Genomic DNA, 143,851 nt, shown 5'->3' on the forward strand with positions numbered 1-143,851 from the left:
CATCAGATTCCCAGGAACTGGAACTATGGATGGTTGTGAGCTGCCCTGTGGGCACTAGAAATGGAATCAGGAACAGCCAATGCTCTTCCTGGTCCTGGCCTTGAACTTGATGCTCTTGCTTTAGCTGGGATTTCAGGTATATACCACCATGCCCAGCTCTACAATCTCTGCTTCTCATGGCACCTTTATTTACCAGGAATTGGTGTTAGTCCTGATTCATAGAAACTAAGGCATAGAGAAGTGAAACAATTTACACAAGGTTGCACAGCCGGGAAAGTACCCTATCCCTCTGACTTGACAGTGTGGGTTATCCAGGTCCCAGCACTGGCACTTTGTGGTATATCATGGCTAGGACCCAAAGACAATCACTGGGTGTGACATGGACAGAACTCATGATTGTCTTCTGCCCTCCTACAGGCCAAATTACAGAATCACATCTGCTTGGGTATAGTTAAGCCCTTTTGAGTCACAGTTGTCACAGTCCTTACAGTACAGGGCCATTGAGCATCCTGTCACTTGCTGGCGAGGAGCACACTTTCTGTGTATATGACCTTAATCACAGACAGATGGTCTATGTCTTTATATTTGTCATTTCACCCTTTATCTTTTTAATTACCTGATTGATTATACACGCTGAACTCTAGGACATTATCTGATGACAGTTTTAAGCTGTGTAACTCCGACTATGGAAATTCTTTTTTTTTTTTTTCAGTAGGTCAGGGACAAACTATAAAAACAAAGAACTAGATAAAAATAATAACAACATTATTCAGTTTCACGTGGTGGTACATATCTATGATCCTGGCAATTGGTGGTTGGAAGCAGGAGCATCATGAGTTGAAGGACTGCTGGGAGACATGAAAAGACATTATTTACCTTCCAATAAGGTAGTGATGACAAAGGAAAGAAAGGATTCCACCCAAAGTCTAACTTAGCAACCCAGTGAATTCATGGAGGTCATTTATAGGATCATGGGTGACTCAAAGGCAGCTGTGTCACCAGAAAGCCCACTCCACCATGGGTTATAACTCATGAAAACTGTGTCCCTGGAGCTTCTAAGGTAGTGGTATTTCCCAGAAATTCATGCTACATACATAACCTGGCTGGGGGAGGGTATCCTGGGAATCCCGTTAAGTTTCAGGAACTTCCTAGGACTTGCAAATTTTATTTCCTAAGTCCTAGAGGAATGTTTCAGTTCAGACACAATAACAATAGCAGACAGCCTGTCTCAAAAAACCTGAGTGTGGGGCCTGGGGACATGACTTAGCAGTTAGGGTGTTTTCTGTGCAATCATGATAACCTGGGTTTGGATGCCCTCACAAATCCACATAAATAAATGCCTGTGGTGGCCCACCTGTAATTCCAGCCATAGAGGATGAAGATAAGGAGTAGTGAGGGATATATGTCTCTAGAGATCCTTTCTCAAAAAACAACCAACCAAACAACAGGAACAAAGCAGTAAAGTAAAAAAGCATAGCATTTGATTACAGTAAAAGACAATTTAAGTTATAATTATAATAATTGGTGCTGCCTAGCAGGCCTTTCTTCCAAGGACAAACAGCTGGGAATAGGGGTCAGTTATTCTTTCCAAGTTTACTATGAAAAAGAAATCTGGTCACCCTTGTTCCTGGAAAAAAAAAAACAACAAAAAGAAAGCATGTTAGGGATCAATTTAAAACAAATTAAGCTGCCCTCAGTAATGTAAGGCCAGGGGACTGATGTCAAAGCTGGATTCCAGGGGGAAAATGAGACCAAGGTGGATGGCACTGAATGATCTGAAAGACAGAGTTTGAAGGACGGAGTGTCTGGCTTTTGAAATTTTAATGAAGTCTATGACTCGCCACGTGAAATCTTTCTGTTTGCTTGGGCAGAGTGGAGCCTGATAATCTGTTCAAGATCCTTTCTATTCCTAGGTGAAATTGGTTCTTGAGATTTTTTTTTTTTTTAAACATTACTTTCCTTTCGTGACTGTGGGCCCACAGGGAGCTAGCTGGCTGCCTGTATGTGCCTTCCCCAGACTGGACCAGACCCCTGGCCACATGTAACAGATTAGTCGAGGTCTTGGTCTGCTGGTTGTCACCACTGTGTCTGCATTCTTTGACCATTATCAGAGGAGCTGGGAACTGTTCTGTCCTGGATCTGGCAACAGCCATAGCTCTGCGGTGTAGGCGGTCTTTTCCTGGTCATGCACAGAGAAAAAGGGGGAAATAAGAGGGCATCTGAGAACAATGGTGCAGGTTTGTTAATCCCAGCATCCACAAGGTTGAGGCAGGAGGATATTGAGGCCAGCCTGGGTTACAAAGGAGATGTTGGGACAAGAAGAGAGAAAGAAAGAATAGGGTGGAGGGAGGGAAGAAAAGAGGGAGGAAGGGAGAGGAAGAGAGAGAGAGAGAGAGGGAAAGAGAGAGAGAGAGAGAAAGAAAGGGAAAGAGAGAGAGAGAGAGAGGTGAATTAGATGTTGCTTAATACCAGAAGGCAAGAGGATCAGGAGTTCAAAGTCATCCTCTGCTGTATATCAAGTTCAGGGCCACCCTGGGCTACATAAAAGAAAGAAAAGAAGATAGGAGAGAGTGAGAAAGGAAGGATGGGAAAGAAGGAACTGGTTCAGGCTGTTCTTCATGGTTGTGCCCTTAGTTCTAGGACACGAGATTTCTGTCTGCTTCTATAGACTTCCTTGGGTAAGAGAAGGACGAACATATAAAAATAATGTCCCAACCTCAATGGAATGTGCACATTCTTGATTTCTTCAACTGTTTCCTCCATGGTTAAGAGACTGATAAATGGGTTTCAACATGTTTGCAGAATGTCTTCCACTTTTCACACTCCCTGTCTCTCAAGCAATTACTGTTGTTTTCTCCCCTTTTTACATGGTCACACCCTAAAAGAGATAGTAGAGACAGATGGCAATCTCTGTAAGGCCACAAAGCCAGTAAGACATGCAACTGCAAACACAAGAATGTGTTTGCACATTCCTATAAATAGGAGGGGGCATCAGAATTATAAGGAGTAGGGTGGGTATACCTGCCCTGGGTTCCATTCCCAGAACTGGGGTGTGCAGTGTGCAGCTGGGATGGGTAAGTATTTTTGCAATTACTTCCTTCTAGACTCTATTCCTTCTAGTCCATCAGTCCAAGGAAGACAAAAGCTTGAATCCCTCCCTCCTTCCTTCCTTTTCTTCTTTCTCCCTGCTCCCCCCCCCAAATTTTTCAAGACAGAATTTCTCTGTGTAGTCCTGACTGTGCTGGAACTCACTCTGTAGAGCAGGCTGGCCTCTAACTCAGAGATCCGTCTGCCTCTGCCTCCCCAGTGCTGGGATTAAAGATTTGTGCCATCACTGAGCTGAAACATTTTCATCTTTGTATTCTGAGCACCTAGACCAGAGACAGGAGTGTAAGAGGGGCCTGCAAGGTAGCTCAGTGGATAAAAGTGCCTGCTGTCAAGGATGAGGACCCGAGTTCTATTCCCAGGACAAACTTAAGGGTTTAAGATTGATTCCCCAGGACCCACATGGTGCAAAGAGAAAAAAAAATCAGTTCTTGAAAGTTGTCATCTAATCTCCATGCATGTGCCACACAAGTGCCCCCACACTTATCCAATTAAGTAATTTAAACAACAAAGTGGTACCTATTTCTATTTTCTGACCCAGTAATTGCAAAAAATGTAATAATTTTTTTGATACAATTACCTCTGAGCATGCCTTTTTATAAGAGTCCTTTTCCTTACAAGTGTCCTTAGAACAATTTCAGTACCTTCATCTGGCTCAGTATTGAAGGCACCTGCTACCAAGCCCTACAACTTGAGTTTAATCCCAGGACTGTGGTGATGGAAGTGGAGAGTTGGCTCCTGTAAGGTGTCCTTTGACCTCCACACCTGTGCCATGGCATGCACTCGCTGTCCTCTACAAATAAATGTAATAAAAACATTTCTTTTTTAACATCTGAGAAAAACACTCCAAACTAGCCATAACTGAGTGTCTTAGCGGCTAATGACAGTTCTAAGCATCCCTATGTGAAGGCACAACAGATATCTTTGTGGGATTCATGAAATACCAGAAAATGCCACTTTTCGAAAAAAAATCTACTTCCCCCCCTGATATTAACACCTATGAATGTTGAAGGACTTAAAGTCTTGGATTCCTTCAGTAAAGGACAGAAATGATACCTGTAAACCTTTATTTTCCCATTGTTCTTTAAGAGGTTTTTTTAAAGATTTATTTTATTTTACATGAATTAGTGTTTTGTCCGCATATATGTATGTGCACCTATGTGTATATGCCTTTTGCCTGAGGAGGTCAGAAGAAGATGTTGGATCTCCTAAAACTGGAGTTAGGGATGGCTAAGAGTTATCATGTGGTGCTGAACTGACCTGTGCTCTTAACTGCACAGCAATCTCTCTAGCCCATATCCCAACAGCCTTGTGTATTGCATAGTGCCCATGAGAGGCGGGTAGATGCTTTTGTCTTTTTTTTTTTTTTTTTGAGACAGGGTTTCTCTGTGTAGCCCTGGCTGTCTTGGAACTTGCTCTGCAGACCAGGCTGGCCTTGAACTCAGAGATTCACCTGCCTTTGCCTCCTGAGTGATGGAATTAAAGGGGTGTACCACTGCCTGGCCAGGCGCCTTTCTCTTATCACTCTCCTCCTTAATGCCTTGAGAAGGGGTCTCTCACTAAACTGGAATCTTGTCAGGTTGGCTAGGCTGAAGGCCTATGAGCTCTTGGGATCAACCTGTCTCTACTAAGCAGTGCTGGGGTTACAAGTTTTCATAAGTCATGCCTGGCTTTTCAAGTGGAAGCTGGGGTTTGAGTTCCTGTTCTTATGCTTGCAGAACAAACACTTCTACCTACCAAGCCAGCTTTTCGCCCAACCTTCCTCCAGGCTATGCTAAAATGGGGGCTCAGCTGAGGCTAACCCACTGGGATAATACACGTTGCTTACAAATACCTTCTGTGTGCTTTATGTTAATGGAATTGGACTTGATGGTTGTTAGAAGCAGTTTCTTAAAATTCAGACTCTGAGAGGAGTGCCTGTAGGCCATGCTGTAAGAAAATGGAAGCATTAGGAATGTGTGTGTGTGTGTGTGTGTGTGTGTGTGTGTATTCCATGTGCATGTGTATATAAATGGGTGTGTTATGGCATGTGTGTGGAGGTAAGAGGTCAGTTTGCTGGAGTCAGTTTTTTTTCTTTTACCATCTGGGTCCTGGGGAATTGAACTCAGGTGGCTAGGTTTGGCAGCAAGTGCCTTTACCCACTGAGCCATTCCACCAGCCCAGGGATTAATATTGAAAGGCATTTATAATTGATGCTGAGTTCAAAGCTCCACCCTAGCACATTATCATGATCAAAGAGAGCTGTCAGTTTTTTCCCCCTCAGATATGAAGCTGTTATCTTGAGATAACAAACTGACAGGAATAGGATCAGGAAGTCACATTTTCATTCATTAGTACTTGAACATACATCTCTTGACTTCCAGACTGCTTCTCTATGCGTCTCTGTCACAAGCTTCCCAACATCTTATCAACTCACAGAAGCATACCTTATGGTCTAGGAAGCACCATGACATCCAGGTTATAATTCTTGAGGTTATCAGGAAATTGGAGTCTTTGAAATCATCTTGTAACCTTGAGCAAAAAGGTGAAGGCTGTCTACTTTGATAGATAGATGATGGGGGAAGTATCCTTTGATTCAATAGGCAATTTGTAAATATAAAACAGTTGCTGGAAAATTTTATTACAGATGAACTATCTCCTCCCTTACAATGTTTGCTTTTCTTTAATGCAATTGTATTCAAGCAGAAAGGCTCGGGAGGGCCCACATTCAATGCTGAGGAGAGGTTACTGGAAATGAGACACATGGAATGAGAAAATCAAGCCGTAGATTTGGAACAGGGGCGAACTGAGGCCGTCTGCTCAGCCCTGGGCTGTGCCCACGGGAAATTGAATTCAGAGCTCCACTGCATCATAAATCCAGGGCAGTTGGCAGCAATCCAAGGGAGACTAAAGCTCAACTCCAAGGGCATCTGACGCCAGACTGGCCAACCCCTATAATAATGCTTTCTGAGAGCCGGGCCCCAGCTGTGCTGGACTGGGATTAGGGTTCAGTGTCATGACTACATTCATTTACAAGCCTTATACTTTGTTAATTTTAAAATGCAACCAATCCGCAGGAAAAAAAGAGACTCCATTATACATCTGAGGGATAAAAGGCTGGAATTAATCCTAACATTCTGAGGATGAAGAAGGGTGGAGGTGCGGAGAGGCTGTCTTCTCAGTGGGCTCATTTTCAGATAATAATAATAATAACAATTATTATTATTATTATTATTTTGGACAGGTCTCTTTAGGTAGCTCCCTCTGGCTGGCCTGGAACTCACTATGTAGACCAGCCCAGTTTTACTTCATAGAGATCTGTCTGCTGGAATCAGAAGTATTCACCACCATACCCAACTTTTATTATTTTTAAAAATAAGTACTTAAAATTTTTTGTTTAGCTGGGTTTCATGGCATACCCTTTTAATCTCAGCACTTAGGAGGCAGAGGCAGGTGGATCTCTGAGTTTGAGACCAACCCTATCTACAGAGTGAGTTCCAGGAAAGCCAGGACAGGGCTACACAGAAACCCTGTCTCAATTTTTTTTATTTTATTCTATGTGTATCTGTGTATGTATATATGTGCACTGCAAGCATACCTGGTGGCTTATGGAGGCAAGAAAGCGTGTCGGATATTCTGAAATGAGTTACAGATGTTCGTGTGCCCCCATGTAGGTGCTAGGGATGGAACCGAAATGGTCCGGACAAGCATCCAGTGCTCTTAGTCGCTGAGCCGAACCATCTCTTCAGCTCCTTATTCTTTTTTCAACTTTTATTTTTTTTTTTAAATTAGGTATATATATGTGTGTGTGTGTGTAAGTGCAGGTTCCCTTGGAAGCCAGGGTATTGTATCCTTTTGGGAGCTGGAGTTACAGGGAATTTTGAGCTCCCTGGTGTGGGTGCTGGGAACCAAATTCTGGTTTTCTGCAAGAGCAGCAAGTGCCCTTAATAGCAAAACTATGTTCCCATACAATTACAGTGTGTATGTAATGTGTGGGCGCCCGTGCATGCTGAGGTCACAGTAAAACTATATAGTCCGTTCTCTCCTTCTGCCTTTATGTGGGGGGCCAGGTGAGCCACTCACTAGCTTTCATTTTAGATCTTTTCCCACTTCTCAGTGCACGCGCGAGTCGCAACCCTAGCCGGCTGGTTTGGTAGAGTGGCGTCCACGTGCCTCTGATTGACAGAGCTTCGTCTCCAGGATGCACTGGAGTGTGAGAATGCAGGTTTGAAGGAGCGTGCTGCACTGCAGGATCCAGGTCTCTGGGCTAGCAGCTTCTGCAGCTACTGCAAGGCCGGGCGGGGTTTGGAGGGCGGGACAGCTAAGCGGCGAGACCACGCCCACACCGGCAAGAGGGGGCGTGGCAAAGTATCACGTGACCGGGCCCGAGCAGTGAGGCCCCGCCCGGCTCTCCGAGGAGGCCCGGCTGCGACCCGGGCCGCGCGCACTGAGGAGCTACGAGGTTCTGCTCGCGGCCGCTTCTCCTAGTCCCGGCTTTCAGCTCAGTCGCTCCCGCCGGCTCCGGGCTCGCCGGCTGGCGGGGAGTGGCCTCAAGATGGACGAAGGCGGTGGCGGTGAGGGCGGCAGCGGTGAGTGATGGAGGTGTGGCCCGCTCGCTGGGCGGCCCTGAAGCTGGGGGTCGCGCTGTGGAGAGCCCAGGCTTGAGGCGTGGGGCCGGCTGTGGAGTGGGGTGGCGGCGACCGTGGGGAGGTGCGCGGGGTGAGGCCGGGGCTCAGGCTTCGCAGCCCTGGTGAGAGGACATGTCGGAGACCGCGGGGTCGTCTCCCGGAGCGGTCGCGGGTCGCGGGTTCGAGGCCGGGGTCTCCGCGGCGCAGCTCCAGATCGCCTTTCCGAGATAGGGGCACATTGCAGGGCGACCTTTCCAGTGTCTCGACGCCAAGGGCGTCCACGCCCTCCGGAGCCCAGCTGTTTCGGACGGGCCCCCGCTCCTTTTCGGCTCTCCTCAGGTGTCTGGAGCTAGGGAGCTGGTGGGAAATAATGGGGAGGGGAAAGTTTTCAATTTGGTTGGCTTAGGGGTCCAGCGTGGGAGAGGGGACAGGTTGGAGATCACGACCACGTCTCTGGTTTTTAGATCAAAAGTGTTCTCTGAAAATGGCTTAAATGACAAGAGGGGCAGGCAGCTCGAGACTGGGTCTGAGCATGCATTTTTATCAAATTGAAAAATCAAAAACAAAACAAAAAACCAAAAATGCTGCCAGGTAGTGTGAAAATAAAGAGGGGATAAATAGCTCTGTGATAGAATCCATGTCTGGCATTCCCAAGGCCAAGGGTTTGATTCCCAACACTGCCAAAAGGAAAATATAATTAAGAAATTAAAGGGATCAGATGGGATCGCTTTAAAGTCGAGGGTGGGACTCAGTAGTCACAGCCAGCACGGCTTAAGACTCCAGGACAGGTGCGTGTGGCACACACCTCTCCAAAAGTGGGTTACCAGTTCCCTGTGTTGTCAGGCTGTTTGTGCCTTACGTTCCATCCTGCTGCTGGTTGTAAACTACTCAGTGGAATACAAATTATTGTGTTTTCTTGTGAATTTGGTTTTCCAAAATCAGTAAGTGTCGCCGTGTGTGGAAGGGATCGCTGTCTGAGGAAGGCAAGGGTTAAGTACTCCTCACTTTACCCCAACACCCCGACCCCAAGTTGAAGCTATCTGGACTTTGAGTAACGATCTTCCTTTTTGCTGACAGAATGATCAGAATCCCGTGTAATAAGGGAGTGTTTATGGGGGAAAAAAAAAAGTCTTAATTACAGGCTGCTGGAGCAGCTGCCGGTACGGATCAGCAGTATTGAAGGCTTCCCGGTGAAGTAGTTAATCAAGGTGCCTTCTAGAATTCCAGAGCTCCCCTGAAAGAAACGAGGTGACTGGGCTGGTAGCAAGTTGGCACCACTTGTGGTATTTGCCAAGTTCAGTTCTCATAGTAAGAGCCAGGGGTAGCACTGTGGCAGCGAGTGGGTGTTTTGTTTGTGAAAAGAAGGAACCCAGTTACAAACCCTCCTACATACCGGCTGCCGGTCTGGAGACACTAGATCCCTGTGGATGCCTTGGCTTTTGCCTGTATCACCACACTTGGACATGGTAGCTTAGAAAAGACAGTGGCAATATTTAAACCTTTGACATTGGAATCCAGGAAGCTAGCTGGTTCGGTTGATTGCTTTGCAGGTGCTCCAGATCCTGTGAGTCAACAAAAGCAAAAGATTTGAAGGGAAAAGCAACTTCGGGTGGGTGGGTGGGAGAGATAACCCAACAACTTATAAGCAAATGTGTTTCAGCAGTTTTTAATTTGAGAATTATAATAAAGGACGATATTATATTATCAAAAGGGTTTAAAACTATTTCTGGGCTATTAATATCTCTTCTGGGACTATATCCCAGAGAAACACTCTTAAAATTAAAAATAGATGTTTTATTCAGTGATACCACATTCCATGATAAAAAGTAAAAAAAGTGAGGAACAGTGATGCCCATCAGGTAAGATTACTTTGACAAGACATTAAAAATAACCAATTAAGGGGCCTGCTGTCAAGACAGCCTGACAGCCTTAATTCAATCTCCAGAAGCCACATGGTGGAAGGAGAGAACCAACGCCCACAAGTTGTCTTCTGACCTCCATAGGCAAGCAGCAACAAGCACACACACACACACACACACACACACACACACACACACACAATTTAAAAAAAGTTACCAAGAATATGTAGTTATTTTATCCGTTCTGGTCTAGACAGTGTGAACACTGGTAGTGGTCTGGATTTTTCTTTTATATTTCCCAGGTTTCTTGAATAAGAATACATACATTACTTTTTAATTTGGAAAAACAAAAAACAACCCCAGCTTATAAAAGATGTATGTATTTTAAACATACAGTGTCTTTTAATTCACCATCCTGAACATTTGACAATGAAGAGATCTAATTGATTTTTCTACTGAAATGCCAGATGCCATACTAGGTGATAGAAAACAACTTTTAACTTTTACTGATTTTTATTTATTATCAAAATCTTTCCTCCTTACAATGTGGAAAGATACTTACAGATACTTTTGGCAATCCTAGAGTATTTAATTATGAATGAAGTGAAAATCTCCTATAATTTGAAATGTGAGTCATTGTATACTTATTGTATGAACTTGATGGACTTCCATATAACTTCTGATCTACGGAGGTTTAAAGTTAGCATTCAGTTCCGTGTAGTAATCCCATTTCCATTTTCAAAACCTGCTTTAAAAATTTTTTTTTTTTTAAATCAGCCCTTTGATAAAGCTGTTTCAGTTACCAGAGAGATACAAAGCATAGCATTATTTTGGCATATCATCAGAGTATGGGAGAGACCTTTAATCTGCCTCTTGGAACTCTGTTTCAGCTTGCTTAGAAGATAATAGTTAAATTTACTCAGATAGTAGTTATAGCAGAGGCCGAGGATAATTTAAAGTATCTTTTTAATTGTTTGTGTGTTGGTCAAGTAAAAAGGACTTAAGAAGTTGGTTCTTACTTGAGTTTTTATAATTGAAATTTTTGTTCAGGCTTTAATTATTTGTTCTTTGCAATGCAAGATAAGGAAAGGATGGCGTATGAATGGTTGGAAGGCGGTTACAAGGAGGAGCAAGTGGGGGTACAAGATTACAAGAACACATTGTTCCTTGTAATGTGTGCAGAGTGTAGTTAAGGTATTTTTTACTTCCTTTGGCACTTGGTGCCTTTCAGATTTTCTGGAGCAGTTCTTGAATTTAGCCTCTACTTAGAAAGTAACTGTCGAGTTTGGCTCCTTGCCACCACCTGACCCATATTTCTGAATGTGCAATTGGGGCAGATGAAGTGATGGGCTCGAATTGTACCCCCTGCATTCCCATCTGTGGATGCTGATGCAGTTTGTGTTCAAGCACTCTGAAGCACAGGACACTCAAATATGAAAGTAAAGTTAGATGTCGATCCCAACTTTCACCTGTTTGACCTGTGCTAAGCCTGGAGTTTGAAAACTGAGTGTTGGTAAGGCCATTTTGGCCTTTGCTGGCGGCAGTGCAAATTAGTCACAGCTCTCTAGAAGGCTTAATGTACTCTGGGCCCTGGTGGCTCAGGTCTGTTTCTTGCCCTTTCTTCCAGTGGGGAGGGACTCCCTCCTGCAGGTCCATTTCCTAGACTCTTGTTGAGTGAGTGGTCTTGCAGGGCCAGAGTTTGGCAGGTGGGAGCTTTTGGGGGTGATAGGGGGCAGAAAAAAAGGAGAAACCAGGTTCTTTTGTAACCATTTTGCCTCAGGCAGTTTCTCTGCAGCTGCTCTTCCTTTAGGCTCTGCTCTTGCCATCGGGTATCTGTTGTTCTAGCTCCTGTCCTTCTCAGTCCCTGAGCTGGAAGTGCCTTCTGCCTTCAGCCTCCCAACAGAAGGGAGACCTCGTGGCTCCTCCTGGTCTCTGGGTTGTCTTAGTGTTTCCTGTTTTTCTGTCACATGTGTAACCAATTCCCTATACCAATTTCTCTCTGCTTTAGAGCCTCAAGATGGTTGTTTCCCTGTTTAGACCCTAATGTCAGTGGGAGTAATGGGCAATAGCTTTTAGAATCACACCTTAAGTCCTCAGACTCAACAATACAGTTCTAAGATTTAACGTGGACATAGTCATTACTTTTGAACTTTTTTCTTTTTCTTTTTCTTTTTCTTCTTCTTCTTCTTCTTCTTTTTTTTTTTTTTTTTTTTTTTTTTTTTTTTGAGACAGGGTTTCTCTGTGTACCCTGGCTGTCCTGGAAAACTCTCTGTAGACCAGGCTTACCTCAAACTCAGAGATCTTCCTGCCTCAGCATTGAGGGGCGTGCACCACCACCACCAGCTAGCTATATTTGTACTTGTTTAACATGGAGATACATTTTTACTTGTGTGTGAGGCAATAAAGGCAAAAGATTATTCATTGCCTTAAATGTCCATCAGCAGGAGACTTGGGAGAATAAATCTTAACATAGGGGATGGTGACTGAAGTTACAAAGTTGAGGAAAGAGGCAAATGAGTTGATACAGAGACTTCCATGGTGTTTTGCGAAGTTACAAAAGCAAAGTAGGAAAATATGCATTGTGTGCTAGTTTCTGTGTTTTTCTTTTTCTTTCTTTCTTCCTTTCTTTTTTTTAAGAACGTGCTCGAGTACAAACAAACATTCTGGAAGATTAAACAAGGAACTAAGAACAATGATCACCTGTTCAGAGAGGCTGATGAATTTAAGTGGAGAGGAAATGTTTCATTCCCTGTCTTTTTATTTCTTGAAATTGGATAAAGTTGAAATAAACCTGTCTTCATGTTTGCTAAAGTTAGAAAACAAGTTTCAGGGAAAAATATTATGCTGTGCTGGCCAGAAAACACCTTTTTTTTTTTTTTTTTTTTTTTTTTTTTGTTTGGCACAGTGGATGCCTGTAATCCCTGCACTTGAAGGCTGAGGCAGGGAGGGGGTGGCTTGCAGTGAGTTTAAGTCTAGCTTAAACTACACAGTGAGTTCTAAGGACAGCCTGGGCTGCAGAATAAAACCTTCTTAAAATAAAACAAACTATTCCTACAAAGCGAGGTGTGATAGGGCACACACCTTTTATCCTAGTACAGAAGGCAGAGGCAAGTGGATTTCTGTGCGTTTGAGGTCAGCCTCATCTACGTAGTGAGTTCCAGGACAGCCAGGGCTACTTAGAGAGATCTTGTCTCAGAAACAAAACAAACAACCCCTCCCAAAAAAAACAAAATAAATAAAATAAACCTACCTGTACAAGAGAAAGGAAAACACCCCGCTTTACAAGGAGATTCATATCTCAAAATCACCTTTTAAGGAAATTTATACAAGATAAAATATTTATTAAGTACAGTACAGTTTGCTCCCTATGTGCATTCATTGTATTTGTAGGAAACTAGTAACCACTCTTTTTTTGAGAACTTATGAAGTGGATGGGATAGATGTTTTTAGATTATGCATACAGCAAGCTCTGTTGGTAATTCAGATATTGATCCTGTCCCTATCCAGTGGCAGTCCTTATGCTTGGCACAAGGGTAGTCACCATGAGTAAGGCAGGTGATTCCCTGTGTTCATAGAGCTTATGTTTGCATAGAGAGACAGATTTAAAAGGAAAATAGATCTCTAAAATAACCAAGAATTATTCTAAATGTGTTGAAAGAGATCAAGAGGTGACAAGGAGGGTGTTGTGGAGATGGGGCATGGAAGCCCTTAGTCTGGACAGTCTCTTGGATCAAGGACTCCTTCAGGTACAGCCTGTAGGGCTGGTGATCCAGGAAGAGCCATGTGTGTCGCTTGGAGCAACCAGCAGCGGATTTCACTTACAGTGCAGAAAGCATTTTAAACAGGGCAATGGCATTAGATTTATCTTTCAGTAATTTTATCTAATGTCTATATAATGCTCTTTGTCAGATCCTGCTCCTGTGGTTTACGTATTTACTCTCCCAAGTATTACCAGCTACAGATAGAAAAATGGAGAGAGAGGGGAAACTAACTAGTTTGCTTCAAATTCCACAGCTGATAAGTGGTGGAGCCATGACTCACTTGTATCTATGTTCTTGTTTGAGTCTGTTTGCATAGTTTTCTGAGACAAAGCTCTCCCCATGTAGCATAGGCTAGCTTGGCATTCCCTATGTAGACCCTGCTGGTCTTAATCCCTCTGCCTCTGTCTCTGAACTGTTGGGATTAAAGACATGTGCCTCGAGTCTTTGTTCTTAGCCATTTCCCACCTTGCTTTTCTTAAGAAAGGTGTTCCTGCGACCCTAGTAAAGAATGAATTGGAGGAAGTGTAGAGGGTGTAGTGACAACAATGATGAAGTTGTAGTGGTTTAGGTGATAGTTATAGGAGCTTGCTGGATTGGGGGTGGAAAGGGATGTGTGAGTTGTCTCCATAAAAACTACCAGTGTAGTGGTGCTCTGGAGGCAGAGGCAAGCAGACCTTTGTGAGTTCCAGGCCAGCCTGGTCCACATAGTGAGACTGACTCAAAACAGACAGACAAACCAGAAGCACTATGCATACTGTCCCTCTGCTCAGAATTACTGTAGTAGCTGTTGACAGTATGTGGTAATTTTAAGTATTATTGCAAATAAGTCCTTCAACCTCAGTGTATAGTGGAGGCTTGTCCCTCCATCTCAGTATACAGCAGTGTCATGCTTCTAGTTGCTTCAGCCAAACATGGGGTGCTATCTTTGGGTTCTGTGCTTTAGCCGACTAACAGCCTCCCCCACCCATCTCCTCATCATCCTTGTTTACAGCACAGCCATAGTACATCCTAGCATTCACAGTCTGCCCTGCCCTCATCTTAATGGTAGTCCTGACCTCAGACCTTGCCATGGCCCACATCTCCCAGTGGCTTACAAAGGTCTGTCAAAGGTTCAGGTTCTAGAAGGATGCCCTGTAGGCATTGTAGGCCACATACAGTCTTTAGAAATCTTCCTCCTCCCTCACTTAAAAAATATATATAATATTTTTCCTTATTTACATATCGATCTCACTTCCCTCCCCCTTCCATGTCCCCTGACCCCCCCCCCCACTCCTGTCCCATTCCCTCTCCACTCCACAGGGAGGGTGATGCCTTCCAGGAGGGAAAATCAAAATCTGTCAAGTCATTTGGAGTAGGGTCTAGGCCCTCCCTCCTGACTCTAGGCTAAGGGAGTATCCCTCCATGGGGAATGTGCTCCCAAAGTCCTTTCTTGCATCGGGGATACATCCTGGTTCCACTGTCAGAGGTCCCTTAGACTGCCCAGGCCTTCTCTGAGACCCATGTTCAGGGGGTCTGAGTCCAATGCTGGTTTCCCAGCTATCAGTCTGGGGGTCTATGAGCTTTCCCTTGTTCAGGTCAGCTGTCTCTGTGGGTTTCTGAAGCCTGGTCTTGACCCTTTTTCTTATCACTCCTCCATCTCTGCAATCTTTTATTTTAATATATGCTAAATTTTAACACTTTTAACAATCCTTTATTTTAATATATGCTAAATTAAAGATCCATTTGTAGGTTTTTGTTTGTTTGTTTTTCGAGACGGGGTTTCTCTGTGTAGCCATGGCTGTTCTAGAACTTGCTCTGTAGACCAGGCTTGCCTCAAACTCACAAGAGATCCACCTGTCTCTGCCTCCTGAATGCTGGGACTAAAGTTGTGCACCACTACTGCCCAGCCTGTTTGTTTTTAAGACAAGTTCTTACTATATATATCCCTGGCTGTCTTGGAACTCATGGAGACCCTCCTGTCTCTGCCTCCTGGGATTAAAGGCATTTACTATCACATCTGGCCCTTGAATAGTCCATTGCCTTAAAAAGTTTAAAAAAAGTGTGTGTGTGTGTGTGTGTGTGTGTGTGTGTGTGTGTGTGTGTGTCTGTCTGTCTGTCGAAGCCAGAAGAGAGTGTTATATCCCTTGGAAGTGGAGTTATAGGTGGTTGTGAGCCTTCTGACATGGGTGTGGGGAACTGAACTGGGGTCTTCTATGAGAGCGGCAAGTGCTCCCAGCTGCTGTGCCGTCTCCCTGGTCCTGGTCCCAGTTCTTGCTATCTCAACAGTTTTGAACCATCTTCTCATTTACTCCAGTTATACTTTTTGGTCTCTTTTCCAGGTGCATCTCTGCCCCAGGACCTTTGCCCTAGCTTCCTCAAGGCCTTATTCTCTAGCTGCACCTGGTGCCTTTGTTCCAAATTTTGTTCAGGGTACCTTGAATGCAGTGTCTCTCCACCACTGAGGCCTCCCTCAGACAGCACCCCAGTGTTACTCCTCCCATTCTCTCAGCTTGCTTTTTCTAGTTCCATTTCTCTTAGCGCCCCTTGCCCATTGTGTATTTGTTTATTGTCTACTTCTTCTCTCATAGAATGTTACTTCTGGCCAGACATGGTGTCATATATGCCTTTAATCTGAGCACTTGGGAGTTTGAGGCAGAAAGATTGCTCTGTCAGTTTGAAAACAGCCAGGGCTACATACTGAGATCCTGTGTCAAAAAAAAAAAAGTTGCAGGACTGCAGAAATATTATCTTCTGCTATACTTTTAAGATCTAAATTACAGCTCTCTGTATCTGTGCATACCAGGTCATTGCTAAAATTATTTTGGCGTGGTCTGTATGTCTATATGCATGTCTGTATGTAGAGGCCAGAAGCTGATGTCTGTTTCTCACACACAAACACATAGACCAACACATGTGCATAAAAAAAAAAACTATAAAAGGACTCTCCACCTTTAAAAATTATTTTTATTTTGTTTGCCTGTTTATGTGTACCATATACATGCAGTTCCCACAGAGGCCAGAAGAGGGCGCAACTTCACCTGGGATTGGAGTTATAGATAGTTGTGAGCAACCATGTGAGTGCTGGGAATTGAACCCAGATCCTCTATAAGAGCAGCCGATGCTTTTAACTGCTGAGCCAACCCTTCAGCCCTTTACATTATCTTTTGAGAGAGTTGCCCACTGAACCCAGGGCTCACCAGTTGTCTGTTGAATTCCTATGGCTTGCCTGTCTCCCCAGCTCTAGGCCTGCAGATGGGCAGGGTCATGTCCAGCTTTTATATGAGGACCTGGGATCTGAACTGGAGGTCTTCAGTCTTCTGCAGCAGGCACTTCACTGCTGACCCATCCCCAGGTCTTAGTAAATACTTTCAAGTTAGTTGTGTCTACAGGTATGCAGATGCTTTGGCCCTATTCCCTGTCGTTTCCTGTGGGTTAGAGGCATCAGTACAATAAGCTGTGGGGCCTCGTGGTGTGTTTTTCATGCATAGACATAGGTGTGTGTTTATGTAAGTCTTTCCTTTTACATTATAAAACTGCTGTCAACTGTGTGGGTGTTTGGTAGCTTGCATGCAAATGTAAGAGAACCACATAATGGTATGCAGACTCACAGATCTTGTTTGTTTCTTTTAACTTCTCTCACATTCTATCTTTGTCCTGTGCTGAACTCTGACATGTTGATTCTCCATTGATGTGGTTAAGACAACATTGAGATGAGCTCTGCAGGCTTGTTTCTCCATAACCATTGGAGGCTTTCTGGGTCTGTTTTTGGTGTGGCCATCACAGGTGATAGGCCTGCTCTCTGTTTCCTAGATTCCAACAGATGCTTTCTCCTTAGGAGCTGGTGAGTGCTACTCTGGTTTCCCAGCAACCTCAGCGTTTTGATCCACATTCATGTTCAGGCTGTTAAATGTCTACCTGTCTCAAGGAGTAAGATGTGTCACTGTACCTTTTAAAATTCTTTTTAAGTATATGGGTGTTTTGTCTGGATATATGTCTGCACACTAGAAGAGAGAATTGGGTCCCATTATAGATGGTTTTGAGCCTCTGTATGTGTGCAGGGATTGAACTCAGGACCTCTGGAAGAGCAGCCAGTGCTCCCAACCTCTGAGCCATCTCTCCATTCCCAGTGAAATGTGTTTTCCAGGCTCAAACAGACACACTGACGACTTGGAAGGGTTAGCAGTACAAGAACCTCTAAGTTGAAGATGCCTTTGGGTGTTTGGCTTAATGTGAGTAGGCTTACAGAGCAGAAGAGAGGGGTCCTGTGTGTGTTTTGTCAGAAATGTCTTTGCCTTCTCCTTCTCCAAAGGCTGCTTTGACTGAGTGCAGTTGTAGGTTACCATGTTCATTCCCAAGGTGTGGGAAGGGACCATTTCACCCATTGCCATGGCTGCCAGTGCCTCTGTGAAGGACCAGCTGAGCCTTATGGCTCCTTTGAAGCTAGTGTGCCTCTCTCCCCAGCTCATCTTAGGCCGTTTTGTTTGATTTTCAGCTGTGCTGGCCCAGAGGTAGTTTTACTCTAATCTGTCATGCCTGGGATAAGTTGCTGTGGTTGTTTTCCTTTTTAGTAGGACCATGCCAAGGCTTGATCTTAAATGAGATGTGCAGAATTCATGGTCATTATTATCTCATTGATTTCTTCCCCTGGAACTCTGAATACAAGTAATTAGACCTGTCTTCTGTGTTGTCATGTATGGATCTGGACTAGTGTCTGTGCTTTTCAATATTTATAATTCTCTCTCTCTCTCTCTCTCTCTCTCTCTCTCTCTCTCTCTCTCTCTCTGTATGTGTGTGTGTGTGTGTGTGTGTAGATGTGTGTAGGAAGAAGTCAGTTTGCATGGGGACTACCCATAATTCCTTATGTTGAGAGTATAGGTGTGTACACTTCTATTGCTTCAACAAAACTGGTAGAAGTCATCCCTTGGCAAGGCGTAATTAAGAAATTAATGGAAGTTTTTGTAGGAAGTGGGTTTATCAGTTTGTAAAACATGACTGTTGTAATGTAGGACAATTTTAAAATGCCTCCCCCATTTTTTTTTGAGACAGTTCTCAACTGTGTAGTCTTGTTTTGCCTGGAGCTTGTTGTGTAGACCAGGGTGCCCTCAGACTCATAGAGCCTGTCTCTGCTTCTGGAATGCTGAGATTAAAGGGATGTATCACCACATCTGGTGGAGATTTTTTTTTTCTAAGTAAAAATAGTTGTGGCCAGACAGTGGTGGCGCATACCTTTAATCTCAGCAGTCTGAAGGCAGAGGCAGGTAGATCTCTGAGTTGGAGACCAGCCTGGTTTATAGAGTGAGTTCCAGGACTACATAGGGAAACCCTGTCTTGAAAAACAACAACAACAACAACAAAATGAGTATATATGTATTTTGGCATAGGCCAAAAGAGGGTGTTAGCTATCCAGGAGCTAGAGTTACAAGGCAGCTGTGAGCCACCCAGAGATATTGGGGACTGAACTCTGATCCTTTGCAAGAGCAGCAAGAGTACTTAACTGCTGTACTATCTCTCCAGTCTTTAAAGTGACTTTTTTTTTTTAAAGTAGATTTTACCTACTCTAAAATCTGATGAAGATGCATAAAATATTTTGACCTTTTGGGAAAACAGTAAATGATTTAAGGATGACAAATACCTCTTGTTGCCATCTGATTTTAGAATTTACTGTGTTCATTAACTTTAAAGTTGATATCTGGCTTGATAGAATAGACTCTGGGATTCAGAAATGTTGTATACTCTGCCCAGAGACAGTCCAGTAAGCTTTTTATTTCAGATACATGTCTTTTAGCCCTATGTAAATATTAGGAGAGAGTCACTCAAGTCAGCCCAGTTGGCTAAGATGATTCTGTAATTTACTTTCACAGAGAAAATTGACTTTCTCTGCTGTCTCAGTTCTAGTAAGTCACCAGGAATGCTGTTCAAATAGGGGATGGTAAAGCCCTGCTGGGAGCTCTCAGCAGGGCTGTTGTCAGTGACTGGGTGTCTCCCCCCTTTTAACAAACTTTTTTCTGTAATTGATAAATAAAACCAGCAATTTACTATAAAACTAAGCATTTTGATAACTGAAAGGTAATTACTGATTCCCCCTCCCCCATTTTCATCCAGATGTTTGGCAGCATGGGGAAAACAATTTACTGTAGTTTCTAATTCACTTTCATGGGAACATACAATATTCCCGTTTACTTTGGACAGCGGCATTTCCTATTTCTGTAGACAGATACATATGAAACACATGCTCTTGGAGTGGCGCTTGCGGTCCCCAGAGGATTCTCAGAAGGAGGAAATGGGTTGACCTATTCGGTTGCTATGAAGTAAAAACAATCTTGTTTTCTTTCTTCTTCTTTTTTTGTGAACATCTGGGTTGCATTTATTATTTTCACATTCTGGAGGTTTTTTAAAAAACCACAATTTGATAATATAAGAGTTTATTGAAGCAGTAACTATGTAGCTATTTCTAGAATTGATTTAAATAATAGGTTGGCTGATGGAATTAAGTATTTTTTTTTCTTTTCTATAAAACAGTACTCAATGCTGTGGGGTTTGAAACCATAAAAATGGCACATAGGTATTTGGTGGGGAGGGGGGCATGAGAGAAAGGTTGGTCTACCTGTTCATTACTCTGTTCCCTATTTTGTGTAGTTTGTGGTCATTGCTGTGTTTGGTCCCCTATCACAAATCAACCCTGCTTTCTTCCTCGTGAACAGAGCCATGTATAGAAGATACCTCCCCATCCAGGACAGGGTCCTGGTCACCCAATCAAGTACTCTGAGTCATCCCATTTTGGTATCACCAGCCAGAGGAGGGCCAGCATGATGGCTGTTTCTAGAGGGGTTTCTTGGGAGAGTTTTCTTGTCTTAAATATACAGAGGATTCGGCTCTTTTCCTTATGTTGGACTTTATTGAGCTTTGATGGCAAGCCCATGGAGTTCTAAGCCCACATATTTAGGAGATTTTTGCTGAATTAATCCCCTTTGTAGCACCATTGTCTCTATACTTCCTGTCACATAGGGCAATAAAACCCTTCTTATTAGAATGGCCAGGAAGAGGTGTTGTCATTTAGAACCAGAGGTGATTGGCCTGAAGCTGTGGGACAGCAGGTACATTTCCTTCTCCCTCACTTAGCAAGAATCACATTGCTGTAGATGACACAAGGAAAAGCATTTTCCTTTTCTGTAAGTATTTGTTAATATGTATTTGTCTTTTTAAGAACTGAAGTAGGTAATACTTTCTTGAGATTAACACTTTGTTCTTCTGCATGAATCGTGTAAACAAAATTATATTTTCATATGCCTAGGATATTTTTATAGTTGCATTTGGCAGACTTTTATGATTACAATTATTTCAGCATCAATATTTCTTAAGCACAGTAAGGAAGAGTGGTGCAGGCATTTGCAACTTAACATTGTATTAGAAGACAGGACTCCCTTTTAGTTCTCAGCAGAGAGGAAATAAAAGAAAATGTGCTCACGAATGCCTTTTGCCAAGTTTCACTAATTATATTAAAATTTTTTTGAGTTGAGAAAAGATCAGACAAATGAATCCATTTTTGTTTGTGTTAGAGTATGGGAAAATAGAGGATTTTAGTGTCTTTTAAATGTTTGGTCTGTTCACATGACAAGACTGTATATCCCAAGTGTGGGAGGTTGAGTGATTGCAGACTTTTATTCAGTACATGACTGCATTTCTGAGAGCATGAATGATTTGAGAAGAAAATGATGCCTTTTATTGCCACATGGAAAGAGAATCTTCATATGGGACAGACCTTCTAGAGCATTGTATTTTCTCAGGAACCATAGGCTGTCTTTGAGTCCCAAAGTAGCATGATTCTAAAGCTTTGCTTTCTTCTTTTTTTAAAGACTGGCTCTTGCCTTATTGCCGTGGCTGAACCTTAGCTTTTTCTCATTGAAAATAGAGGCTAGGCTCTCTGCTTGCCAAGTGGGTATTAGTGTCTGTGCTTTCACCTTCGCTTCAGATGGGTCTCTGCATGCTCTGCCTGTTGCTTCCCAGATCTTGTCCCATGGCCTTCCCTCCTGATGACAGCAGTTAGGGAGCAGAGTCCTAAGTAGGACATACGTGTCCTTCCCTCATTTGCCTGCTGGGATGGTAGTTGTGTTTCATAAAATGCCTTATAATGTGGCTGGACATGCAGAACATGACTAATTTTTTCTTTTTAATTCTAGAAAGAACACAAGCTATTTCCCCTGGGATTCTGCTTTGACGTTTAGTTTTTAGATTTTAAGTCTCTGTTAACCTTCACATTGCCTCTACCTTTCTCCTTCACAGTAAAGGATAATTGGACTTGCTTGTCTTCATGTCAGTTATTATGGTTATTTTGGTCTTGCATTTGAAGAGGGGTGGAGACCATCTGTTTTAGAAGTGTTTTCATGAGTTCCACATCAAAACTTTTATTAGTCTTTCCTAATTTACCTATGAAGGTTTTTTTTTTTCTTTTTGCTTTTTGTTTGTTTTGTTTTTCAAGACAGGGTTGCTCTTTGTAGCCCTGGCTGGTCTTGAACTCATTCTGTAGAACAGGCTGGCCTCGAATTCAGAGATTCAATTGCCTCTACCTCCTGAGTGATAGGATTAAAGACGTGTGCCACCACCAGCCAAGGTTTCTGATAGGGTTACAAGAACTTAGTCTGGCTAGGAGTGTAGCTCAGTGGTGTGAGGCTCTGGGTTCCATCCTCAGGGCTGCACAGGCTGCCCAGGAGGTGAGAATTCAGGAGTTGCTCTTGGGGCTGCTGCTTTAGCAGCACATTTCCTAGCTTCAGGTGAATGATGTGGCTGGTTTGTAGGTCAAGAAACAGTTGATTAGAGTAGGGACTGGAGATTTCAAGAACAGATTTTTACAGGTGTGCCTTCTCCTTAATGAAAGAGTTGTAAAGTTGGTGGCTGGGCTGTTCCGCTGAGCACTGATTAAGAGGGAAGAAAGACGGCTGACTGGCTTGGGCTGCAGCACTAACCTGAGCATTATCCCACATGGAAGCTAGCAAAGGTGGCCTTTAGTTTATGAGACTTGAACTTGATGTTCTTAGTTTCTGATGTTCCAAACATGCCTCTCCCTTTTCTCCATGTAGCATTTGGATTTTGGAACTGTAGGATTGCCACAGTACTTGGTAGGCAGCCTTTTCCATCACCAGCCCTTATTTTGGCTAACATGATAGGAATCATGTTGCTGGAAATAACCACACAGCCATTTCTTCCTAAAGAGAATCTGGAGAGGCACTTACCACCTCTTGTCTGTGATTTCACAGTTTTTGCCTGTTTCAGAGAGTTTGTTCTGAGTCTTTGTCTGTACTTTCTGTCTGCTTAGATACATAGAGACATTTTGAACCTAGTTGTTAAACTTGGCATTGACACATATATATTGTTTCCAGCTTCCTGACTTGTGTGAGTTAATGCTCCCCGAGCTTCAAAGTTCTCATATGTGAAATGAATGTTTAAAAACATAAGTGAAATTGTTCAATAGTAGACACTCATATCTTCTAGCCCCCAGTGTATCGAGCCCTTGGCCACCCCAATTCACAGGCCTAGTAGAATGAGTTGCAATAGCTTCTATTTTGGGAGTGCAGGGAAAACTTGTGATAAGTGATATAATTAGTGTAATTCTTCTCACCAAACTTTTTATTTTGAAAATATTCAAATATACAACACTTTTTGAAAGAATGGTAAAACAAATTTACCATTGAGCTGTTAAGTTCATAATCAGTAGTTCAGATTTTATTTTCATCCTATAACTGTAAACCAATTGTCTTTTTACATTCATGAATTCCAAAATATTGTTTATTTTCTACCTCTTCATACAATTTAAGTGGTATATGTGTGTGAGCTATTTGAAAATAAGTTACAATTATTGTATTTTCTCCTGAAATAATTTAGTGTCTGTTTTGCTATGGATCATCTTCTGTAGAACCACAACTATGGTTCCACTTAAAGAGTAATAGCAGTTCTTAACTGACATGGGGGCCCACACTTGTGATCTCACCACTTGGGAGGCTGAAGTGGGATGCTGCCCCTGCTACTCTAGTGAGTTTTTAGGCCAGCCCGAGCAAGAAGACAGAACTGGACCTTTTCTCAAACAGACACACACACACACACACACACACCCCGAGGGGGGGGGAATTGCACAGCATTTCACATATAGTGCAAATTCAGTTTTCCCCGAATGTTCTCAAGAAGTCTTTTTCAAACTATTTTTCTTTTGAAACATTATTTATTTTATATATGTGAATGTTGTGCCTGAATGTTGTACTACATGTGTTCCTGGGATCCGTGGAGGGCAGAAAAGGATGTCAAAAGTTGTGAGTTACCATGTGGGTGCTGGAACTCTAACCTTGGTCCCCTGGAAGAGAGAGCCAATGCTCTTAACTGCTGAGCCATCTTTCCAGTCTTACATATTTAGTCTCTAATTAAGATTTAGATCCTATAGCTAGTATCTTTCAGTTTTCCACTTTTTTTTTTGATGAGTGTAGACTTGGTGTCCAGTATTCTTTGCAAACTATAGACTAGATTATGCACATGAGCAAGAGAGATATGTATTTTAGTTTTTACTTTCATTATAAATACCTTAAGATCATCTCCTTAATTCAAGGTCAAGGCTGTATTCATTTCTTGTGTTCTTTGGTAAATGTGGCCTACATCTGTAACCAAAAGAAGTGACTAAACGGCTCAGATGTCAATGGACTATGTGTGTGGGTGAATTTGTAACCAGCACGCACAATGGTTTGTGAGACCCACACCCATATGGAGGTGATTAGTTGTCTGGCTTAACATAGTAAAGATTTTATTTGAATATTTGGCCAGAGTTTTATAATGAAATGAACTTTAGGATTGGAGAATTTAGACAAACTGTAGTTATATAACACAAAGAAGATGCTTTGCTGCCACATCCTTGAATATAGAGCAAACTTGAACTCTCCTGGGAAAGAGTCTTTCTTCCCTCCTTCAGTGCTTTCCTACAGACTTTTAAAAAGAAATTAGCTTTAGTTGCAGCTGAAGCCAATACAGGATCCAGCTGTAACTTTTTGTTGTTTTTCTTACATCCGGTGATGGTCATAGCAAACTCATTGTATGAAAATTCAATAAAGGAAAAGGGCAGGGTGGGAAAAAAATGACACCCTATAAAAGCATTCAAGAAATAGCAACAGGATCTAGGAGTCTCCTGTTCAGATGACTGATTTAAATTCCATTCTGAAGTATTAATGCTGTTTGTGACTAGTCTAGTAGGCATTTTTAGTTTTTTTCCCTTTTAATATTATGCACACACCGTGTAACCAGAGAGTGTACGTGAGACTGACACATTTTCAGTGGGAGGCAGAAAATAGTAACGTGTGAGAACCCAGAGGACCCAACCAGCTCCTCACCTAAAATAGAGTGAGAATTCTTCAAAATACTGTATTTGCTCAGGGTGGGATAGAGAGAGCATCATTCCATTAAAGAAAGCCAGGTTCTGTAATTTTTTTCTGGAATGCTACTATGTATGCGTTTAAGCCATTAAGTTTCCGAATCTATTTCGGTTTACTTACTAGAAAGCTGTTGCATCTTGGCATCTTTTAAGGACTAACTATATATAATCACCATGTAACTGAAGGTGAGTTTCATCTTTTAAAATAGTTTTCATGATTAGTGGACTGACTGTAAGGCTAGTGGTTTTCACACACTTGTGCATCTCAGATATTTTGTTTTTCTTTTAGAGTGTGTGTGTGGGCGTCACATTTCTCATATTTCTTCTAATTGTAGCCAGACATCCTGTTTGGGGGCTATTTGAGACCAGTTCTGCCTGTGAAGAAATCATGCAGTCTGTGAAAGCCTTCTTGGTTATTCTTCTTGGGTTTGATTTTATAGGCAAGTTTCCTTGAAAAACCCCGCAGCCTATTTTTAAATCTACATTTCTGTGGTTGGGGCATTAGTAATATATACATATTAGCACAGAAATGTTCACTATCTAAAGGCTATTTAGATTTTACAGAAAAACAAGCTTCGGTGCTTTCATGGAAGTGAAGGACTAGCTAGCAATGCTGTACAAACTTAAGGGAAAAGAATCTACTTCATAGAGTGTTGCTTGGTCTGTGCCAGCCGGGTGAAGTTTTGAAGTACACTTTCCTATTTTAGAGTAGGAAAGATCCTGTCTCTTTGGTCCTCGTTAGTTCATTTTCTGCGTCACACTGAAAGATGCTCTTTTACAACTGAGACATTTCCTGCATGTCTTCCCCACCTCTTTCCCCATTATTGCTGCCTACCTTTTTGTTTTATTTTAATTTAGAATGGTCTAGTAGCCTACTTTTCACATTTATAAATGATTGATTTGCTGTTTTTTCTTTTTTCTTAATTTTATAATTTATTCTTATTTTAATGTGTATTGGTATTTTGCCTGCATGTGTGTCTGTGTGAGAGTGTCAGATCCTCTGGAGCTGGAGTTACAGACAGTTGCGAACTGCCATATGGGTTGCTGGAAATTGAACCTGGGTCCTCTGGAAGAGCAGTCAGTGCTTTTGTTTGTTTGGTTTTTTCAAGACAGGGTTTCTCTGTGGCTTTGGAGCCTGTCCTGGAACTGGCTCTTATAGACCAGGCTGATCTCAAACTCACAGAGATCCGCCTGCCTCTACTTCCTGAGTGCTGGGACTAAAAGTGTGTGCCACCAACGCCTGGCTCTCAGTGCTTTTAACCTCTGAGCCATCTCTCCAGCCCTGCTGTTTTCTGATAGCATCAAAGATCTGTTAGAAGTTTTAGATCTTAAAAACTAACAGGAATTGGGACTGTAACCCTTCAGTCTCTCTCTCTCTCTCTCTCTCTCTCTCTCTCTCTCTCTTTTTAAGCACTAAAATTCATGTCATAGCAGTAACATTTGGTGGGGGACACAGTGTTAGAATTGACCTGACCTTGCACTTATTAGGCACACCACCACTGAACTATATCCCCAAACCAAAAATGCCCCTTCCCCCTTTTTGTTTTTGTATTTTTGAGACAGTTTCTCTGTGTAGCTCTGGCTGTCCTGGAACTCACTTTGTAGATCAGACTGGCTCAAACACAGAGACCAGCCTGCCTCTGCCTCCCAAATGCTGGGATTAAAGACATGCACCACCACAGCTAGGCAGATGTTAACCTTTTAAAGTGTGTAGATGAGGGTTGGGTTGTAGCTCAATTGGTGCAGAATGCTTCCATAGTGAATTCCTGTATCCCACCCCAGTACTACATAAATGGGTGTGGTGGTGCAGGCCTATAATTCCAGTATGGAACGTGGTGGGGGTGCCAGGGTAGCGGTTGGAAGCTTGGAAGTTTAAGGTCATTCTCATTTATGCAGAGAGGGCAAAGCTAGTGTAGGTTATATGAGATAGTTGTCTCAATTTTTGAAAAAGTTAAACAGATTTTAATATATTCACTAAATTATGTAACTATTACCACTGTCTCATTTTTAACATTTTTATTACCTCACAAACCCTGTCCTTGTTTCCAGTCTCCCCACCTGGTAACCACTACCTACTTTTTGTCTAAGCATTTCATGTTAGTGTGATTGTAGACCACAGGACCTTTTGCTCCTGGCTCCTTTCACCTAGCATGTTCATTCATGTTGTGGCACATTCAGTGTTCCAGGCTCATACATGTTGTAGACTCAGCATCCAGCACCACACATTTCCTGTAAGTGAACTGATTGGTTTGAGTGTTGGGAGTGGTAGGAGATTTTGCTCTCTTGTGTCCCCATGTGTTATGTGGTTGAATTTGTGACTGGCATATTATCCTGAAGGTTTTTAGATTTGCTTGAATTTTTGTCACATTGAGAAATGTCAAAGTGTAGGGCTGGGGGGATGGCTCAACTGTTCGTATTTGCTGTACACCATGAGGTCCTGAGTTTGATCCTCAGAATCCAAATAAAACCTGGACTTGCATCTGCAGTTTCAGGACTAGGGATGGAGATGGGTGGGATATTTGGGAACTTGATGTCCAGCCAGTCTAGTGAAAATGCAAGCTCTAGGTTCAGTCAGAGCTTGTGTCAAAATATAAGGAAAGGGACTGGTGAGAGGGCTGGCAATATGGCTCAGTGAATAAAAGTGCTTGCTGCATAAACCCGAGAACCTGAGTTTATAAGAAAGCTGATGTAATATTGAGCAAGCATCGTTAATTTCCTGCACTGTGATGATGAGATGGGTATTGCCTAGAAATTCTCTAGACAGCTAACATGGAGAAAAAAGAGAAAGCCTACCTCAACAAGGTGGAAAAGTGAGAAGCAATTCTGAAAAGTTGTCCTCTGACCTCCACAGGCAGGTCATGATCCCCCACCCCCCAATAATATAAAAAACAAAGCACCCCCCAATAATATAAAAAACAAGGCAGAGGCGGATAGGGGAGGATACACTGGACAGGAGAGCACACATGGACAAATGAGAGCACATTTACCCCTCCCCCACCACACACAAAAGGAAAAGATGGAGTTGCATTTTAAGCACCTCTACGTGGAACAGGACTCTTGTAGTGGTCTCTTAGTGGATATGAACAGCTGCATGTGAGAAGTGTATTGTCTAGAAGATCTTTACTCTGAAGACAAGACTACTGCATTGGTAAACGAGCTGTGATAAATTCTTAACTTCTGAGAGACTCTAGCATGATCACAGTAGAGGACATAGGGCACCAAACTTTCATCCCCCATGCACTCTGAAATCCTGATGGACAGGAAAGCTAGAAACAGCCCACAGCAAAACAGAGTAGGAAAAGATAGTGGGGCAAGTAGGGAGATGATGGTACTACAGGATAAGTAAATTCTAGATGCCTAATGTGTAGCATGGTGACTGTAGTTAATACTATATCATAGACTTGAAATTTGCCAGTTTTAGTTTTTATCACATGGGGTAACTGTTTGAGGTGGCCATGTTAATTGGCTTTAATGGCAATCAATTCAATATATATGTATATTAAACAGTTCTTTGAAATGGTATAATTTTGTAGACTAGGATGGACTTACATTGTAATTTAAGTGAAGGTAAACAAATACAAGGAAAGACCCTTTTGCAGAGGGGAGAGGTAAGCTGTTCAAAGGACCAAGAAATTACGTAAAACAGAATGAAGATTGTTGTTTTTTGTTTGTTTGTTTTAGATCTTTTGTAGCCAACATGGGCTTTGAATTGATCCTCCTGCCTCCACCTCCAGAGTGGACTAGGTGACAAGCTTGTGTCACCATGATGGGTGCGAGAATAGGGGTTTAGAAGAAGCAGGAAAGGTTGTTGGCAACCCCTTGCAAGGCTGTGCTTGGGCAAGGGTGGTGAGTGTGGGAATTGTGTTACACACAAACTGCATTAAAAAAGCCATCTGGAAGCTATTATGTCTGAATATTCACTACACTCTTCCCTCTGTTTTTTTTTTTTTTTTTTTTCCTTTTCCTCCTTAGTAAGGAAGGGCGTAGTTGATAGATACTTATTTTTAAGCAAACATTTCTCTATAAAAATCAAATTCCCTGTTTGGAGAAAAACTGGAACTTTCTGGGCATATACCAACAACCCAAATAAAGTTGTTTATTTTTATTTTTGCCTCTGAGTCTATCAGCCCTTTATTTGACCTTTTACCTTAATGGAAGGTAGTGGCTAGGCTTTGCTTATGAACCCCAAAGGTAATATACTTTCACACTCAAAATGCAAACTCGAGGGTTATCTACCGAGAGAACACACTTGACTGCAGTACTGAAGGATGCCACACAGTTTCATCTTACTTTTAAATGTGTACAGGCAGCAAGGATATCCAGATGGGTGGAAAAACCCAACAGCATGCAAGAGAACTTAATCCAAAATATTTTTAGAAAGAATAGCTGACTTCAAAAGAAACAATTGAGAAGATGGAAGAATACTTTGAAAAAATGATCATTGGCAACTTCCAGGGAATATGTGAATAAGTACTAGAATTCCCCTAACTTCTATCTTCCTTCCTTTTGAATCAGCAGCTTCTGATGGAAATGATTGAGGAAAAAAGTGAAAAGCTGAGTCATAATAGGTGGGGTCAGGGTGAAGAAATATCAGGGCCTGACTTGTGTTATTATGTTTCCCAAGAATTCAGTTCATGGCAGCAAGAAACAATGTAAACTTTGATATGGGTTCTGCTAATTTGGGAAGTAGGGGGAAAAGGTTGGATGATGGATCCCAAGTGACTCCAGGCAGCTAGTGGTGGATTTGTTCCTGCTCAGCAAGTAGATTCAGGAGCGGCTGGGCCAGGAGGCCATAGGACACATGTGGGCTCCATATGCTCAGAACTATTAAGGCTGCTGCCTTCCTGCTGCAGACTTTCCCTGGAGCAGTGGGCAGCATTCCAGCCACTTGGAGTGGAAACCAGGTCAGTTAGATACAGACACCAGGATCCAGAATCAACAGGATGGGTTTACTCAAGGAGACTCCAAGAGACAAAATGTCTGAGGGATGAAGCTGGACTACACAGCAGCACTTATGTGGTTTAGGTGTGCACAGCCCTCTGGATTACATGTAAGAGGTAGAAAAGCAAAGCAAAACAAACCCTGCCATTGGGAGAAAACTTGGACATGGATGCCATTTTCAATAATGGTAGAAACTACATGCTGCCAAAATAAAATGAGGGATAGAGATTTTTGTGATGTGATTCTGAAAAGACTGAATTACAGAAACTCAAAGTAAATTTTAAATAAAATATACTCTCTGTTGAAATAAGTGGATTAAAAGATAAAAATGGGGCTACCTTAAATGCCATCCTAGAGCCTTCATCCAGTAGCTGGTGGAAGCAGAAGCAGAGATCCACGGTTAAGCACTGAGCTGAATTCCTGAAATCCAGTAGCAGAGAGGGAGGAGTGATGAGCAAAGGAGTCAAGACCCACAGAAACAGCTGACCTGAGCAAGGGGGAGCCCACAGACCCAAGACTGACAGCTGGAAAACCAGCATAGGATCGAACCAGGCCCCCTGAATGTGGGTGTCAGTTAGGAGGCCTGGGCAGTCTATGGGGACCCTAGTAATGGATCAGTATTTATCTCTAGTGCACGAATGAACTTTGGGAGCCCACTTCCCATAGAGGGATACTCTCTCAACCTAGATACATGGGGGAGGGGCTAGGCCCTGCTCCAAATGATGTGACAGACTTTGATGATCCCCTGTGGAAGGCCTCTCATCTTCCCTGGGGAGCAGAAAGGGGATGAGATTGGGGGTTGGTGGGGGGCATGGGAACTGGCATTGATACGTAAAGTAAGATTGTTTCTAACTTAAATTTTAAAAAATGAATTAAAAAGATAAAGGGGGTGGGGTGGGGAGATGGCTTGGTAGTTGAGAGTGCTTGCTGCTCTTGCAGGGTTCCTAGCACCCCCTTCTGGTGGCTCACAACCACCTGTAACTCCAGGTCTAGGGGATCCAGTGCCCTCTTCTGGCCTCTGTGGACATCTATCTGCACACAGGGCACACAGGCACGTTTGTGTGTACTCACTTACACACACTTTGAAATCTTTTTTTTTAAAAGATGGAAAAGGCCATAGGCCAAGTTACAAACTAGTTAATTGAGAGACAGCACTATGAAGTGCAATGAATAAGCCAAGAGAAAGAAAATAATGCTACTAAATGCATTTGCAGAATTTTAAGCTCTTGGGATTCATGAAAAAGAAAATCAGCCATGTGGGAAGTTAAATGAGTGCTATGATCTAAAAGTGTTCTTGATACCAAAACAAAACAAACTGTAATCAGAGATACAATGGAAAAAGTATCTTTGAGTTTAAAGAATAACACCAGATGCTTTTGTATATTCAATGGGCTTATTCTGCACTAGTTGAAATTAGTGGAGAGAGACATATCCTGATGAAAAATTTAAGTTTTAAGGCTAACTTACTCTAATAAAAGACTTACTGAAGCAAGTGTGTGGGGGAGTTACTTAAGAAGGGAACATCGGGATGCTTTTAGACTTTGCTACAACATTGTTGAATGGAAAGTTTGTATCAAGAACTAATCACCCTAATGATTAGGGTGAAGGCAGCAGAAAAGTGCTCTCTGAAAATGCAGAGAAGATTGAACTGTAGAGTGGGGAGATGGCTCAGCCCATAAAGCATTTGCTTTGTAAACATGAGGATATGAGTTTGGATCACCAGCACTGATGCAGAGAGCCAGGTGTGGAGGAGGTGTGCATCAGTGGCCCAGTGCTGGGATTGAGATAAGCCTGGAGCTCATTGGTTACCCACTCTAGTCTGTGAGAGCCTGTCTCAAAAGCAAGATGGAGGAGTGAGAAGAAAGCACCCTACATTGACCTCTAGCTTCTGAATGCATGCATACCTGCACACATGCACATGCAAAGGGAGCTAGCATGTGGGCTTCAGTGGGAACTCACCCATCCTTGGACTAAAGAGTTACAGGCACCAGTGTGTTCTTTCTGTTCAAGGACAGGAGTGGGGTTCTTCCCTGCAATCTTTCTGATGCCATCTGTGAGTTTTTCTGTAAAAAGAAGCAACTTTTTCATAGATACTCAACTAAAGACTTAATTGGTGTGCCTGAAATCAGCTCCCAAAAAGCCTGAGACAGGAGGAGTACTTGTATCCAGCATTCAAGGTCAGCTTGGGGACATAATAAGATATTGCTTATTAAGGGCAAAAAGCCATTAATAACTTAAAAAAAAACGAGAAATGAGTTAAAAATGAGAAAGTCGTAGTATTAAAAACAAAAACCAAACACTCATTGAAATTTGAACACAAATTTCCAGGCATTGGTGGTGCACACCTTTAGTCCCAGCACTCTGGAGGCAGAGGCAGGTTGATCTCTGTGAGTTTGAGGCCAGCCTGGTCTACAGAGCAAGTTCCAGGACAGGCTCCAAAGCAATACAGAGAAACCCTGTCTCGAAAACCAAAAAACAAACAAACAAAAAAAGAAATTTAAACATAAATTTGTCTAATTATAAGCTTATCCATTAGAATAGGGGCTGGTTATCTAATAGCAATCCTATAAAGAGAATCTGAGAGCCAGAGACGCTGATAGAAGCTGGTCAATTGGTGATCTGGTGGGTCAGGAAATATTGGAAGAGGGAAAGGATCCAGACTTTGTTTCACTTTTGACATTGATAATTACAAAAATGTAGGTGGCTCATACCTTTAATCCCAGCGGGAGGCAGAGGCAGGTGGATTTCTATATATCCAGCCTGGTCTACAGAGTGAGTTTCAGGACAGCCAGGACTACACAGAAAAACCCTGTCTCTTAAAGCAATATAGAAGATTGAGAGTAAGATGAAGGCATTTCATATCAGAGGGTGAAAAAGAAATTTTGATTATGGGATCAGGTCATACCAGGCAAAAGTGCTGTGGCCTTGCTGCTCCCCTCCCCCACTACATCAGTTTGGAGTATAGTTACTTTGGCTATATTTTAGAAATTTTGTGTGCATACATACATTTTGTGTGTTCATAATTTTGCTTATGAAGACCAGTGGTCAGCATCAGACATCTTCCTCTTTTGCTATTTATTTATTTATTGAGACAGGGTTTCTCTGTGTAACCCCTTACACTGCAGCAGTATAATGGAGTTGTGTGACTGCTCCTTAAAAACACAAAAACAAAATGGGTGCTGGGGATCTGAACTCTTTGGTCATGCTTGTGCAGCAAGTGCTTTTCCTGGTGAAGTTAGCTACCCTGCCCTACTTTAGCATGTCTCCAAGCGGGTGCCTTTGTATGCAGGTTATTAATGGGAGACATGGAGTGTATTTGTTTATAATTTTGATCTAAGACTCATCCCAAAATTCTTGAGAGAGATTTTTAATAGATCTTTATGAATTTCTTAGAGGTTGGAGATGAGTTAGGGTATGAACACATGCTCTCAAAGGCATACTTTCTCCAGGATCTTGAATTCTGTAATAAAAAGAAATGAAGGGAGAATAGTGTGGGAGGTCCCGTTGCAGTGTTGAGGTCAGCAGGTGGGGAGTGAGGGTTTTGGGGGTCCTAAAATGTAATAGGAAGCCCCACTTGAAAAGAGAATCCACTGGCACTCTGGAGGCAGAAGCAGGGGTGTCTCTGAGTTTGAGGCCAGTCTGGTCTACACATCCAGTTCCAGGCCATCCAGGGCTATGCAGAGAGACCCTGTCTTGGGGGAAAAGAGTACAATTGTGGGTGTCAGGTATTGAGTGGTAATGGAAAAGAAGTCACAGTAATTTAACATGACTTAAGAAGTATGTAAAGTAATAGTTCAAAAAACTTGGAAAAATAGCAGTTATTTTATTTTCTTGGTTGCCCACTCTAGCCAATTGATAATCTCCAAACATGAAAGTCTTGTGGCATTTTACTACAAAGAGATGAAAAGGATAACCCTGTGTTTTCTGTAAGGCATTGGTCTGAGAGGCCATTGGGTATTCTATTTCAGAGGCAATAGATTAGAACCAGTGGTCTTTCCTCATTTCAGTGATAAAGTACCTCACAGAAGCAACCTAGGGAAAATGAGTTTGAGGGTACAGTCTATCCTTGCAGGGAAAGCATGGCAGCAGGAGTGTGAGGCGACTGTGTACGTTGCATCTACAGCCATGAAGCCACCTCTCTTTTTTTATGTCATCCATATTGTGGGTGAGTCTTTCTGGTTCAGTTAACCTAATCTAGAAAGTCCCTCACAGATATGGCCAGAGGTTTGTTTCCATGGTGATTTTAGATACTGTCAAGTTGACAGTGTTAGATATCACATCAACTGTGGAGGTTATTGAATTGTAGAGTAATGATTAAGACACTGCAAACTTGTGTTTGGTAAAGGGAAAGATTCCAGAGCTGTGGGCCCAGTGACCCTGGGCATTGTGGGTGATGATGTGTAGAGACTGGAGAGGATGGGAAAAGCCCCCTCTTTTTTTTTTTTTTTTTCAGACAAGATCGTGAGTAGCTTATGGTAGGTCTTGCCTTAGCCTCCTGATTCCAGAGACTTAACCCTTTTAAGAGACTTAATTTTAGAGCAATTTTAGGTAACAACAAAACTGAGCAGACTGTAGAGAATTCCTTTACTCAGTAGTCACCTTCATCTTCTGTCAGTGGTTTTATTTACTGCAGTTTCATTTTCTTCTCATGGTTCACCTTGGTCTCAAAATACTGAATAGACAGTTCTAGAAATATTTATTAGTTCTTTTGTTTGTTTGTTTGGGTATGGTTTTTTGAGGCAGAGTTTGGCTGTCCTGGAACTCACTCTGTAGACCAGACTGGCCTCGAACTCAGAGAGCCACCTATCTCTACCTCCCCATTGCTGGGATTCCAGGTGTGCGCCACTACTGCCTGGCATTGTTTGTTCATTTTTAGCAAAATATTAGTTTAATCAACTTCCATTACAATATGTTGCTGTAGTCAGCTGTTTTAAGTCTCCTAAAATTCCTAAATAATAAGGAATAAGGATATTTAGATATCAATGTAGGAAAATAAATATATATGCACATTGGTAGTATGTGCAGTTTTAGGTGTTTCCTAGAGGTCTTGGACATGTTCTTGAAGATAAGCAGGAGCTTCTGTACTCTGTTTTTCCCACTGTTAACACCCCATGTCATAGCAATACATGTGATAAAGTTCATGTGTTAGTCACCTACTGGTTGCTTTGACAAAAGTAAGGAAGAAAGGATTTATTTTGCCTTTCAGTTTGAGGAGTTTCAGTCTGTGGCCACTTGGCCTGGTGTTTCTGGAACCATGGTGAGGCAGAGACATCATGGTAGAAGAGCACTGGTGGAGGAAGGACAGCCCATCTCTCAAGAGCCACACCTCTCAGCCACCAGTTCTTCCAGCCAGGCCCTAGCATGAACTGTTAGTCTGTTGATAAAGTTAGAACCCCATGATTCATTCACCCCTCAAAGGCCTGTCAGCTGCCAACCCAGCCATTAGCCATGTGGAAATCTACACTGGTATATCACTATTACCTAAGGTCCATGATATGTATTGGTATGTAGTCTGCAAATCTACATGTGTACAGTGTGCACTTTTTCATTGTGTCACAGAGCAGTTGCACTGAAGGTCTCCCTTCCATTTCCTAATTCCTCCCTTTTCCCCACTCCTGTCTGTGTTACTGGGAGTGGAACCCAAAATCTACGCCACTGAGAGACATCCTCCGCTTACAGGGCTTTAAAACATGTTTTATTTTTGCACAGTAAGTATACTTCTCTGTATGTAGAGGTTATTTACATTCCACTGAACATTGCATTTCTTTACAAGGCATGCTCACTAGTGTACTTTATTAAACATGCTGCTTTCTTAGTCTTCATTGAACTTTGTCTTGGGTATTAGCAGTCACTTCTTTAATCTGACTATTTTTTTCTTCACCCTTTTTTAAAAGTAAGGAATTTCCTTTAATAGGAACTGTTAAGCAGTTACCTTTACTGGGAGGGTTATGCTTAATTTTGAGCCCCAGGGTTATTTCTTTTGACCACATAGATACCGATGCTAAAATTTTTAATGGACATGTTCTTAGGAAGCAATTAATTTAAAAGAGAACGCATCTGCCTCTTAAAATATTAATAGTTAATTAGTGTCCTGGTTGCTGCAGTCGTTTCTTCAGTTCAATGACAACCATTTGTAAGGGTGCTTGATAAAATTTAACAGTTGCCTCAGATAGTTACAATTTTTTCTTTTGTAAATTAGAATGTTTGCACAGAGCCAACTCTACTAATTTTTCATCTCAGGCAAATTGGTATGCAGCCTGTGTTCTAGCAACAGAGGGTAAATGCTTCCTTGAGTGTCATGAGATTCTTTTTTTCTTCTTTGTTTTGCCTGTCTTGTCTTTTCTGGAAATTAGATAAATTCAAGACTTTTTGGAGTAAGTGAAGACACATAAGTAACTAATTCCCACGAACTGTGTGGATGTGTACTTAGACCCATGTAATTAGCAATAACTATTATGGGAATACGCACTTCATGCTTGTGCGTGTCTGTGTGTGTGCCTGCGTGTGAAGGCTAGAGAATGATATCTCTTGTTTTCCCCTGTCAGTCTCCACCTTTTTAGTTTTTGAGATAGGGTCTCTCACTAGACCTGGAGCTTTCCAATTGGCTAGGCTGGTTGGCCAGTGAGTTCCAGGGATCTTCCTGTCTCTAGCTTCTCAGTGCTGGGGTTACATATATGTGACTTTTAGAACACCTGGCTTTTTATGCAGGTGCTGGGGATCCAAACTCAGATCCTCCATCTGACTACTGCATCATCTCTCTCTCTAGTCCCTGCACATGTTTTAAAGTAGAAATAAGAACAGAATAGATGAAGAGCTAATGCTATGTCTCCATTAGTGATGGCATATATCCCTCAAAAGTCATTTAATCCATGGACCCAAGCTGTCCTATGAAAACGAATGCAGCCCAGTTATGCTTTCTTCATTCCCCATGTGCTTTGAGTGCCTGACCCCAGCCATTCTATTCTATACTACTTGACTGTTAAGGTGGTTTGTGTATATATGAGTTCTGAGAGGACTGAAGCAAGACCCTGAGGTGCTGGAGTCAAATAAGTTTCTGTACCTCATGCAGTGTCTTTAAAACACACACACACACACACACACACACACACACACACACACACACACACACCTATTGTTTTATTATGTGTTTGGGCATTTTGCCTGCATGTATATATGTCTACCATATGCCTGCCTGGTGCCTACAGAGACAAAAAGGTGGCATTGGATCCTCTGGAATTAAGATTGTGGATGGTTGTGAACCGCTACATGGATGCTGGGAATTGAACCTGGGTCCTCTGCTAGAGCAACAAGTACTCTTAACCACTGATCTATTTCTCTAGATGCTTCACCTACTTTTAAAACATCTTTGTTTTAAATTGAATTTTTATTTTTTATTTTATGTGTTTGGGTGTTTTGCCTGCATGTATGTGTGTGTACTGTATGCATGTCTGGTATCCATGGAGGCCAGAAAAGGGCACAGGATCCCCTGAGACTGGAGTTAAGGACAGTTGTAAGCTGCCATGTTGGTGCTAGAAGCAGATTCCAGATCCTCTAAAAGAGCAACAAGCTCTCTTAACCACTGAGCCATCTCTCCAGCCCCTAATATACTATGTGTGTTTCTGTTTTGTATATGTATACATGTGCCCGGATGCCGAAGGAGGCCAGAAGAGAAGAGAGAATTAGATCTCCTGAAACTAGAGTCACGGTGGTTGCGAGCAGCTCCATATGGGTGCTGGGAACTGACCTCAGGTCCTCTGTAAGCACATCTACTCTTAGCCACTGAGTTAGCCTTTCAGCTTGTTTTTTGAGACAGAATCTCTCACTAAACCTGCAGCTCATTGATTGAGCTATGCTAGTTAGCAAGATTTGGAGAGCTCCCATCTCAATCTCCCCAGCACTATAGTTACAGATATGTTTTCATGCCTGTCTTTTTATATGGATGTAGGGTTCTGAACTCAGTTCTCATGTTTGTGTGGCACCAATGTATGGATGGAGCTATCTCCACAGGCTCCAGCACTTGGAGCTCTTGGGAACAATACTCCTTAGCAGGTATATATACATGTTGTTGATTGTTGAGAGAATAGGAGACTTTGCTTACTTGGAATTGGATTTCTGTCTTTGAGGGCTTTATAATGTGCTTGACCTTTAGATTTCCACAAACTGTGGAAATGAGAGTTGCAAGGTGCTGTCAGCTGTTTTATTTCTTGATGTGTCATTTAGTTTATCATTTTAAGGTAACATGTATTAAGTGGCTTCATTGTATAAGGAAGAGCTTGTGGTAGGTTTCTGAAAAGTAGAGTTAAACATTAGACTGTGGTTACTCTCAAGGTGCTCCATGATAGAAAACTGGCCCTACCTAGCTGAGATGTGGTTCTGGATTTAGCAGTGAAAAGCAGTCATGCACGCTGGGTTTGGATTCCTAGCTCAAGTGGTCCTTTCTCCTCAGCCTTCTGAATAGCTGGAACTTTTGGTATGTACTATCTTGTCCAGCTCCAAAGTTTATCTGTTGGAATCCTAGCACTCTCCCCTCCTCATGGCTGGATAAATGGCTTGGTAGTTAAGAGCACTTGCTGCTTTAACAGAAGGTCCAGGTTTGATTCTCAGCACCCATATGGCATCTCGTAACCATCTGCAACTTCAGTTCCAGGGGATTAAATGTCCTCTTCTGCCTTCCATGGGCATCTAGACATGCACATACATACATGCAGGCTAAACACTCACACACATAAAATAAATCTTAAAAAAAAATCCTAGCCCCCAAGGTGATGGTGTTAGGAGTTGGGGGTCTTTGATGGTGATTAGGTCATGAATGGGGATTAGTGTCCTCATAAAAGAGACTCAGAGAGTTGCCTTGCATCTTCCACCCTGTGAGGCCACAGCGCAAAGATGGCCACCTTGAGAGCAGCCCTCACCAGACACTGATGTTCCTTCTGGACGCCAGTCGTGTACCCTAACCTCCAAAACCGTGAGATACACATTTCTGTGGTTTCTAAGCTTAGTCAAGAGCGTCTTGTTAGTGCTTGTTAGTGCCCAGACAGACAGAAGGTGTGCAGGCTGGAGAAAGGGTAAGGGCATGAAATGGGTAGAAACTGCAACTGCAGAGACTGTGCTTAAAGGTGCAATCGACAGGACTTGGTGATGTGCACTCTGGGTGAAAGCTAGGGCGGGTCCAGTGTGGTAGATAGTAAAAACTTGAGCTAAGTGCAAGGTAGAAACAGACTGTACAGGACAAGGCAGCAAAGGGCTACCAGCACTTTGGTGTATGTACTGCCTTTCTTTGTGAAGATGTATGCTTTGTAGTTGACTGTTGTTAGTACTCAGATGACAGGTGAAGTTGTGACAGCATTGGGGATAATGAGGAGAAAGTTTAGAATGGAGAATGTGGATGACTGAAGAATGAAGTTTTGCCAGGAGTAATATTTAAAGTGCTTGGGGGAAAAACTCTGGGTTACTTGAGCTAGAAAGAATTTGAAAAGTCAGTAGAAGGATAGGAGAGTGGCTGGGAGTGACCAGAGGAGTTGAGGACTGCAGGGAGGTAGGATGTTCAGAGTGCCATATACCAAGTCTGGCACTTGAAAATTGGTGTCTGTGCCCACCAGAGTTCTTGGTTACAAATCACAGATGATGTTTGTTAACTTAAGTATGTAAGGGAGTCACTGGAAGAATGTGGGGGAACCTACAGGAAGTTTAGAAAGCGGTACCCAGAAAATTGACTAGAGGTAAGGGAAGTGGGTCCTAGTATGTTGATGGTGCTGGCAAAAGTTTTTTGTTTTTGTTTTTTGTCATTGGATTCTTTTTTCATCCACGCCTCCAGCACACGTTATGATTGGTCAGCCTCACAATAAGAGGTCTTGGAAACATGGCACAGGTCTTTTTCTTCTGTGGTGGCAGCTTGTCCATCATGACAGACCTTGTGATCCATCTGTCACTGTGCCCTTGATAGTTTTCACAGGAGCAGAGGAATAGCAACTCAGAAGAATAATTGGAGGGTGAGAGGTGGGAACACTGGCTTTCGTTGGCAGACCTAACCAAAGCTAGCAGAAGGCTGGGAGTTGGTCAGTCCTCTATGTACAAAGTTCTTGTGCATGTGTATGTGGTGGAGTGGGGAGTACTCGTTTACATTGGAGGATATGGAGATCAGAGGTCAACCTCGGTGTTATTTCTCATTGTCTAGCTTATTTTTTGTTTTTAAAAAATAAGAATCCTTTAACAAGACTTGGGCTGCCAATTAGGCTAGAATTGGTTATCAGACTGTCTCTACTTCCCCAGAGCTGGGTTTACAAGCGCATACCACTAGCACCTTCCCCCCACATCCCGTGCACCTCCTTTTTACACAGATGCTTAGTGTCAAACTCATTTCCTCATGCTTGTGGTGCAAGCACTTTGCTGACTGAGCCAACTGTACAGTCCTAGTAGGTCCTACTTGTAGGTATATCCAAGGTTAGAGGCCCATTTGTCTCCCGGTTTGTTTTGGTAATAACCAAATTGTGAATTTGCCTGGAATGGTTGGTGTTAAGGGTAGTGTTTATCAGAAAATTTTCTTCAGGGTAGTGAACTGGTGCTTGGGAGGTGTTTAGGAAATGTCTTAGTGAGATGAGTGCCCCAGGTCAGCATTGAATCCCTCCCCACTTTGAGAAGTTTTCTAGTTCTTAGTGGGCCCCACTCTGGAAGCTAACTTCCTGATCATGTTAATATCTAGTGTTCTTTTGCCCATGACAAGCTTATCTTTATGAATTGGTTAGTTAGCATTGAGAGAATGCTGGTGTGCCCCACCCTTTTTTGTCCAGCAGTTGCTACTTTAAAATGTGTATGACTGCATTACCTGCATGAGTTGACATGTGCCATGTACACACGCACCATGTACACAAAGGAGACTTCAGCGGTCAAAAGACCCCTGGAACTGAAGTTACAGATGGTTGAGAGCCACATGCAGACCTGCAGATCTTTTTTGATTTAGTTGATACCTTTTGGTTATCATGTCAGTCCCCCAAGGTACAGACTTTTCTCTAAGTCTGGTTGTACATTGGAACCGTATTTTTTTCTTTTTCTTTCTTTCTTTCTTTTTTTTTTTTTTTAAATTGAGACAGGTCTCACAGTCTAGGCTGGCCTTGAACTCCTTATCCCCCTGCTTCCAGCTTCTGGGTGCTGGGATTACCAGCTTTCCCTGTCATTCTTGCCTTTGTTTTTATTTTTGACTAGTTCTGTCTCTGTCATTTTCATTAGTTGCCTGGCATTCTTCACTCACTTCAAGCTCACCTTTCCTCCTTCTAGAACAGTTTTAGGTACTTTAGGGGGTCATGACTCCTTGTGAACTTATAGTTTATAGATGTTATAGTGTAGTGGTTCTCAACCTTCCTAATGCTATGACCCTTTAATACAGCTCCTCATGTTGTGGTGACCCCCAACCATAAAATTATTTTTGTTGCTACTTCCATAACTGTAATTTTGCTACAGTTATGAATCATAAATGTAAATATCTGTGCTTTCAGATGGTGTAGGTGACCCCCAAAGGGGTCATGGCCCACAGGTTGAGAACACAACAGTGTTTAATGTGGTTATAAGTAATAGCAATAAAAATGGCAGAGGTATTGACTTCCATTTATACTGTGAGCTGACTTGTTATTCACACTATGGCTTTTGAGATGGTTGTTCCAGTTGTATGGTTTTTCTTGGAGAGATATTTTCTTCCAGGTATGAATCCACTGTAGTGAAGTGAGATTATTGGGTTTTTTTTTTTTTTTTAAAGGAGTTTGAATGATGCATAGGCTGCTGCATCACCTAAAAGTCTACCCTAGTATGAGTGAGCATTCAGGTTGCTTGGCAGGCCACAGAGTCTCTAGCAGTCATTGCAGCTTGTATAATTTTGGGGAGGGACCTTGTGAATCTTGTAGGATTCAGGAGCTTCCTGAGAGTTGTGAATTTTTGTTTATTTCCTAAACCTTGTAAATTTCCTGAGTATTAATGAGCCCCCCTCCAGTAGGGAATGGTTTGGTTAGGAGGAAGAGCTATAAGACTAATATAAACCCCAGTCACTAGACCAGAAAACTGGAGCTTTATGAGATTAAATGAGCTGTATAAATAACCTTTATGACACTCCTAACGTGGAGTGGAGCTGTGGGTTCATTGATTGCTGGTTCTGGACAAGCTTGCTCTCTGAGCTAAAAGCACAGCTGGTAGTAGTGAGATACCACATCTTTAGAAGGCACCATATTTTTAAAACTAGAAGCAGATTTTTACTGCCTTTGGGCACTTAAAAGCTGCAGGGCTGCTCTCCTTTCTCTAGCTATAGCTGAATAGTCAATGGAAGAAACAAGTCAGTAGGGCATGGGGCTCTGCAGCCAACTTGAATATAACTGTTTCCTCCTTGGATTTCCCTCTGCACTTGGTTTGGCTAGCTCAAGTTTTACCTTCTGTTCTACTGTTTCAGACTGTCACTGGACAGCTGTTAAACATCTGTTACTCTGCTCAGAGAGCTTGCAGTTGTTTGTATCTCTACAGTGGCTCAGTGTATCCTGTTTGTGTGCACTTAATGCTTTCAGGACAAAGCAGTTGCAGAAGGCTTTATGTCCTTCTTGTCACTGCAACCTCTAACTCATGAGCCACCAGTAAAAGTGTCTAACAAAATTAGACACTCTGTCCTGTTAGATAAATGGAGGGAAGGGAAGATAAGACCAATGGAAAGAGGAAGTCCCCTATAAAGAGGTACTTTTTACATTCTTAAAAGTGAAGCAGAGTGCCTGAGTAGAGGGAATCCTTTTGTGGAGGGAACTGTGGGAGGCAGCTCGATTTCCAGAAGCTAAATGTTAAAGTTGAGCATTGGTTTGGCTGTAGAGAAGTTCCTTTGCTTCGACTTTTCGGGTTTAAAATGGTTCTTTTTTTTTTTTTTTTTCTCTCTCTTTCTTTTTTTAATAAGGTCATTTGAGGCGGGGAGTGTCCTTGCTCTCAGCCTAACTCTCTCAATGTGGCCTGACCCCTGAGTCTTACACTCCCACACAAATCAAGGACTTGATCCTTAGCTCACAAAGACTTTTCTTTTACAGCCCCTCTCCTCCCCCAAAACCTCCACATTTGGAGCTGAGTATTTAGAACAGAGGCCTGGTCAGAGGGTATGCTGAGTATGTTCTTCTGTCCCATGGATATGGGACAGCATGCATTTTGGATCTAGGAAACAGTCTTGTCTCTCATGATGTACTGTGCACATGTGACCTGACACTGGAAATGTCAGCAATGGTTTGAGACTGTTTGATAGAACAAAGAATCAAGACGGTAACTTCTGAGCTGGGGTGTACTTCAGTGCTAGAATGCTTGTCTAGGGTGTACATGCCTCTGGTTCAATTCCACCACTGGGGAAAAAAAAAGCTTCTTAGACCATTTTTTATATGCTCCTTGAGTTAGCTGTAAAAAACAAGCATTTTAGAATGTAAAAGAAGGGGAAAGTTCATGTATCCAGTCATTGCTAATTATGTGTGTGTGTGAGAGAGATTGAGGGAGGGAGAGAGATGTGGGGGAGGGGGAGATCCCACTGTGTAGTGCTGGCTGGCCTGCAACTCCCTGTGTAGATCAAGGTGGCTTCAAAACTCAGATCTCCCTATCTGTCTGTGCCACTACATATGCCACGACAGAGGGCTCTGATAAAAAAAAAAAAAAAAATTACTTATTTTTGTGTAGGAGTGTGTGTGTGTATACATGTTTGTGGGAGGGTTTCCACATGCCACAGTGCATGTGTGGGGGTCAGAGGACATCTTTGGGATGTTGAGGCAGGGTTCTGTTGTTGCTGTACCAGTTGGCCCCTGATCTGCCGGGCATTTCTGTCCTCTGCCTCCCAGCTCAGTGTAGGGCTGTTGGGATTACAGATATGCATCTCTGGGTTTTCATGTGGGTTCTGAGGATCCAAACTCAGGTTGTTAGGGTTGTGTGGCAAGCCCTTTTAACCTGCTGAGCCACCTCTCAGGCAATAATTATGGAAGTCTTAATTGGTGGGAATATTTCTCTTTGGGTTTCTAACCAAAGGCTTCTCATCTATGGAAAACTTGCTGCAGATCTTCTTCATGGAACAGCAGGACATTTTGGTTTTGACTTGTGTGGGAATGAAACATTTCCACTGACTTCTGGCTTCAGAAGATGTTAACTTCACCAGTCTGCTGTGTGTATTTCCTGGAATTTTTTTTCTTCTGTTTGTTTGTTTGTTCGTTCGTTCGTTCCTTCCTTCCTTCCTTCCTTCCTTCCTTCCTTCCTCCTCCGTTTCTGAGCTGTGAATGATTTTTCTGTAAAAAGCCTCTTCTGCCTGCCGCTTTGGGTTTAGCTAAGAGGGAGAGCCCTGCCCTCTTCAGCAGGTCCCTGCCATTCAGACTGCCAACCTTTCAGCCTCATTTTGTTCTGCTAGGAAGCTTGGTGTTCTGACCACCTTTGAGATGTTGCATTAGTAGCTTTCCTTTGAGGCTCTGGTGGAAAGCGAGAGTATGGAATGGAAGTGTTCAGAGGTGACCACAGGCTTCTTGAGGACTATGTCCTGAAGTGGCTGGAAAATCCTTGTGGCGTCTTCAGCCTAGACTGTGCACTTTACCTTCTTTCCTGGGTTTGAGATGAGAACCAGATGGGCTTGCCTACTGTGTCCTAAAATAGCACTCTCCTACCCCCACCCCAACATTAAATTCCTCAAGTGTTCCACCTTGTAGATGTTTGTGAGTTGGAAATGGAATGCCAGATGCTCTGCAGCTGTATCCAGTCTGCCTCAGAGGGAGTTGTGGTTTAGGCTTTCCCAGCAAGAAGGAAGCATCTTCAAGGCTCTTTAACTCAACTTACTGGGAAACATGGTTTGTGCTGGTGTGTGGATGTGTGGTGGGTGCAGGGAGGCACCTCAGTCTATTTGAAAACTGCTCAGATTCTTAGTTTCAGAAAGAAGCTGGTGGGCTTCAGTGTTTTGCTCAGTGGTTAAGAGCACTTAGCTGTTTGTCAGGAGGACCTGGGGCTTGAACCAGCATCCACTCAGCGGTTCACATCTGTAACTCCAGCTCTAGAGGATCCGACACTCTTCTCACCTCCTCAGGCAAGACACCCATGCACATAAAATCAGTTAAAAATAAATACAAAGAAGCAGGGGTTGGGGGGAGCGCTTCAAGATGGCTCGGTGGGTAAAGATTTACTGCCATGCCTTAAGCACCCAAATGCTGGAGGGAAAGTACTGATTCCTACAAGTTGTCCTCTGACCTCCATATGCATGCACACACATACATTCACTAGATGGGGTGGGGGAGCCAGTCATAGGGACAGTACGAGTTTGTGGATGTCACTCTCACTTTCTCTAACATTTCATTCTCCCTCCCCCTCCTCTCTCACACACTCTCCACCTGAGGTACATTTTGTTAGACTTAATGACTTACTTTATTAGGCATGTGTCAGAGGCCACTGATTAACACACATTTAAGATTGATTTCTTCTTTGTTTAAAGACAAAACATTTTTCTTGTCATGATAATCTGCAGATTAATTTTTTTTCTGAGTTTCATCAGAGCTTATCCCATAGTTTGCTCTTTGTGTATAAAGTAGTTTCTGCCGCATGTAATTGATTATGTGGTAGAGAATGTGTAAACAGCTTACTGGACATGACAGATTGTACTGGCTTGATTTGTTTTATTTATAGGCTTTATTTTTAGAAATTTTATATAGTAATGATGGACTAGTTGTTGGTCTAGACTTCTAGGGGTGCCTTTGGTATTTCTGTGTGTTCTAGATAGTTGTGTGTAAGCCTGGCTCTGGTGGAGTTCCTCAGACTGGGTTTTGAACTCTTAAACCTTAGTGATTGTCATGCTTCAGAGTCTCCCACAGTCAGCATTCTGGGTGTTCAGTCCCCTGTGTCCAGCACTGCACTGTCTAGTTTATCTGACGTTTGAATGCACAATGAAAGTGAAAAGGGACAAACGTTTGGAGTAGGAAACTAGGGGTTTTAGATTCTAGGCATCCAAAGCAAAAAAACCAAAACCACAACCCTATGTTTATTTATTTTGTCTTATGCATATGAGTGTTCTGCCTGCATGCATGTATGACTAAGAGAGTACTCAGACTCTTCATGTGTTGTTGGCATGTGTACCATGTGTTGTATGGCTGTACCATGTGCATACCTGATGCCTGAAGAGGCCCAGAAGAAAGTGTTGGATCCTCTGAAACTGGAGTTAGAGACAGTTATGAGCTTCCATGTGGGTGCTGGGAATTGAACTTGAGCTCTCTGGAAGAGAAGCCAATGCTCATAACTGTTGAACCATGCCTCTAGCTCCCCACAACCTGTATTTTAAAATAGCTCTATTTAGGTGCAATATACACACTATAACATTTACCATTTTGAGTGCACAGTTCAATGACAGTTACCACCTGTTTAGCTTTAGAATATCTTTATATCCTCAAAAGATCCCTTATTCCATTTGTTCTAAGTTCCCAGCCAGTCCACTTTAACGTAGCATTATCTTTTCTTGATTTATTTATGCTGTAGCCTGTATTGGTGATTCCTCTTTTTACTTGAATAGCATTCCAGTGTAAGTAAGGATATACAAAAACTTTTCAAAACAGGTTTATTTTTATTTTTAAAATTTTGTGTGTGTGTGTGTGTGTGTGTGTGTGTGTGTGTGTGTGTGTGTGTGTGTGTGTTGGGCAATTGTGAATATGTGAGTGTAAGTGCCTGGGGAGATCAGAAGAGGGCATGAGTTCTGCTGGAGCTAGAGTTACTTGGGGGAAGGGAGTGGTGAGATGCCTGACATGGGTGCTGGGAACCAAATTTGGGGCCCTCTGGGAGAGCAGCACATTCTTAACTGTTGAGCCATCTCTCCATCCCCCACCACAGCTGTTTCTACCCACTCATGGAATGGTGGATGTTTCGGTTGTTTCTAACTTTGGTTAGTTGAATGGTGCTTCTGTGAACATTGGTAAAAGTATTTGTACTCAGGTATATATAGAGAGAAACAAAATTTCTGGATGTTTAATTTTCTGAAGACGCCAACAAACTTTCCCACAGTGACTAGTACATTTTATATTGCCACTGGCAATGTAAGACAGTTAATTTCTTTACATGCTTGCCAGCACTTGTTCTTGTTTTAAAAAACATTACAGCCATTTTCTCTCATGCCTATGAAATGGAATGACATTGTGGTTTTGATTTGTAATTCTCTATGACTAACAGTGTTTGTTGGCATGTGTACATATTAATTTTGTCTTATGTGTATGAGTGCTTTTCCTGCCTGTATGTGTGTGTATCATGTCATGCCTGGTGCTTTTGGAAGTCAGAAGAGGGTGTCAGATCCCCTGGAACTTGGCTTCCAGATGATTGTGAGCCACCATGTGGGTGCTGGGAACTGAACCCAGGTCCTCTGCAGTGGCAGTTAGTGCTCTTAATCACGAAGCTATTAATTCCAGACACCACCTGCCCTTCTGCTGATTGTTTTCATATGGTCTTACTGTATATAGCTCAGGTTATCCTGGAACATGTCATCTTCCCACCTTAATTTCTATTTATTTATTATTTAACATGTCTATCCCAGTTCCTTCTCCCTCCCTCCCTCTCTTCCTCTTACCCTCTCTGCCCCCTCAAATGCACCCTGGCCACCCTCCCCTCCCATCCCCCCACTCCAATTCCACATGTAGGGCAGTGTCATCCAGGTAGAGTCATGTAAATCTGTCAAGTCATTTGAAGTAGGGACTAGGACTTCTCTCCTGTCTCTAGGTTAAGGCAGTTATCCCTCCATGGGGGATGTGTCTGCAAGGTCCTTTTGTGCACCAGGAATACATCCTGGTTCCACTGTCTGAGGTCCCTTAGACTGCTCAGTCCTTCTGGCTGAGACCCATATTCAGGGGAGCCTGAGTCAGTCCCATGCTGGCTTCCCAGCTATCAGTCTGGGGGCCTGTTAGCTCCTCCTTGTTCAGGTCAGCTGTCTCTATGTGTTTCTGCAACCTGGTCTTGTCCTCTCCGTCTACATCTGGATTCTAGTTTGACTCAGTGTTTAGGTATAGGTGTTTGCTTCTGTTTCTGACAGGTACTAGATGAGAGCTCCATGATGTCCACCTTAATTTCTTAAGAGCTGGAGTTCTAGGAATATGCCACTAGGCTCAGCTGTATTTCTTTCATTGTTCCTGCTTTTACTGTCATTAATAATGCACTGGTGGATCCAAGGTCATGTAGATTTACCTCCGCCTCTCTTCCAGGAGTTTTTGATGTTACACTGAGCTTAAATGACCTCTTTCAAGTTTATTTAATATTATATGACAGGTAAAAGTGTAACCTCTGACCTTTTTCATGTTGATACCATCATCCTAGCATGATGCAGTTTTCTTTTTTTTAATTTTATATACATTAGTGTTTTGACTGCATGTATGTCTGGGTGAGGGTGTTGAGTCCCCTGGAACTGGAGTTACAGATGTGAGCAACTGTATAGGTGCTGGGAATCAAACCCAGGACCTCAGGTAGAGCAGTCAGTGCTCTTAACCACTGAGCTATCTGTCCAGCCCCACCCCCAGGATGATTTATTGAAGAGACTATTGAAAATAGATTTTTCCCCCTTACATATTCTGATTACAGTTTCCTTTCCCTCTACTCCTCCCAGTTCCTACCCACTTCCCCTCCCATCCAGATCTGCTTTCTTTTTCTCTCTCTCAGAAAACAGGTCTCTAAGGATAATAATAAAATAAGGTAAAACAAAAACTAAAACATGGGAATTGGACAAGATAAACAAACAGAAAGAAAAGAGCTCAAGAGAAGGACAAGAATCAGAGACCCAAGGGGCTGGAGAGATGGCTCAGCAGTTAAGAACACTGGCTGCTCTTTCAGAAGAGCCAGCACCCACTTGGTAGCTCATACCTGTCTGTAACTCCAAGATCTGACACCTTCACACAGACCCACATGCAGGCAAAATACAAATGCGCATAAAATAAAAACAAATTTTAAAAAGGAGAGGAAGAACCAGAGACTCGCTTGTTGCACATTCATGAATCCCATAAAAACACTAAAAAATAGAAGCCATAAAATATACACAGAGGACTTGTTACAGACTGGTGTAGGCCCTATGCATGCTGTCTTAGTCTCTGTGAGTTCATTTGAGCTTTGATAGTTGATTTAGAGGACTTTGTTTGCTTAGAGCCCTCCATCTCCTCTGACTCTTACACCCTCTTCTGTAAAGTTTCTTAAGCCCTGAGGGGATGGATAGCGATGTCCCATTTAGGGTTGAGTGTTCCCAGGTCTCTCACTCTCTGCATAATGTTTGATTGTGGGTCTATGTATTTATTCCTATCTGCTACAGAAAAAAGATTCTCTGATAATGGCTGAGTAAGGCATTGATCTATGGATATAGCAGAATGTCACTAGGAGTTATTTTACTGCTTTTTTTTTTTGTTTGTTTGTTTTTTGTTTTTTAGAGCAGTGAGTAGTATTTGGTTTTATCCTAGGTCGCTGGGCTAGTCTATGGTTCTTTGTCACTCAGTCTTTGTCTAGTATGGCTCCATCTCATGGAGTGGGCCTTAAGTCAAACCAGATATTGGTTGGTTACTTCTGCAAGCTTTGTGCCACAAACTCTAATGACAGTATACCATTTAGATCAGAGGATTTGTGGCTAGCTTGGTGTTTATGTTTTTTTTTTTTTTTCCTTTTGGTAGTGTGCAGAGTACCTTTGTATACCAAAGACACTAGAACACAGGGGTGAAGGCTCTATGTAGATACCAGCCAACTTCTCCTTGTTCAAGGAGTTGTGTATGCGTTGTCTTCAGTGATGGGGCCATGCCATCAGATTGTGGAAAGCAACCGATAGTCTTGGCAACAGCTTGCATTGTTTGGGGATTCCTATGGGACCCCTATGTTTTACTTGCATGTGCGTCTGTACCGCGTATGAGTCTGGTGCCCAAGGAGGCTAGAAGAATGCACTTGATCCCTAGAACTGGAGTTATAGATGGTTGTGAGTAACCATGTGAATTCTGGGAACTGAACCCAGGTCCTCTGCAAGAGTAACAAGGGCTCTCAGTTGGTGAGCCATCTCTCTAGCCCCTTGTGATCTTTTTGTTTTTTGAGACAGGGTTTCTTTGTGTAAGAATCTTGGCTGTCCTGTAGTCGTTCACTTTGTAGACTAGGCTGGCCTCAAACTCACTGAAATCCACCTGCTTCCACATTCCAAGTGCTGGGATTAAAGGTAAGTGCCACCACTGCCTAGATGCCCCTTATGTTTTTCAAAGGAATGCTAGTATTTGTTTTTTTGTTTTTATGTTTTTGAGACAGGGTTTCTTTGTGTAGGCATGGCTGTCCTAGAACTAGCCATGTAGACTATGCTGGCTTTGAACTCACAGCTCTGTCTACCTCTGCCTCCTGAGTGCTGGAATTAAAGGCATGCACCACAACTACCTGTCTAATGACTAGGATTAAATAATAATGATAATAATAATAATAATTCCTCAAAATTCTTTTAGCTTCTGCCACTGATGATTCAAAATTCATGAATCAGAAGTGATGGTACATACCTATAATCTTAGCACTTAGGAGGCTGAGGCAGGAGGATTGTGAGTTCAAGGCCAGCTACAAAATGAGTTCAAAGTCAGCCTGGGCAGTTTAGTCAGACCATATTTCAAAATCAACTGAAAAATGAGCTGGGACTACAGGTGAGAGAGAGAGTGCTTGCCTCATGTTCTAGGACTCAACCTGCTATAGACTGTTTTTCCTCTTTTTTTTCTTTTTCCCATGCATTACTTAAATACTTTTGCAAATTTGAGTTTTATGAATATGCATTGTTTTTGAGTGTCTTTCTTTCCACCCTCACCCCTCTGTTTCAACAACAGGGTTTGATACAGTCCAGGATGGCTTGAGATTTAAGATCCTCTGTCTCTGTCTCCTGGCACTTGGATTACAGGTGTGTGCCACCATGTTCAACTTGTATAACTTTTTGTTAGCTGCTACAGTGGTGTGTGTGCATACGTGTATACATACAATGCACAATTATATGTTCATATGACAACTCTATTGTTGAGCTCTAGAAACTTATCACTATGTCCCTTAACCATTCCTAATTTATGGTACATCTATTAAAGTGACAGCAGGTAGTGCTAGAGTTTTCCCCCTTAGCACTGTCCTTGACAGGAGCTCAGGTAGAAAATCATCATAGTTAGGAATTCCACTGGTTCTTTCTAATACTCAGATTCCTTCCTGTCCCGTGCCCTTTCCCCTGGCCTTGGGGAGTTCTGCCCCTGGCCATGCCCTTTTCTTTTCCTTCATTTTAGAATGTTTCCATTTCCCTTGGCTCCCAAAGGATAATTTTGTCAGATCTGCAGTTGAGGGTTGACATCTCTTTTCTTTCTTTACTTGAAGAATGTTGTGCTACTTCCTTGGGCCAGGAAGGCTTCCATGAGAACACATTGTTGAGTGATGTCAGTGTCCTGTAGGTAAGGTATTCTTCTCTCTGGCTGGAAACATTAATTTCCCCCATCCCTCATTTAGAGGTATATTTATGATGTGTCTTGGCTTAGATCTCTGGGTTTATCCTGTTTGGAGTTTGTTCAGCTTCTTGAATTTGTAGGTTTATGGGGGAGTTTGTGCCAAATTTAGGAAGCTTTTACTCATGAAAAAATATTTTTCCAGCTTGCTGTCCTTGTTTGCATTTGTGTTGAGGAGATTCTCCATAGCTCTGTGGACTGTCAATGTCTCTTTAGCTGTGGAACATCTCCTTTTGGCTCCCTGAAGCTGAAGGGATCATCAGGAACTGTCAGACCCTGCTCACTGGGCCTTGCTCTATTGACTTGCGCTCCCATTGGAAATTGTCACCTTCTGTTTGGCAGCACCCCACAACATAGAGAGAGGCACAGATAATGAACTCAAAGTTACTGGCTGAGGATGGCTCAGCAGATAAAGTACTTGCTGCTTCATTATCTGCATCCATGTAAAAGTATATGTGTGGCACTTTGTATTCACATATGTGATGTGATTAGAGTTAGAGACAGGATGATCCCTGGGGGCTTGCTAGTCAGCAAGTCTAGCCTAACAGGTGAGACCTAGGTTCCACTGAACGATTCATATCAAAACGTTAGGTGAGAAGAGATTGAAAAGCATAGCTGATGTTGACCTTTGGCCTTATTGTCCACCTGTACCCTAGGACAGACACACAGACAGGTGTGAGTGCTCGTTCTCTCTCTCTCTCTCTCTCTCTCTCTCTCTCTCTCTCTCTCTCACTCACTCCCTCTATATCTTTAAGAAAGAGATCTTCCTCCAGATCTTATTTTCTTCACGTGTAAAGTAACTATGTTTATGTTGGGTGCATTTGCTTGAAGTTTTCTGTTTCTTACTAAAAGAACCTTGAAACCAGAGTACGGTGATCTCTGCCTGACTTTAGGGAATGTTCTCACCGGCAGCAACCCATGCCTTAAGTCTGCTTGTATCACAGGTGGGGGTTTTAAATTGCTTTAGGAAGTCTTGGCATTTCTATGTGTCCTTCAGGGTAGAAGAGAAGAACATAGTGAATCTCAGGGATCCTTGATTCTTCTCCCCCACCCTTTTCATTTTTCTTGCTTGAGACAAAGTCTCTATGTAGCCCTGGCTATCCTGGAGTTCAGTAGGTACACAGCTAGGCACAAGCTTAAAGAGCTCTATCCTGCTCTGCCTCCAGAATGTTGGGATTAAATATGTGCACCACCATACGTGGCCTGCCATGCTTAATTCCTGAGCAAGCAGGTTATCCATGCTAGTTATTGATGCTTTTTTAACTTCTTGATTTTTTTTTCATGCAGTTTGGTGAAGGTGTACCCAATTTATTTCATTTCTGAGGTCATTTGATACCCTTAGCATGTCAGGGAGCTGTGATCCTGGTGGGTACTTGAGGGCTAAAAATAAATACTTTTCTTTGAAAACAACACAAGTCTTGATGTCTTGAGGAGTTAAAGATAGGCTATTAAAGAATACTTGGTGATATTTCAGGATAAATACAACTGATCTTTTTGCAAAGGATTCCTTATATAGAGTGGTAAGGGAGAATATCATTAAAACAATTTAAAAATTTAATGGTTTCTTTATTGCCAAAAAGCCTTTAAAAATTATTTGTGTGTGTGTGTGGTGCATGCGTGTGTGCCTGTGTACTTGTGTGCCTACCTGCATACATGTGTGTGGGTGCTTACTTACTTGCTTGCTTGCGTGCGTGCCTGTCTGTCTAGGTGCCTATGGAAGCCAGAGGTGGGAATATCAGATTATTTGGAGCTAGTTATAGGTGGTTGTGAACTGGCCAATGTGGGTGCTGGAAACTGAACTTGGGTTTTCTGATGAGCAGTAAACACTCAACTGTTGAGCCCTGAATCTCTCAAGCCCTGAAAACTTATCTAAACATTTTTCAGTGTTTTATTATGAAAAACTTCAAATATACCAAAATATTGAAAAATGTTCATAAACTAGGCTTAGGGCTTGGGATGTGACCCAGCTGGTAGAGTGGCTTGCCTAATATGCATGAGGCCCTGGATTCAATTCACAGCACAGTTCACACCAAGGCATGGTGGTATGTGCCTGCAATTCCCATTCTCAGAAGATTGAAACAGGAACACCAGAAGTTTAAGGTCATCAGTCTGGGCTGTTTGATACCCTGTTACAAACAAATGCAACTATTGTGTAGAATCTATAATTAGCCTTTTGTCAAGTGTGCATTATCATGTATCTATTTATCCAGCCCCTTTCTGCCTATTAGTTTGTTGTTGGGGCCATTTAATGGTTGCAATTATCAATATACTCTTCTCATTTTGGCCTATTTCTATCTTATGCAGTCAATATTGAACTCTAAGCCATGCCTTCTCTAAGAAGTTGCAGGGAGTATTTCTCTCCCTCTCCTTCCCTGCTGTATATTCAAGCCTTGCTACAAGGCCATCAAGAAGAATGCCCTGGCTCAGATAAGCACTTAGTTGTGGAGCTTAGAACCATGTGGAGTGGAATTCTGTCAGGTGACTAGGACATCCCTGGAGTGACAGACCAGCTCCTAGGGTTCTAATGCCAGTGACGGAATAGACTTGCCAGGGAGAGTGAGAGCATGCAGGCAGAACAGAAACTGCTTTCTCTCCTGTCCTTATGTATAGGCTATCACCAGAAGGTATGACCCAAATTAAATGTGGATCTTCCTACCTCAAAAGATCTGGATTAAAAATGGGTCTTTCCACTATAAGTGATTTAATTAAGGGAAATATCCACTGGATGAGGTGGTACAAGCCTATAATCCCACCTAGCACTTGGGAGGCAGAGGCAGGCTATCTCTGAGTTCTAAACTAGTGTGGTCTACAGATTGAGTTTCAGGGCAGCCAGGGCTACACAGAGAAATCCTGTCTAAAACATAACAAAACAACAAAACAAAACAGAACAAAAAAGAATCCTTCACAGGTTTACTCAGCTGCTTGGGTTTTGATTCCAATGTAGTCAGGTTGACAGCCAAGAATAGTCATCACAGCTGTCTCATTTAACACAGATGTCTCATTCAAGACTTTGAGTTTTACCTAATATTAAATTATTGCTTCTCCCAATTCAAATTTGGTGTTTTAGTGCTATTATCAAAGCTAGGTGTCACATACTATTCATGACAGCAGTTATGACTAGCCTTTTGTTTTATTTTTAAAGATATGCACATAAATAAATGCTGCTTTTTGCTGTCTTAGGTGATGTGTGAGGTTATATCAGAACGAACCACCAGATGCTGGGAGAGAAGTGTGGACTTATACAAACAAAAGGGGTTTTATGTGGAGGAGAGCACAGTAGGGTAATTATACCAATTCAGATTTCAAATATTACTTTGATGTAGGTTTTTGTTTTGTTTTGTTAAAAATTTACCTAGAGATACATTTTTTTTTTTAAAAATTATGAAACAGTTCTATTTTCCTGACTGAATGAAGTTCTCAGAGGAGAAAGCCCCACCCCCATCCTTTGCACTAGCTTCAGTGAAAATAATGAAATCTAATCTGAAGTTGTAGGTGACATTTTCCTGATAACACACTTCAAGAGCTCATCTGCATTGGATTGGGAGCCTCCTTTCAATTTCCTTCATATCTTCAAAGGGGCTTGGTAAAAGTTTGGTTGATTAAGTGGTGGCTCTCAAAGTTGTTGGAGAGGGAGAATTACTTGGCAGATTTGGGTGTCATTGTCCCTGTTTTTCAGATAGACAGATTGACTTAATTTTTATTCAGCAGATTTAGTTTGCATGAAAATTGAGCTCATAGTGCAGAGGTCATTTCTGTTCCCTTCGTAATCACAGCTTCTTTCCTATACTCAGAATCCTCCTTCCTCAGCTTCTGCAGTAGCCAGGACTGCAGGCATGTGCCATTTAAAAATAATAACAATTAAAAAAAAACTTGCTTATTGTCTGCCCCTCTTATCTCTGCTCTGGGAGCAGCTTTACTACCTAGACCCCTCACACCTGAAAATGTATGCCTGCTCCAAGTTGTTCTGTCCCTGCTTCTTGGTCAGGAGCACCTGCCATCTTCTGAGTTGTCTGCTCTCTTCAAGTATGAGCCACCCAGATGCTGACAGATGAGAGCTCCAGCACCTTGGCAGTTCCATGTCCCCTGACCTCACTCACTCCTAGCTGCTGCTTCTAAACCAGCATCTTTTTAAGGGGTATCTATAGAGCAGCCAAACTCATTGGGGCTGAGGCTACCATAGTTGGGGTGGCTGGCTCTGGGCTGTGATTGGGACTGTTTGGGGAGTCTCGTTGCTGGGTTTAACCTGTACGTTACTTTTCCTGTATTTCTCCAGGAAGTCTGGGGAAAGTTGGTTAGTTCGGGATTTGATGGGAGAAAAGACAATAATATTGTATTAATTTAATTTATAAAATGAGGGTGTGTGTGTGCACGAGAGTAAGAGAGGCAGACAGACAGGCAGACAGACAGACAGACAGACAGACAGACAGACAGACAGAGACTTGATTCTTTTTTCCCCTAGCATGTGACTCCTGGGAATTTAACTTAGGTTGTCAGGCTTGGCAAGTGCTTTTTACCTGCTGAAGTATTTCACCAGCCCCTAAATTTCTCTGCAAACATGTTAACTTTGGCGTGACATATTTACCACTGATGAGCCAATGTTGAAACATTAGTATTCACCAGGCCCATGATTGGCACTAGGGTTCCCTCTTTGTGAGTGTTCTCTGGTTTTGACAAATGTGTCCCCCATCGCAGTGTCAGAGACAGTTTCACTGTCCTGAAGAATTCTCTGCACTCTACCTGTTTATCCTTTTCTGTGTTTCCCTTAACCCCCAGTCCTTAACCATTGCTCTTATTTTGTCCTTTTCAAATTGCTGTTGGTTGAAATCATGCAGTATTGTAGCCTTTTCATATTGGCTGATATGATATAATATGATATGATATTATATGATATGCACAGGTTCCCCTGTGGCTTCTGTTAGGCATTGCATGTGACATATTCCAAAAGGCTCATGGTTGAAACTAGGGCTCTGGCCCAATGTTTAGACATTGAGAGGTGATTGGATCCTGAGAACACTGATTTAGCTAGTGGATCCATGTGTGTGTGGACTCATAATGATGTTATTGTGAGGTGGAGCCTGGATGGAGGAATTGAGGTCACTGTGGATATGCCCTGGAAAGATAAGACCTTGTCTCCATCCCCTTGTCATTGCTCATTCCTGGCCTTCCACAGCCCTACTTAGTGCATGTTCTTTTGCCATGGTGTTCTTCCTCACCTTAGGCCCAAAGCAGAGGACTCATCCAGGTGTGGATTAACCCTCTAAACAGTGAGCCCAAATGAATCTTATTCTTAGACTTCAGCATTTGTCATAGCAAAGAAAAACTCACTGACACACTCATAGCTTATCTCTGGATAATATTCCATAGCAGGAATGTATCAGTTTATTAGAGGACATCATAGTGCTTCTAGATTTGTGCAGTAATGAAATAGCTGCTATAAATATTCATGGGCAAGACTTCATGGTTTTTTGAGCCAAGATCTCAGGTGGCTTGAATAAGAAGGGCTGCTCATAAGCTTATGTATTTGAATGCTTAGTCATCAGGGGTGGCACTACTTGAGAAGGATTAGGAGGTGTGGTCTTGTTGGAGTAGGTGTGACCCTGTTGTAGGAAGTGTGTCACTGGGACTGGGCTTCAAGTCAGGCCCAGTGTCTTTGTCTCCCTGCTGCCTGTGGATCTGATATAGAACTCTTAAGCTACTTCTCCAGCACCATGTCTGCCTGTGTGCCATCATGCTTCCCACCAAGATGATAATGAACTAAAACTTTTGAAATATAAGTTAAGTCTTGGTTATGTGACTAAGACAATCTCATGTATGAGGCTCAGAATGGCCTTGAGTTCAACTTCCTCCTGTCTCTGCCTTTCAAGTTGACTATGAGTGCACTATTACATCTGGCGTTCAGTTTCCTGATTATTGCCTGCTTTACATTGCTGTAACAAAATACATGAGACAATGTAAAGGAAGAACAGTTTGTTCTGGCTCCTGGTTTCAATCCATGCTATAAATCTGTGGTGGGGCAGAAGGGTGTAGTGGAGGAAAGCTGTTCACCTCAAGGCTGCCAGGAAGCAGAGAGTGAGAAAGAAACTGGAGCCCTTTTTGGGGTACACTCCCAGTGAACTCCTTACTCCAGCCAGACCCCACCCCTAAAAGGATTCATCACTTGTCAGTAAGGCCATCAGAATATGAAGTGTGAATGGATTAACCCATGGATGAAGTCAGAGCCTCCTTGTTCTCGTCCCCTTTCAAAAGCTCCAGCTCTGAATAGTGCTGCATTGGGAATCAAGTCTGCAACACAGAAGCCCAGGAGAGAACCTACAGCACTGCTTCAAGTATCCCCTGGTGTCCATGTGTTTGGATTTCCATGTTCTCCAGTTCTTCTTAGCACTGATTCTCAATTTTCCGTGCTTAATAGACTACTCCACACGCTCTTTAAAATTCTGAATCCTTGGAATCATGCCTAGAGGCTCTGATTTGAAAGGTCTGGGAACAGTATTTCAGGCATGTACTTGTGTGTGTGCATGTGGGGCTGTGTGTGGAGACCTGAGGTCTGTGTCAGGTGTCTTTACCTTACTGTGGGCATAGGGCCTCTCACTTTACCTGGAGCTTTCCTAGTTGGTCAGGACAGATAGCTGGCCGTTCCTCAGGGATCCTCCTGTCTCTGCCTCCCCAGCCATGGGATTACGAGTGTGCACAACTGTACCTGGCTTTTTATGTAGGTAGGTGCCCCTCTCCAGGCATCATACTTATGCAGTAAGTAAGCACTTATTTACTGAGTGTCTTCCGGGCCTGGATATGTGCTTCTGAGTGGTTCTAGTGAGAGTTACAAACCAAATGGTAAAAAACTGCAGCTAAAATTGGCCAGAATCAGAGACACTTGTTGCAGATTTCAGAGAGCTGGCTGAGTTCTTATTTCTTGTGTTTAGTTTTGTGGGATGGAGCCAGGGAGTAAACTGCCCTCTACCACTGCCTTCACTAACACTACAGTGCTTCTTCTGTTCCTCAGTGGTGGTTGACTGCATCATTAAACAGGAAGAGCAACAATTGTTGGTTGGCATGCCAGTTGTCAAGAGGATGTTTATATGGCGTCCACAAGCTAATCTGGGGACATTGCAATGCCAAGTTGTTTTGTTGGTGGTGTTTTTTTTTTTTTTCTTCCCTATGCAACACTGTGCCTAAAGACAAAGGCAGTCATATAAACACACACACACACACACACACACACAATTTCTGTGATTCTCAGTTTTTACTTTTTATCTGTCTATACAATGTGCTAATTTATTTTTTAAAATTAAAATTTAAATTTGAGACAGACTTTCTCTGTAGTCCTGGCTGTTTTGGAACTCACTTTGTAGACCAAGTTGGCCTCAAACTTAGAGATCCACTTACCTCTGTCTTTTAAGTGCTGGGATTAAAGGTGTGTACCACAACTGCCCAGCACCAGTGAGCTAAATTTTAAAACATTTCGTGTACTGTGAGATAAAAGTAATAACTTTGAATGGAAAAAAATAGATTATTCCATACAAAGTCAGCATCCTTCATAGCTGCAAGTCACTGATTAACACTGCTTCTTTCTTACTATCTGGTTCTCAGATGCTTAGTGCCTTTATATTTTAGGAAACATTTTTTTTTTTTCTGTCAAGGGTTGAAAGGAGTCTAGTTAACTTTAGGTGTAGACTTTAATTTTTTTTTTTTTTTTTTTTTTTTTTGAGACAGAGTTTTTCTATAGCTTTGGAGGCTGTCCTGGAGCTTGCTCAGTAGATCAGGCTGGCCTTGAACTCAAAGAGATCTGCCTGTCTCTGCCTGTTGAGTGCTGGGATTAAAGGTGTGCACCACCACCACTACCTGGCTAGACTAAAAATTTTAAGAGGTGTATGCATGTCTCTCTGTGTGTGTACACTAGAGTAGATTCTTCACCTTACTGCATTGAGACAGAGCCCCTCTCAACCAGAAACTTACTGCTTGGGCTAGACTGGCTGCTGGTCAGTGGGCTCTGGGATCACCTGTCTCCATTCTTCTAATGTCAGGGTTACAGGCTTGCATAGCCATGCCTGGATTCTTACATGGGTGCTAGGGATTTGAACTCAAAGGGTGCAGAGCAAGCACCCTAGCCCACTAAATCATCCTCTAGTCCCCAGATGGAGACTCTCAAGGGTAATAAGGTGTGTGCTATAGTTTGGGTTGCAAATACTTGCCAAAGTCTCCTATGGTAAAGGTGTAGTTTCCAGTATGGCATTTTAGAGAGATGATAGACCTTGAAGAGGATGAGGCCTAGGGGGAAGCTATAGTTCATCAGAGGTGTGCTCTGAAGGGGATTTTTAGATTCTTATTTTTTCCTTTCTCTCGTCCATTCCTGGTCATGGAGTAGTTTTTTCATGCCCCTTGCCCCAGTCTCAGAAGCAATAGGGCCAAGCAACTATGGACTAAAACCTCCAGAAACTCCAAGCAGAACAAACCTTTTCTCTTGTAGCTGATTATCTTGGGCGTTTGTCGTGGTGATAAGAATCTGACTAACACACTACCCAAATGCTAAGTGTAGCCTAGAGCTCAAGTTGTCTTATGTCTGTATATGCTGGATACATACATTGTGTGGTGACCACCCACATCAAAATAGAGTGCTTGGCAGCACCTCAGAAGCTCTGCCATGCTCTTTGCAGGCAGCACCTTCCACCCCGGATTAACCACTGCTCAGATTTCCATCACCATCAATTACTTTAGTCTGTTCTTGGCCTATTCTCAATGTTCCCTATAAAAATGTGGTCTTGGGGGCTAGAGAGATGGCTCAGTGGCTAAGAGCTCTTGCTTCTCTTACAGAGGCCCTGAGTTTAGTTTCTAGCACCCACATGGTGGCTTGTAACTACATGCAGTTCCAGGGGATCTGATGGCCTCTTCTTATCTCTCTAGGCTCCCGCACATATATGATGTACACATACAGGCACACATACCCCCCCCACGCACAATACACTGTGTGTCATCCCTTCTTCCTGCTTTTTTTTAAATGTTATAGTCTGTGTTTGTTGTAAATATGCCTCTTTTGCATAAACCTAGCTTTGTTTTTTGTTCAGTTTTTAAACTTTAGAGCTTTAAACTTAATCTTTTCCTCTCTCATTTATTGTATGAGTATCAGTTAGTTACACATTACTGTGTATCACATTCTCCTGAGCAATTGTTATAAACTGCGGTTTGTTATAAACTGCGGTAGCATGTTGTCTCCTGATTTGCTGGGTTCACCCATCTTGCTGCATTCAGTTGGCTAGGCATGTGGGGGTTGAGCTCATCCCACACAATGACACTGTGGTGTTTGGGGACTTAGCTGAGTTGACTGGAACAGCTGGGGTGTTTGCAGCTCTGTCTCTGTGGTTTCTTCCTTCATGGCTGTGAGCTTTGTCTTCTCCAGAGTGCAGTGAGGTGTGAAGCTTTGTGCAGGCCTCCACCCTGCACATTGTCACATCTGTCCTTTTCCCTATGACCAAGGGAAGGTTCTAAGATAGTCTGGAGTCACTGGTGAGAAACATTCCCTTTCATAACCGAGAAACTGTAAATTACTGTGGACTTGTTTTTCTCTCTCCAACAGTAGAAAACAGTACACTACTTTTTTTTTTCCTGCTTTGATATTTTATATTTTGTGTTTCTAATGGTGCTGTCTCTTGTCTTTGATTGTTTATTTTGTGGTACTGGGGAAGGAGCTGAGGGCCACTTTGTTTTTTTTTTTTTTAATGTTGATGTTTTCCCTCATTCTGATCTTTATCCACCCTCCTACTGTTGGGATTTGAAACTTAATTCCTTTCCTGCTGAGCCTGGACATTCTAGTGTAAAATCTAGTTATGGTTTGTAACTCTCCAGAACTTGAGAGAAGCTTGTTTGTGTTCCTATCCACTGATTCCTAGTTCTTTATCTGTGAGATACTGTGTTCCTAGCTGGAGGAAGTCTGTGATAGCTCTCTGCAGCATCTCTCACACCTGCCTCAGGTCATTGTTAAATGTTTCCTTTAACAGTGGTGCACAGATGGCCAATTAGTTTTACTTAATTCAAAGATTAAGCAAGTGTCCTGGAACACTAAAGAGGGACAATGGAGGCTGAAGGGACCCAAGAGGGTGACCAGTGTCAGGAGCTTCCCCTGTTCCTGCATTCACTAGGGATTCATATCTGACCTTGGGGCTCAGTACAGTTCTCTGGCCAGTTGGAGCACTCCCCGTGGTACCTTTCTGGTGTAGTCATCATGTGACTGGCCAAGTGACCCACTTGGCTGTGAGTGTTTGGACTGGCCTTATCACCTGCTGGAGGTCAAGTGGCCCTTGGTGATGAGATCTGAAGCTCAGTGCTTGCTCCTGCTGGCCCCAGCTGCCCTTTTGTTCTTGCTGTCAAATCTCTCTAGTGGTTGTTCTGAACCCAAGCTTAGTGATGTTTGATTCACCAGCATTTGGAATGCAGGAAAGGCATTTTCTGTGTGCAGAGTTCCTATTTAGTGAATCAGCAGAGACCAATGTCCAGACTCATTCCTTGCCAGTATCCTGTAGGACTGACATGTCCCTCTGCTGACCAAGGAAATATTTAAAAAAAAAAAAAAATCAAATGACAGTGGGAAACTTTGCCTTGATGCGTTAGTGTTGATTACTTGAAATGAGAGTAAATTTAAAAGTTACAGACAATGATTTCAGTCTGCAGCTGAGAGCCAAAAACATATGGTTAAGTGATCAGATTAAGTGATCAAATTTCTGTTCATTGAAGAATTTGTTAAGTTATATTTGACTTTTAGTCCCTAAAACATAATGTTCCTGGTCACAGTTCATAACTCAGGGATCTTATCTTTTCTCAGGAGAGTTGTAGAGCAGAATGCTAATTTTATGAAAGGTGTGTGTAAGAAGACACACAGGGAGAATGTGTGTGGGGGAGTGAGAAAATGAGTTAAAAGAGTAGCCTTAGGTACAGCAACAACCCAGAACCAAGAAAACCATAGCTTCTTGGTACCTACAATTTGTCACACAATGAGACTATTAATATAATTTCATGTTAGAAAGTCTTTTCTCATCATTAAGATATTTTTTATTTTTTAATATTAGCATACATATTAAATACCAATATATTTTTTAAACTATATACAAAAATCCCCTATTTTTCATTGATTCTGAGATGTAAATATTTCTACATTTCAGTATCTGTGGGAGACAGGATATGATTGATGGATTATTAAATTTTATTAAACAGAATAGTAATTCCACTTTCTCAATACAGTATTGTTATTGCAACATTTGTTAGTTGCAGCTGGGAGATTGTGGCACACACCTTTAATCCCAGCACTTGGGAGGCAGAATCAGGCAGATGTTTGAGTTCAAGACCTGGTCTACAGAGTGAGTTCCAGGATAGCCAGGGCTACACAGACAAACCCTGTCTTAAAAAACCAATATTAAAATAAATTGTTGTTTCAGTGTGTGTGTGTGTGTGTGGACTGTATTTCTGTGTGGAGGACCAAGGAGGATGTTCAGTATCCTGTTCTGCCACTATGCAGTTGGCTAGGAAGTCCCAGGAACGCTCCTGCCTGTCTTGTACAGCACTGGAGTTACAGCAGTTGCACAGCCACACCAGCTTCTTAATGTAGGGGCTAGGGATTTGCACTCAGGTCCACATGCTTGTGTAGCAAGTGCTCTTACCTGCTCAGCCATCTTCCCAACCACTGTACTATGCTCTGTTTTTTATGGTAGTTCTGTTTAGTGTATGGGCTTTTGCCTTATTTATGTCTGTCCACTGTGTTCGTGCTTGGTGCCTGCAAAGACCAGAAGAGGGTGTCGGATCCTCTGGAATTACAGATGGATGTGAGCTGCCAAGTAGACTCTGGGAATTGAACCTAGGTCCTCTGCCAGTGCTCTTATCCCCTGAGCCATATGTCCAGCCCTATAATATGTACTTTCAACTTATCATAGTCTCCCACCAAACATATACCATTTCTCACACAGGAAAATAATATTTTTTCTTCCGTTTTTGTTGCCATTGTGTTTTGTTTTTGAGGCAAGGTCTCACTCTGTAGCTCTAGCTGGCCTTGAACTTAAGCTGGTTCTCTTGACACAGCCTTCTGAATGCTGAGTTTATAGGTGAGCACCATCACTAGGTAAGAATTTTATAACGATACGCTTTTATTTCTTCTTCCCAGTCCTGTGTGTTTACTTTTATGTAATTGCTAAACCAGCAATCCTTTTGCTTTTGTTTTCAACAACAGCAGTAAATCTTTTCAAGAGATTCGCATCAGGGCCCTTTCCGCACTTGACATTGTTTTGTATAGATTTTCATTTGATACCCCTCGCCCTCCCACCTGCAGATCTGCTAAAGATGAACTATTTTGAAATCTTATTGTCTGAAAAGTGGCTTGTTAACCTTCTTTACTGAAAGATATTTTACAAGGTTTGAAATCTTGTCTGCTTGAACAAAAATTTAAGTCCAATTTTAGTTACCCATCATAGCTGGCAGCAGACTTCATGAACCATAAGGTGCTTGATTTCTGCAAATCTTCGTTTGAGGGAGGCAGGTACCTGAGAAAGGCAAGGACTGGTCCAGGACATGAACTTGTCCTGAATTTTCTCTGAAGCTGTGCCAGCAGCAGAAACACAGGATTTCCTGCCTTCCTTCCTGTTTTCCCTTGTGAAAACATTTAGATTTTCTGTCCAGAAGTGGGACCAAACGTTTGCAACTATACCTGGTGCTGTAGCTATCATAGACTTAAACTGTCAGTGCCGTCACTTTCTTAGAAGTCACCAACTCTGTACAACACCTCATTCTGCAAATGAAGAACTCAGGCCTGTTTCCATGTGGTCAGAGCCAACATGTGTCAGGAATTTTACTTCCAGACTAGTTATTGTAGTTAATTGCCTTTGTTACTTTTTTTTTTTTACAAGCACAAAAATTTTAATGATTCATGCTGAGAGAAGTTTAAATCCATTTGAGGATTTAAGGATTTGAGGATGAAAATTATAAGAATTTCTACAGGAAATACCACCTCAAGTGTTAAAGGCTTAATCAAGTGCATAAAAACCAGCATTTACAACACTCAGAAATAGTAATATTAGTAGAGAAAGGGGGGAAAAATGAGAGAGGGAGCTGAGGCAAGAGAATGAAACACGGATGGGAGTCTTCAAAGGCATTTTTAGGAACAGGAATTCAGAACAATGAATAGAGACAAACCTGACCAGGAATGAGACCCTGGATATAGCAAATTCAGAGCTGAAATAAAATGAACAACAAAAAAACTATAGCCCAAATTCCCACATCTTAAATAGCTTAATCCAAATGTTACCACCATCCACCCCATTCAAAACAAAATGTGAGAAATACAGGTCAGAGCTGTAGACTCTCAGAACTATTCACCCTGGAGAGCCAGTGTCAGGAAAACATTTTTTTGTTCACGTAATATACCTGTTGACATGAATAAGTTGTGTACTTTGACATGATCTCAAACTTTCTTGGTTGCAATTCCTGGTAACACGAACGAGCAGCACTTCATCGTTTAGATCCTTATTGCCTTTAAAGGATAAAGACAGGTATTGTAGGAAGAGAAAAACTCAGGCAGTCCATGGACTGTTTCCAGTTGGAAAAGCAAAAGCATTGGCATCTTTAGAATGAAATCACCCTGGTATTTCTATTCGTCTTTATTCGCTCTTGGTGGCCCTTTAGCCCCCAGGGTGGGAGGAGGAAGACTGTTGGTAGAATTTCTTAGAAAAAAACTGTCTTGAGGGTTGGAGAGACAGCTCAAAAGTTAAGAGTACTGGCTGCTCTTCTAGAGGCCTTGAGTTCAATTCCCAGCAACCACATAATGGCTCACAACCATCTATAGTGAGATTTGGTGCCCTCTTCTGGCATGCAAGAATACATAGAGGCAGAATGTTGTACACATAATAAATACATCTTAAAAAGAAAGAAAGAAAACCCGTCTTGCAGAAGATTGAAGTCTACAGCTCTTTCCAGACTCTTGTTTGTACATGTATGTTGGAGAAATCGGCAGAAGAAACGGTTACTTAGGGGTTGCTTTTAGGAGGCTGATTTGTGTGGTTGACAGACGGGAGTACCTTTACTGTTCTGATATCAGGCTGATAGCACTCTGGAGGCTGGCTGCTTCAGGAAATAGTCTTTTCATTAGAGTAGATGTTTGTGGTAAGAGTGATACCTTTGAAGAGACAAAAAGTGTGTACTTGCTTATGCTTCATCTTTCTGGGTGTTGGGCATTGCTGGTTTTCTGCAGTATAAATTTTTGACTCCTTTTATGTCTTGTCTTTGAATGCTGTGTGTGTTGGATACATCTTTTACTTTTGCTGATTAGTGTAAACTGAGACTGGAGACAGGTTGAGCCAATGGGAATTAAGGAGATGTTCTAAAGGACCTTCTAGGAGGAAGCTTGAGGAGCCCTGGGCTTAGCCTTAGCTCTAGCAGGATAGAAGCCAGTTTCATGATGAAGCTGGCACTTTGCAAGGCAGAAGGAAGACACTGGTTCCAGGGGTCTTGTAGAGCTCCTAGTCTTGCCCAGTGCATGCTGCACAACTTGTAAATCTGAGTTTGTCATGCTTGATATTTGGCATGTGTTGAGCATCTTGGATGTGTGTGTTCATGTTGTTTACCAGTTATATGTTATTGCAGGGTATTTCTTTTAAGAAGATACATTTGTTTAATTGTGTGTGTGTTCATCTGCCCAGTGATTCCAGAAGGGACATCTGGCCCTGGATTCAGTCATGGACATTTGTGATCTGCCTAATGAGGACACTGGCATCAAGCTCTGAGCCTCTTGATGGAACAGCAAATGCTATTAACTGCTGTGCCATCTTTCCAGCCCCATTATATCTTCAGTGCCTCTTCTCAAGGGAAAACCATTTAATCCCTCTTGGCCTCAGTTATAACAGAGATAATAATGACTGTCCATGATGTTTTGAGAGGCTCAGTTATTTTATATCCCTGTCTAGTTAACTCTTTATTTCATAATATCTTGACATAGAAGATTGCCTAAGAACATTGCTAAGGTGTCATTCAGTTTCAGTTTAAAGCTAGTAGAGGAAGACAGAAATTAGTAAGTAATATGACATATTCTCTGCTTCCCACCTTCATGCTCTTTCTTCCCTCCCTAGAGGGCATGCTATTATAAGTTCTGAATTTATTGTCCTAATGAATAAAATGTATTTATATGCCTGTGATAGTTTTTTTTTAATTTTTTAAAGTTATTTTTATTTTATGTGAATTGGTGTTTTCCATGCATGTATGTCGTGTAAAGGTGTTGGATTTCCTGGAACTGGAGTTACAGACAGCTGTGAACTGCCATATGGGTCCTGGGAATTGAACTGGAGTCCTCTGGAAGAGCAGCCAGTGCTCTTAACTGCTGAGCCATCTCTCCAGCCCCATGATGATTAGTTAATTGTTGATTTGACATAATCTAGAATCACCTGGGAAAGAATTCTCAATGACAAATTATCTAGATTAGCTTGGCTTGTGGATTTTCTTTATTAGGTGGAGGTAGGAAAGACCTGAATGTGGGCAGCACCACTTTATGGGCAGAGTCTTAGTGAATGGAGAGCGCAAGCTGAACACTAGTGGTTCACACACTCACTGGTCTCTGCTCTTGACTACAGATGTATGTTCAAAGTCTCATGGCATTCCTACAGCAGTGGATTGGAATTGTGAGCCAAATGAGCTTTTGTCAGGATATTTTATCACAGCAACAGGAACACGACTAAGACAATGCCTAAACAATATATTATTTAACTGTTTGCTTTTATGATCCATAAGAAAATGTATCTAATGTCTACACAGATGTCCTGAAATGACCCATTTGTTGCTTGTAGTTTTCCCACTCTCATGTCTGTGTAAGATTCTAGCACATTCACCCATCCTACTGTGGATGGGCACTTAACTTCTTTGATTTTTGTCTATAAAATGTGCTTCTTCAACATTATTGTACTTATTGCTGCACTGCTTGAGATTTTCCTACTGTATATACTTAAAGTTGCTAGGCATGCCATGTGCATCTTTGATGCTGTCTGATGTACTCAAGTGTTTCCCAAAGTGTCTGTGCCCATTTGTGCTCCTTAAGTCCTGTCCCCACCCCACCCTCAGCTAATCTAGTGAGATTGACATGCATTTTTAAACACTTTGAGTTAGATATGCATAATAAAGTCCATAGTTCAATAAGGCTTGTGGTGGGGCTTGAGTGGGAGGCCAGCATCACACTGCTTTCCCACTGCATTTCCCACTCCCCCAAAGTGTAACCACGTTGACCTTTCTTAGCTTGGTGCGTGTGGTTCAGTGCATGTTTTATGTATTATAGAGGTAGCACTTTGAGAGTGGAAGGCTAAGAAACAGAGGAGAGCTGAGTACAGCAGGAAGGCCTCAACCAGGGGTGCTGGTTGGCTGGTATCTGTAGCGGTGCAAGGGGACACAGAGAAGTACCCCACCATACTAACCTCTCATCAGAGCTCTGTGGGTAGGAAGACTCTGGGCAGGCTAATCACGGTTTTAGTGGGGTGAGGTATGCGCAGATGTGGTTGGTGTTCGTTAGCTTCTGTTTTCCTTTAGGGAAGCTTCCCACGTCCAGTCTCCAGTCTCAGCAGCCTCAACAGTTTCCCCCAAAGTCGTTGACCTGCCTTCCTTCCTTTCTTCTTTTCAGTGCCTGAAGACCTGTCATTAGAAGAGCGAGAAGAACTTTTGGACATTCGTCGAAGAAAAAAGGAACTTATTGATGACATTGAGGTAAAACAACAAACTGTCTTAACTTGAATTTGTGTGGAATACTGAATAGGGTAGCTTCAAGAAAATGTGAAAACTGTGACAGCCATGGGGACAGGAGATAGGAGTTTTCCAGGCAGAGGAGGCAAAGACTCACAGCACAAGCTGTGCAGCAGGGACCATGATGGTGGGAACAGCATTCCCAGGAGTTGACTTGTGGCCCCAAAGTTACAAGTGTTGCAGTAACGCTGGCAACAGCCTGGTACACGCTGCCCTTTCTGTGCACGTTATCTCAAGCACTCAGATAGGTGCCTGCCACATTTATGGCAGCCCAGTATCCTTTGAGTGAACAGACAAGCACATATTGGATTCTAGCTGTATACTAAGGTGCCTACTTAGTAGCAAGAGCAGAGTGACAAATTTAGGCAAAGATGAATAAAACACATGGATAAACACTGCCTCCCCACATTTGTGTACTTGACTCAGAGGCCAGGGCTGAGTGAGGGGTGTCCCACAGGAGAGGAAACAAGTGAAGCCACAGTCTCCCAGGTCCTTAGGAAAGTCAGTCGTGTGTCCCTCTTTTGAGAAGCTTCCTAGTCATTGTCATTGCCAAAGTAAATGTCACCTAATAGGGCACTCACTGTAGAGCAGGCCTTGTCCTAGACAATGACTCCTTTCTAGGAACTTGTTTCAGTCTGAACTTATTGGCACACACATAATAGGGTTCTGAGTAAAATGTCTTTGTACTTGAGAGGTAATTGGTGACAGCTTTGGCTCAAGGTTAGCCTGCATTCTTGGAAAATTCTGCAACCCAGAGAGGTTCTTTGTGTAAAGAATTAAGAATGGATATTGTGTGAGCAGTAGTGACCATACTGCTCAATAATATGGACACGTCCCTGAACACTGGCCACTTCATCCTGTCACCAAGGATGCTGTCTGAGGCTGGGAAGCTACTGAGGGGAAGCCAACCAGTAGGGATTAAACGGGTCTTATCCTTTCTGCTTCTGATGTTCTGATGTCTGAATTGAGCCTTGTCCTTGGAGCTTCAACTCTCTCTCTCTCTCTCTCTCTCTCTCTCTCTCTCTCTCTCTCTCTCTCTCTCTCCCTCCCCACTCTCTCTCTCCATTTTTATCATTAAATTATGTGTATGTGTGTGGGTATATGTATATGAGGCCACAGAGGCCAGAGAGGTGGGAACCCTGGGGACTTGTAAGCCACCAGATATATATGCTGGGAATTAAATTTAGGGTCTCTGAAAGAATGCATGTCCCTTCAAGTCATTTCTGTAGCTCCAGGGGGGTTCATCCCTTATGAAGTGACAGTCATGAGACTATTGCTCAGCAAACCTGATGTCACCTAACACATCTGGGTTTTAGCTTCCCCTGAGAATACAGGCTACCTGTGCCTCCAGTTGTATGTAGTGACTACAGTGGAGTGGGATAAGGATTCACTGTTTGCCTTTACATGCTTTTATATTTTTTACTTCCTTCTTGATTTTTCACACAAGTACTCAGAGCCTCCCTAGTGGCCTCTCCTGTGATGTATCTCATGAGGAGTGGGCTGTGTGTGTGCGTTTCCTCTGCTATGCTGCCTCTGACATTGAGTCTCCTTACTGATGTTGATGTTGGGTTTTGGCTTTGTGATGCTCACGTGAGCCCTTGGGAAAACTTGTGTCTGGAAGAACAAGCTGTCTCTAAACCTCTGAGTACAGGAAAGGTAAGATACCCCATGATACAATTCTTCTTTTTTGACAGAGGCTGAAATATGAAATTGCAGAAGTGATGACAGAGATTGATAATTTAACTTCAGTGGAGGAGAGGTAAAGTGTTCATGCCTGTACTTTCAAGTTACTTACCCTCTTTCTTCTTGGCACCTTCTAGCTGAGCTCACCAACAGAAGCAAGGGCTGGGCTGGGAAGTCGGAGACTTTGGAATTATCTGTCCCTCCTCTCTGACTCCTTTGTCCTCACCAACTTTGTAGGCTTGGGACTCTGAATTAACCTTTCTGAATCATGAGGAACTGTATTTTAATTTTTACCTTTCTCCTTTCTGAAGAAGTATTATTGTATATGACAAGAAGCCACTGCAGCAGCCTTGGCTGTGGAGGGTAGTGGGCTCTGCTAGACACCCTTGTTTTATGTGTCTCAGGTTGACCTGGGATGGAAACGGAGCAGGGGGGTGTGATTCTGCTATACTCTATGGAAGGTCTCACTAACAATTTTTTTTTTTAAACCAATAGCAAAACTACTCAGAGGAACAAGCAAATAGCCATGGGAAGAAAGAAATTCAACATGGACCCCAAAAAGGTGAGAGAGTAGTTCTAGACTTCCAGTGTGCAAATGATTGACTGGTTTTAGTGGCTGACTCCCTTGGAGCAGAGGTGATCATATCACCTGGTGAAAAGATGGGATTGATGTTTCATTTTGTCACAACAGAATGAAGCAGGTGCTTCTGGATGAACTGTTACTTGGACCTAAAGGCCTTTCTCACAGTGTGTGGTTCTGAGTGCAGGTACAATCAATGGGACCCCTAAGCTCAGTTTGTGGGTGTCGAGACCCAGATACTCCAGTCAGCCCTGTGGTATCTGCCCACCACATTCAGGGGAGTCAGGGTTTAGTTAGGCTATGATGAATTGCTCAATAGGTTTCACTTTGTGTCCCTTTTGACCCAAAATATGGTTTTTATACTAATTGCTAATTCTGTTCAATTATTTATAATTAAGTTGTTCAATAAAAGCAAAAAGCTCATTTAGTCTGCATATGGCTTTTTGCTGGAGAAAAATACTGAAATCGTTTGATTGTAGATATAGTTGTGATACTTAGCTTAGTCAGCTGAGCTGTGGCAACAAAATGCCACAGTCTGAAAACCAGGCTGGGTGGTGGTGCATGGCTGTAGCCCCAGCACTGGAGGGTAGAAACAGGAGGGCAAGAAGATGGAAACTCAGCATCGTCTTGAACTACAAAGCCTACACAGGCCAGCCAGGGATGCATAAGAACTAGCATGCATAGATAAATGGATAAAACCTCCAGACTGGGGACTTAAACAGCAGACATTTACTTCTCACAGTTGTAGGAGCTGTGGGTATAAGATCATGGTTCCTCACATGGTTGTATTGTAGTGAGGTCTCCTTTCTCAGTGCAGATAACCACCTTCTTAATGAGTCTTCCATGTGATGAGGGTGTAGAGCAACCTGACCTTAAAGTTTCTCTTTTCAGGAGGTCATAATCCCCACCCTAGGGGCCCCACATGAGCTTGTCTCATTCTAATTACTCCCACAGTCTCTACCTCCACCTACAACAATGTGTGAGTTTTGAGGGACACAGAGTCACACTCAGATACACCAGACCAATCTCACTTTGCAGATCAGAATTGTATTCATTCCCTGTGTCTTACTGCATCATCAGCTTGAAGTCTTCCGCTCTCCTCCAGCCTAATCGCATCTGGAATCTCTAGCAGGCATACCCAAAGATGGCCTTCACTGATCTATGTGTCTCAGTCCAGTCAGGTTGGCAAGATTAACCGTCACAGGTTTTGTCCTGAACTCACCAGTGACTTCCCTGTTTCCCATGACTTGTGTCTCTTGCAGAGGGAACCCTTCCATGCTAGGGGCCTCCTTGTGTCCCTTCTATGACTAATAAGCCAGAAATGACCTTGTTCTATTTAACTTTCTCACACCCTCAGTGGTTTATACTCTGTAAAATCAGTTGTATTGATCAGTTGTCTCACTGCTGTGACAAAATCCCTGACAATGGCGACCTTAGGAAGGGAGCGTTTGTATCTGCTCACAGGTCACAGTACATGGTGGCTTGAAGGCATGGTGACTGCAGTGGGAGGCAGCTGTTTACACTGCATTGATGGTCAGGAGACATGGATGCTGGTACTTAGCTTCTTTTTATTCAGTTCAGGCATCCAGCCCGTGGATGGGGTATCACCCACATTCAGTTAAGGATCTCCTGAAAGTCCCTCACAGACATGGCTTTTCTCCTAGGTCATTCTAAGTACTGTCAGGTTGATAGCTCTTACAATGATCTGGTTTTTTGGGAGGGTGGAGACTCAGGGCAGATCCTGAACAACTAAGACAGTGTGTTCCACATGCTCTCTGTGACCTAGCAGAGGCCTTGGGTTCCAGAGTCTGGAACTTAGCCTTGAGACCACAGACTTGAGCCTCAGGTCAGGATGGGACAAGGACAGCCTGGTGACAGAGGTACAAGAACTTCTTAGGAGCCCTGGGAATGTCTGCATCTGCCTAGGGCCATTCTCTTTGAAGGGGAATGGCCACAAACTCAAACTCAACCTCTGGGGTATTATAGTCACAGTCAAGGTCGTCTCCAAGGGCCCGGCCTGGACCAGAACTGCTTCAATCTCTATTCTGCAAGCCCCTTGTTCTAGAATCCTGTTTTTTTTTTTTTTTTTTTTTTTTTTTTTTTTCCAGATGCCCTCCCACATCCCTTGACAGAGTTCAGGGTAGCAAAACTTATCAATTTACACTCAGTTACTCTTATGAATTCTAATAAGGCTGGAGTATTGATCTTTGACCCTGAGGTATTAGGCAGTAAATTTCTGCCTAACCTCCTGTGATTGCCCTTCCCTCCCAGACCTCAAGGGTATCCATGTACTGCTGGATGCTGGCTTACTGTCCCTACTTATGCCTAATTCTCCTCACCTGGATGGTCGGTGAACCAGTCATACAACATGAGCAGTGCTGTTGGTTTTTATCCCATGTTCCAGGACAGGTGTGTGTGTGTGTGTGTGTGTGTGTGTGTGTGTCTGTGTGTGTGTGTGTGTCTGTGTGTCTGTGTGTCTGTGTGTATGTCTGTGTCTGTCTGTCTGTCTGTCTGTCTTGTCTATCACAGTAGCACTGAGGTGGACATGCTCTTTCCCATTCCCACCAGAAACACTAGAGTTAACTAGGGCTGTCAGACTTAAATGACATGTTACATGGCCCACAAATTTTAAATGTAAGACTTGAAGTATCTTGACAAATTAAACAAAACCCTCAACCTAGAACAAAAAGTACTTGCAGAACATTGTAGGCCACCTTTCTGGGTCCACTGTTTGTCAAATCCATTTCCCCAGGTATCCCACACTATTACCAAAATTAGGTTTGCTTTTTTTAAACTGTGCGTAAGCAGAATGAAAATATACATGCCTGGGGCTAGGGAGATGGTTCAGTGGCTATATAGCACTTGCTGTGCAAGCGTAAAGACCAAAGATTGGATCCCCCAAACCCACATAAAACCTGAATAGGCGTAGTCCCTGTGCTTGGGAGCAGAGACAAGAAAGCCATAGCTAAATTGATTGCCTAGAATTGGTAGCTCTAGGTTTAGTGGAAGCCCCTGCCTCAATCAATTAAAAACAGAGCACAATCAAGAAGACATGATATCAACTTAGGACCTCCATGCATGAGCACCTATGTGTGTACATCCACATTTATGCACCATGTACCCACTAATTGCATAATTTACACACATGAGCCTTTGTGTTGTCTTTTGCTTTGTAACCCCATCTAAGAAAGCCTCTCGTTCATCTTGTTCTTTCCATCTAGTTCCAATCTTCCATCTTCTATCTTTACTTTTTCTCTCACTGGTTGTCTGTTGCTGCCTGAAGTTTTTGGAAATGCTAAATAAGGCTGCCAGATGGACTGTGGGTGTATGAGGAAGCCAAAGCAGGCTTAGGTCTGGGAGTTTCAGCTGGAAAAGCCTCTCTGAATTTGTAGAAATGCCTCTTGGCATGCAGTAGAATTCCCTGTGTTCTTCCTAGCCTGGTGTAAGGTAGCTTGAAACCAGCTCTCAAGCTGTGCAAAAGGTAATGTTTTGCTGTTGTGGTGGGTCCTGGAAGTTCCCATGATGGTGCAGTGCAGCTGATTTGGGCCTGGGACAACCTTGTCTCTGACACTGCCAGCTAAGCTTTGCAGGTTCTTAAAGTGGGCATGTGTTCAGCTTGTGTAAGCTCAGTGCTAATGTACCAGTTAACATGCTTTTGGCCTCAGGTAACAGAAAATCCAGTGCCCCCCCAAGCCCCCAAAGAAACACAGTGGAGTTTTATCATATAGTTGCTATGGCAGTAAGTGGTTCCCAAATGGCAGGAGCAAAGTACTTACCCCAGTCTTCCCTCGCATGAGAGATGCTGTGCTTCTGGCTGTCACGTGGTGTTCAACGCAGGAAGAAAGAAGAAGGGCAGTGAATGGCATTCCTACAGGATTCCATTTATGGCTGCTTGCTCAGAATTGTGTGACAAGTCATTTATATGTAAGGAGAGCCTATAAAGCAATTATTTGGGGGTAAGGTGGTAGAATTAAAAGGGTTGGTTGGGGCAGGGTGGCAAGATCAGATAAAAGCACTTGCTACTCAAGTCTGATACTCTGAGTTCAATCCCCATTTTACAGCGGTAAGGAGAAAACAGATTCCTGACAGTTATCCTCTGACCTCCACACATGTCACTCACACATGACACACATGATCATAATGAATTAGAACTGGCTCATCAGGTAAACACACCACCACACCTGAAGACCTGAGTTCCATCTCCAGAATCCCATGGTAGGAAAGAACCAACTGATGGCAGCTTGTCCTCTGTGGCCCCTGCATGGGTTCACACACATAATTTAAATTTTTAATGAGTTAAAAATATTTATGTTTTTAAATGGTGGGGCAGGGAAGCTGGAGAGATGATTCAGCTGCTCCCTCAGAGGACTAGGTTTGATTCCCAGCACCCACATAGTAGCTCACAACCTTCTGTAACTCCAGTCCCAGGGCATCCAATGCCCTCTTCTGGTCTCTACAGGTGCTAGGCAATCATGTAGTACACAGACATACATGCAGGCAAACACATAAAACATAAATACACAATTGTAAAGGGGATTGGTGGTTGGTTATTGGGTTGCCCCATGGCAACATCTCTCAACCACAGTGAAGTCCTGTGAGGCAGGGAAGACGTGGTTTCCCTTAGCTTTATAAATCTGATGGTTTTTAAACTGCTCCATGGAACTGACATTTTCACTATGTCCAGACCTGCAAGGTTCTGGCACAAAGCAGGTTCCCAGCTTTGAAATGGATTGTGACCAGCATATTCTGTTTCACTTGTTCCTCAGGGCATTCAGTTCTTAATTGAGAATGACCTGCTGCAGAGCTCCCCAGAGGATGTTGCCCAGTTTCTCTACAAAGGAGAGGGCCTGAACAAGACCGTCATTGGAGATTACCTGGGTGAGAGGTAAGCTCAGAGTGTTCTCACAGCTCTTGAGCTGCAGACTATAAGGACAGAGGTGCTGGCTCAGCACTGCCTCATGAGGATAAGGCTTTAGGAGACCTGGGCCATTTGGGATCTTATCATGCCAAAGGTTAACGTGGACCAAAGACCTAAATAAGAGAATTAAAACTATTGCGAACTTAAGAGAAAACATAGGGGTGAACTGAACCTTGATGGTCTGGAATTACTATCAAATGATTAATATATATTGCAAGACACTTGAGTGGGGGAAAGAATGACCCCAGTAGTGGATATCAGATGATATCTATGAGAGGCAACATCAGGCTCCTCACTGTACACAGAGGTTAATATGTGTTCAAGACACAAATGTGAAGCCATTAAAAGCTTAGAGCCATGCAAATCGCCGGGATCCTCTTATTGCAAGGGTTTCTTAGGTCTGGTGTCCAAAGCCCAAGCAGTTAAAGAAAATGAAGCAAATTGGACATTACAAAAACTTAAACATTTTACACATTTATTTGTATGTGCACACATGTGGGGGTGATAGCATGCTAACCTGTGAGTTGGTTCTCTGTTTCCACCACATGAATTCTGGAATCAAGCTCAGGTTGTCACACTTTGAATCAACCGCCTTTACTTCCTGAGTCAATTCACCAGCTCCGAATTATTATGTTTTGCTTCAGACAATATTCTCAAGAAAGAGGGGTGGGGAAAGCAGAAGGAAAAAGCTGGGTGGTGCTGGCGCACGCCTTTAATCTCAACTCTTAGGAGTGGAGGCAGGCAGATTGAGGCCAGCTTGGTCCACAGAGGGAGTTCTAGGACAGCCAGAGCTGTACAGAGAAACTGTCTTGGAAAACCAAAATTAAATAAACAAACAAATATTAAAAAAGGAAGGAGAAGCAGCCCCTGCCCTCGAAGAGGAGGAACATTTGAAAATCTTACTTGACATCTGATAAGGACACACTGATCATAAATAAAGAAGTCTTATAGATTGAGCAACCCTAATCCCAAACCCTCAATGCTGTAGAGAATAGGAGTCTGCCCTTAACCCTGCCCTGGGGCCCACCACTCCCTGAGGTTCTGGCAGCTGATGCCGTCCCAGGCCTTGTTCTTAGCTGTGGCCCTAACCTAGCTGCCAGTGCTGTGCTTTCCACCCTGAGCATCAGAGGAGTGTACATGTGTGGACACACACTTGGCCCAAGTGTGCCTGATGCTGAGCTGCTTTGCCAGTTTAGTGGATCATCTGACAAATGTGATGTTGCATGACCAGAGACTCAGGCCAGCCTCTCCTGTTTGCCAGGATAGGCCTTTCATTACCTCCTGGGAAGAAGTCTCATCATGCCCTCTTCTGGGGACACAGGCTTCGGAACTGATGGTTTCTTAGGGCCCTAGGACAACAATACCCCATCTTTCAACTTGAAACTTCCACGTGAGAGAAGGTGTCCTGTGGGCAGACATCACTAAGCTATAGCAACTGCTCACAATGTGTCTAGTGCTTGTGTGGTACAGATTTGGTCTTCAGACCAGGCCTAGTCAATTCCCCAAGGATGGCAAATCCCAGGTGTGTTCTGTGAGGTTATAGGTATATTACTTTGATGCAGTCCATGGTGGGTGCTAGCCCTCTGGTAGGGCAGATGGGCCCTGGTATTGTGCTCTAAGGGTGTCCTCAGAGCACATGATGAGCAGGCCTGTTGCAGAATTTGAGCTAAAATTCAGTGAAACACTGATACATCATTTTTTTTTTTTACTGTATTTAGATTAAAAACTTGCCTCTTGTTTTATTGTCTTGTTTTACATTTAAAACCAATGATTGGGCTTATGGTTCATGCCAGTATTCCTAGCACTCACGAGGCAGGCTGAAGCAGGACTTTAATGAGTTCCCTGTTATATAGTTCCTGGGTTATATAGTGAGTTCCTCATCCTACCCCCCCTCCAAAACCAAAGCAAAACAAAAATCTTTAATATGATGTATTGTTGCCCCCCCCCACAAAAATTTCCTTGGTCTAGTGCTTCTATGGCTTGTGGCCTGAAAATGTTGCTTCCCTCTTTCTCACACGTAAAACCCCTCTATGAAACAGACCATTGTAAGACCTTGCTTGGGGCCATTTGGAAGGTTCCAGAATGTGTACAGGGCCCAGGCCTTATTTGCCATTCAGTGCTTGGAGCTGGCCTGAAGATGAGTTGAGGGTTTATGGTGGGTGTCTTCCTGGCTCCTATCCATTAGGATGTACTTTCCAGAGAGCCTCTAGAGTCTCCTTTGCATTAAGTCTGAAGATTGCTGGGCATGGGCACATGTCTGAAGCATAGCACTTGGGAGGTGGAGTCAGGAGGATTCTGAGTTCCAGGCTTTCTGCAACTAAGTAAGACTCTGCCTCAAAGAAAAAAAACAAATAAAAATTCTAAACCACATTTACAATAAAGAGCACGGCTGCTTGTTGTCAGCTACCATCACTTGAAAGGCCTGCTGTGGATATAGATACCTTCTCTCCAGATAACTCAGATGGAATGTGCTTGCTTTGTTTCTGTTCTAGGGATGATTTTAATATCAAAGTTCTTCAGGCTTTTGTTGAGCTTCATGAGTTTGCTGATCTCAACCTTGTCCAGGCCTTAAGGTGAGTGGTTGCCTCATAGCATGTATAGACAGATGGGAAGGCTGGAGTGGCAGTAGCCATCGAGTTACTCCCAGTGACTCTGTTGGGATCCCCACCTCCAGTAGCACTGTAGTTCTGGCAGGTCAGCCCCTGCATTCTGGCCTGTGTGACACTCAGCAGCCCTAGGCTGAAACTAGATGTGCTCAGGCATGGACTGCATGCTTGCCTGGCTGTGGCCACTGTTTCTGCAGTCTCTATTTCTTTGCTGTCCTTCATTCTGGGGTCCCTGAACTTGCCCTGATGAGAAGTGACTTAAGGAAGGTTCTGTCTCAGTTCATAGTTTGAGGGTGCAGTCTGTCATGAGACATGGCAGATACCTAAGGTATAAGTGCAGATAATAGATGTTGACAGCTTTGTAGAAAGGAAGCTGAGGTGTTGAATGAATGGATGAATGAATCTCTCCACTGAGCTTTATTAGAAGAGCTCCAGGCTCTCAGTCACAATGAGGCTTTGAAGCAGCAGAGCCACCATGTAGACCATGGTAGGGTCCTAGGAAGAAGGAGACATAGCCTTCCATCCTAAGAATGGAGGGGTTTCTCATTCTTACAGGATTCATAGAGATGGGGGAGGTAGGAGGGAAAGCTCTGGTCCATGGGATGATGCCGTCTACATCCAAGATGGGTCTTCCTCATTTAAACCTTTTCTGGAAACACCCTCAGAGATAGACCCACAGGTTTGTGCCTGTTGTCACTAGATTTAACCTCAGAGCCCAAGCATATGAGTGTGCCAAGGAGGAGGTAGATTGAACCATCAGATGCCATTCTGTGGTCTCTGACTTGTATGAGGAAAGCCATTGTCACTGTAGAGTATATGTGAGTGAAGGGGATGGCCCTCAGTGTTCTGGTGCCCAGAGTATGCTCTTTGGATTCCCACTCAAGTTGCTGGGTCTGCAGTCTTGAGCAGATGGTATCTTGTCTTGTATGATGGCATGGTGTTTGGACTGGATCTTCACCCTGGTATAGGAAGAGGTAATAAGGAGTGGCGTGGTGGAGTCACCCTAGCCTGTTCCAAGCTAAGCATTCATAGCCAGCCTTGTCTGGTCTTGTCTTCATACCTTTTCCTCCTGCCTCTGGGGTTGTTCACACCATCTTACTCCAACTGCAGACCAGAATGTTGGCAGCCTTTGGTTGTGGCCCTTGGGACACTGCTAAGCAGCTGAGCCTGGACTGAAAGGCTTGCCATCAGGAAAGCCATACAGGAGTCTTACAGACCTGGTGAGCTTACTTTAGGTTCAGTTTTGGAGAACTTTAGGACCAGAGAAAGGCTCAGACCTGATGATCTGAACCACTATGGTTCTGGTTTTTGTTACTCTGTGTGCCTGCCTTAGAGTCAGAGGGCAAAGCCTGAGGTGACCTCTTCACCAGATTGAGGACAGTGAGTAGCTGCTGCCTAACTTGGGCTTGCTCCAGTGGATTCTGTCTTGGCTGTGCCTAGCCTATTAGCACTGTCTCCTCTCTGTCTTTGGGGCAACCATGGATGCAAGTAGGACATGCTCAGAATGGTGCAGAGTCCACTATGGGTGCAGGGAAGATGGAAGGCTTGCTAATGCCTGTTTGATTGCTTCTTGATAGAAGCTGCCTGCTGTAGGAATAAAGTGTGATGCTGGGTAAGAGGTCATCAGACTAGGGGGTGGAGTATGGTCATGGAGTGGTCAGAACTGAGGAGGGGGCTCTGATGGAGCAAGTGGGGGTGGGGTAGCAAGGAGAACATGTCTGTGGTGCTTTGCTGACCATGTGGGGCGGAGTGGGAAAGTGTCTTGAAAGTGGGACTGGGATGTCAGTGTGTGATTCTATTCAGCCAGGATTTGGTAGAGTGAGTGCCTGACTGTGGCTGGAATCCCTCTGGTGATGGGGGCAGTGACAAGAAGGGAGGATTGATGGACAGGCCTAGAGGAAATAGTCCTGCTTACTGGGCCTGCATTGGAGGAAGAACCCAGAGAGAGAAGAACCCTTGTATCACTGAACAGTCCAGGTGCTTTCCTGCAGCCTGTGGACCTTTTGTCTTCATGCTGAGCCATTGTTGCATGACTGTCTCTGAGCAGTCATGAGCTTCACTGGCCAGGGTGACTCTAGAAGGCAACGCAGCCATAACCTTTCCTTTGGTACTTAAGGCAGGCAGGTGGGGAATGCTAGTGGGTGCCTTGTAGCCTGGGAAAGCAAAACAAGAAGGAGTAGAGCTGTGGGACAGGAGCTACAGTGTTACATAGGGCACCCAGAGGAGACCTTAGTGGGAGGGGATCTTCTGAGCATCTGTGTGCTTGGCCCTCGTCCTTGAAGGCAGGAGTGACACCGCAACAGACTGAATGTGGACTGGAAGATGTGTATGCACTGGCTGCTGACTCTGACCTTGCCTTGTGGTGAGGAGTCCTGAGAGGGAGAAGATCCTTTATCTTGTCAGAACTGTAGCCCCCACAGGGCTAGAGTAGCTAGCCCTGGTATCACCTGGTGCATGTAGGAGGTGGTAACATGGGAGACAAAGCATACTGGGATCCCATTCAGGCTTGAAGTGTCTGTAGCAGATCTTGAAGAATAGTTTGAAGTCACCCAAAAGAGCAGACAGCTGTCTTCACTTGAATAGGAGGAGACAAGCTTGCTCCATGGCATTTCTAGGCACTCAGACTGAGGAGGCCATGCTATTGTGGTGTGGAGCAGGAGCTACTTGGGGACCTGGCCAGATCTGTCCTCCCAAGGTCACTCAAGGAATCATCCTCTGTCTTTACAGGCAGTTTCTATGGAGTTTCCGACTTCCTGGAGAGGCACAGAAGATCGACCGCATGATGGAGGCCTTCGCATCAAGATACTGCCTGTGCAACCCTGGGGTCTTCCAGTCCACAGGTCAGCAGCCTGCCACATCACTGAGTTGAGATGCACCCACCCAGCTCCCATCACCCCCACTGCCCCTGTTAGGGAACCATCCCTTAAAGTGGGCAGGCCATTCTGCCCGAGGGGCAGCATAGGCAACGCTTCTGGGGTCCCACTCTCCATGTGGAAATGTAAGCTGAGCTTGAAGCCTCCACATCTGTGGCCTGTTGCAGATACATGCTACGTGCTGTCCTTTGCCATCATCATGCTCAATACCAGCTTGCACAACCACAATGTGCGAGACAAGCCTACTGCCGAGCGCTTCATCACCATGAACCGAGGCATCAATGAGGGTGGGGACCTCCCTGAGGAACTGCTGAGGGTGAGTCCACAGGCAGCTGCTTGCCCAGCTGTGTGTGTGTCCTAGCTTCATATCTGTGCTATGATAAAATATCGTGACCAGTGCAATTTTAAGGGAGTAAGAGTTCAAATTATGAAGTCTAGCTTACAGCCTGTCAATGTGGGGAAGTCAAAGTGGGAACTTGAAGCACCTAGTCAAATCTACCAAGGGCTAAGAGCACACGTGCATGCAGCTCGGACCCTGTTTTTATGCCCCTGAGGTCCCAAACCTAGAGAGTGGCAGCATCCACTGTTAGGCTGGCCACCCTTCCTCATAGGTCAACCTGATCTAAACAATCCCTCATTGAGACGTCTTCCGCAGATGATTCTAGATTGTGCCATGCTGACAATTAAGACTGGCCATCACTGGCTCCTTCCTTGTCCTCAGTTATGGGGTTTTCCTACTCGTGGAGGGTGGTATCGAGGTCAGTGTTGGGTTTCTCTCTCTCTCTGCCTTGTTTTTTACTTACTATTTTTAGTGTGTGTGTGCATGATGTATGTGACATGTGGCGGTCAGAGAACAACTTTGTGGAGTTGGTTCTCTCCTTCCATATGTCTATGAGTTCTGTGGATGGAGCTTATGTTGACAAGTTTGTGTGCCTACATGCCTTCACCTACTGAGCCATTCCACCATCGCCAGATGTTTGTTGATGTTGTTTGGTGGCAGGGTCTGTCACTGGCCAGTAATTCCCCAGGATCCTCCTGTCTCTGCCTCTAAGATGATAGGCATAAACCTACCAAACCTAGGTTCTTGTTTATACAGGTGCTGGGCATCTAAAATGGGGTCTTCATGTTTGCAGGCAAGCATTTCACCAACTGAGACATATCCCAACCTCTCAAGTTATTTTTTTTTTAAATTTTGGTGATATACTTTATTTCTCTGAAGTTATTTTTATATCTCCAAATACTCATAATCCTATGAAAATCAGTGGTGCTGGTTTGTTGATTTCAAAGGTGCCTTCCGAGTGCCTCCCTAACCTCCTGGTCTCAGCAGTGTGACAGTTCTGTGAGGGAGGGAGGGTAGCTGGCCACTTCTTCTAGCCCCTGATTGGCTCTGCTCCTCTGTTACAGAACTTATATGAAAGTATCAAGAATGAGCCGTTTAAGATCCCGGAAGATGACGGGAATGATTTGACACACACGTTCTTCAACCCAGACCGAGAAGGCTGGTTGCTGAAGCTGGGTGAGCCTGTCAGGGTGGGAGGGACCTGCGCCCGCACCCCTCAGCCCACAGCAGCAGCTCCCAAGGGCTTCTTGTCCCGCTCCTTCCTTGGAGCCACAGCCCCACCTACAAGGCAGAAAGATAAAAAGAAAAATGCAGTCAAGCCAGAGCTGCTCTGGGCAGCCACACATCCCTGCACTGGTGGCTATGTCACTGAGTTGTGGCTTTCCAGAGCGGGCCATGCTTGCAGCATCCACTGCACAAGCCATCCCAGAAAGCTACTGAGTTAGTGTCCATGTGAATCCAAGAAGCAAGTGCTTTATCTCCAGAACCTGTGTGCTTTCTCGTGCTTTGGCGTGGCTGTGATTCTGACGAGTGGTTTAAATGTGCCTTCTTGTTGTTTCCCTTCTGCCTGTGGCTCCCACCTTTCTGTTCTGTGACGGGCTGTCCCTGCTTGTCCTGCATTAGGAGGTAGGTACCCAGTGGCTTCCTCCCCTCCCCAGCGGCTCATTCTCTCCCCCACGTTGGTCTGTGTGAAGCTCCGGTCTGTAGTTGCCATTCATCTGATTCATTTGGCTTTGGACTTGGCTGGGGCAGCATCGTGCAGGTGTAGTGTGTGTGATACCCACCTATCTGGGGCACGGCCCAGAGGGAGACTGTGTGGGAGCAAGCTTGCCTCCCCATCTTCAAGGTCCTGCAGCAGTGAGGAAACTCATGATCAGCCTGTCCTTACAGGGCCACCCCTAACCCCCACTAACCAACAATGTTTGCACCTGTACAAAGGCTTCCTTATTGAAAACAAGTTTCCTGCATTTGGGACAATTGAGATTTTTAGGCTTCATTTTGACTTTGGGGGGGATGAAAGTACTGTAGGGTGACAGTAAAGCCTGTGACATGTGATAGCAACCTGTGTAATAAGAAAGACACGAGGAATAAAATTCTCATGATGCTTTTTAAAAAATGGATCAAAGGAGAATGTGCTGTGAGTTGGAGACATGTGGCAGGTACAGCTGATGGCGTTCTCCTGAGGGTCATATGTTTCCCTGTGGAACTTTGGCCTTAGCTGTTGCTCTTTGGCTTTGCTCTCACTGTCAAAGTTGGAAATGTTCTCATTGTTGGCCTTAAAATCTAGTACAATAACCTTGAACTTGGACACCTGAGTGGCTAGGGCACACTGGAGCCCTCAAGTCACACTGCTTATGGACTTAGACTCGAGAAAGGAGGAGGAGTGCATCCTGAGCCCCCAGCAGTGACCAGAAGCCCCTCAAAGGATGATGGCAATACCAGTTTCCTGGCAGTTCATGAGGCTTCTGCCACTACAAAGAGACCAGTCCCTAGGATAAAAATGAATGAATGAAACTAAGACATATACCAGCTCGTGTTTTCTAACCCATTTTCTGGTTGGGCATCTTAGCAGGCCATGAACGAGTATGCAGAGCACTTGTACTGTGCTGCTGGTTCAGCCTTGATCCAGTGCAGCCAGATGCAGGGACCTAAGGTCCAGTCAGTGCTGGCACTGTGGGCTGCCTCACACCAGCAGCCACTGGCTTCTCTCTGCTCTAGGGGTAAAGTCTTGAGGCCAAAGCCCAGATTACATGAGGCACCGTCCATAGATGGCACCCCAGAAAGCTGGTGGGCAGAATTAGCTTGCACTGGGCTTTCCCAGGAGCCTGGTGCCCATGGGCACTTATTCCCAGTGGTTTCCTTCAGTTGTGTGAAGGAGCCCAGACCTAGCATTTGCCACAGCCAACTTGTACTTCTCCAGAAATGTTCAGAGGGTGGAAGACATGCTGGAAGTGTTCTGCAGTCTTGGTGGGGCTAGTGATGGGTTTTGAGCCGTTCATGTCAAAAACATAGGATGTAGTTGAGTTATCATGGGAGAGCAAGTGTCAATGTGTTTATATGTGTGTGCAGCCATGTGTGTCCACCTACACATGCTTGGTAACAGCAATGAAAGTGAAAATATAAAAACATAAAAGTGTTTGGGAGCATAGCTCCTGTGCACAGGACTGAAAGCAGGATTGGCTAATGGAGGACATCCTGCCACCTTGTAGAGAATCTGATGTAGCTTCAGGTTTTGGCTATTGCTCCTACTAGGCTTGCATCTAAGCCAAATGGGATCCTTGCTGAGTTGCCTAGAGCCCAGCTGACCCTGATTAGTGTAGGTGCCTACTGGCCAGGTGCCACAATCATCCTGACCATGGGAGCAGTTGGTATGTCCTGGGTACAGAGCCAAGGCCCTCCATTCTCACAGATACCCCTTCTGGACATCTATAACCCCACACCTGGCAGGTCAGGGGGCATGGGGCTGAGCAGAGCACTTGAGGTCTGACAGCACGTGGGAACACAGAGGAGGAGCGGGCACTTGGCAGGGGCTGCTGCCACACAGAGATCTGGAGCAACTCTGCCAAAGGAAGCCCATGTCTGGGGAGGGAGAGAAGGGATTTGGCCAGTTAGTTTCCAAGCACTCTTCTGGATATTGTTGGGAAAGTGCCCTAGGCCAGATGCACCAAAGTAGCTGGGGTGACTGCAGTGAGAGTCTCAGAGGGGAGAAGAGGCAACACTGGTGGTAGGCGCCTGCGTGGCAAGTTTCCTCTAACCTGATTCAGTTAGCTAGTGTGGCTAGATCTTGGCATTCCTTTCTCTTTTCCTCCTCAGTGGAGGTGTTTGAAAAAAGAGAGGCTAAACTGAGGTTCTTCTGGGCCCCTGCATGGGATAGGTCTTCCCCAAAAACCCTCGTTTCCCATGTGTAATGGTGGCCCTGAGTGAGGGCAGTGAGGAGGCTGTGATTTGAAGAGCAGGGGTTTAGGCCAGCCATCAGGAAAGATGGTGGGAGAAAGGTCTGACTGCAGGCTGGAGAAGCCTAAGGAGGTGTGGTGTGGAGACGGGCTTCGGCTGGCCCAACATTCCACTGTGTTTTGGGGATCCCCCATTGCCTTGAAGACTCTCCACTCTGACAGGGTAAAATTCCCTCCTCTGTTCCTTCTGTCACCTGTATTTGGGTCTCTGTAACTGGAAGGCCCACTTGGAGCCTGGGAAGTCCCTCCCTCACTGTGGGCACCTTCTGAGCCTCCTGCAGTTCTTCCCAGTACCTGCATTGACCTGCAAAGTGTAGGAAGCTGCAGCTGCAGCCCCCAGACACACTCCCCACCTCCTGGCATGTTGTAGAGAAAGCCAAGCCAGTTCCTCTGTATTGCCAGTTAGTTCCAGGAGCCTATGGGGCAGGGAGGGCCAACTCATCTGGAGTCCTTGGTAGACCCTGAATTTGTTACCACAAGCAGCTCCCCCCCCCATCAAACTCCTTGTCAAAAGCAAAACCTGTCAGTATAAATTTGACTGACAGTAACAAGTTAGGGCAGAAGGTTTCCTTTTTATAGTAAAGAGCAGGTACAGATAGCTTGTGTGTGCGTGCATTTATATGTGTGCTTGGTGTGTGTGTGTGTGTGTGTGTGTGTGTACATACATACGTAAATGTACACATGTGCTCCAGATCTTGTTAAAAGATTAATTCAATCTAATAATTCCCTGGGCCAAGAGTAATTGACTTTGATGGATCCCAGGGCTGCTCAAAGTCCCAGTAATGCGATAACCACCCTGATGTAACGGGATTAAGCCTGGACAGACCTGGGTGAGCCAGCACTGACTTCATCATGTTCATTTCATGGGGGAAATTACGCTCATCCATTACAACTAACTTTTCCAGGAAGCAGATTTGAAAGCAGTATGTGACCTAGGGTGACCCTGGGTGGCCATGGAGAGAGGGCACCTGCGTGGGCCCTGGGTGGGGGGTGCATGGGGGACCCAGCCCTGCACCCAACCATCCTGGATGGTCAGGCCTCATGGCTTACCCTGAACTTTCTAATGGGTCAATATGGGATGGTTTGAAAGGAAGCCCAGTCCTGAGCTTGGCTCCTTTGACAGGGCAGTGATGTGGTAGGGGGATTCTGGGCCCCTCTCTGGGCCTTTGGCTCCAGCTGCCTGGGCACCTGCCTCACAGGCTCTTCTGCTCCTAGGTGGGCGTGTGAAGACCTGGAAACGGCGCTGGTTCATCCTCACAGATAACTGCCTCTACTACTTTGAATACACTACGGTAAGTAAGGCTGCATGTTCTCTACAGTTCTGGGAACCTCAGCCTGTCAGGCCTTGCCTCACACATCTCTCTTCTAGGACAAGGAGCCCAGGGGAATCATCCCGCTGGAGAACCTCAGCATCAGGGAGGTGGAGGACCCCCGGAAACCGGTACGAGGTTTTACTTGCCTGTGCCTCTTCACTCTAGGTCTTTGCAACCTCCCCTCCCCCCCTGCCCATGTGACAGCTCTTTTCTCTCTACCAGAATTGCTTTGAACTGTACAACCCCAGTCACAAAGGGCAGGTCATCAAAGCCTGCAAGACAGAGGCAGATGGCCGTGTGGTAGAGGGGAACCATGTTGTGTACCGGATCTCCGCTCCCAGCCCTGAGGAGAAGGAGGAGTGGATGAAGTCCATCAAGTGAGTGAAAACAGCCAGGCTGATCAGTCCCGTGGGGAGCAGGAGTGTGTGCACACGTGTGCATGTTGGAATCCTGTATGTCAGGAATGACCTTTGTCAGAAACCTAGAAAAGGTCGGCATGGCTACCTCAAGACCTACACCTGCTGCTTGCTTGGCACCTGTGGGGTGGTGGGATTGGGCATCCAGGCCTTCCTGCAGCCACAATCCACTTACCTTCCTTTCTCCCCCAGAGCAAGCATCAGTAGGGACCCGTTCTATGACATGTTGGCCACGAGGAAAAGGAGGATTGCCAATAAGAAATAGGTAAATGCCAAGATCCAGACTCCACAGCAGATGCACCGGCTACTCACAAGCAGCGGGACGAGGGGCTGGTGTGGCACCCATGGGTCTTCCAGAACAGCTAGCCAAGGCCCAAGCCCTGAGAGCCTCTTGCTGTCCTCAGGGATGTTGGTCAGCTGTGCTTCCTTCCTGCCACCATCCTGTCATTGACCTTTAGGGACCCTTGGCCACACAGCACCTGGTGACAGCTTCAGGACCTGCACAGCCCACATGGGACTCTTTTTCTGGAGCCAGAGCCTCATCCACACCATACCACACCTGCTCTTTTGGGCAGCACTAGCTGTTCTAGAAGTCGCTGTTTTTTTGTTTTTTTTTTGTTTTGTTTTTGTTTTTTGTTTTTGTTTTTGTTTTTTTTTTTTTATCAAAATGGGAAAGGAAAACCTACCACTTTTTTATTCAGAATTTTTCTCAGATATATAGGATTATAGCTTTTATATGCCTTTTATATTCTGAAAATTATAATGAAAGATACTTAATTTCTAACAGTAGTATTTTTAGAATGGCAGCTATAAACTTAACTCTTGGACACAAGCATATACTGTGCACTGAACACAGACTATATATGCAGTCCCCAAGCACTTGAGTTGGAGTGGCTGGGGGCCTGATGTGTCCAGTGGGGCACAGGCGGCCACTCTGGGTGATGAGGCACTGGAAGACCCCAGGTGTAGCTAGCTGCCACTCCCCTCACGTGCTTCTCTCAGCCATTAAAATACGGTTATGGCTCGGGATGCTTATCCTGTCAGTGTTGAGGCCCAGGAGGTGAGAGTCGTTTCCCTGGAAACAGGCTGTTTGTGTTTAGAACCACATGAAACGGTTTGACCTTTACACATGACAGTTCTGTGTGGTCCATCTGAACCTGGCTCATGCTGTCTTCCATACTTTCGTTGCTGGCTGTTTCAAACTTTTGGTTAAGTGCTCACTGACATAGTAATTAGATCCAGTATTTGATGCAATGACTAGGCACGAATAGCCAGAAGTAACCCACCTATCTTCTGGTAGTGCCAGGATCTCCAACATTTGGCATCCCTTTGGAGGGGAAAGCTGAAGAGGGCCCCCATTTAGGGAAGCCAGGGGCACACAGAGCCCTGTATAGACCAGATGTGGTTTCAGGGTGCCATGTGCTTGGGCTGAGAGTGGGCAAGGTGATCAGGCCTTTGCTGTTGCACTTCTGGGGAAGCCCACTCAATTTGGAGGACCCTCTTGGGGCTACATGTTTGGGGAATGGCCTTCCCTGCCTGTTTCCCTGCTCTGTCTATGCAGACACACCTGGAGCTTGCATCCCAAGGGCCCTTGAATGCACTTAGATGTGATATGATGTTCTGTGAGCTGTCACAAAGACTTATTTTGGGCAGGGGGGATGTCAAGGTTCTTGTACCAGACTGATCACTCTTTGGTTTGTTCCCAAGCTTCTAGGCTTTTACTTTTACTAATAATACCTCAGATCTGAAACCTTTGAGCTGCCTGGCCGGTGTGTGTATGCAGCTTGGCTTCTAGTCTTCCACGATCCCTACCCCAGCCTTCACCACCTCAGACCACAACTTGCTGCTGGTTGGGCATCTGTGTGTGTGCGTGTGTGAGGTGGGGTGACTGACAAGCCTCCATCAGGGCTCTGGTTAGTCTGCTTCTCATGTCCAACCCCGGTATGGTCCTGGGGATACAGAGTTCTCTGTTGGATGTTGAAGATGTTAAGCATGAGGCCAGGCCACCTGATGGTGTCTTTGAGGGGACTTTGCCTTATGGCTGTTGGTGCTAAGAATCCTAAGTTACTGGCTCTCAGTGTCCATATGGAGTCACCTAACTCAGGTTATGTTGTGACAGTATTAATCCCAAGGGCATCTGGCTACTTCCAGGGCTTGCAAAGTCTCGGTCATACTCATGCCCTTTGTCTGCACTCATCATCAAAGCATTAAGTCCTACTCTGGCCAAAGACAGTTTCCTGTCCTGCTGGGCCCTGGCCGTCATTTTCAGGTGTAGGTAGACTGGCCCTGGAAGTATCAGAACACTTGAGTGACATGGTCCCACAGTCTACCTAGTGCAGTATCCTTCTCTATGCTTCTTGTCACGCCGATTTTCAGAGCTACAGCTGTGCTATGCTGGTCTGTTACAGACCAGAAACCACAAGTGATTTCTTTTTATCTTAGAAAACATTTCTATTTACAATAGTTGCTATGTAAATAATGTACATATGTATTAATTTCTGCAGTGTTTGTTACATACAATGTACATATTCCTACAACCTGCATGAAGAAATATCCTATTAATGTATCAGAATTTTTGGCTATTTTATTGCAAAGCAAACAGCTAGTAACATGGAGGGCTTACAGCTGTCAAAAACTATTGCAAATACTGTGTTCCCTAAATAAAAACGTACTGCTAAAACAGAACTGCTTCAGACTCAATTCTTTAAAACAGATGTGGTTGTGAGCTTATGGAGAACAGAGAAACTGAGCCAGAGTTATTTAATTTGCTGCTATTTATATACTATATAAATCTTACATGCCGTATATACAGTGGGGCAAGTGCTTTTTTAATCTTAAAAAAACAAAGATCAACTTTAGACATCTCTGAACAACACAAACTGTATAAACCATACAGATTATTCAGATACACACTGTATTAAATACAGTCTTTTCCCCACTCCCGTCTCCTGATGCAGGACCAGTGAATTATAAGTGTATCACAGTTTGATAGCATATCCATATTAAAAATAAAATCACAGTATGATTTTTGTCTGTAACTAGAAACTTGAAGGGATCAAGCTGACGACTCAGACTCCAATATCATATTGTCAAGACGAGACACAGTATAAAAAGTGTTAGGTAATAAAAACATACTGTAGGCTTTACAAATAATGTCTGGATTATACATTCATAATGCAAATACTCATCATAACTGGTAAATTGATTGGAATAGTTCCACAAAGTTCAAAAACAGAACTTGTCTATAAAATACATCTTCAAATCTTGAATACAACTAAAATGTGAAGCAAATTAGTTTCTAGTATCAGACATTGCAGAGGAAGCCCTCGAAGGTCTAGTTGAGAGCTTGGGTCTTTAAATAAGTCTTTAAATTAAATAGACGCACTGTTGGTTTGTCCTTTAGAAGTCCATGGTTCCCAGTTGGCCGTGCACCAGATGTCTAGCTTGGAGGAACATTACATGAAATACAAGTAGTCAACCTGAGTCTGTAGTTAAGCAGCATCTGAGATGGTCTATTCCAGGGCATTATTTTCAGTGTGGTTTTTATGTACACGGTAATTTACAATGTTCAGCAGTGTACAAAGTATCCGTTTGGAATAAGGGCAATTAAGAAAAGGTAAAAACTTAAAAAAAAAAAGTTGTCCATGGTAGTCTGTACAGTATTTACTAAAGAAGCACCACGCAGTTTGGACAGTTATTTTCTATGTTTATAATTTAATCTGGGTTTGGGATGGCTTCTGTTGAAAATGTTGAATCTGAAAGAAAAGAGGTGTGGGCATTAATTAGCTGAATGGAGGCTACAATTTTGTCACACACTCTGGATGAAACCCAAGGCTTTTGAAAAGTTGAAGTGAGTTCTGTACCTTCCTGAACTTTAACAAGGGAACTCTGTGAAAGTCAGGAAGGCGCCATCTGCTGGGCCCCACAGCTGCTAACCACCTCAGACCTCAGGTTCCACTTTCACTGGGTAGAGGGGCTTAGAGTTTGTTTTGATGACACTGACAAAGCCTGTTAATTAGCAGCAAACTGAGCTGCTATAGCAGATTGTTTTAACGCCCTCCTTGAGGCTGGACTTGACACTGTCCTTTGTGCTTCTGGTGTAGACTGAGTTCCTGTCTCAAGGCCATACAATAAAACACCAGCAATTAGGACCTAGGATATGGCACTGACCTGTGTGGTTCCTCTCTGCTCTCAGATACTCAACCCCATTTCTCAGCACAACTTCCATGTCTGGACGTTAGCCAGCGGCTAAGTGTGTGCCACAGACACAGACCACCAGGATCCCAGTCTTCTTCAGAAGGAAACCCGCCTTTATCCACTCAGCACTTTTACAAATGACCAAAACACAGACAGGAAAATTGCTTACCGTAATTTTTTTTTTTTTTTTTTTTTTTTTTTTTTTTGTTACGAGGCCAAGGCTCTAATCACCTGGAAGGCAAAGTGAGGAAACAATTTAATGTGTGTAACTGAAGACTGACTATATCAGTTTCTGTAGTTTGATGTCAGCTGCTAAAAGAATCACTCCTACAGGATGAGCAAGCAGACCCTGGCTGGCAGTGTTACAAAGAACACCAATGGAGGATGCTCAGAGCCAGGCCTGGAAACCAGGCCTCTACCCCAGCATACTGTTACACACTTCTTATGTGAGGATGAACAGGTTTCAGCCCCAAGAAATAAGCTGAGCGTCCTACAGAGAGCTGGAGTTGGTAAGAAAGGGTCAGGGTCATAGCCCAGAGCAGAGGTGTGGGTACAGAGGCATTAGCTACAAACCAGCCACCAGTTTGGGATTGGGACAACCTGAGACAGTGTATGGATGGACTGCCAATGAACAAAGGTTCCACTCAGGGCCACCATCACATCTCTGTAGCAACACACATGCATTTATTTGTGACCATGATCTTTGGGTGTCTGGGGAAGATGACATGCTTTTTATATCAATAGCCAAATGAAGAAAAACATTTCAATAGGACAGGCCATGTCTCATGTCTACTGAGTGACACCAAAACAGTAACAGAAAACACATGGGCTTCACAGTCTACTGGCCCCAAACCTCTCATTCCACACAGTGCTTCACTTGAATGAAAACTACTCCTCATATATTTAAGTGTTAGAGCCATTCTGAAGTGCAGATTAGGTTGTGGCCCCAGGGCTTGTTGCCTGCCTCTGCTCTGCCCTACTGACATTCATATCCCATGCATTTTATTTTACAAGCCAAATGCTCCTATCTAGGGGAAACGCTCATTAGAAATAGAGTAGGAAGAGGAAGGGGCAGCTAAGCACAGTGGCACTGGCCTGTATTCTCAGCACTCAGGAGGGTGAGGTAGGTTTTTGAGTTCTGGGTTAGCCTGGAACCACTCATTTAGGGAGAAGAGATCCACCAAGAAGAACCTCAGAAACCAGCAGCCTGGAGGGAGCCCCACACTACAGATGCATCTTTAGAGACCACACACACATAGATGTACACATGGGTACACACAAACATACACAGGCACAGACTACTTTAAAAGCCAAAGTTCTGTGTGACACACATAGGCTCTCTCTTACGTTCCAGCATTCTGAACACAGAGCCTATGCTGGGCCCAGCCTTCAACAGAGGTCACACCCAGCCAGAGGTCAAACCACACCTCTGCTCATTGTAACGGTCTTGTTTTGGTGCATATTGAGTCCACTTTCATACCCTTCAGTACGCTTTACATTTCTGTGTTCATCACCTTTCCCAAAACATGTTACTCAGAGAGCTGTATCCTTAACTTCCCGTTTCCTTACCCTGGCCATACTCTGACAGATAGCATCTGTCAGGCCGGCTTTCTACCCTTAAATGCTTGGTTTTCTCCCGGAAAGAGCTGCTGGCCTCCAGAGGCAGGCCATCAGCCAGCAGAAAGGTGTCTCCTGTTTTCCGGAAATGGCTGACAGCCTCGTAGTTCGAGGGCTTCGATAAATGCAACTCAACATCTTTCACGAAGTTCTCTGACTTCCTTGAATGTCTTTTCTTTTTCTTCTTTTTCTTCCGATGTCTGTGGAGGTCAGCATCAGAGTATGCTCCTGAAAAATCGGATTCTTGCTGATGCCTGCAGAAGAAGCAGCCAGAATTCAGTACCAAGGAAAACTGCAATCCTGGCTCCCCATCCCCCAGGACACTAGCTATGCATCTGTGAAAAAAATTTCTCCTGCCAACATACTGTTTTGTTTCATGGAAACAAATTTTAAGCCCAAGGTCTTCAATTACAATAACACTGTCCCCAGTACTTCTTTGCCTTAGCCAGAATTGGCACATTCTGCCAAGTGTCCAGGCACAGAATAGAAGGCAGCTGTGGTCTGCTGCCTGTTTACAAAGGACTATGGTAATCTTCACCCAGTTTTAATTTAAGTGATGTCAGCTAAAAGATACAGGAATGCATTCATGCTCACAAATCAGAAATCAATTAAGACAGCTGCCAAGAGTTAGCTTCTAAGTGACGCAAAACCAATCAGGTACGGTGACAACAACTTGTGAATCCAAGCACTGGGGGACATTAAGGTAGGTGGATGTAAGTTTGAGGCCAGCTTGGACCTCAAAAAGACAAAAAAAAAACATTTAAGACTTTAAAATAACAAATGGTGGCCTAAAAAAGGAGACAAAAGCCAAAGAAATAGATAGATGGTGTTACCTAAGTGCACTCTAAGCAGGGAAACAGGCAAAGAAAAGCCAACAGATATAAGAATATGATGACACATGTCAGGCCTGGGAGAGTTGTTAGGGATCAACAATTTAAAAGCTGTTTCAAACTTTAGAGATGTGTAAAACAATGAAATCTCCTGGGTTTGTGGGCCTGGATACAGGGTGAGAGGGCCTTGGTCCTGCCCCAAATGATGTGACAGACTCTGATGATCCCCCATGGCAGGCCTCACCCTCTTTGAGGAGTGAATGGGGGGAGGGGGAGAAATGTGAAGATTGATAGAGAAAGCAGGAGGATGGGAGGGAGAGGGAACTGGGATTGGTATATAAAATAAGATTGTTTTGAATTTAAAGTAAAAAAAAAATCTCAAAACTCCAGTGATTTAAGAAAAAAGTCAACCTGATAACAAGAGCCCTCTGGCTTGGTGTTGTCAGGACAGACAGCTACATAAGCACTCCAAACTCAGCCGCTGGGTCCCATCTCCAGAGCTCACCTGCTATCTCGGTCCCGGTGTTTATCTTTGGACTTCTTTTTCTTTTTAGATTTTTTGTGCTTCTTCGTCCTTGGCTGTTCTACAGTGTCTTTCTCCAGGCCTTTGTGGGCTTTTTTCTCTAGGCGGCTATCATTTTCTAGTGTCTCATACCTCTGTTTCCTCGGCTTGTCACTTTGGTGTTCATGAAAGCGCTCAGGGAGGCTGTGGGTGCTCTCCTGCACATCCAGCACGGCCTTCTCTTGGTGATGCCTCTCGAGGGCCAGGGTGAGGCCAGAGGCCTCTCTGGGGTTATGGAAGTGGGGTCTTTCCTTCCCCCGAGATTGCAGCTCCCAGCCCTTGCGGCCCCAATAGCTGTCTTTGTGTGAACGCCCAAGCTGAGCAGTGCGTTCATGCTCACGAGCACGGAAAGGCCGCCACTCTCGGGCTGTGTATGGGATATACCTGTCGTGGTAATGCCTGCATTTGTCCCACCGCATTTTGTCTGGGTAAAATCTCTCCCTAACCCAGGCATGCTCGTTTTCCAAATGGTGGTACCGGCTCCAGTCCTGTTCTGGGCCATTCCTAACCCGTGAGTGATGGTGGCTGTATCTGCTCACAGAGTGGCGCTCAGGGCTGGCTCTGTCGCCATGGCCCAGGTGCTGGCCTCCATTGCAGTATGTATTAGCAGGATGGCGCTCCTGCTTGGTGCGCTCTCGACTGTAGCACCGCCGCTTCTTACGATGATGGTCCTCGGTCCGGGCCCTGCCGTCCCTTGCATGTTCCCCACTGGAGGAACGCTCTCTCCGGCTTCGATAATGTCCTCGATCCACTTTCCGGAGGCTGCTCCCCTTTTCCTTGGCTGGGGAAGGCTCCTGAACTTTGGGTACCACCTGGGTTCCATCACCTCTCTCCGCAGTCACCTGCTCAGCAGCCCCTTCACAAGAGCTGGTGGTCCTATCAGGCTGAGGAAGCACTGTGTCTGCAGAGATCCCCGAGCTTCTGGAGGAGTCCTCCGCCTCCTCGGACCCCTCTGTGCTGAGGTAAAGGAAAAGTTTTTGTTCACACCCATCACCTGTGAGTACTGAGGGAGCCGGGCTCAGCCTCTCTACCGCTTCAGGCAAGGTAGAGTCCTGCTGTGGGTTCTCAGCCATTTCCTCTTTCACTGCTTGGGTTGTCTGGCTCGGGTTGGCAATCAAGTCATTAGGCTCACACAATTCAGGCAGTGGGGCATCCCCCAAGGTAGTACCGGTGGTGTCACAAAGAGCAGTGCTAGAAGGCAGAGCCTCCACAGGGTTAGCTGAAACAACAACGGAGGCATCTTCTTTGGTACAGTTGATGGTGGGCTCCTGGGGTGACATGGTCGAAGGGGTCTTCAAGCTCCCATTGGTGACTGCCTCTGGTGTCTCAAGGGGACCAGTCTCATCACTGATGGGCTCCAGCTGTGAAATAGGGTCCTTCGTGGGGCTTTCCCCTGTTGCAGTCCAACTACAGCCCCATCAAAACAAAGAAACAAACTGATGGTTAGCCTGACTGCAGCCACACAGGACTAACTGCTGGACAGTTCTACTCAATAGCCTATACTTGAAGCATATCTGATGAAATGTACTATCAAGCTTATCATTACTGAAAACCAAGTTTTTTTTTCCCCCTCCCTCATTAAATAAAAATAAAGTGTTAATCACAACGATCACCAATTTTCACATTGCTGCAGTTCTGGACATGACATACTTTCAGGCAAAGTGTTTAACATGTCTCAAGAGCTAAATGTAGCCAGGAATAGTGTCTATACATACTTGTAACCCTTGTAGTGGGAAACTAGGAAAGAATTTGAAACCAGTCTGATGTACACAGTAAGTTCCAGGCCATACATAGTGAGAGCCTATCTAAAAAAGTGTAGGGGCTAAGGGCAGTGTACACCAACTCTGGGCTCTGTCCTCTGACTGAGGATTCAAGGCCATTTTCAGCTACATAAGAAGTTGGAGGTCAGTCTCAACAATATATGAGTCCCTATCTCAAAAACAAATGTTTTCAGGAATACCACTGCACCTCCAAGAGTGTGCAGGAGGAAATGTCAGCTAAGGCCATCAAGGGATCGTAACTACTGGTTTCCCAGAGTGGTATGTTATTCTTCTCATATGCTCACTCACACTGGTACACTCACTGACATGCTCCTACCTCTCTTCACCCAATTGGCCTTTTGCCTGGTTGGTAAGCTTGAAGGTCTCGAGGATTCTGTCTTCTGGAACAGTCTGTAAAGGAGCAGATGTCACCTATAATGAAACAAAGATACTTCAGCTCCATGCCTAATAAAATTCAGCTAAGTGAGCTATGGGATTTGAGACTTCCCTCCCTGACGCTCACCTTTCCAGGAAGACCATTAAGTTTGGAAAAGAGGGTTTCTGTGTGTAGATCAGGCTGGACCTGGCAGCTGGCACTATCAAATGCCAGGCCATTCTCTCTCAAGTCACTGTCTGAGCTATTAGCACCATTCAGGGTGACAGATTCTTGAAGCTCATGAGGGGAAGCCTGACTGTCTTCATCTTCAGCTTCTGGCCTGACACAGGGAGTGCTGGCCATCATGTCTACACCATTCTCCTTGGCCAGACCCTTTGACTCCTCATCGGACTCTTCTGAGGACTCAGCCCCATAGGGAACCAGTACGCCAGAGCTCATCTTAGCCTTGCCATTCACCATGGGCTTGGAACAGGATTCACTGGGGGAAACTGGTTTTGCTACTTTATTAGAAACTGATGTCATGGGTGCGTTCGAGGTAGACTGTATTGCAGAAGGGTTAGTGATGGTGGAGGAGGGTGCTGCCTTGCTAGGAGCCTCCAGAGAAGAGCCATGGAGGTTGTTATTCAGCTGTGCCTGACCCTGGCGAACAGGCAACTTGTTGTGAATACTGATGGTAATTTTTTGTTTCTTGGGGTGTTCTGGAATAACTGAAGGCCTGTTGACAGACCAGTTTTGCACAGAAGTCGAAGCAACAACAGGACTGGCCCTATTGACGCTGGTGTTTCCATTAGGGCTTGACATGGAACTACTTGGTGTGTCTTTCACTGGCGTGGTGCCATTCAAGTGTGATGTATTCTACAAGGAGGAACAGAACAGTTGAGTCATTATTCTAGACAGAGTACACAGTGGTTAGGGCCCTTCTCATTTTGGTCTTAGTAACTGACAAGCCTGAGCTCTGCAGAAATACCCATAATTCTGTTATCTGTGTACAAACAAACCCCTTTCACACTGCCACACTAAGATGGACCACAAACATGGACGACATGTCCCTGAAAGAGTTTCACTTCCCTGAGTCCAACTTTAATTAAGAATCTAAACATCTAGCCCACGAGGAGTGTGGGAATGTAAGAGGGGCCCTTCTACACACTCCCTAAGCGCCAATGGATCACCCCCACATCCTGGGGCTTTTTGTAATGAAGGGCTGCAGTGACCCAGGCTTAGGATTCAAGCAGAAATGCTTTCCCAACTGAAGCGTTACCTTCATGACATGGGAAGGCAGCTGGGGTCCAATAAACCCTTGTGCTGCCTGCTTGTTGTTGACAACACGTTGACTGATTCCTGGGCGGGGAGAGGACTGGCCAGGGCTGTGGGAAGGATGAGCAGGTTCCCCTCCATTTTTCACATCATGTGACCTGGGGACAAAGAATGAAATGGCTTTTATGAGAAAGGATATCTCCTTAGTTGTATTTACAAATCCAATAGCACTTAGTCTGTCAGACAGAAATGGGAAATGGAGCTTCCATGTCTCATGGACAGAGCTATACATATATCACCTCCATTAGGGCTGTCAGTGCTAAGTGCTGAGGCAGGTATAAGGAACTGACTCAATGAGTCTTCCCCACACTCCTTTTCCCCCTAAGACACATTACATGCCCTGGTTACCTTGGAACTGGGTATGTAGACTAGGCTGGCCTTGAACATACAGAGATCCACCTGCTTCTGCCTTTGCCTGCTGGGATGAAAGGTGTGTACCACCAAACCCAGCACCAACTGGGACAATGAAATGTTGGTTTTAGTTTGGGTTTCTTGTTATTATTGGTAGATTTTGTCTTTTTGATATTGTTTTGAAGACATGTCTCATTCTAATGCTCTGGATGGCTTGGAATTCACTCCTGTAATTCTGGCTGGCCTCAAACTTGGGGTGATCCTCCTGCCTGAGCCTGAGTACTGAGAGTACTGACCATCTATGCCTGAGGCTCAATGTGTTAAAGTATATATCCACACCCCCCCTTCTGATTTAGATCACCTCCCAGGCTTTTTGCCCATACTCTTTTCACTACCTGAATTTAGTATTTTAAACTGTTTCCCCTCCATATACATCCAGCATTTTCTCAGAGCATTTAAAACAAAAGAAGGCTTTATGAAAATCACTCTCAGCAGAAAGATTAAGAAATCAAGGTCTGCTTGCATAATACAGTGAAACCATGATTCCCCCCCCCCCCCCCCCCCGCCCCAGAACAAACCAATCACTCTTAACATTGGTAATAGTACCTCAACATGTGAATATGACCATTCTGTCATGGCTGAATATGTGGGGAGACTCTTAATTTTCAGCTACTTATACTTTCTGGGGCGAGAATGTGGCAGAGGCCCGGCTAGCATGTTTGAGACCCTGGGTTCTACCCCAAGTACCTTACAAAGATAGGAGACAACTTGGAGCATGTATCAGATTTCTCCAAAAATAGAAGTGGTGAGTTATGAGCTTGCAGCTACAGCAGACAGAGTGGACACGAGTGCTGGCAGTGTGTGACTGGAGGCCTTGTTCAAGCTGGGGAGGGAGGTACTAGCTGAGAGCACAAGGGCCTCCTCCCCACGGCCTCCACAGTCCCAGCCACTCAGTTGCCCCCTTAAGACTACTGTTCCCAACTTCTACACTTGTCAGTGAGTGAGAAGCTACAGCAAACTCATTACTTGTACACACAAAGAACTGATGCTCAGGCCATAGCAATTCATCTTTAACTTGCTGTTTTTAAAAAGTAGCTCAAAATTAACTATGTTCATAAGGTGAGGAGAAGCTGGTACACTAGCAAAACAGACAGCTTGTTTTCAAGTCAATACCTGATATAAAAGAGCACATAAGCTTGCTGGTTAAGCACCGATCTGATATCACTGGTGGACACGATGGAGTCATTCATCTGATACCAGAGGCCATTGCTAGCCTGCCAAAGAAACCACAAAGAGAGGCTGAATTTAGTCTGATGTCAAAGAGCAGTCAAAACCACCAAAGAAAAACAGACCATCACAGCTAACTGTAAAAGTCCCACTGTTGGCCCCATGAATCCAGTGTTGTCCCACAGACTTACTAGCCACCCTGCAGCTTACCTTTATGTAGCAAAAGTAGTGGCCAGCATGACAGTTAAAACCAGTGTGTACCAGCACAGCATACAAAACATAAATAATTGGTTCTCCATTGGGCTGAGACATATAGGGCCGAATATCAAGGTACTCAGGATATTTTACATCCTAAAAATAAAAGGAAAGAGTTAGGACCATCAATTTAAAGACACAAGTGGCCCATGTTTTTGGCTACTGGTATACATCCAAGGAGGGGGTTCAAGGAAGGGACTTGCAGGACCTACACTTGACCCCAGAAATTCAATGCATGAAATAAGAGAGAGCTGAGGGCAATCCCATTGTTTTTATTTGCCATAAATAAGGAAGGATACACACTGTGAATCTTCAACAAAATGTAACAGTGACAACTTCAGAGTCACTCACAACTTATTTTAAGTGACTCAAGCATGTGTTATATCTCTAGCACATTACTATATCTTGGTTACTGTCACCATTAATTGGGAAGAAAAGGGGGGAAAATACAAAGTACAATGATGAAAAAAAAAATCACAAATCATGTATATACCTTAGCAATTTTTCCACCGGTGAAGTTGGCAAAACGCTTCAGTGAAATAGTGAGAACATTAGAAGACCTATGGATGGTGAATCTTTTTGAAGCCGGAACCATTTTTTTGCACCTTCAATTACACAGGAAGGAAGCATTGGGATGATCAGTGTAGATACTTTAGTGTTAGTTTTTTTTCTAAAACACCCTAAGTTAATACTTTAAAACAAACAAAAAACAACAACAAACCATCTCTTTAAACCAACAGTCAAAACAGTAAAATTAGAAATTCTAGGAGGGTTGGGGATGTGGATGAGTGGTTGAGCACTTGCCTACTATGCAGAAAAGCCCCAGGTTTAATCTTCCGTCACACCACATACACAGAGTAGAGATGTAAGCTTGTTTGTTCAGGGTCATTAAAATTCAAAAGCAAGTCTGGGCCACATAAAAGACCCTGCCTTTAAAAAAAGACAATTCACCAGGCAGTGGTGGACCATATCTTTAATCCCAGCACTTGGGAGGCAGAGGCAGGCGGATCTCTGTGAGTTCAAGACCAGCCTGGTCTACAGACTGACTTCCAGGACAGGCTCCAAAAAAAAAAAAAAAAATCTACACAGAAAAACCCTGTCTCAGAAAAAAGCAAAACCAAAAAAAAAAAAAAAAAAAAAAAAAACCCAATAAATAAATAAAATGAAAAACAAAAGACAATTCAAAACAATAACTTGTAACATTAAATGGCTAACTTGGGTTAGAATACAGCTCCATGGTAGGGCATTTGCCTAGCACCTGTAAGACTCTGAACTCCACATACAATACCCCAAACAAAAGGATAGGGAAAAAGAAAATCATGTAAAAAGCACTTAAAACTGAGTCAGTTCTAAACTGGAATAATCTCAGGAAAGCAAAGCCCTCTCCGGAAACATGTCACCCAGTCATACTTGCTGCATTTGTAGGAGTTTTCTCCGTCTAGTTGTTCTGGCTTCACAAACTGCTCTAATGCCTTGGTAACACTTTGAGCAGCCTAGGAAAAAGGCATAAACACTATGTCATCATGTACACTGCCAGGGGTTGAGATGCATAGACGAATGCACATATCACTAGACAGAGAAAATGTGCACGCGCATGTGTGTGTGCGCGCACACACACATCCACACACACACACCTACCTACACCCCTACCCATTGGGTAGAAAAGCAACAGGAAATGTTTATGTAATTTTCTTTTACTGTTTATGATGTAAACTCAAGAAATTATGCCTCCTCCCTCATTTTAAGGACAAGCAGATTAAACAGAACAAAAATAGACTGCAGTTTGACTTATATTAACATAAAAAGGAAAACAACAAGAACCAGGCATGTAAACTGTGGAATATCTCAACCCACCATACATACAACTACCTGGAGAGCAAGGCTTTCAAGCAGAATCAAATGAAAATAACAGATAGGCTAAGATATACTCATAAATCCACCTTCATAAACAGAAACAAATCTAGGGCTTGAGAGATGGTTCAGAGGTTAGGAGTACTTACTGCTCTTCCAAAAGACCCAGAGTTCAGTTCCCAGCACCCACACAGGCTCTAGGGGATCCAGTGCCTGATTCTAGTCTTCCTACAGGCACTCCTAAATACATACAACACACACACAGATACACATACATACACTGAAGTTTCTAAGCATTTTTTTTTTTTTTTTTTAAAGCAAGCTATCTATTGTGGAGCAATATAGATCACACCACTAAAAGAATGAATTCTGAGGTAGGCTTTGCATTTCTATGCAATATTTTTCCTTTGTTTATTAAGCACAGAACTGCATCTGTAATCAGAAAAACAAAAGCTCCAAACAACAAAAAACAGGAGTGTGAAGAAGTCAATAGCCAAAGTTTCTCAGAGTAATAACCATCTATGCTTGACTGATATGAGCATAAAAAGTCCAAGGATATGAGAGGGTCTAACCTCACTACCATTAACTTCTGAGCTCACCTTAATCTCCAATGTTATGTCCAAATATGGGTCAAAGGTATCTGAAACACCCTTGCAATTTAAACATTTGACTGAAATAAAAGAAAATATGAACAGTAAGTTTTTGCCTTACCAACTACCAAGAAGACAGAATACATTTCAAAATAAAGAACATAAGAGTACAACTTTTATTACAATGAGCGAAAAGCCTGTAAAGGAATCCTACACTGTGGTAGAAGTGCCATAACCCTAGTCTGTATAAGCCACTGGCTGAAATATACATTGCTAGCACCTCTAGATACCTGCATAAGCATTTGCACAAATGAAGGTATCTGACTATTAATGTTCTACAGTGTACTGATACTAATACTATCAAAACAGAAACTCACTTATCCCTCAACAGGAAATGAGATAGAACTCTGACTTCACCTGTAAGCTTTCTAGCAGTAAGAGAAACACGAAGATCTTAGGCATGGTATGCTCCCAACGTGTCTGCGCATAAGCAAGTGCCAGAAGTAGAGTCTGGGCAGACCTGCGATATACTCTTTATTATTACCCAGCCCTCCTGTTCACATTTTAAAACCATAAGCATGTATGTTATGATGAGTCTTCAAAGTTTACCTCGAGATCTTAGGTATCCTCCAAATATCTGGCAGACTAGGGTGGTAGCTTGGGTGTGTCTGTCTAATCTGAAAAATATCCAAATAGAGACATGAGAGGAAAGCTTGGCAAATATTGTGCTCAGACTTTAAAAGCATCTATGTTTATAAAGGAACAAGAACTTAGAGAAGAATCACAAAGGACCATTACATCAGAGCCCACTGTGAGAACTTGGTGAAGAGGATGCAAGGACCTGTTAGGAAGGGGCTTGCGACAGAGAACTAAGAAATGCTCTTTGCAAACCTGGCAAGGGGAGCTGAAGACAAAGTAACTCCCTCTGCTCAGCACTAATGGTCACCCAAACCAGTCCTTATGACTTGAAATAATGAGAGCAAAGAGGGACATGTGCAGGTGTACAGAACACAGTGGGTGGGTTAGGACCTTCCTGAGTCTGCATTTGGGTTTTAAGAAGCTACAAAACTGATAACTGAAGGCGGGGAGGGGAGCAGAGTTCTGTCTGGAGATGAACAAGGAAAGCATTAGGCATGGCTAAACAGAAAAAGCACTGGATGCTGACATAGAAACTAAACAGTGGCAAGTCTGTTGCCCAACATGTAAGATCAACAAACTCAAATGGCTACATTAAGTCCATTTCCTTACATTTTAGTCATTTTATACTACTACAAATCAGGGGAAAAGGCACAGCAGACAGATTTTCGTCTTCAAGGAGACAGGCTGAGAGCATGACCTGAGGAGGCAACATTGACTCTGCTGTACTTACTTATTGCTGCCATTTAAACATGCTTTCTGCATGGCATCAACTGTGTATTGAAGAAATTCATGGGCATCTTCTTGGTTTCCAAAACGAAAGTGTCTAGCTATACCTGTAAGATGAAGACAAGGCCTTATTATTACATCCTCTGTGCCATAGGGACACCCCTAAAGCTACACCCTGAGCTATGTGCCTGGAAAAATCCCTGAATGACTTGTTTTTTTGAGGCCGAGTCTTATGTAGCTCAGGCTGGTCTCAAACTCGCCATGTAATTAAACATGACCTTGAACTCCCTATCGTCCTGAATTCAGTTCCCAAGTGCTGGGATCACAAATATGCATCTCCACACACAGATCTCTAAACAGCTTTTTAGGCAAAAGGACTATAGCTTGTTACTCATAGCCATATCCTGAGTTTTGTATTTATTTTTATGACAATTTGTCTAATTAAAATGACAAAAATGTATAGTTCAAAAAGCACATTGATAAGCTGGGTGTGATGTCACATACATATGCTTTAGTACTTGAGATGTAGAAATCAGGAGTTCAGAGACATCCCTGGTACACTGCAAGTTCAAGGCCAGGCTGGGACACAGGAGACCCTCTCAAAAAGCATGGTGTGTGTAAGAAACTGCATACAAGCCCTGAATGGTGTTGCACACCTGCAATTTCAGCACTTGGAAGGATGATGCAAGAAGAACGCCATGAGTCTGGGCTAGCCTAGGCTACAGTGTGAGGCCCTATCTCAAAGTACAAAAAAAAAAAAAAAAGAGATATGGATGATAACAAATAACTACACATGGAACATGGACATAAGCTACTACAGCTGAAACTTACGCCGCATTTCATTGATGACGAACATCGGCTTGATAACATCCCCAGGGTTGCCGAGTGCCTGGGTAATGTGTGTTTGCATTATGCACATCATACAAAATCCTTCTGCATGGCCTGCAAGATAATCAGAATCCAAATGAGCAAAATGTGATAAGTATACACACTGACTAAGGATAAGAGAAGAAATGTGCCCAAAGTCAGATATCTATTAAGCAGAAACACAAGACAAAGGTGCTAGATGTTTCAGTGGAAGCGGCTACTCTCTGAGCACAGTGTGAACAACTACAATAGCAGGGACCTGTGCAGCACAGTGGCAAGTACTTGCTTAGCATGTGTGAGGCCCTGAGTTCAATCACCAGCACTGAAAGAAAAAAAAAAAAAATCTTCATATCACAAACAAAAATTAACTAAGAGATAACTGGCCCAAATACAAACTAGGAAATGTCTAAAAGAAAACAGTAAAAATACCTCTGACCTCAGACCTTGACATTTTATTCATTGTATGTATGTGTTTGTATGCACATGCCAGTGTGTGGAGGGCAGAGGACAACTGGTGGAGCTGGTTCTTTCCTTCCAACAACAGGAGTCCCAGGTATTAAATTCAGGCTGTTAAGCCTGGTGGCAAGAAACCTGACCTTCTGAGTCATCTTTCCAGCTCAAGATTTCTTAACATTTTAGATATAAGTGATAAAAAATAAAAATTAATGAAATACAAATTCTGACTATAAAAAATAAACTTTCCAAAAGACACTGAGATAAAAAGACACCTGATGGAGAAAACACAATTCTCAGTCTAACATCCCCAAATCCCTTTAGAAACAGTTCTGAAGCACAGCGATTTCATTCTTACCCAAGAGAAATAAAATATTTGTTTCGAAAAGACTGGCAAATATTTACAACAGCTTAATTTTTTTTTTTTAATTAGGCCAGACTGGTCTGGGACTCACTCGAGGATGACTTTGAACTCCTGATCCTTCTGTCTCCACCTCCCAAGTGTATAGCAGTACAATTCGTGATGGTTCAAAACAGGTTAACAGCCAATCAAAGAGTGGTATGCTCATGTGTGGAATACTATTCAGCAATAAAAACCACTGATACATGCAACGAACAGAATAATGTTGAATTAATTATGCCAAGTCAGGCAAAATGAAATACATACTTTGTACCTCCATATCCTGAGAAAAACCAAGCTAATCTGTTGTGGAGGAGGCGTATCAGGACTTGTCTAGGGTAGAGGAGGTGATTGGGAGCATCAGGGAAGTAGTGACAGCAAAGAGGGAGGGTGGCACTAGGAAACTGTTAGATATGATGAGTCCAACTGTGGTCATAATCTCAGAGGTGCACACAAGTGTCCACATGTGTTAACTCATGAATTTGAAGTATGTGGTCAACTGTTTATCAATCACACCTCAGAAAAGCTGTAGAGAGGGATGGGGACAGCAGTCCCCCAAACTGAATGACTTAAATCCAAATTTTACTAGTCAACAATGAGCTGGGATTCTACTGAGTTAAAAGAAATCTAAAAAAAAAACCAGGAATGCCAGCTCACACCTCTAACCTCAGCACTTTGGAAGTTGAGGATATTTGCCGTGACTTTAAGGCTGGTAGAGCTACACAGTGAGGCATTCCCCCCCCCAAAAAAAACTAGGTTTTGAAATGTCAAATGCTGACAAAATAAGCTTCATTTTAAATACTTACAGATGAAATTAGGTATGAAAAGCTCCTTATGCACCCAAACACCAACCCTGAGTCCCCCCACTCCATCCCACCTTGGTTTCTACACCAGCAAACCAACTTCCCAGTCATCATTTAACTTGGTTTCTTGTTTTGTTTTTGTTTTTGTTTTTTTTTTATTGCAGGTTGAGGATTAAACCAAGGGCCTGTGTATGCTAAGTGAGCACACTACCACCGAGCTAAATACCATGTCCATGGTCATGTAATTTCACTAAATACTTCGTTTCAGAGGAAGACAGCAGTAGGGAAGCAAACCACTGCACTGAAAACATGCACACAAGAGCACACAGCACTCACATGTCTTGGAGTGTTCATGGGACAACATGTAATTGGCGAGGGGTGGTGTGTAGGTCAAACACTGCAATGCAGCATTGGCAAAACAGGTATTGCCCAAATTCTGGAGCCCAGCGCCAACTCGATGACTTTGTTGCCACTTAAGACAAATCTTTTCAGATGGAAACAGAACCTTTTGAGGAGGAGCAATGCCATCACCTAGGACTAAAAAACAAAGCAAAAATTAAAAACAAACAAACAAACAAACAAAAGCTTTGTACACTTCACAAGCAAAACACACAGCAATGCCTGAATCTGATACCTTACTACCAGCCTGCCACAAACACCAGGGAGAAAGCCACACCAAAGTCCAGAGTCTGCAGTGAGATTAACTCCCCTTAATGTGTAGACTTCATTTAAACTAATTCAAAAAACACTGACTGGATTTTTCTGTATTTGGGTGTGTGTTCCCACATATGCACACAAGAACTGGTAACCATGAAGGCCACAAGAGGGTGTAAGACCCCCTGGACTTGAAGATACAAGTGGTGACTCACTTGATAGAGGTAGTAGGAGGTGAACCCAGTTCCTGTACAAGAAGTGTCTGCACATTTAAATGCTGAACCATCTCTCCAGTCCCAGACATTCTTTATTTTTATGCAAGAATTCTCTAAGATGTACATACTAAAATGCTTATAGACAATAAGCAATGTGAAGTATTAGACTTGTCTAAAATACCAGGGAAAGATGAGAGGGTGTGTGCGCCTATTACATACAACACCCTAGGCACACATGCTTACATATAAACACCTGGGGGAAGGGGTTAGTGGGTGGAGGTATAACTAAGTAGCTATGAACTGATAAATGTCAAAGTTGGCTGATGGCTCTATGAGAGCTCATTAGAATTCTACCTTTATATTTTCCCATACTTTCTCATAAGAAGGGTCTGGGTATGTAGCTCAATTAACAGAATGCTTCTCTACAAAGTACATAAGGTTCTGCATTTGCTCCCTAGCCCTGCCTGTCATCCCAGCACTCAAGAGGTAGAGACAATAGAATCAGGAAGACAAAAGAATAAAGCCAGCTTTGGCTACATAATGAGTTTGAGGCCAATATAAAGTTTTTCCTTCAATAAATTGGGAATTTTTAAAACATTATTCATATCCTAATAACCCTAATAACTGAAAATCAATCTACCCCCTACTTGTGACACTTGCTAATAGTGGGGTGTGGGTGGGTGGAAGGAAGAATGAATGCTCATTAGAGGAAATGCAATAAAGCTAGTCTTGAAAAACACTGCCCTTCTGCACAAGAGTTCCTAGCAGTAATTCTGCAATCATACCTTGATCCTTTGGTGGTGATGGTTTTGACTTATCAGGTACAGATGAATTAGAATAAACTACAGCACCAGGCACTGGCCCTAATGAAAGTGTATGATTTGAAACATCAGTTATTGAAGACACGGCACCCCAGCTGGCAGAGCCTGTGTCCATGTCTTCAGGTGAGACCGCCTCAGAACTGCCAGGCTGGTTCTGACAGGTTGATGGGTCTGAAGGTTCAGTTTTGTCAACTATGGTCATTTTTCAACCCTGCAAAAGACAAAAAGTATGTTTGTTTCAATGGGTGAGCAGAACAGTCTAGTTAGCCAGCCACTCTATCTTGGAAATTTGTGTCTAGCCATTTAAAACTGTCTTCAAACAAATCACCCAAATATAAGCACCAGCAGTAGCAGCAGCGTCTCAAAAGCAGCAGCAGCAGCAACAAAAACCTGTATCCTATACCATATCCCCCCCAAATCTTCTTTCAATTTATAATTAGGCACCTCAACTCAAAACCATATATAATTAATGAGGAATTTTTTCCATGTCTATTGCTTAAAGCTAAGAATATTCTATGCTTTAATATATGTAACTATTTTCAATTCATATACCATTTCTCAGAGGGAAAAAAAAATCTCAATTACATTAAAATTCAAAGTTAAATATTCTCTTAACTCAAAATCTTAAAACAACTGTATAAAATTTGAAGTTTTGAAAAATTATAGTTATAGAAAAGTCTTATCAGTGAAACGTATTTTCCAGGAGGAATTCATGTATATGGATTATAACTTTTAAAATGAAACCTTTAATTTTACTAACATCAAACTTTGAACACAAATGTGTATTTAATTCTCACTCTCATTTTCAAATCCACTAATTGAGCTTTTTTTGATGTGCTGGATGGGCATCATATTAATTGCTGAATATGTATTAACTTGCAAGGATTATAGAACGAAGCAATAATAGCAACTCAAAGTAGTCAGTTACTGGGGCTGAGAGCCAGGGTCAAGAAACCCCCAGCCGGGCAGTTGTCTAGCCACTATACCACCTAGTCTGTGCTTTTAGGAATGGTGCTGGCAGTCAAAACTACGTGTCACACCCTGAAGGAAACCTTTGAGGAGTGTCCCACTGACCTCCCTACGGTTCTTCCCAGTATCTGAACTTGGCACACTTTGTCTCTGGAACACTCCCCATATTATGCTCCCACTAAGGGTCCATTTCTAGTTCCTGTTCTCTGAGCTCCTGAAAGCTATTATTTTCCATCTTTCTACCTCCAGCCAGTTAACACTTTCAATTCTCAGGTTTAGAATTCACTTCTCTGGGATGCTTTCCCTGACAATTCCTTTCATTCCAAGACTGGATTAGAAACCCATCCTATAAGGCTTCCTTGACAACACTTTCACCCCAAGATTGGGTCAGAAACCCATCCTAAAAACTCCTTGTGCTGATCTGTATGGTAGCATGCATTAAAAACTTACTCCACCCTACCTGGCACAAGGAAAGCTTTCCAAACATGAGTTCAACGAATGAATGAAATCATCAAACAGGAAGTAACTAATATTTGCTTTTAGCACCAGCTTGTGCTGAGTGATTTACAAGGTATCTCACCCTGTTAAAAACTCTGAACTAAGGAAGTACTTCTAAAATTTGGCCTTTAAAAACTAACTACTGTCTAAAAAAAAAATACTCATGTACTTGCCACCTCAGTGAACAGTGTTACCATGTGCTTGCTGTTCACAATAAGGATGTTTCTTAAAAGCTTCCATGTTCTTGTTTACAATTTTTAATTAAAATGAAGTATAACTGTAACAATGTAGGGACAGTTACATAAAAACAAAGTCAATTATATCTGATTTGAATATTTAATCAGTTAAAGATAAATGATCTTCATTCACAAGAAAGACTGAGCCTAGTCTCCAAATAAAGTCTACACCTTTTTCTTCCTAGAGACAAAAAAAAATAAATAAAAATAAAAAAATAAAAAGTGTATTGATGAAATAAAGGAAAAGAAGGAACAGGAGAGATAAAGGAAGAAAGCCAAAATTGGGTAGAAACATAAGTAACAGTAAAACCCTTGGTTTTCCTAGGATAAGCAAAGCAACCTTCTCAGACAATGATTAATAAACAACCAAATAAAATATTATTCTAAGAAAGGTGGGGAAGTAGGCTTAAAAGAAAAATATTAAGGAAAACAATTCTAGTCGTCAATAAATATATTACTGTTTTATTCTGGCAAGACTAACCAAATCCATTCATCATCTTCATTTGGATATTCAGTCAATGAAATCGTGCCCTAAAACTATCGGGTATCAAACTAAACTCTGCCTATTATAGAGATAGCCTTTCTTTAAACCCAATGAGACAGGACTCATGTGGCTCCTGCTCTTTACTCTAAGGAAAGCTAGTGCTCAAAATAGGACTGTGAAAGTAACTACTTCAATGAAAGTTGAGCCTTTCCCCTAACACCTTCTCATGGTAATACAAAGTTACAAGAGACCATTTAAAAAGACTAGCAACCTGAACAGGGAAACAAAGTTGGGTAAATGTGCAGGACTAAGAACCTTTACTTGTAATGTCTCTTTTATGAGGAGTTGGTGCAGGCTATGTTAATCTTTTTTATTTTAAAATAAGTATCACTAAACATGTGTCACATGTGTCACTAAATTGTGTCACATGAAGGAATAAAGTCAACAACACACAAAAACTTATACATGACTTCAAGTTGTAACTTTCCATTTTAAGAAAATTTAAAAAGATAGCATTTGAATTGTATTTAAGTAAACAGAATGATTAGCCTTCAACCTTTGCAAACCAAATACTTACTGTAGTCTTGATTCAATGACTACAGAAAAGAAAGTGAAACTGTCCCTAAGTAAAAACAAGTGTAACTGATTATTCACAGACCTAATGCACCTGAATGAGTGACAGAGTAAAAGCAAATGTTTAAAATGAACACTTTGAAGAAACGTTATCCTCCATAAACAACTATGAGAACCTAAATCCGGTTGTTACTTTGTAAAAGGGGCGTTAACTAGTTTCTCAACACTTTCTGTTACTTGAGTGTGTTTACTTGAAAGAAGCACAAACAAGCAAGTCCTAAGGCCTTCAAATATAAAAGAGCTATTCAACAAAAGTAATGTCAACTGTATTTATTCTGGGGAGGTTAAAGTCCTAGATTGTAAAACTTAGGTCTCGTCAAATTTTCATTTCAAACATCTGAATCCGATCCCTCCCACCCGCCTTTTCCCCCCAGGTAAGTTAGTTCTTCCTGCCCCAAAGATAAAGAACATGAGGGAGGAAGGCACACTTGCTTTTTTCGGAGGGGAATGAGCTGCGGGGCTCCTCCCCCCAACACCCCCGGCCGCCCGCCTCTCCTTTGGTGCCCGCTCCGGCGTGGGCAACTCCGGCGTTCTGCGGAGAAGCCGAGTGGACCGCGCCCGGGTGGGAAAGTTTGTCTGGGGTGGGGGCGGGGTGGGGGTGGGGAGGCCAGCCCGAGCTCCCAGGGCCGCCCTGGGGCCGGAGGTGGCAGTCACGCGGGGGGCGGCGGGCGGGCCCCGGACGCCGGCTACAGTGTCCCGGCGTGCACACGCCCACCCCGGCAGCTCCAAACCCGCGGCGGCCCGGGAGCAGCCGGCTGCAGCTCGGCCCGGCCAGTGGGCCGAGGGGGCGGGCTGGGGCCGGTGGGGGTGGGAGCGCGGTGGCCATGGCAACCAGGGGGGTCCGGCCCTCCCCGTGCAGCCCCAGCGCTGCCTTCGCTGCGAGCCCTCCCGCCCGCCGTGGCCGCCGCCTCCTGTCCTGCGGGCCTGGCTCGGCCGGGCGGCAGCAACGCGAGCCCCGCAGCCGTGGGGTCCTCGGGCCGCCCGGCGGCTGTAGAGGGGGCGGCGGGCGAGGGGCCGCGCCAGTCCCGGCGGGCCGCGGCCGGCTGAAGGTGGCGGGGCGGCTGAGGCCGCAAAGCCAGGACACGCGGCCGGGCCCCACGCCAGCCTGCAGCGGGCGGGAAGGAGGCGGGAGCTTACCTGACCCGGCTCGGCACTCGCTCCATCCCCCTCGGCCGCCGCCGCCGCTGCCGCCGCACACAGCCCAGCCGCCCGGCGGGGGACAATGACGTGCCTCCATCCGGGCACCGCCGCCGCCGCCTCCGGGTCAGCGCCGCACCCGCAGCTCGCCGGCCGGGCCGCCAGGGGGCGCGCCAGGGCCGCGCCCGCACGCGCCGCCGCCACGGCCTCCGCCGCCCAGGGGCCGTCGCGCAAGAGGCGCGGTGCTCAGCTAACGGGCCCGGCAAGCGCGGGAGGGGCCGTCGCCCAAGGGCGGCGGGGCGCGGGCTGGCCTCTCGCGTCAGCTAAGCGCCGGGTGCCGCTGGAGAAAACACACCGATTGGCCCGACGCGCTGATTGGCGGGGCTCGCTGATTGGTTGGGCGACTGGCAGCGGGGACGGGGAGGGGCCGCTTCCGTCCGGAGTTCCCGGAGCTGCCCCCTTGGAGCCCTAAAGCCAGTACACCTGAGCTTCCTATCCCTGGAGGCTGATTGCCCTTCTGTGTTTGGCTCTTCTGCAGCGGGGACCCTGGGCTTTGCGACCTCAGGCTTTTAGGCCCACGGGCCATCACCGTGAGGATGGCTCCGCTGTTCACCCTACGGAGCCCGGTTAAGCAAAGGGGTAGCTCTTGCACCCCATCGACTTTTCACTTTAAACCTTAATGCTGCAGTGTTTGGGGCAACTGAGTGGGCTTTTGCGCCCCAGTGCTACAGTCGTACTTATTGTCACTTCCTGAATCTCGAGGCTGGACAAGAATAGTAGTACTTCCTTGCATCCCCTAATCTACAGCCCCTGCCTTAGGCGTCCATTTAGGACCCGAGTTTTTCACCCCTGACACCACCAATTCATTCCACTCTATTGACCCAGGGAGCTGTGGTCCTGACTAACCAACCCCTTTCGTCCTTTCTCACTCAGCCTGGTCTAACTGGCCCCGCCAACACTCCACTCTGCTTTCACTTCACTCTTTCACTTTACTATTACGGACAATTTTTGTTGTTTTGTTTTTAAAATACAGATCAAAGCATATCATTTCGCCTCTTCAGAGCCTTCCTTGGGCCAGAGAAGAGACTAAACTCAGTTTGGGCTTTTAAGTCCCATGATTCCCAGTACTTGGGAGTCTGAAGCAAGAAGATCACAAGTTTGAAGGCAGCCTGGGCTACATAGTGATAACCAGTCTCAAAACAATAAAACTTGTTGGTGGTGCAGACCTTTAATCCAGCATTCGGGTGGAAGAGGCAGTCATATGAGTTCGAGATCAGTCTGGTCTACAAGAGCTAGTTCCAAGACAGGCTTCAAAGCCACAGAAAAAGCCTGTCTCAAAAAAAAAAAAAAAAAAAAAAAAAAAAAAAAAAATCAAAACTCAAATTTCACATTTCCTTTCTGTTATGTGTTCCAGCCACAGCCAGCTCTGCTAACCCCACCCTAACACTAACCCTCCTGACTACTGTATCCAGTAGTTTTATTATTGCCCCTGTAAGTTGGCTATAAAATTTCTATTGTGCATTTGGAACAAAAAGCTGAAGCACTTTGAGGAAATAAAAGGGAAGAAAGTGAATCCCAGTTGCTCAGATTTCAGCATCTCCTGTCAAGATTAGCACAACTTTCTTCTTTCCAAAGAATGGTATTAGAATTTCACCATCCCCCCCCCTTATTTATTTATGGTTTTTTTCAAGACAGAGGAGCCTGTTCTGGAACTAGCTCTTGTAGACCAGGTTGGTCTTGAACTCACAGATATCATCTGCCCCTCCCTGGGATTAAAGATGCTGGGATTAAAGGTGAGCACCACCATCACCCAGCAATGTAGACCTTTTTAACATTAAGAGATTTGCAAAAGGGGAGGTAGCTCATGTCTGTAATCCTGAGGCAGGATTACCATGAATTCAGCCAGTCTGGACTACATAGAGTGAGATCCTGTCTAAAAAATGGAATATATATATATATATATGTGTGTGTGTGTGTGTGTGTGTGTGTGTGCATATATATATATATATATATATATTTTTTTTTTTTAAGTGTGATGGTGCATGTCTGTAATCCAGTTCAGCCAAGGATAGATAGTGAGACCCTGTCTCAAAGAACAGAGTTGAGAGAATAGAACTGACATCCATTGGCTCAGTACTTTGTTTGCCTTTTCCAAATGCCTTTCAAAGGACTAAATCCAAATACTGAGGAACTGTCTACACTGTCTACACTGTTGCTATTCAACCTAACTTTGTATTTCAAAATGCTTCCCTTTGAAGTCACAGAAGCTAGCTCTGTCTCTCCTTCTATTTCTCCCTCCCTCTCTCTTTCCTCTCTGTTGGGGTTTTTTAATCAGTAAAGGGAGGTTGGTATTTGTTTTTAGAGACAGGGTCTTGTTCTGTAAACTGGGCTTAAACTCAATAATGTCCACCTCAATCTGCAGGTTCGAGACTTGTGAATTTAAATGACAGAAGAGAGAGAAAGGCCCAGGAATATCAAGAGACACTGACTTCTAATTTCATTTTACAGTTGGGTATCCCTTCATTCAGACCATCTTAGCAATCTGAGTAGACAAATTTTTTTCGTGTGTGTGTGTGTGTGTGTGTGTGTGTGTGTGTGTGTGTGTGTATACTGGTGTATGCCAGAGGTCAGCATCAGGGTTTTGTTTTTCTTCAATTGCTATCATATTTGTGTAGTATGTGTGTACACATCCATGTGTGTGTGGAATACTTGCAGGTGCATAAACATTTGGGAAGCCAACTGCTGACTTTGGATGTCTTCCTCAATAGCTCCCATATTGTGTATGTGCATGTGTGCATTCAGGTGGACTCACATATATTTGTACATGAGGAGGTCAGAGTTTAACTTCTGTTACCTTCATACATCATACTTTTAAAGAATTTATTCTCTCACTGAATTGAGAGCTTGCTTAGATGGCAGGACACTGCTGAAACACTGTCCCAGCTGCAACCACTTCAAGGTGCTTGCACTGTCGTTAGAAAGCAGTGCTACTAAAGCAAGACAGAACTGAGTGACTTCTATAAGCTCCTGCTGCTATTTTACCCATCTAAGAGAATTGCTCCCTTTCATTTCTTGCTATACACATCACTCCTGGCTATAAGTAGGCTATGGCCTGATTATTTCTCTTCTGAGGGAAGACTTTTTTTGAGAAAGGGTATCATGAAGTCCTGACTGGCCCCAAACTGGCTATATAACTGACTTTGAATTACTGATCCCACTGCACCAACCTCAGGAGAACTGATATTACTGGGATGTATCATCATGCCTAGCACTGGTGTGTGTGTGTGTGTGTGTGTGTGTGTGTGTGTGTGTGTGTGTGAGTGTGTGTGTGTGTGAAAGGAGAGAGAAAGAGAGAGAGAAAGTGTATGTTGGTACATGTATGTGATGGAGGCATGTACATGTGTGTGCATGTGCATGCCAGAGAACTTTAGGCATTATTAGTCAGATGCCATTGAAATTTTAGAGACAGTGACTTTCACTGGCCAGTAACATGCCAAGAAGGCTAGACTAGCAGGCTGGAAAGACACAGGGACCTGCCTGACTCCACCAACCCAGATCTAAGATTAACAAGCCCACGTCACCATGCCTGACAGTTTCACATGAGGTCTGGCCATCTATCTCAGGTCTTTATGCTTGGAAGAACTTTACTGAAGGATACATGGGCATTCCAGTGAAATGGCTCAGTAGGAAAAGGTGTTTGCTGCCAAGCCTCAGTATGTGAGTTTGATTCCTGTGACCAACGTACCGGAAGGAGAGAACTAATGTCCTCAAGTTGTCCTGTGCTCTCCACCATAGGCATGCCACAGCACATGTGCAACCCCCAACACTAAATAAATGTAAAAATATTTCAATAAAGGACATATCTCCTATATCCACTTACATTTGTTGGGACAGAGTCTCACTTTATGGCTCAGGCTAGCCAAGATGTAACTTATGTTTGACATCACCCAAAGCTTGAAGATTTCAGGGGACTACCCCACCCCCTGCAGTAGCTGACTATGTGAAAAGACAGTACATATTTCAGGAGGATATCTTTCATTCACAAAGTAAACTAGCTGAGGCTCTGGTCACAAAAAAATTCCCACTCACTCTCAAATGTGTATTTTGCCTTCACTGAGTCATGAAAAACAAGTAACAGGCAACCATTTCTTCACTAGAAGCCCATCAAAATTATTACAATTTGCCAATGCTAACTTGCCTAATTCTTCCTGGGTTACTTTTCATCAAAAGTGCCAATAAAGAGTCTTCCTATGGCTCTCACTTTTGTTACTGTTGTTGACAGTCCAGACTAGTCCTGGAGTGCCCTTTGTTTCCCAGGTTGAATTCAATCTTGGATCCCCAGAGTATTGGGATTACAAGCCTACATCACATGCTTTTTGTCCTCATCTGACACTTGATCCTACCTGGGATCTGCCTGAGCCTGCCTGGCATGGATGAAGCCCCTCTTAGGTGGAGTTGCTGTTAAGCATCTTCCATCCAGATCCCCTTTAGACCGTGTCCTGGAGCTGTAACATCTTACCATCCCATCTCGGACACCTGTATTCTTAATATACTGCAGGTATCTGGAAAAGGGGCAGTGCAGGCATAGGACAACAGATAAACCATTTGTGTCTGACTTACCTCAAGAATTAGAGAAAGTAAAGTGGGAGACTTGAGGAATTCTCCTCAGTGGCAGAGATCCAACTGGTTGGAGGTCAGCAATAGATTTGACCCTGAGGGTCAGAGATCTTGGGGCCTGGTGGTGTTGGACCTAAGGTCTGATCTCACCAATGAGTCTCCTAGGAGAAAAAGTGTGGGCTTGTCATTAAGAAGGATTGCTCAACTGGTAAAGGCCTGAATTCCATCCTTAGACCAACATAATGAGAAAACCGCTGTAAGCTGTACAGTAACCTCTAAGCATGTGGGTGTACAAACACACACACTAAATATATAAACATTTTTAAAGAAAAGATGCTAGGACTGTGAAATAAGCTTAGAGGGTAGAGTGAATCTCTAGGATACAGGAAACGATGGGATCCCTCCCCAGAAACAAATGCTGAGCAAATGATAGCTGTGGTCTATAATGCTAGCACTCCTGGAGGTGCTCCATTGTGCAACACAGTGCGTCTATGACCATCCTACTTGTATACATGAGAACACAAAACAGCACTGAAAGCTCTGCCTCAGAATCCCTGCTTATTTGGTTTGTTTGCTTTTTGTTTTTGTTTTTCAAGACAGGGTTTCTCTGTGTAGCTTTTTAGACCAATCTGGCCTCAGACTCACAGAGATCTGCCTACCTCTGCCGCCCTAATACTGGGATTAAAGGTGTGCATCACCAGTATCAGGCTTGCCTGTTCACTTTTAAGTATTCCTGAATGTGTGTGTGTGTGTGTGTGTGTGTGTGTGTGTGTGTGTACATAGGAAATACATGCCACTGTATGCATGTGGAGGCCAGTGGACAGCCTCTGGTGTTGTCCCTTACCTTTCATCTGAAAAATAAAGCAGATTTATCCTTATGAGTGTTTTGCCTGCATGTGTATAAATGTATATAAGCAGGTCAGCCAAGTGTCCAACTTACCTCAAGAATTAGAAGTAACGTGGGAGATGAGGAATTTTCCGCAACTAGTGGGGGGGGGGAGACTTGACCCTAGGGTCAGAGGTCTTGGGACCTGGTGACTTTGGTCCCTATAGATTGACCTCACCAATAATCCTCCTATGAGCAAAGATGAAAGGTTGATATTAAGAAATGATATTTAGAGTTGGAGTTGGCAAGAATGCTCTGAGTGTTTGCTGCTACTCAAGTTTGATCTGCAGGATCCAGGTGGGTCTCCCATAGTGAAAAGGGGAAATGAGTGATCCCCTACATCCCAAACTATATACTACATATGCATGTGTGTGTGCACACATACACACACAAAGGGGAGAGGGAGGGAGAGCAATAAAAACATTTTAACAAAAGAAGTGTTTTTTTTTTTTCAAATAAATTCACTGGGTAGCATAGCATACATGAAACCATGAGTTACCTTTGCACAGCATAAAGGGCCCATGGAAGGTCAGGCTTGAAATCTCAACATTCCCAAATGTATGGGGCAAAAGCCAGGCAGAGTGGTGCACACCTTTTATCCCAACACTTGGGAGGCAGAGGCAGAGGTAGGCAGATCTCTGTGAGTTTGAGGCCAGCCTGATCTACATAATGAGCCTGATCTACAGTGTGAATTCCAGGACAACGAGAGCTACATAGCAAGACCTTGTCTTCAAGTAACAACAACAAATCTTCAGGGAACTGATGGGAGTTCAGTGTCATAGGAAGAGACATGGCAAATCCTTGGCCATCATACATGGCTGCATGAGAAGAAGTAACATTCAAGGAATCTCCCTTCAAATCTCTGCTCATTGTTGACATTTTTAGTATTTGTGTATTTTGATGAGAATGAAGTGTATCATGTTCTCCCTCTGGTGTGATCCTGGCCATACACATACTTTGAAGCAGTGTTTATTGTTCCCTGCATCCTTTAGTTCTCTGTAGTCATCTAGGAAAGGGGATAAGGGGACATAGAACAAAAGAGAAGCCAAGAGTCTAGGTCATCTCAAAAAATAGGGGAAGTAATTTGGGAGTTTAGAGAAGGGAACTCTAATAGGTGATGGTGTTGGCAGAGGACTTGACCCAAGCGGTCAGAAGTCCTGAAACATACTGATGTACAAAGTTCAAAAGGCTTCTAATTCTAGCATTCCTGAACATTCGAGCAGCTGATTGGGGGTTCAAAGTCACCAACGATGGACACACTACATAGTTAATACGACCATGAAATGGTAGTAAAGCCTCTCACATTCTCACAAGGGCAGTGACATGTGATACAGAGTAGTGGGCATGTGAAGACCACAAGAATCTTCGCATGTTGGTTCTCACTGTCCACCATTTTAGATGCAGGGTTTCTTCTCTGTATGCACCAGGATCACTGCCCCATGAGTTTCCAGACAGTCTCCTATGTTGGCCAGCTTTCTTGTTAGAGGAGAGTGTAACTACGGATGTCTCCCACCTGCTGGGCCTTTGCATGTGTTCTTGGGACTCAAGTAAAGTCTTTGAATTTGTTTGACAACCACTTTGGACACTTAACCAACTCCACTGCTGCCCCCATTTCTGATAGTCCAGCTAGCCTGAAAAACACTTTTTTTCCTCGTCGTTGACCTCCAACTGGCTACTTGAGCCTCATGAGTGTGGGGATTATCTGTTCAAACTACCACATGCAGCTCTGAGCCTTATTTTTGTCTTCTGCCACTTGATAAAAATTTGGGAATCTTATGAAAGCCTACACACTGGGTGGGATCAATGACTGTATGACAACCTTCCCTCCAAGTCTCATATAGGTCACCTACTGAGGCTGTAGGGTCTTTATCATCCCAGCTTTAACATCTCCATCCACTAACACCTCAGGTGTCTAGGACTGGTGTTGGAGGAACAAAAGACAGAAGATAAGGCAAGTGTCTAACTCAGCTCAAGAAATATGGGATGTAACTTGGGAGATTTGGAGAATTCTGCACCTGCAGGGGAGCTCCACTAGGTGGGGGATGGACAATAGACTTGATCTAGAGGGTCAGGGTTCCTGGGACCTAAAGATCTAGGTCTCTTTGTCCAGTGAGCCTCCTAGGAAAAACTATGTAGATTTGCTATTAAGATAGCACATTATTTGCTATCAAGATGTCCCAGCAGACAAAGGCTTTTGCCCTCAAATATGATGAACAGAGTTCAATCCCAGGGACCCAACTAGTAATCTGAAAGAACTGATGCTATGGGAGTTTGGGACTACAAACATACTGTCTCTGCGTGTGTGTGTGTGTGTGTGTGTGTGTGTGTGTGTGTGTGTGTGTGTAATAAAAGACACTAAGACTTGGAAATAAGATTAGCTGGTAGAAAGCTAGCCAAGAGTAAAGGAAGCCAAGAATTCCCTCCATGCACAGAATAAATGGCACATGGTGGCTCAGCCTGTCCCCTAGTTTCCTAAAGGTGTAGGCAGCCGGAACAAAAGGTGAAAGTATTTCTTTGTGATGTACTGAGACCTTGCTACCATATATTGTTAAATAAAAGGAGACTCCATTAATGACTATCCTCAGAGACTGCCAATACTTCTGTTTGAACTTTTGTGTTTAGGGGAGAGTAGTGATGTGTGCAATGGTGCATGCTCAATGCACATACCATCTCTGGGTGTTGGGCCTCCTTGTTAGGGACATATATATTATGTTTAGCCAAAGGAAAGACATTTGGACTTGGAAATAGTTGGTAGATATCTAGCAAAGCATGCACGAAACCATGACTTCCCTCCTCAGCACCATGCAAATGGTACATGGTAGCTTAGGTCTGTAAACTTACCTTCATGAAGGTAGAATCCCCTAGAATGAGTTAAAGTAATCTTTAGTGAGACCTGAGCCAAAAAACATAGCTACATGGAATGAATAAATGCAACTAAAATCTGCCTTAAAGAGAGATGTAACATTGTACACTTCCGGAGGCACAGCTCATTTTCAAGAAGAGGCCCTACTGTCCATGATATACAGGACGGTCTTCCTGAAGTATGTTCTATTAGCCAATATACCTGCATTTCCAACTTAGATAGTGTCCTATATATGCATTATATTTACAATAGGGAGCTGAGAGTAAAAAAGGTGGAATTTTCACTGGGATTTCAAACAAGTTCATGCATATTGGAAAACACTTTGCACAGTAAGATAATTTCCCAATGCTCCTTCTTCCCTACCAAGTAGCCAGAGAAACTCAAGGGGTATGACCTAAACATTCTCTCAATATTGTTGCCTATGAAGTCAGGCCAAAAACTCGTATCCTCATGCAGGCTGGAAACTGTCACCCGGAATAGTCAACTAGAAGGGAATCTTACACCTGCACAGCTGGGGCTCAGGCCAGACTGGATAAATTTAGATTCCTAGAGTAATAACTCAACAGAAAAACTGAGTGATGTAATCATATGCCTCCAATCCCTTGGTCACATTATATTATGGCCCACATTCATGTGTTCACACCTCCAGAACCGTCCCAAGTCCACTTTCCCATGCATAGCACAGAAAGCACTACTTGTGTGTTTAGGCTGTGTGACTGTAGGACCTTCTCCATTCAAAGTGTTCTCCAGTCCCCTCATGGAGCTCTAAGGACTCTATCAGTGAAACACCACATCAACATCTGTAACTGTGGTGACCTTGACCTCTTAGGCTTGAGAGGCAAGTGGGAGTTGGCACAGGTATTGATTTACAGGTTCCACTCACCTCAAGAAATAGGGGGAGTAGCTTGGGAGGTTTCTGGAAGTCTCCTCCTGGAAGGGAGCTCCTCCAATGTGTGGGGGGCCGGTAAGGGACTTGAACCAGAGGGTCAGGGGTCCTAGGACCTGTTGGCCTAGGTCCTTACTGGCCGGACACACCGATCAGCCTCCTAGGAGAAACATGTGGGATTGTCATCAAAAGAGTATATTCTGCCATGGGTTTGTCTGAGTCACAATAGGAATCTAGCTGTGGGATGATTCCGTGTGTGCCTTCATTACAATTAAGAGGCCATATATGTTTTGAAAGGTCCTGTGGCCCAGCAAGATAGCTCTGTGGATGGTGGGTTTGCAATTTGTAGTCTATCATTGACTGCGGGAATAGGAAGCTGATACACACACCTTTTTTTTCATTCCTGAATATGTGCCCCATTCCATGCCAAAGATGGCACACACACTCAGACATACAAACACACACACAGTCGCGCGCGCGCGCGCACGCACACACACGTAGCCTTAAAATGATGGTAGATACACCTGTGTATCTGACCCAATTTCATGTCCTTATTCCCTTTTTTGTTGGCAAAGGATGGTACTGTCTATTCTGAACTCTCCAAATGGATGTTTTCAATAAGCATGGTTCCCTTGAGTCTTCTTTCCTTTAGGTGATTGCCAACAACCTGAGGTGCCTAACATGACCTCCAATTCCTGGGCGAATGTGCTCACAACACTCCATGCTCCTCTTTCTTTTGCAACCTGATCTAAACAGTTTTCCACTTTTTATCCTTTCTCTAGGTGTTACTTTGGAAAATAAATGCACCATCCATGTAAGGATGTTTCAGGTCCTACTTGAGGTTTTATGATCTTTCTCCTCCCACAGTTCACACCTTCTTTCTGAAAATATTCCTGGTGTTTCATAGAGGGGTACAAGTCTACAGAAGACAACCCTAGTTTCGAACTCACCTCAAGATATCGGGGTAATAACTTGGGAAGCTTGGAGAATTCTCTGGCAGGGGAGCTCCAATGGTTGGGTGGGGGTTGGCACAATAAGATTCTGACCCAGTGGGTCAGTAGTCCTTGGACTTTATGTCCTAGATCAGTACTGACCAAACAATGGTGTGCGTCCTAGGAGTAAAGTTGAGCATTTGTTATTAAGTGTAGTTATTGGAGATATTTCCATGATTCCCAGGATGAAGGGCTTTGCTGCCAGTCCAAAGGCTAGAATGAACTATCCAGATCCTCAGGACCCATGTGGGAAGAGAGACCTGACACCCACATGTCCACACACCCACCCACATATATGATGGCATACAGTTGCTGGGTGTAGAACTCACACAATCCCTGAAACAAATATGTTTAATAACCGCATATGTATGGACAGTAGGGAACAATATCAGTGGGCTGAGTGATTGCCAAGCATGGAGGAGGTCACGGGTGCCCTGCATAGCTCCAGAGGCATCTGGTGGCTCAGGCCAGTGATCCTGGCACTCCCCAAGCTGGAGACAGATGGCAGAGCAGTTTACAGACCTCCTTAGTGACAAGGTGGGACGCTGGCCATCCCAACTCCTTTCGTGTGACCATGAAGTGCCATTAAAGGCTCTCCCTTCACAAGGTGCCCTTACTGTGTCTACTCCATGTCATTATCTGTACATGCCTGTGTGTCTCCTGTAGAGTGGACAGGCTCATCATCGCCTGTGAGGAGGTGCAACAGTGTCTCTTGCAAGTATTTGAGGAAACCAGGCATCATAGAATGTGGTCCTAGGCTTCCCCAGTTTTGGTCCAGAGCCTTTTCTCCACGGTGCCCTCCCAGCCTGCTGCCCTCTGAGCTGCCAGACTGCTTGTATCGTATCTTCCTCCCAGGCAGCCACACAAACCTGCAGAGTCTGACCTACCCACCTCCCTCAGTTTTGCCTGTGATATGTGTCTCCAACTCAGATGCTCAGGCTGGTTGGCAAGGGTCATGCCCAATAAGCCATCTCCTCAGCACTCAGTCTCCTCCAGTGCTGAGGATCCAGGCCAGCCTGGGCTATCTTAGGTTCCACAGCTAATTCTCAACAGGAAATCCGAGTGAGCCTCCTGAGGGATGACATCTCATGGACCCCCCAACCCCTTGGCCACATGATCTTTTCGCCCACATTCTTGTGTCCCACTCCTCCACATCCATCCCAAGTCTCCACTCCCGTGCCTAGCACAGGAAGCACTCCTTGTGTGTGTAGGCTGTGTGACTGCTGTATCATCTTCCTTGTAAGTCTTCTTAGATTCTTTCCTGGGAATGTAATGTCCCTCCCCTCCTACCTTCAACATGCAGTGTTGTACCCTGCATGTGTCTATGGATGAGTTATGTCTTTTGGGTATGGTACAGATAATAATCCAAGGATCACTCACCGCTCGGAATAGGGGGAATAACTTCAGAGGCTTGTGGAAGTCTCCTCCTGTAAGTGGTCTCCAATTGTTGGGATCCGGCAATGGACTTGATCCAGATGGTCAGAGGTCCTAGGACCTGATGGCCTAGGTCCTTACTGGCCGGATGCACCGATGAGCCTCTTAGTAGAAAGATTCATGATTTTCATCCATGAAATAAATTTTGTCTTAAGATGTTTCAGTTAATGTCGTTTTTCTTCCCGTTTACTCTAGACTCCAATCATCAATTCCCTCAGTCTGTGTTGATCACTTTGCGTTCCTTGTGACCTTTATCACTTTACCCTTACTGTGTTGTGTATTAGAATTTGTTTTCTCCCTACCTCTGCAGAATGTACATTAATATAAATATTTTAAATAGTAATGGATGTTCTGACTAGAGCAAAGTATTCATATAGTGTTTGGTTTACTCTATTTTATAGCATTTTTCCTCTCAAAGATGTCACTCTCAAAGATGGAGGTATTTTGATCATTAGTTCAATGTCATTTTGTTTGTATCATGTGTTTTGTAATCTATCATGGCTCCTCACAACCATGAAATACCATTTAATGTTGTCCATTGGAATCTTAGCTCATTGAAGTCTGAACACATGCCATGGTTCCTTTAATGGATAACCCAGGACTTCCATTGGTGTTGGTCCCCAATGACAATATTTTTTGAGTCAGGTCTCTTTTCTGAATGTACTTTAGGCTAGATGCATAGAAACTTCAGATAGTTTCCCTTCTGTACTATCTCACCATAGAAGAACTGGTCTATAATTCTCTCTCAGATCTTACATGTATTTGGGGGACTTAAACTCTGTTGTTGTAAAAGGAATTTCTTTGCTTCAAGTCATCTCCCTCATATTCTACATCCCTTGTTTTTGAAAGTCCAGGCTACTCTGGAACATCCTCTATTTTCCAGGCTTTCATGGAATTAATACAGCTTCTACCTGCAGCCACTGAGTGATAAAATTCTTAACCCACTCTACTACACACTGTCTTTGTACTCCCTCTTGGTATAACCTTGGACATCCCTGCCTGTCAGGTAACCTCCTCTTTGTGTTGAATTTCCCACATGTCCTTTATCTCCTCTCCAGAAGCTCTAAGTTCTTTATCTCCCACTAAGTATTATTGCAGGTGTCCAGGAAAGTTCATGCAGGGATGTAGGTCACATGTTGACAAGTGTGTAACTCACCTCAAGGTATAGGTGATGGTAACTTGGAGGCTCTGGAGAAAACCACTGAAGAGGAGATCTTCTTGGTGTGGTCCAGTAAAGGACTTGGCCCCAAGTGCCAGAGGCCCTGGAACCTGATGGTATTGGCCCCTACTGTCCACACACAACAACAAGCCTCCTAGGAACAAGTATTTGAAAAATTCATTAAGTATCTTAAATTGGTCACATCACCCATTTTTTATTTAAAAAAATGTTTTATAGCTTTTATGTGTATGCATATGTATGTGCACACAAATGCCACAGTACATATTTGGAAGTGAGAAAACTTGCAAAAGTTGTTCCTCTCCTCTTATATCTGGGGACTCAAATTATATCTGGGGACTCAAACTTAGGTCATCAGGCTTGTTAGCATTCATCACTACTCACTAAGACGTCTCTCTGTTCCTGTTGCCCAGTTTGTGTTGTGTTCATTTATTGTGTGTGAAAACCTTGGTTTCTTCTCTGTCCTGTGTATGTGCATACATGTTCCTATATACCTATACACACACTCATTTTCATGCATGTTGTGATCAGAGTAGGACATTACATGTCATCCTTTCTTGCTTTATATCTTTCCCCCCCCCCTCTGTATTGCTTTGGATCCTGTCCTGGAACTCACTATGTAGACCAGGCTGGCCTTGAACTCAGAGATCTGCCTACCTCTGCCTCCCAAGTGCTGAGACTAAAGGCCTGTGCTACCACTGCCCAGTTATACCCTATTTTTTTTAAAGAGGCCCTCTCAGTAAATCTAAAGCTTACTATTTTGGGTATGCCTGCTTTTGTTCCTCTTTGCTTTATTTCCAGGCATGTGTGCCCATTCCTAGCTTTTACATGGGCATATTGGAGATTTGATCTCATGTCCTCTTGCTTATGCTATAAATTCTCTTATTGCATGAACCATTTTCCCAGCCACCACCCTTGGTTTCCCTAGCATCACATGAATATTATGCAGGGGCCCATTTCCTCCCAGCACTCTTGGAAGTATTAGTTGGTGTGTCTGATTTCAAAGGTTATCTTCTTGTATGTGTCAGCTTTCCCCCTTAATTTATGTGGATCTTTTAAGTCATATAGTCATTACAACAAGACTATGTTTTAGATGTCCTTATAATTTTCATTTTATAGATTCTAGGTTAAGTTAATTGATCACATTCTAATAACAATGAGTGTCAGTCTATGTGCCTGGGGAAGGAAGGATTTTCTTGGTTGAAGGAATTGCCCATGTAAAGGTAGATATAAGGAGGTAGGGGGCCTCTGTTGGGAGCTTGTTTCAGGTGTCACTGGACAAAAATTATGTATATGTATATATGAAAATTATATTTATAATTATGGGTTTTGTATGTGTGTAAATAAGTTCTTGGGAGATGCATATCAGAAGATGAAGGTTGTTGTTCACTATAGGCCAGCCTACATTACATTTCTCAAAAAATATGAAATAAAAATAACAGCTGGGTGGTGATGGCACACACCTTTAATCACAGCACCTGGGAGGCTAGAGGCAGGCCAATCTCTAAGAGTTCGAGGCCAGCCTGATCTACAGAGTGAGTTCCAGGACAGAAAAACTGTCTCAAAAAGCAATAAACAAACAAACAAACAGACTAGATGTACTGCCTTCATGGTGGTTCTAGTTCACTCAACACTACAGTCATTTCACTACAGTCATTTCACAGACTCTCCATTGTAGGCATAACTAGAGACCTGTGACGATTATAATTTAAACAGCCTGCTATAGCCTTTAAAGTAGCACTCCTATACGAGACAGGCCAAGTAAACACATGATCCCAGAGCCATTTTCACCAGGGCTAGAGGAAGATGCTACTCTCTTCCCCTAGTCTCCTAGAAGACCTTTGGTTCAAACTCAATCCTTCATTTTCATTATGGACTATTTAACAACTGCTATAATACCCTTGCAATACACATACTTGCTTGGCTAAGCTTTTTCAGTGTTTCAAGTAGCCCAGGATGGTCCTTACCTGATTGTGCAATTGAAGACCTCCTCCCTAGCCTGTCTTTATCACCCATGTTTTCAGATTACAAATATGGATACCTTACTAGTCTTGGTTAATGTTAAGGCAGTAGGCTGCTACCATCCTTTTATCCCATAACTTTGCAATGTTAGGTCTATAAATCTTTTGCTATAATTAAGTTGCCTTAATGACGTGGCAATGTGAAGAGCAAACTATGGGTTAGGGTCACGGCATAGAACCATAAGCTTATGAATCTCAAGACTTAGATAGTCCAGACTAGCTTTATTTTGTATTTGGGGTTACAGGTCAATAGCAAACAGCAAACCAGTGACTTTTCACCATTTCATTTTTTCCCCTTTCTCCTCTGTCCTTCCTCTTTCCCTTTTTCTGAAACTGTAGCTCAAAGCTCTCATTAAATGGGCTATACCACAGAATGATCTACAATTCTTGACTCACTTGCTTTCAAGTGAGTGAATTCCTAGTGCTGGGATTAATGACATGAGCCATCATACCAGACTCCCTACTCGTGATGTTTGATTAAGACAAAAGAATCAAACCTAGGTGATTTTTAAAATATGTATTACATGAATGTGTAGTGTTCAGGACAGAGTGCTTACTTTTAGAGCATAAAGACTGAAATTAGGTGTGACAGTCAAAGGGTAGGCTCTCTGAAAAAGTCTGCAAGGGCAACAGAAGATGAAGCCTGAGTCCATGGTCTAATACGACCCTTGGTTGCCGCCCCAAAACGAAACCATTAAAACCTTCCAGCCAATTCTCGCCCATGTGGGACCAATCCAGTCTTCCCTACCGGAAGTGAAGGGGCGGAGCCAGCGGAAGTTCTATCACCATCCGGTGCCAATAGGGAACTTCCGCTCGGGAGGGGGACACTTCCGGTTAGTGCGCCCAGCCCCCCCCCCCAATCCTACGGGTCCCTAGTGGGGGGGTCGAGCGCACTGCGCCTGCGGCTGTCCCTGCATCCCGCGCGCAGTGGGCGTTACTAACGGAAAACTCCTGACTCTAGGAGCTCAAATACAGTGATGCTTAGGGTATTGTGGACGCTCTTGCCCGTTATTGACTAATCCCCTCGGACCCAGCACCTGGTGATGGTGAAGGGACCGGGATGTGAATCTAGGTAGCTTGAGCTGTGGCTCTAGCTAAGAACCGCGCGAAGCGTGTTGGAGAATGTTTTTCCAGCTTACCTCAGTTTAAAAAAAAAAAAAAAAAAAAAAAAAAAAAAAAAACAAAAAAAAAAAAAAAACTATCCGGAGCGGACGCACAGATTCGCTGACTTGACAGTCGAGTAATATCGATCTGAAAAAAAAAAGACAGTTGGTGCAAGGTTAATTTGAACCAAATCTCCTAGGAGCCAAGACTAAAGGATCAGAGCTCACCAAAGGAGATTACAATTCGGGGTACGAGTTCCTGAGAACCTGCTGTTAATACGCCAGCGTATTTAATGTCACTTGGAACCTGCAAGTTAGGTACATCCGATCTTCTCCCCAAATGAAGGACCGTGGCACAGGTTAAGTAAACTTCATCCTTATTCACCAACGTGTGCAAGTGCGTGTGTGTGAATATAATAAAAATTTTTAAAACTTGACTAAAACTGACATTATTTGAGGACCCACTATTATAATGGTACTAAAGCATAGGTGTTTTCCCCTCATTTATTTTGAGACGAAGCCCTGCTGTGAGCAGGACCTACACTTGTGCTGCCCCTTTCTGCTTTGCCTCATAATGCTGCAATTACAGGCCTGAGACAGCTTCCAGCTCCCTTTGTTGGTTTTGTTTTTGTTTTCGTTTTTTTCAGACTATATATGCCCTTTAGCCCAGCTAGCCTTAAACTTGGTATGTAGTAGGTGCTGGCCTTGAAACCCCTCATCTTTCATCCTATTTAGGTGCTGGGAATACAGGGTTGTGCTGCCATACCTGGCTAAGTTTTCATGTTAAAGCTCTGCCAGAAGCTTTGTGTTGTGACATGAAAAATTTGTTATTTTCCTTTTTTAAACAACAAGCTTGTGATGACATGCTCTTTGCCTCTTGTACGGACATTAAGACCTCAAAGCTGAAAGGATAGACACTGGAACAGCCCTGTCTTTCCAGCAGTTGACTGTGGAAATCACCATGTATGATATCTTGATTGAATCAAGTGCTAGCAAGAGTCAGTTTCAGTGAGAACTCCTTAGTTATTCACCTTTGGGGAGGTGATGAAGGCAAGCCAGGAATGGTGGTACACTTTTGTAATCCCAGCACTTGGGAAACTGAGGCAGAAGGATCACTGGCATAGACACTAACCTGGACAACATTGTGTATTCTAGACCAGCCTCAGCTATAGAGTGATAACTTGTGTCAAAAAATTGAAAGGAAGAAAAATATTTTCTAAAAAACCAAGTAGAAGTGGTGGGGAATGTAACTCAATGGTAGATTGCTTGCCCTGGGTAGGCAGAGGCCCTGGGTTGGACCCCAGCATCACCAAATCAAAAGGAGGAAGAGAGAGCAAAAGTAGGTGTGCTCACCTGTCAAGTCACGCTGAATCTGAGCTAACTGTCACTGTGTAGGTAAGGATCTACCTAGTGAGGGTTCTAATCCTGATGACATCATAAGCGTTGCTTAGTAGCAAGTAAACAAAAATTTTACTGGCCAGCTCGCATGCCATCATGATGCTTGAAATACAGTTTAACTTCCTGTGCCACAAATCACCCCCAAATACTAATTTACTTAAGAGTCTCTAAATTCAAACATTGGTGTGATTGTTTTTTATTCCCTTAAAACAGAGATTAGAGGGACAAGATCATTGTGTCTTTTGAATCCATCTTAAAGTCACATAATATTCATTCTGTGACAGGGATCACACAGACCAGTCTCAACAGAGGGAGAGGGAACTTGGCAATGGTGTGACAGCCAGAAGTGACTATTGGTAGGTAGGAACTATTTTGAAGAATAGCTACTACCATTTCCCAAACTCTGATTTAAAAACACACCCACCCCTCTCTCAAGTTTATTGGCTATCTGTATCCTTTCAGAACTGGCTGGTCATTTCATTAGCACATTCAGTGCTTGTTTGAATTAACTGTCTATATTGTAGATATAAGTCCCGAGTCAGATGTGTAGTTAGCAAAGATTTTCTCCCATTCTGAAGGCTGTTCTTTTGGTCAGTTGTTACTTTTGGTGTATAGAAGCCATTTAGTTTTCTGCAGTCATGTTAATTGTTAGCAGTATTTCTGAGTGATTGATGTTCTTTTCAGAAAGTCCTGGCCCATGTCTTAATCATTTGTATCCTACTTGACAGTTTCAGAGTTTGTCTAAATCAGGCTCTTTGATCCACTTTGTGTAGGGAGAGAAGATACAGATGTAGTTTCACTTGTCTATATATTTGCAGAGCTAGTTTCCCCAACACTGTTGAAAGAGGCTTTCCCCCCATTGTATATTCAGGCATCTTTAAAAAAAATCAATTTACTATGTAGGCTTAAATCCAAGTCTCTAGTCAGTTACCTATGTCTTCTGTGTTGTGCAGGTGCCATGCTGTTTTGTAAGACACCTTAAAATATGGCCATACCTCCAGCATTGTTCTTTTTGCTCAATGTTGCTTTGGTATGTAGGGTGATTTAATTTTTATTTGTTGATTTATGGTTTGATTGTCTCATATAGTCCATGCTAGCCTGGAACCTGCTGAGTAGACAAGGGTGACTTCAAGTTCCATATCCTCCTGCTTCTATTCCTGAGTGCTATGATTTCAGGAGTACACCACCTATCTGGTTTTATATAGTACCAGAGATTGAACCCCAGGTTTCTTGCATACTAGTCAGACACTCTACCAACTCACATCCCTGGCACTCTCTTCATTTTTTGAGACAATGTCTCATAATGTAGATGAGGCTAGCCTGAAATCCCTTCTTAGTCATAGCTGGTCTAAACTCAGCAGTCCTCAGGCTCCAGCCTCCTAAGTGCTACCACATTTGACCTTTAAAATTTTTTGTAGATATGGCATTATGTTGCTTAGGCTATTTTAAATCCCAGAGTGCAAGTGATTCTCCTGTCTCAGCCTGCTGAGTAGCTGGGACTACAGTACAATGGTCCCTTGCCCAGCTTATTTATAACTGAAGTGACAGTTTAAAAGAAGCCTCTTCAGTTGGGTTTCTCTGCTCTGCTTGCTTCTATGTCTCTTTCTTATGGTATTTTTGCATACTAGTTCATTGCAGGCAGTGGGTATGGTAGTGGTATTATTGAAACAGAGTCTTAATCCATAGCTCAGATGGCTCAAACTTGAAACCTAGCTTGATGTCAAACCTCAGGCCTGAAATCCCACCACTTAGAAGGCTGAGACAGAAGGAGTTCATTATAGTTGAGTCACAGCCTATGGCTTACATAGTAACTTCTATCCATTCTGGGCTAAGTATATGAGACATTACCTCAAAATAATAACAGATAAACAAACAAAATAACAGACAAATTAATGAACTCATGATCTTCTTGACTCAGCCTTCCACATGCTAGTGGTACAGGCAGATACTAAGCTACATGCCCAGCTAACTTATTAACAACTTCCCTTGTGTTTTTTATTTTATTTATTTACTTATTATTTTTATTTATTTATTTTTAGGTACGCTTGGATGCTGTGGAACTCACCACATCGAACAGCCTGGCTTTGGACTCATTGGCAGTTATATTGCCTCAGCTTCCAGAGTGCTGGGATTATAGGCATGTGTCACCATGCACAGCTCTGTTCTGTATTTTGAGACAGGGTCTCACTTTCTAACCCTGCTGAGTTACAGCAGGAAGCTTCCTGCCCTGGCCTCCAGAGTGCTGGGCTTCAGGTGTATATAACCACACCCAAGTTACTTTCTGTATCTTAGGATGTTTTGGCATTTCCCAAAGCTTGAAGGCTTGGAGACTTAATGCTTTTAGGGTAGGTTATTGTTTGGAGCCACAAAGCAAAACAAAACAAAACGGAACAAAAAACAAACTGCTCTCTATCAGGGGTGTGGCTATCCTGAACAAACCAACCTGGTCCTGTATTCCCAACAAGGTCCTGATTTAAATTTCACATTCAAACCAGTTCTTCTCTTCCCCTAACTGATCTAGGGTCAGGTAGCCACAGAACTATTCCAGTTTGCCAGCTTGTTATGCCCAGGTGTGCCTTTTCCTCAGCAATGCCAGCAAAGACTCTACCTCAGACTTTTCCCTATACTCTACTTTGTTGTTTTGAGTGCCCGAGTTACTCTACAACTTTCCACGTAGCCTCCTGACCTTGAACTTGTGATTCTCCTGCGTCAGGCTCCTGAGTGCTGAGACTATATGTGCACATCTGCACACTGAACATTCTCCCATCAACTTGCATTCTACTACTTAGCACATACGTGGTACTTCCCCTGGGCCCTGGCTAGCCATGGGCCACCCCCTCTCTGGGTGGGATCTGTGACTGTATAACCATCTTCCTTCCAAGTTTCCTTCTGATCCCCTCCTGAGGTTGTAAGATCTTTACCAACCACCCTTCAACATCTGCATCCTTAATAAGGACAGATGTCGAGGAAAGGGGCTGTGGGGCATAGGACAGATGATAAGCCAAATGTCTTAACTCACCTTGAAAAAACAGATGAAAGAAACTCGGAGACTATTGGGAATTCTCCTCTTTCTGTGGAGATCCTCTTGGTGGGGGGTTGGCAGCAGGCTTGACCATAAGAGTCAAAGGTCCTGGGACCTGATGATTTGGTCACCACCTGTCGCACCAATATGCCTCCTAGAGACAAAGAGGAGGGATTGTTATTAAGAAAAGATACTAGAGGCTAGAAGGATGGCTCAGCAGGTAAACTCTGATGATGACCCAAGTTCTAGCCCCTAGACCCACATGTTAGAACAAGTTGACTCCTCCAAGTTGTCCTCTGATCTCCACAAGTGCACTGAGGCCTGCATGCCTACATGCATAAGATAAATGAATGTGATATAACATTTAAAGTGAGGTCATTAGGACTGAGGAACAAACAGTTGGTGGAGTGCTACCCTGATGTGCAGGAAGCTATGGATTCCTAAGGAAGGGTGGCTGGTAGCTCAGTGCTGTACTACTCTGCTATACTGTGTGGCTACATGAGACCATGAAATGCCATTAAAGGCTCTCCCTCAGAATCTTTGCTCATTCTCATTCTTTTTAATGTGTGTGTGTGTGTGTGTGTGTGTGTGTGTGTTTGGATAAATGGGGTGACACGTTGCACACGTGCAGGCCACAGGTCCTCCTGGGCATTGGTTCTTGCCTTTTACCTTCTTTTGAGGCAGGGTCTCTTGTTCTCCCTTTTAAATGCCAAGATGCCTGCCCTCTCACCTTAGAAGAGCTGGGAGTACTGATGTCACTATCTTACATGGTGGGGTTGGAGGCCCACATCACTACATGCTGGGTTTGGCTCTCATTATCTTCTGCCACTTAATCCAATCTAGGAATTCCCACTGACCCTGCCTGCCATGAATCAACGCCTCTCTCTGTGGGACCTGTGGCTATATAACCATCTTGCTTCCAAGTCTGTTTCAGGTCCTCTCTTGGGATTATGAAATTTTTTACCACCCCACCTCCAACATCTGCAACCTTAGTATATACACTGCAGGTGTCAAGTAAAGGGACTGGGTGGGGCATAGATCAGACAGCAAGCCAGGTACCTAACCTCAAGATATGGAGGAAAGAGACTTAGAGGAAAGGGCTTCTCTCTGGAGGGAAGTAATGGTGAGAAGTAATGAAGGGAAATAACCATTAAGATCACAGGTCCTATGACAACAATGACCTCAGTGACTACTAGCAGCACAGCTTAGCCTCCTGAAAGCAAAGGTTCAGGGTTGTTTAGAACAGATAGGAAGGTTGGGGATATAACGCAGGGTACAGTACTTATCTAGTCTATCTAAAGCTGTGGGTACTTAACCAAATTAAGTATGGTCACTGATGCCTGAAATCCCAGCTCTTGGGGAGGTGGAGGCAGGAGGAGCAAAGTCATCCTGTGCTACACTGCAAGGTAGAGGTTAGCCAGGGCTACCTGAGTCCCAATCTCAGAGAAGTCTAAAGAAAAATCAACAAAACAAAGGGGGTTGCAAAGGAGTGCTCAGGAAGTACCAGAACCCAGATCCTCTAACTGCTGCTCCCTCCCCCCCAACTCAGGCCACACCCCAGCAGTCTCTCAAGGGCAGCTACAGGGAGTTGGCAGCCCTTAGGGAGTTGGTTTTCTCTATCCCCATTACAACTGGAAGCCCAGCCACTCCAATGCCCATACAGCCTTGAATTAAATGATTGAAAGCAACACCTTCTTCTCCCATTGTTCTCTGGAACTGAACTGTCTCTTTTCCTTCAGGGTCCCCATCATGCTATACATGATGGCTCTCTTTACTATGTTCTTCCAATCATGGCCCTTCTGTCCATGAGTCTGTGGCTCTCCCTATATAATTATTTATATTTTATGAGCATTGATGCTTTTCTTGTATGTATGACTGTGTGAGGGTGTCAGATTCCCTGAAACTGGAGTTAGACAGTTGTAAGCTGCCATGTGGGTATTAAACCCAGGTCCTCTGGAGGAGCAGCCAGCACCCCAGCAGAGCCTTCTCTCCAGCTCCAGGATTATATTTCGAACTCCTGATTCTCCATCTTTAACCTCTATAGGGGAATGCCACCCTGCTTGCTGTTGGGTTTTTTATTTGAAACTGTTTCACTTTGTATTTCAGACTGCCCTGGAACTCACAGCAGGGAAATGCTGGACTTAGAATGTGAATACTGTCACCCTCGACTTTATCTTAGGATGTTTTCACATCTTTCAAAGCTTTTAGGCTTGAGTAGTGTGTCACCTGCCCCTGCCAGGGTTACTGATTCTTGGGAGTAGAAAGAACTCTCAACTGGAAGCATGTCTTTCAACTACAAACCAATCCACAGTCTATAAAGGAACAACTAATTTGCTGTGTAACCTAAAACAACAGGTTCACAACTTGGTGTATTCAGGGCCAGTAAAGCCCTACCAGCGTAGGGATGATGGTTAAGAAATGTTAAATCTGGTCTTTTCTATAAAATGTTGTAAAACTAGTACTAGTGTTTATGACAAAGAATTCAATCTTTTTATATCTTCCACCTAAAAAAAGTTTTATGCAAATGTTTTGATCCCTCCCCAGCCAGGTAGAATCTTTGTTACCTAAAATGACTTAGCTGCAGATCTCTTCCAGTTTACCCTCATTTCATTTGCTCTGATTTTTTTCAACTAGCCAGTCAAAAATCATATGACTTCAGATCCCAGCCAATGGGGAAGAGACACAGTCACCACCTTACTTAAAATAAAAATCAAATGTACTTCCTGGACCATGTTTACAATTTTTAGAGCACCATTTTGGTCAAGAGTAAAAATTTGCCTTACTGAGATATGTTGGCTTTGTTTGGGTGTCCCTTTGTGCCACCCTGAGAATATTTTTACTGATTTGGGGCTTGTTCAGAATTTGAAATCCATCTGGGGGAGTGTTCAGATCCCCTTCCTTGAAAGAGATGTCACCCTGCCATGTTTTGGTGACAGTTGAGTTTGTACCTCCCAGCTGGCTATATGTAATTCTATCCTAATCTTATGTTGCCTCATGGTTTGGGGGAATAAGCTGTGTATAGGCTAAGAAAAACTAGGGAGATGGAACTCCATCTATGCATCTATAAGGAAGCTGTAATATATACTGGGTGAAGAATCCAGTAGGAATAGACATTGCTTAGTGACCCATGCCCCTACAAGGAAAAGTCCCACAAAAAATGATAAATTTGTTAGTGTGATTGTGTCTTATGGTATTAAGAAAGGAAATCAGTAACTTAAAAAATATTAGAAGGATATAGAAATGAAAATATTTTGATTAAAAAACTTGTGTGTGAATTTTAAGGTGGGTGGATACTTCCAGAATGTAAAAGAAAACTAGAGAGCATATTCATGTTATTTAAGGTATATAAGAGATGAGGCTTAGAGATTGTATGTATGATATTAAAGGTCAAAGCCCAATATACTAATGCTAAACCTCTGCTTAAATCAATGGAGCTATCAATTTGCTCTTGATAACAATTACAAGAACTGGTTAAAATGTTTTTCTAATCAAAGTTTATTTTGAAATGTTTGGTTTTTGCCCAAGTTTTATCTAAATACTACCCAGTAATTAAAAGTACCAGACTGTTGTACCTGACCTTTTGGGTGTTTGTGGTGGTTTGAATGAAAATGGCCGCTATAAGCCAGGCAGTGGTGGTGCATGCCTATGATCCCAGTACTAGGGAGGCAGAGGCTGGCAGATCTCTGTGAGTTGGAAATCAGTCTGGTCTACAGAGCTATACAGAGAAACCCTGACTCAAAGAAAGAAAGGAAGGAAGGAAGGAAGGAAGGAAAGAAAAGAAAAGAAAAGAAAAGAAAAGAAAAGAAAAGAAAAGGGCCCCTATAGGCTCATAGGGAGTGGCACTATTAGGATGTGTGGTGTGATAGAATATTATTTTGAGGGTGTGACTTTTGTTTATGCTACATTTGTTTAACTCTGTGAAGCTGTGAATCTTTGCCTGTCTAGAACTCCTGATGGTCTAACAAAGCACTGACTGGTTGATAGTGGGCAGGAGAGAGGATAGTTGGGGCTGGCAGGCAGAGAGTGTAAATAGAAGGACAAAGAGCAACAAGAGAACAAGGGGCGGAGGGTGTCAGGGTCAGCAGCCCAGCCAGCCAAGAAGTGAGAATGAAAGTAAAATATGTAAGAAGTAAGAAAAGGAAAAGGCCCAGAGGCAAAGCAGTCAGTATAATTTACATTAAGAAAAGCTGGCAAGAAGCAAGCCAAGCTAAGGCCAGGCATTCCTAACTAAGAATATGCCTCCGAGTGTCATTTATATGGGATCTGGGTGGTGGACCCCCCAAAAGAGCCAAAAAGCCAAAAGAGTAAATCATCACACAACAAAATAGCATACCAATGTGGGACTCAGATATCCATGTAGAGCCTGAGAAAGCTTGAAAAAAAGCTCCTTTGTTAGCACTGTTCAGCCAGCAGTGCTAAACAGAAACTAGAAACTGCAGGCTAAGTAAAAAACAGCTGTGACAATGCAGGTACCGGCTTCCATAGCTAGAAAGTGGAGGAAGATGATTCTCTGGGTTTATTCAGTCCACAGCAACTTGCTGGTTGCTCCTGAGTTATGTCACCAGTCACCATCTACTGTGGTGGTTAGAAAGCAAAGCACATGCCCACAGACTTCTGGAAGAGCTACACAGACAGGACTCTTTCCCCCACTGCTCGGGCTCCCACAAACCCATCCCAACTCAGGACCTACCCCAGCTTCAAGGTCTTCTAGTGCTCTAAACTGTATCCATAGTGAAGCCAGATGTGTGTTTTGAAGGCTCTTCTGTTTGCTGCTAGTCTGCTCAATGTTCAGTTCTAAACAGTAACCCCACACAACACCAGTTCTCAGGTTTTTATGGCCAAAAGGAAAAGCACCTTTGAAAAGAGTTACAAAAAAAATCTGCCTACAGATTGCTTTTTTACTACTAACACATTTTATATTAGAGATAATTTACTCCTCAGTCTTGAGAGGATTTAAGGACAGAAATCATCCATTGTACCTTTCAGGTTAAAGGAATGAAATTCTTGCATGTCAGAGTAAAGTATGTCCTGTATGGCTGGAGATAGTATAACCACAAAGCCTGAGTTCCTTTCATGGCTTTTCTGTAGCACTTCAAGGCACATGCAATTATGGCATAAACCTTGAATAAGATTAGTAATATGATGTTCCTAATTTTACTGCCCAAAAACTACAGACTTAATGTCCTGGGGGACTCCTGGTACCTGGGGGTGGGGGCAAGACAAAATGCCTATATTTGAATTTTTCAAGGCAAGTTTCAACTCCAGCAGACGTTAAATACAAGAGGTATCTGCAATAATGCCAAGCAACCCTTCCTGCTCAGTCAGAAACCAGTCTAAGGCAATTTGCTTATTGGCCACTGCTTTTTTCATTTTCTATTTTTCCTAGTTTTTTTTTTCTTTCTTATTTTTACTTATTTACTTTTTGGTTTTTTGAGACAGGGTTTCTCTGGGTAACAGTCCTGGCTGTCCTGGAACTTACTCTGTAGACCAGACTGATCTCAAATTCACAGAGATCCACCTGCCTCTGCCTCCTAAGTGCTGGGATTAAAGGAGTGTACCACCACCGCCTGGTTTTCTAGCATGTTTAAAGCTTGTGTTCATGAACTTCTACCATGCCTAAGACAGAAGTGTTCTATAAAAGTCCCCTTCCTGATACCCAAGTCAATAGTCAGAGGGTTCTCTTTTAACTCTTGAGAAGAGTTTTAGCTCTCTTGGTTCAATGTTTAGTTTCTTGAAGCTGGTAGTAAAGGTACAACCAGGTGTCCTGGTAGACAAGTTCCCTTGATCTTCCACCCATGCATAAACCTGGGGCTCTCCAAGGTCCCCACAAGCAAACATATCATGATTGAGCACAACTGATTCTTGACTATGTGGAAGTCTGAATCTTGAGGCAAAGATTTCCGGGTTGGGTCAAACAAATTGTCAATGGACTATGGTGTCTGGACTTGCAGCTGATGTTCTTCAGGGTCCATGGGTATTCTGCAAACCTTTATTAAAGATTCATAATGGAGGAAATGTGGAATCTGTGCCCCAAATATTAAGACTTCCATAAGCTAACATAAAAGGAAGATAAAATTATTCATCTGACAAGCTTTATCCAAATAGTTCAAGGGGAACTGGAGAGATGGCTCAAAAGTTAAGATCACTGGCTGCACTTGCAGAGGACCCAGGTTTGGTTCCCAGCACACACACTGTGACTCAACCATCTGTAACTCCTGTTCCAGGGAATCTGACCTCATCTTCTAACCTCCATGGGCACCAGCTATATCCATGGTGTACATACATCAGGTAAAACACATAAAAATTAAATTCTCCTAGGAAACAGGATGTTACTTTTCCTTTATATAGAATCCAGCTGAACTATTTGTGATGTTGGTTAAATTTTAAACATCCTGTTACTCATTGTAACTTTATTAGGTTCTAGACAATTTACCACTATAGGAGATAAAATAAAAGCAAGAGATGGGATGTGTAGGGTCTGGGTGAATCTCTGAGCGCTATGTCTTATATCTCACGACGGAGTAACAGAATTGCCTTGAGTTGAGAAGGACTGAGGGTGGCAAGTCTGTTGTATTTTCTGCCACTGCCAGGGGCTGGAAAATTTTGACCACTGAGTGAGCTCCCCATGCAGACACAAATGTATAGAAGACCACGATACAAAAGTGAATCATATTGTTCAATCTCCAGGGAAAGAGTATAGGTAGGTGCTATGTGCTGTCTTGCCTTGCTTACCATGGCATAGCATTCAAGTCCCATCCATCATATCATATGGATAGGTATGTCCCCAAGCTTCCATTGTAACATACAGAATATCAGCAGATAGGAAACAGAGATGATAATGATGAAAAGACCAATTGGACCCCCCAAGCACACTTTTTTTAAAGAGATTTTTTAATGTGTCTGAGTGCTTTTCCTGCATGTACACTTTTATGAAGAGGGCATCAGACCCCATTATAGATGGTTATAAGTCACTATGTGGTTGTTGGATATTGAAGTAAGGACCTCTGGAAGAGCAGCCAGTGTTCTTAATCTCTCCAGCCCAAATTTTAAGGACAATTTACTAATTTACTGCTTGAAACAGTCTAAGAATTTTTTTTTCCTGCTGGAGTTGAGATCGCTCTTTCCAAATTACACTGTAGTCTCTATATGCAATTGTCACTCTCCCACTTTCTAACTCTGGTGCCTGAGTAAGGGTTGTTATCCTTCAAGGCTAAAGTTCCAGATGTAGGAGCTGGGAGGAGGAGGAGGAAGGGGAAGAGCAAAAGGAGGAGGAGGAACAGGAGAGAAGCAGTTGGCCATGGATTATATAACTGTTCACATCTATAAAGTCTTCTCTCAGCATCTGACAGGGGCTCCCTCTGAAGGGATCTGATCTGATCTATAAATTCTGGGTTATTATGATTTAAGACTTGTTTGACACTGATAACAAAGAGACTGGGATGAAGGGCTGACAGGGCTATAGAGTCAGGTGGGGGTGGGGGGCAATTCCCAGCAGCAGAGCCTGGGACTGTAACATTCTGACACTTACTAGAAGCCTGGCATGGCACTAAAAACTCAGAGGCTGCCCTTAGTTAAGATTTAGTCTGTTTAATTAGCAAGCAAGTTGCAACAACTGCCTTAAAGCATAGCAGTAAGATGTCATAGCCAACTATTTAGAGAAATTAGCTACAACCCCTCATAAGGCTCCAGTATATTAGGACTTCATTAGTACTTAATGACTTGATGCAGAGATGCTCACCAGTAGCTTCTTTAGTTTTTTAATGATTTGTTCACACTGTCCACCTTACTCAAGTAATTCTCCTGTCCTTATAGCTTGTTACATAAGAGCTTTGCAATTAATAAAAAGAAACTGGAGTTCAAATCTAGCAGAAACCTGCCATATCTAAGAATCTCCACAGTTGCTTCTGGGTTCTTGGAGGTGCTAACTGGCAAGCAGCCAGGTTCCTGGTGGGAGGCAATGCTGTCCTTGGGAGATTATAAGACACAGCTGTTGTTCTATGCCTTTTCCTTGAAAACTTTGTAACCCTGTTCAGCCAATCTATTAAAAAACGTGGGCTGGAGAGATATTCAGCAGTTAAAAGCACTGCCTGTTCTTCATTCACAGAACCCTGGTTGTTCTGCATTGTACACATATATATGCAGTCGAAATACTCATACACATGAAGTAAAAACAAAAATTAAAAAACAGGTACCTTAAACCATTAATCAATGTACTGTAAGAAAGTCCCATTCTCAACTTAATGCTAAATGTTCCTCCAAAATTTGTGTGTTGGGAGGGTTCTTAAATCATGTGTGTGCCTCTTCCCCAAAATGTAGAGCTGAAATCCTTTAAATCAGAGGTTCTCAACCTGTGGGTAGCAACCCATTTGGGGGTCAAATGACTCTTTCATAAGAGTTGCATATCTGATACCCTGCACATCCTATATTTACATTATGATTCATAACAGCAGCAAAATTATAGTTAAGAAGTAGCAAGAAATTATAGTGTTATGGTTGGAGGTCATCACAGCATAGGAACTATATTAAAAGATCACAGCATTAGAAGTTTGAGAACCACTATTTTAAATCTACCTCACAAGCCTAAGAAACTGCTTGGCTGTTCCTTTTCTCAATACCCTTGCTTTTACATTCTGTCTTGGGAACACAAAGTCGTTGACTCCAGTGTAAAGCAAAAACTCAACTTCTTCACCAGGCCATCTAAGAAAACTGGGAACTCCTCTAGATAGTGCTAAAGGGAGCCAGATCAGGGAGCCCCTTGGCCCCACAGATCTTAGTCTTCTGAAAGAAGGAACTAAAGGGTCAGGTTGGCCTTTACCTTCCTTCTCTGAGGACAGGGACTGAGGATGGCCAGGACAATCCCTCTTCCAGGGCCCTCTTGACCTCCACATGTGCCCCTATGGAATTTGTACATGCATGTGTGCATGCACACACACACACACACACACACACACACACACACACACAGAGAGAGAGAGAGAGAGAGAGAGAGATACAGAGAGAATAAATAAAAGAATAGGATATGTTCAGCAACCTAGGACTCCACTTGACTTGGGCCATACACACCCACACCCCTTTACTAATGGTGCATCTGGCAACCTGGGTCCTCACCTGCATTGAACTTCACTCACACCCTGCTTTGAACAATGGAGTCAGTTTCTTCTTTCTTAGAAACCACCTGGTAACTACTCTTTTGTGGTCAGTTTCCATTTAAACCTGCCTGCACATCCAGGAATGGAAGGCAAATGGCTGATACAGCTTGAACTAGTTTGTAGTACAAGCACAGTAAGATGAATTTTAGGCAAAACACCCTGGATTAGTTAAGGTTTTCTAATGGAGCAAAACTGATTATATACACCTGTGTGTGTTACATATAATATATATGTAATAAATTCCATCTATGTGGCTTACATGATGTAATCCAGGTAATTCAACAATGGCTGTCTCACAATGGGAGTGACTGAGAATCCAGCTGTTCTTTGGTCCATGAAGCTGGATGTCTCAGTAATCCCACTCTGGTACTGAAAGTGTGAAGGATCCCTGGAGAGCTGCTAGTCTTCAGTTTGCATTGGAAGTCTAAAGGAACTGGCAACAGTATCATCAGGGATGCAGCAGCAGCAGGAACAAGACCGGTAAACCTGCCAGCAAGAGTGAGGGCAAGCAGGCAAAAGTAGTTTTTGTCTTCCATGTCCTTTTATCTGAGTTGTCACCAGAAGCTTCTGCCCCTATTTAGGATGGGTCATTCTACTTCAAAAGGAGGACAATCCATAATCAATGACATGGCACTTAACAGCTAGCTCCTCCTCAGCAATGACCCAGTGCCTGCGATTACTCTGATTCAAGGAGCCCACTGCTCTCTTGCAGTGTGTCTAATCTGTAGTATCACTGCTTCTGAATAAAGTTTCCTTGTGTGCACAGTGTGTGTGTGTGTGTGTGTGTATGTGTGTGTGATTCTTTGATTAAGATGCCAAAGACTTGGAATCACCCAGTTCGGATAGTGACCCCTGTTAACTACTGGCCAGGAGGTAGAAATACAAATTCTCTCCTGTCTCACTTCTTCAAATTTCCCTCACTTTCTAGCCGTTTCCCACTTGAGGTCAATGTCTATAATGGCTGGTTGAACTAATCGGTTTGATCTGTGAGCTATTAGGCTCCAATCTCCCCACCTTAAAGAACAGGGTGTAGCTGTAGCTGGACACCCTCTTTGTGGGAGGCCATAGGAGTACACAGCAGGTGACAACTACTGTTCAACAGGCTGACCTACCAGATGAGTGATTCTCTGATGGGGAGCCCCACCTGACATAGCCATGGGTCACTGGCTGTAGATAACTGTCTGTAGTTTCTCTCATAATTCACCTCATTTCTTCCCCAAGAATAGCTTTGCAAGTTTTCCCACTGCTTGTGTGTTTATCTCAAGAAAATATTCCATCTACTGGGCACACATATATCTGTGGATGGTCAGAAAGATTACTTTTCATTAAACTGTGTAATTTTGATAAATGGAAAATATACTAGGACATGCTTCATAATTAGATTTATTATTCCACAAGGCTGTAAGCTACTTAAATCGTGCTTTGTTCCTTTTACTCAGACTAACACAAGAAAATAACAAATTTCTCCTTACTCTAAGACAAACTGCAACAATTAGGTCATTTTTACCTCAGACCAAGTTCAAAGTAGACTACAGGCTTTTGTATATAGATCATAAATTTAAAACTTTACAGCTATGCACAAGGTCAGATTCAAAGCTGTCTAACCAAGGTTATTACACAAAGCACCCTAAGAAAAGCATGCCATTTCTTCACTTGCCAAGTCTAGCTGACAAAAGGCCTATATCTTAAAGTTTGTCACTGGGCACTGTGCCCCCAGAGCTCTGATCACAGTCTTCCTCCTGAAACCTTGAAACCCTGAGTTGCCATGGTAAATGTCTCTCAGCTCCTTATCTCTTACCCTAGGAATGTGCTTTTGACAAATGAGAGGTAATTCTTGTAATTTTAAAAAAAATTGCTTCAAGCCTCCTGTGAAAGAAGAGTTTTTAGGCTAGAGGAAAAGAAGCTAGCAGGAATTATAATTAGAACAGGAGAATTAGAATACAGGCAGAACAATAAAGAGACATGATTTGTGAGCCTTTTTCATAAACAATCAGACTATAGCTATCGTAAGTTCCCTTTGCAGCTCTGTGGCTTCTGACCGGAACTCTGGAAGATTGTTTTGTGGAGCAGGCCTCCCAAGCTATCGATACCCCTTCTATCTGCTTTACCTGAGGGAGGCTTGGAAGAGACCCATAGCAAGCCAGGTGAGTTCAGTGATTTGAACAAGAAGCCACAACACAAAGTAGCTTCCCCAATATCTTCCCAGTATTGTTTTTGCTCTCCAGATTTCTAAGGCATTTATTCTCTACTCTACTTTTTGGCCTTGCTTTTTCTTGGGTCTCACATATATCTAGGTTACCTAGTGTTATGTTTCTGCAGGACCAAGACACAGAAAATCCATGAACTCATCTAGAGGGATAATCCTGCCAAGTCCTGCTCTCCCTGGAGTTCAGTCACTAAGAGCATGATTGATTATTTCTGTGCTTTAGCTCTCTTTGAGTAATTAGAATACTTGCAAAAGTAAGCAGGCAAATCAAGGGAAGAGGACAGAAACAAAAAATGAGGGTGGGGATACTAGACTTGTATCCAGTCAGTAAATAAGTGCTCCTGAATATGCACCTTCTGTCTACCATATTTGCTTGGCTAATCCTTTTAGCTTTAAAACTGTTTTCACTACCAATCAATAGTCACAAGTTGGAGAGTTAAAAGCCATTAGCATACCTGGCACTAAAAATTTCCCATGACAGGATAACCAGGTCAAGGAACTAGGCAAATTAGGACCTTCTTGGAACAAGACAAATTCCCACACCTATCAGGTCAGTGCATGGCCTCCAGGCAAGGAGACTTGGGCCCTGATGTCCACATGAGTAGCTCAGTGGAAGCCCGGGGCTTTGAGGAGCTACCTCCCTCTCCTGACCCAGGACAGAGTCTGTCAGGTCGTTATCCTCTGGAGGAATTTCAAACACTGCAAAGGTGTTCCCCATTTTGATCAAAGGTTTAACTTCATTCCACTTAATTTACATTTCAGTTTAAGGCCCTCATTCTATCTGTTCTAAACCATCATACATAGGGAATTTCATCCAATTTTCTTCTCTCTTACAAAACTTCTCTAAGTAGTGTTATAATTAGAGACCTATTTTTAGGACATTTGTGGTATCCCAGATTGTACTGTGGCCATGGTGTGTTACATGGAAAGACCATCTGGTTCCTAGTCATTGGCAAATAGCCAAATATCTCTCAATGGTAAATGGGGGACAGTGAGTGGCCTCTCCCCCAGCACAAACACCTTATTTCCCACAAGGACTGCGGTACAAGTTCCATAATTCTTTACATGGGTAAACATTTTGAATGGA

General features: G+C 43.5%; 2 protein-coding genes and 1 long non-coding RNA gene across 7 annotated transcripts; 2 read left to right on the plus strand and 1 right to left on the minus strand.

The window, feature by feature from the left end:
* Nucleotides 1-7,486: 7,486 nt before the first annotated feature.
* On the plus strand, nucleotides 7,487-89,209 carry Cyth3 (cytohesin 3). 3 transcript variants are annotated; one of them, XM_051205374.1, is made up of 13 exons: nucleotides 7,487-7,673; nucleotides 67,724-67,806; nucleotides 69,537-69,601; nucleotides 70,021-70,087; nucleotides 74,872-74,990; nucleotides 77,516-77,596; nucleotides 80,357-80,469; nucleotides 80,670-80,818; nucleotides 81,907-82,018; nucleotides 86,011-86,087; nucleotides 86,165-86,236; nucleotides 86,331-86,485; nucleotides 86,717-89,209. In XM_051205374.1, the coding sequence occupies exons 1-13, from the start codon at nucleotides 7,640-7,642 to the stop codon at nucleotides 86,787-86,789; spliced, it is 1,200 nt and encodes a 399-aa protein (XP_051061331.1). In that variant the 5' UTR covers nucleotides 7,487-7,639; the 3' UTR covers nucleotides 86,790-89,209. The 3 variants fall into 3 exon arrangements, with proteins under 3 accessions (XP_051061331.1, XP_051061333.1, XP_051061332.1); XM_051205376.1 differs by lacking the exon at nucleotides 7,487-7,673 and adding an exon at nucleotides 20,462-20,480; XM_051205375.1 differs by lacking the exon at nucleotides 7,487-7,673 and adding an exon at nucleotides 38,536-38,618.
* A 1,706-nt stretch (nucleotides 89,210-90,915) lies between these two features.
* On the minus strand, nucleotides 90,916-115,660 carry Usp42 (ubiquitin specific peptidase 42). Of its 3 annotated transcripts, XM_051205373.1 has the most exons (17): nucleotides 111,011-111,168; nucleotides 107,018-107,264; nucleotides 105,700-105,900; nucleotides 103,672-103,782; nucleotides 102,845-102,947; nucleotides 102,085-102,152; nucleotides 101,485-101,555; nucleotides 100,445-100,527; nucleotides 99,528-99,639; nucleotides 98,990-99,130; nucleotides 98,726-98,826; nucleotides 97,146-97,299; nucleotides 96,014-96,742; nucleotides 95,828-95,922; nucleotides 93,674-95,137; nucleotides 92,291-92,592; nucleotides 90,916-90,952 (listed from the first exon to the last, which is right to left on the minus strand). In XM_051205373.1, the coding sequence occupies exons 2-17, from the start codon at nucleotides 107,253-107,255 to the stop codon at nucleotides 90,945-90,947; spliced, it is 3,981 nt and encodes a 1,326-aa protein (XP_051061330.1). In that variant the 5' UTR covers nucleotides 107,256-107,264; nucleotides 111,011-111,168; the 3' UTR covers nucleotides 90,916-90,944. The 3 variants fall into 3 exon arrangements, with proteins under 3 accessions (XP_051061330.1, XP_051061329.1, XP_051061328.1); XM_051205372.1 differs by lacking the exons at nucleotides 90,916-90,952; nucleotides 111,011-111,168 and adding an exon at nucleotides 115,631-115,660 and having other exon boundaries at nucleotides 91,993-92,592; XM_051205371.1 differs by lacking the exon at nucleotides 90,916-90,952 and having other exon boundaries at nucleotides 91,994-92,592.
* An 11,137-nt stretch (nucleotides 115,661-126,797) lies between these two features.
* On the plus strand, nucleotides 126,798-130,774 carry LOC127237237 (uncharacterized). The gene is made up of 2 exons (XR_007835832.1): nucleotides 126,798-127,348; nucleotides 130,427-130,774. It is a non-coding gene; the product is annotated as an uncharacterized LOC127237237 (long non-coding RNA).
* Nucleotides 130,775-143,851: the final 13,077 nt, after the last annotated feature.

The sequence above is a fragment of the Phodopus roborovskii genome, unplaced genomic scaffold, assembly GCF_943737965.1.
Source record: "Phodopus roborovskii unplaced genomic scaffold, PHOROB, whole genome shotgun sequence".
Lineage (NCBI taxonomy): Eukaryota > Metazoa > Chordata > Mammalia > Rodentia > Cricetidae > Phodopus > Phodopus roborovskii.

Excerpts from the sequence above, each read along its gene's own strand:
- Cyth3 (XM_051205374.1), top strand. The coding sequence starts at position 7,640 with ATGGACGAAGGCGGTGGCGGTGAGGGCGGCAGCG. Across the intron at positions 77,597-80,356 it reads AACCTTGTCCAGGCCTTAAG|GCAGTTTCTATGGAGTTTCC; the intron begins GTGAGTGGTTGC and ends CTGTCTTTACAG. Across the intron at positions 80,819-81,906 it reads TCCCTGAGGAACTGCTGAGG|AACTTATATGAAAGTATCAA; the intron begins GTGAGTCCACAG and ends CCTCTGTTACAG.
- Usp42 (XM_051205372.1), bottom strand. The coding sequence starts at position 107,255 with ATGACCATAGTTGACAAAACTGAACCTTCAGACCCATCAACCTGTCAG. Across the intron at positions 105,901-107,017 it reads ATCACCACCAAAGGATCAAG|TCCTAGGTGATGGCATTGCT; the intron begins GTATGATTGCAG and ends TTTGTTTTTTAG. Across the intron at positions 101,556-102,084 it reads AGGATACCTAAGATCTCGAG|TCAAATGTTTAAATTGCAAG; the intron begins GTAAACTTTGAA and ends CTTTTATTTCAG.